We start from the raw sequence: 131,786 nt of genomic DNA on the forward strand, positions 1-131,786 counted from the left end.
ATGTTATTAAAGTGGTTCTTGAAATCACATTAACCTAATACACGAGGCTATATGCACCTCATCAGATGGGAGCTGAACTCTAAAGTAAGCATGATGACATTTCCTACAGCTGAATCCAAGATCAACATATCGACATGACTGGATGGTGGAGTGTGCGAAACCACACTTTCGCTCTGAGTACCTCCAGCTGGGTGGCCTTTCTGACTCAGAGACTGTCCCATCAAAGACAGAACATGTCCATGTGTCAGTCAAATATTGTGGACATGGTTTTCAACCCTACCCTGTCTGAAGTCGAATGACCAATGTTTAAAAAATGATCTAAGGATGAAACATTCTTTGCTTAAGACATTTTTCTTAGATGTCACGCCGATAAAGATCATTTCTCTCCGGTGTGGTAACTCCATCAGTCTTCATCTCTCATTAGGTACACAGACTGACCTATGACCGCTGTCTGCTGACCTGCTCCAAGGGTTGTGTGTCTGGGGTGTAACAGTGAGCCAACAAGCACACTGAGAGCGAGATATTTATCATCTAAAGTGTCTGGGGGAAGGATCGGTTGGTTTCTGCATGTATCATAGTGCGTGGCAACTGTCAACTGTCCCATTGTTGCCCTCATGGTATAGCAAATGGGATAAAAGCTCTCTTTCTCATATTGCAAAGAGATATCTTTGCATCTCCTTTAATATGCATGTTGAATGTGTGTGTGTGCGTGTGTGTATGTACGTGCCTGGTGTCCCTGTACCTCAAGGTCCGATAATCCACTTGTCAACTGGCAGTAAACTCGAGAGTGTGCGGTCGCCGTGAAGGCTGCTGCGTCTGCGTTTGTGATGTGTGACATTCCTGCCATACCAGACGATCACGCAGAGAGGTGGAGAGGTAGAGAGAGGGAGAGAGAGAGAGAGAGAGAGAGAGAAGGAGGGAGAGAGGGATAAACTTGTAAATTCAGAAGTTTGATGGCTATAACAGCCAGCATCCATTCTGTCATGTTTCTCGCAACATGTAAATAGGGAACATGGTGTAGATGCTTGACGACAAATCTGCAAATAGTAGTGAGGGAATAAATAAGATATGATAATAAATACAGATGGGTAAAGGGTAATAACAAATATTGAGCGGTACAGAAAGATTGTACAATAAATTAAACTAAATGAATGAATAAACCTCGAATAAACAAAGAAGTGATAATAAATGGGACAGCTTACAGAAAATAAAGACGCTGTGAGCTCAGTCAGTCCAGCAGTCAGCTTGCAATCCACAGTAGTTTTTAGAACAGCACTTAAGTCCTGCAGCTTTGTCAAAACAGGATTTAGATTTAAAAGAAGTGTTGTATCTATATCTTTATTTCATGCCTCCACGCAATCTGATGTAGCACTTACTGTAACTCAATGCATCAACTTTAATTTCCAACAAAACTCCTCCATTCACATTCCTCAAATCCTTCTGTGTTCCTCAAGTCTTGCAGGATATTTGTTGCTAAGCCTCACAAGATGGCCAGAAAGCACACGCGCATCTTAAAACAATTATGGGCCTCAGCGTCATTAAAACAAAGCTGTGTTTGAATGTACAAATGAGCATAATCCTGTTTCTTTTTCTTTTTTTTTTGTTGAGTTTTTTAGCCAATTGGTGTTGCCAGGCAACCCGCTGATAGGGCTTAATGTACCTGGAGAAAACAGGATCCTAAAACAGCCTAGAAAACACAGTGGTATGTCTGTTTTGTAACTTAAACCAGAGATGCAAACACACATATGCACTCACAGTGGTCAGATTTATGACATCCTCCAACATAACAGAGACAAATGGTAGTGCATAGTTGTGTGAATGGGGAGATGAATGGTGAAGCTATAAAACAACACACAGAGAGAGCACAGCTGACATTGCATGTCTTACCCAGCAATGCTACGTGCCTGCTGCCATGTTACATGAATCAGATGGTGTTTTTTCTGTTGTACCACTATGATGCGGTGTTTATGGTTCAGTGTTAATTTCACCGGCTCTTCAGACATAAAGTCTGTACAACATGGCCTTTGTTATTGCATCTGAAGAGTCGAAGGCAAACAAAACCAAATGATCCATAGTACAAAGAAAAACCTGAGCTGAATCATCTTTTATTGCAACTTTCAACTGATCTGGTATCAGTCAGGTCCACCTTCATGATCAAGCAGGTCTGTGTCATCAGAGGAATCATCCACATCCTCCGTCCTCTGTAACAAACATCTTTATTGATTTAGAGTGCTCTCGGGTAACCAGTCCACTTTTACTGCTCTGTCTTATAAAAAAAACACATCCTCCTCCCTTTGGATGGATCACCGCCTCCTAAATCAAAGCAATAAAAAGTCCACTGTCTTGTTTCTTGCATTTTCCACTTAAAATTTTCTCTCTCTCTCTCTCTCATCAATCTTTCCTCTTTCTAATGCTCTAAATTGTCTTGTCTTTATCCATCCCTGTTATTCCCTCTTTTTTTAAATTAATTTTGCACACTAGCTAAAAGATTCTGGGCATACGTTAAGCGTTCATGGCTGACTGAAAGGAAGAAATACGGCCTTCCAAAGTGTTCTGCAATGAGCCTCTCCACACTTACTCAGAAAACCAGCGGGAGGTCTGGGCTGATGTGAAAAGCATTTTCACAACTCTTTCCTGCGAGTCATGAAAAAAACACATACATGTTGGTCAACCAACTGTGTCCTTATTCACTTACGTGTTACAGAAAGAGAGAGCTGAAGTCTGGAGCCAGAATCTTGTGGTGGGCTGAACCCCTGTGAGATGACTATAGGAATCTCTATACGGTGCTGGAGCGTTCCTCCCTCGCACAAAGAATACTAAATCATCAACAAAATAAAAAAAATAGGTCACCGATGATATTTTATATATTCTACTTCTTTTTTTTTAAACAAAATCTCTGCTTCTCCAGTAGTTAGTCACTGCAAGCAACACCATCAGTATGTCAGCAGAAGTCCATTCATTTTCTTTAGATGAGTGAGCAGGGGGAAAACACACAAACTGGACTGTTGATGATAATCACTCACCGACAGCCGATCTGGTTTCAGACCTGTTCTTTAGAGGCAAGTAGCCTATGTTAACATCTATAGCAATATATTTTTATAGTCTTGACTTTTGTAGCTAACACGTGGCAAATCAAAGTAGCATACTGTTTGCCTAACTACATGTGGTTCACAATAAACAGTTCGAGGAACTAGCTGGACTTTATCACTTTCATGTCTGTCCATTTTAGTCATAGAGCTAAAACAGCTCAGCTAAGCAGCTTCAGCTACTGTTTGTGAAATCATAGCTACAACACATAAGCCCCCCCTAAAACCATAATTTGTTAAATTTGAATTGGGTGGGGATCAAATAAACAAGATTCATCATGTTATTTCAAAATGAGCTTGAGTATTAGGTATATTTTTGAACTATAGAGCCAACCTAGCTGCCTTCTTAAGCTATACGCTAACTACCTCCTGGCTTCACCTCCAGGTAACAATCATTAACGCTTCACAAGACACTCACTTGACTGGTTTCTCCAACTGTACTTTTATTCTACTGTACACGAATTAACGTTAAAGATTTAGCATTTGTGAAAGGTGGCTAACCTCGGGCATTTCTGAGTCATTGTGACTGATTTACGATCTACTGTGGTGAGGAAAATGCCTGACAGAGAGATAGTATCAGCCCTACCTGCAGACTTATTATACAGCCCATCCCAGTCCATTAGTCCATTATCTCTCTCTGTCTCTCATTCCTCTAATGGTTTTTATATGGTGGTTAATTTGTTCACCTCCACCTGTCTGACTTGGTTTCTCTCTTTGTCTCCTTCTTCTTTCATCCTGAGTATCAAAACAGACATTTCTCACTCGGGCAATTATTTAGACAACGGCAGGGTCAAGCTGGTCCCTCTGCCCACGGCTAGATTTCCCCTCCTGGGAATGAGCGATGAGCTCTCAAATGCAATTGTATTGCTGCACACCGGGCCATATTTCCCACTTAACTCCACTTCTCAGTGCTGTAAAAAGTTTTCATTAGGTCTTTCTGACCTTTTTCAAAAGTTGTTTGGTGGTGACTCATATAAATTGCTGCTAATATTTAGGGAGTTTAGCGAGTATGGTTCGTGTTTTGTGAATATTGTAATATTTGGGTCTTTTAGTTTTTTTTCAGTTGACCTTGAACATTTATGTATTCAGGTATTTTACTTAACTCTTGTGGGCTTGCCATTTTCTGTATGAAATATGTGATGGCCAATTGTAGAGGAAGCCATTTTTTCTCATTGGTTGCCAGCTTACTTTCTTCAGATGCAGCATTTTGACAAGGCAGCTGAGTTACACTGACCTGGCTGAGGTTAGCTAGCCTGTAATTAACTGGAAAGAGAGTTGCTGGACAACCCCTATCACAAAATCACAGAGATAATGGCTACATTAGCAGCATCTCAGAGACAGAGAGAGGAGACATAGTGCTGCATTTGTCTGGAATGTGGCATCAACCCAGATAAGGGGAAGGCCTGGACAAGCTACAAAGAGAGCTAGGGCTACGCACTAATCATATCTCTGTCTTTTTCCCTTTTCTTTCCCACACCGCACTCCTTATTTCTCTTTTCCATTTTTCACATCCTTCACTCCCGCTTCAGTCTTCTTTCTCCTGCCCTTTCCTCCACTTTTACCCTTTTCCCCCCCCTTGTGTGTTTCGTGTCTTTCTCACACTCTTGGAGGGGGAAAAAAGGAGTCAGGAAATGCCCTGTGACACCCCGATGCACAGTGTAACTCTTGTTACAGGACCGACCTTTAATGTGGGTATATGAATTATATCCCTGTGCCTGCCCACACAGTGCTGGCTGACCCTGCCATGACCATCCTGTTATGCAAAGGCACAGCGACTAATAGCTGCCCGCACACGCACACCCACTTATACTGATAAACACACATGCACACTTGAATAATATTGTAATGTGATGTGTGAGATTACCTGTGATTAGACCATCTAAGCCAGGACATAGTGGCACATCTTCTTCCCTCATGTTCTCCCCCTCTGTCTTTGGTTTTTTATCTTTTTTTAATAAGCTGTTCCTGCACACCTCCTCCCACACAGGTAACCGCAGGGTCAGTGTTTGGCCCGCATGCGTCAGGGACTAATCGTGTGTGTATGTGTGCACATACAGTACATGCAAAAAGTGCATGAACTTGTGAGTCTGTGCCCACAGCTGGAGTCTGCTCACTGTGTTGGGGGGAAAACATTAGTAAATCCTGGCTAAGCAGACCACATCCTCTTCACCCTAAAGCCTTGCAGGTAATGAGACAGGGGTGGTGTTACCTCTTAAAGGGGCAGCAGGAGATGATATGGGCAAGCGAGATTCATTGCCAAACATCCCTTCCTGGTACCTAAAGACAGTTTTTAAGTAGACTGCGTAAGAGGAATCACTTTAACTTGGAAAGACAGGGTCTTTATTTGCATTTTATTACGCTATATTAAGTTGTGGCTTTATTCCAGTTCGTTAACCTGTGTATTAACCTGTGGAAAAGTTTTGTAATTATACTGTTTTACTGTTTGCATGGTGAGACTCCCCCCAGCTAAGTATGTAATGAGAAACAGGGGTATGTTTGTGAATGGGTCTCATCACAGATGTTAAATACAGCATCAAGACCTGCAGCATTAAAAGTAAAGGGATCCCAAACAAAATTACTGATCATCCTGTGGGGAACATGAAACTAATCTTCACGGCAGTCCATTGGTAGTTTTTAAGACCTATTATTCAAAACCACTAATGACAGCCTGATGGGTGCTACAAGAAGAGTCAGTGGGATTCATTAAAGGAAATGTTAATGTGCGTACGCAAAAACACTTATTTTAACACATTTGCTGCGGATATTTCACATCCTGGGGTAAGGCTTCATCCTCTGGGGACCCCGAACCTCTTCATTGTAGTCTATTCTCTCACACGTCAAAATTATGGTGACATTTGAGAAGAGGTGAGGGAATCATAAAAACTTGTAGGATTTATCATCTGGGGACCATGATTCAGTTCTATGGTCTGAACTCAGACAGACTGGCTAAGATGTGGTTCACATTCCCAACACAGCAAATCATGCTAATTTATCCTGAGATGGCATAGGTCTTTGCATTGAAAAGTAAAACAAATCTTCATTGTCCCAAACAACCAAACAACAGCATCCATCTTCAGCATGCAATGCTGCAAACGTCAATATGTACGTCATTTGGATATTGTATGGAATAACACTGTTTTGTTTCAGAGGAGCAATGTCGCAACCACATCCTCTCTTGTCAGTGAGGGCTTGTGTTAAATCCCCTCGGTTTGATTTCTCTCCTCAATGCTGTTTGTCTTTAGCTTAGTGGTGCAACACTGTGTCCACATCCTGTCTTTGAAGCTGCGAGGGAGAGAGAAAAAGATGGAGAGGGTTATGCATATGCTGTTTGGTTCACATGCATGTATGTTGGAGCTGCACACTGTCCTTCTTAACATCTTTTGGGTTTGTGCCAGTGAGCTGTCGCACTAAAAGCTTCAAACACATCATCAAGGTATGCAATACCTTCTCCAGTGCCAAGTTTGTCTTATGGAAAAATACTCATGAGCCAGCATCACGGTTCTGATTAACACCGTTTATGGCACAGCACGATACAGGTATCCCATCGTGAATGACATTTTACATTAGGACTGCAAGTCAGAATACCAGAGTGAAATACTTGTTGAGATGAGTATTTTTTGTGGCAAAGGAGATGCCAACTGAGGACAAGGCAGCGGGGAGGAGAGCAGCGCAGAGGAGAGCTGGCTGTTAGCGGATATAATGGGAACCAGACCTGCTGGTAGAGAAGGTAATTAAACTGCACAGCACAATGGCGTCACCACTTATAAAGTCTTCAAGAGAAGTTTTTAGGCCCCAACTCTTCCTACTTTTCCTACCAACCGCTGTGAATCTGTAAGAATCTGAATCTGGTGACAGACTTCACCTTAATATCAGCAGCAGTGTTTTCTATTCACCACCAGTTATTCCCGTTTTCACAAGATAAAAAGTCTGATTCATCACATGCAAATTAAGACTTCACTTGACATTTTGTATAATATAATACATTCTACACTGTGAAATATACAATGGCAATGTATCGAAACAATCTGTAGCAAAAAAAGACTTAGCTTGATTGTTTTCTTACATTTTTCCTATTTCTCATATTCATAAATGCTTTTTTTTTTCTTTTTTTCTTTTTTTTACATCTCTGCTTGCAATTTAGTTTTTGGAGGAAGACTGTTCAGTGTTAAGATTTGCCAAGTTCAGCCCAATAATTGGATGTCTTATTGTGTTGCAATTCAAGTAGCAGCAGTTTCAACTTACAGCAGTGTAAAACTTAACCAAGTGTCCTAACATAGTATGCACAAGCGCATGTGGAGCCCTACCATCTCAGAAAGCTCTGTACATTATGTCAAGTCATTATTTCTTTTATTTTGTACTAGATGCTATTATTAAAGCTGCCCATAAGCTATATTTTGATAACAATGGATGAAGTGACTGTGAGGAATGTGTGAGGGGTCACCAATCATGACAAATCCAGAAATAATTATCAGCCAACTGCAGTTTTCCTCAGCTGTTGCAGCATCTTTCAGCTTGTTGTTTTGATTCTATGACCCATATCTTTGCTGTTTAGGTTCACGGTTTACAGCAGCAGCTAAAAGTAGAGTGAATTCTGGACTTTGATTCATTAGATAGCCAGACACAAGAATCCAAATGAATACTTTTGTCAATACTGGATGTTTAGGTAGGTAAATGTTTAACATAAAAATATATCAGTTAACGCACCTTTAATGTCTGTGGTTCAAAAGACAAATTTCAAGATGATCATTTACTGTAAGTTGTACTGTATTGTAACCATGGCAATTGAGATGTGTACACAGTGAGAAATATTAATTCAATAAAAAAGTAGAAAAGTAGTATAACCAAATAAACTGCATTGTCCTTATTTTGATTTTTTTTTTTTGATAGGTGTAAATATGGAACCTGCTACCTCTGGGTGAAACTGCCACTGGCACCTACAGACATCCACTAACATCCTCTATGGCTGAGCTCATTCATTTTTAAAACATAATCACATTACATACAGAGAAATCAAACGGCATCCAAGATCTGGTCACTTGCACTTTTTCTCCTCTCACTTTACCTCTGCCACACTTACACAGTCAAAGTGTGAGCCCACTATTGCACCCAGAGGCTCTCTATGTGTGTATGTAAGCCAATCACCCTAAGGAGGGTGTCAGGGTTCAGGGGGCATCAGAGGGGTGCAGGTCATGACCCGCTATGTCACGCTCTAATTGTGATTGTCATGTTGATGGAGAGGAAAGAGACTGGAAAATTAGCAAGCTAACATAAATTTTAATGATAGGTACTGGGCCGTGGCTGTGTGTGTCTGAATGTGGGAGTGTGTGTATGAGAGGGAGAGAGGGAGAAAAAGCCAGAGAGAGGGTTTGTGTGTGAAGCAGTGGAGGAGAGTGAGTTATTTTGTCCTGGGGCAAACGGAAACCATTGTTTAAGCCACAGCTCTTGTCTCTTAAGTGTTTGCTGTAGTGGGAATGCTGTGGTTTTGGAGTCACAGGATAAGAACGTAGTGTGACACTAACGGAAACAGAAACAAAGTGATGAGAGGAAAGCAGATGGAGAGCGAGGGAGAGCTACAGAGAGACAATGAGAAAAACGCATACAGAATGAGACACAGAAAGACAAAGAATTAGCATGCAAACCAGACTTAGAAATAAAATAAACTATATGAGAGATAAATGAGATACAGATACAAAAAAAGAGAGAGGAAAAGCAGACAGAGATTGTACAATGCAATGAAAAGCAGAGATGATTCAAAAGAGTAACAATAAAGGAAAATTTAGAGGAAGAGATGCAGGGAGGCATACAAAGAAAACACAAAGAAAAGAGGAGAAGACAGGAGAGGAATGATTTCCTCTCATGCCTGTCATTTTTTTTCTGCAATCTTTCTCTCTCAACCTCAGGCTGTGCATATCCCCAGGCCAGCCCGCCATTGGAATTTACAGTCCGATGGGCCTGCCTGCTAATAAAACACATGTGGACTTGTAGAGGAATGGGGAGGGACGGGGTCCTGAGAACAGCCTCTCTCTGTATCCGATGTACAGCACATATGTACATACAACTGATCTATATGAAAACTCAAAATGCTTGTAAACATATTCAATGCATCTTCCGTGCTGTTAGTCATTCTGCTTATACCTCTGTTACTCCAGCTGCTATTGTTCCAGTCATGAGTAGCGAGTCTGTTCATCGCCTATCTATATGTACTAGTCTGTATACCGTTTAAAAGTTCAGAAGATGTTTAATATTATCAAATGATAACCACCAGCATATATCACTACACACTCACAAACAACACCTTGGGAAATGTTATTTGTTGTCTTACACACTTTATATGTTCTAGGTAGCTGTGTTTGGAGTCTGCATCCTAAGCATTCATGCTAATATGCTAACAAAGAAAATATAGACACTTAGAATGTGTCATGTTTATCGTGTTTAGTATAGCCTTTTAGCATGCTAATACCTGCTGATCAGCTCTATAAGCACAAAGTACACACTGCAGCTGATGGGAATCACCGATTTTGCAGGTGTTCATTTGGTCATGAACTACTCATGGTTGAAAATGAAAGGCCAGGGGCTCAAAGTTTTTTATGACTCATCCTCTGGGAACCATGAATGTTTGTACCAAATTCCAGCGAATGACCGCCAAAAAATGTCAACCTGACAATGTTGCATGTGGAAAGGTCAAGGGATCGTAAAAGGTCATGAGAATGCATCCTTACTAATGTTGGTAGGCTTCCTCCTCTGGGGACCATGACTATTTGTAAATTTCATGGTCATCCATCCAAAAGATGTGATGCACATATACATTAGAACACAAACCTCCATTGATCTCCTTGGCTATAATTGATTCTAAAGCCATGCAAGATTCCTGGGCTCAATTAAAGCCACATATTCCATATTTGTAAAGTGGATCATTGGGGGATTAGTCTACAAATGTTCCACACATGTAACTGATTTCTACCCGGCGGAGCATGAACACTCGCCAGGACAAAGTGGCCTCAAGACCAGCTGAAATTAAAGCTGCATGTCTTTCCCGTACTCTGGTGCCAAATGACAACTGACATGAAGAACACATAAAGCTCTTCTTCATCCATTCACAAAACTGTGTCTCTGCTATACAGGAGATCTCTGTCTTGCTTGTTCTCTCTTTTTTCTCTCCCTCTCTTGTCCTGTCCTATTATATCTCTCTCTCTCAGTGATTCATCCTCCAGCTGTCCACAAAATATGTCCTCGCTGGGCAGATACACTCAAGGATTATCCCCTGCCTAGAAAACCTTGCAATTAAATGTTTTATATACTTGCCTCAAGAGGAGTGTGTGTGTCTGACAGAGGAAAAGACAATGTGTGTGCGCCTGTGTGTCATGTGTGTGGTAGGGCTTCATGCAGAGATCCTGCTTCCAACTGTAGGGGCCCTTCAGAGTTTTTGTGAGACCCCAGGGGGTCGAGTAGAGAGAGACAGAGATGGAGAGCGCTGTCACCAAAACCTCTCCAAGTCAGCCTCTCTCCTCGTTAATCTTCGGTCCTCAGAGAGTCTGCAGAGATGTACATGTCTGTGTTAGAGAAATATGCTCAGGTCCACCGGTTAGCATTCCTGTTAAGTGATGAGAACATAGTCACTCATATGATCCACATTGATCCTTCACATAGGATGGGGTAAGAGTATTGGATAGTGAGAAAGACCTTGTAACAGCTAAGCTAAATGATACTTTTTAATTGTTGAGTTGAAATTTGTGAAAAAGTTGGCAAATTTAAAATAAATCATGAATACTACTAATGTATTTCATTCAATAATGAATAAGTGACTAGTATAAACACAATGGATAAATCAATCAGTGCTCGACTGAGTTAAAGAAAATATTCTAGATGTAGGCTAGATAATACTTTCTAAATTCACATTTTAAACGACTTAAAGGGACTGATACAAACATAACACAACAAATGCAATTATGAGCTTTGAAGCTAATACAGCATGGCAAGCTAGCAGTTTGCTTATTTACACCAGGGCTACCACTTTTTAGGTTGAGTTTGGAGTATGATGTGACATAATGAGTCTGGCTCTGTGACATTTCTCTACTCACACTAAGCTGGTCTGTTGCTCTAACACAAAATCATTGTGACTTCTCCACCAGGAAGTGCATCATGATGATTGGTTGTTGCACACATTGCTGTTCTGTCATGTCAAAGTCAGAGATTTTACATCAGAGGAAGCCAAGAAAAAAAAGTAGCGTAAAAAAAGGCACGTGAGGCGAGATACATTTTTTGAAATCCTATTAGGGCAGGGCCGATTTACACACAGAGCATTAGCAGGAGGACATAGCATTCATTCGGAATCATAACTATGTAGTTAACTTTAAACTTAACTTTTTGTCCTATTCTCAGCTCCAGAGGGATTTAAGTTCCCATAGTTCCTCTTTTCTCGCTAACCTTTTATCATTGCCATTTCCTAATGGTCACAGCTACAATGACCTATATTTGTAATGTGTTTGGACTTTATTTACTTAAACTGAATATTTACAGTCAGATTTATGGCTTGAGGCTTTAGAGAAACTCTGACAACATCCTTGGGACTTAATTTGTTTTCTCACGGAGATACGATCTTCCTTGTGTTACATAATTAGCAGGATGTAAACAAAACGGACGGCACAGGGAGGGAGACCTTTCGAAAACTTCTCCATTGTTTCTCAAGCTGTCCCATATCTTTTGGACATGCAGACAGAGGTGGGGGTTGGGATGCGACTGGGGTCAAACGAAGGCTGAGTCTCAGTCTGTACATTATTAGGATGAAGGCAGATAATGATGATGGGATGGGGAGGGGGTGTCTAGTGATTAGATAGGCTGCCTTAATGTATATTGACTAGAAGTGTCCTTTGGCAACATATTGACTTCTACCACTCAATGAAGTGAAACAGTTTGAGAGCTGTGGAGAAAACTTTTTCTATCAGTTATGGCAGGATGCAGCATCACAAACATGACATGATGGGGGTGGGGGAGGGGCATCACAGTGACTGTAGAGTATGGGGGCGACATGTCAGTGGAAGGAGGAGGTTTGGACGGTTACTGGCTCGCTGTCTTTGTGTAATCTGTGATAATGAGGAAAAACAGCAGACAAGGATCCTGTATATGGAACAACGCATGATTATATTCACCGCTGCAAATGAATGAGCTGAGTCACTTGTTTGTGGATTCTGCCTCATTAAAAAACATACTGGTTTGTTCATGTCCCAGACTTATTTTGGGAATTTAGAAAACTCCTAGACCTTCAGTAACAATGTGTGTCATTCTGTTAGGACGGGTCTTGTCGTTGGTGGGTATCTCATGGTGAGATAAAAAAAAATTCTCTGTGGGGGCCCAGCAGATGCAGGTTTGCGGATGGGCTTGTAACCTACCGGTGCTTCGACCCTGTCTGACAGCAAACGCCCATAGGACATCTTCTCTGTGCATGTAAAAAGGAAATGGATGTGAAGTTGAGGAAACTCCCCCCTGCCAACTGTGCCCCATATTTTTCATGTTTGTACCTTAAAACATTTACAGTTCTTACAAAGAAATCAAATTTGCCAGTTTGAGGTTTTTAGGTTTCTCTGTGACCACAACCACAACCACAACAAAACAGTCTTTGAAGCCTGTATTGACATCAGTGTTTCAACATTGGAGTTTTAGGGCACTCTTGCCTGAATGAGCCTAAAAATGTAAAAGTTTGAGTTTTGTGGGAATTTTAAGATTCTGGTTTTGCATGCTCACGTGACGTCAGCAAAATACAGACAGGAAAATGATATCATCCCTCTTTTTGAGGTATCATGATTATTTAAAGATACTAGAGATTCCTCTTTGTCTGAGGTTGCAAAACTTTAAAACTTTTTTTGAATAAGCAGCTCTCATATTACACGTGCAGATTTGTTTTTGTGTGTATCTCAGTGTTTATCATGTCATGTTGACATTAGGCTTTTTCTGGGCTTGTAAATGTGGTTTGCATAAACCTATAATTGCTTTCACATCTCTGATCCCAGCTGCCCCGGGCCTGTTCCTCCCATGTGATTCTGCTGAAGTGTCAATATGATGCCAGCCACAGCCACACTGTTACATACATAATTGATCAGTCGCCGTGGTGACATGAACCTGAGGAGTCACTGCCCTGCTGATCTCAATTAGCTACTCTACAATTAGTTTATCTCGTGATGTCATGATTGTGTAATTCTTATTCAGCTGTGCTTTAATCAAAACTCATTTTACAATGTTTTTGTCTCATCTAAACCAGGTTCAAAGCTGCAGGACCGGGATTTGAAGCGGTCCAGGTAACATTCGTCATTTCCATTGAACAGGATCCAGTTATTTTTCGCAGTTACCAAACAGGACATGGCAATGAGACGAGTAATCAGCGAAACAGAGGCTGGTGAACCTGTCAGAAATGATTTGTATGAGGGCCACTGTGGTCAGACGAGTCAACACATTATCCTAATTCAGGATGTCTATTCACAGAAAAGAGGTCACATTCAATAAAAGTAAGCATTCTTACATTATGAAGAAAATACCATTGGCCCACTGAGAGGAAGAGTGAAACACACCCTCTGTGAAAAAAGTCATCACATCAATAACCTGCTGTTATCATTATTATCAATAATTCATCATAATAACGGCATAAATGTCATATGCTAAGTCTCTCAATGGCTTGAAGTCTGTGGGGTAAAACTATACCAAACTTTTTAAGTATGGTAGAATAGAACAAAAGAGAAATTAATAAGTACATATAAGAATAATAAAAAAAAAAAATTCCTACAGGCTTACCTGAATTTCAGTGTCTAGGTTGAGTAAATCTGCAGTTTGACAGTTACAAACTATGACTGATGTGATTTTTGCTTGAGGACGAAATGAAAAGTCACCCAGAGTTCAGACACAGCTGTCAGTCAGTCTGTCAGTCTGTCCGTCTGTTGGATGATCGATGCGAAATGCTTTGCTGCATAATGCGAAAATCTCGGCGGAGTCGTGCAGAAAGGGCACGGCAAAAAAAAAGTGAAGAGCGAGGTTTGTACTTCCACCTCTGTGTGTCCCACTGAGTAGAGCTTGGTGCTGAAACTGTGGGGATTTTGGCATTCAAGTGCCACTAAGGTCATACATATTAAAAAGGTTAGAGGAAAACTCACTGGAATGTGAAGTAGATGCAGTGATATATGGATCTGCCTCTGTCAATGTCTAAGGAATTACAAAAACATTGACAGGAAGAAAAAAAATATTCACTTATATTTAGCTTTAATGTGAAGCTTAGATTTGGCAGTAATGAGAAGATATTGAAGACTTTTTAGAATAAAACAACAATGGTGAACCTTTGATAATTTGTATTGGTTGATATTTCCTTTGATCAGTCTCCCTTCAGTCCAGACAAACAATTAGTAGTACCTGAAATGAGTAAATGTCAACAAACCCAGTGTGACTCCAGAAATAGCTGAAGCTGGTGATCTGGGAATGCAAACACCATGGTGTGTTATTGACATTTTACCAATTCATGGTGTGATTATATGGCTATTAAACCAGCAGTAACTTGGCACAGTAAGAACATAATAACAGCATGGAGGAAGACTGAAGGATATTACTGACGCAAGGCTGTGAAACACACACACAGGAATACCAGATTGGTCCTTAGTCTATATCAAATCTACTGGACAGAAACTTTGAAGTAAAAGGCTGATGTGTTGTGTGTGTGTGAGAGAGAGAGCACATGGCATCTTGTTGCTATCATTCTGACCACATTGATTGGGCTTGTAGTTTTCATGGTAATGCTATAGGCTGATGTGAACATACATGTGACTGGATGGATTCATCTGATGTTGACACACACTGCTATCCATGTAAAAGCTTTCCACAGTGAGTTCTACATTAGTGGATTTAATCCGACATGTAAAGGCTCAAACAAACAGACAAAGCAGAGCCCTGTTGGACAGAAGCAAATGAAGAACGATCAACAGTTCCTTTAAACAGAAAAATAGGAAAATAAGAAATGACGAGTATGGCTGTTTCAATTCAAAAAGGCAATGAGTTTTTTTTGTTTGTTTTTGGTTTTTCACCAAAAAAGATGAAAAAAGTCAGTTTTTCAAAAATGACTTTCATGGATGCACAAGCTTCTTTCATCACAGTCTGTTACATGATAAAAGACCCTTTCATGAACCAGAGGCTCAGGAGTGTGGACTTTCTTTGAATGTCTAACCCCAATTTACCACATTTCTCATTCAAGAAACCTGTATGATCTGTAGAAATGAAGGACACACATTATCTGATTTGGAAGGATGCTTCTCATTTATTTATTCTTCATTGCAAAATGAAACACCTTCCACAAAATGATACTGGAAGGGATGGAACTGGGACTGGATGGGTGACTCATATTATTGGTGGGAAAACTATAGATAACCTTGTTTGTGCTAAGAATAATAACATCACAACAATTAAAGTCTCTGTGTCTTCTTGCCTAGTAATCACTCAACGTACAATAAATCCATATAATGAATGTACGGCGCCCTTAATCCTGAATTTACAGATTACAAAACAAAGGGTTCACTAATCCTGGGGCTCTGCTGAATTTGGAGCATCACTTGTTAATGTACAGCAGCTCTTTGTATTAATGAGCTCACTCTGCAAGACTCACTTTCTCATAACTGTGGCACCCTTAAACCACATTACTTACAAAGCCTCTCTTAATGTATTTGATGTTGGCTGACAGTCCCTCAGGCTGTGGAGTGATGTCGCCTGTTGCTCAGCGTACCACCTTGTAATTAACATGTTTATTTTAAAAGTGCTTTATAAATAAATTTTGCGTTGCTTGATGTGATGGATGTGCGGTTGGCCGTGTGTATAGTGGCCCAGGAGACGTCTGAACAGCTTTAGGGTTCTGACTGCAAAACGGCCCTGTTAGCTGCTCCCTCTCATATTTACATTGAGCTTTGAGCTACAGGGGTCCACCACATTGGTAAGGCTTTAATGAAGTCTGCTGCAGCAGCAGTTACACACACATAAACACACACTTGCGTGCACACAAAATACATTGGCTAAGCACAAAGGGGAATCACACATATGGTCATGGTCACTCAAGCAAACCAGGTTAATCAAGCTAGCATCATTCAGCCCCCATTTATTTGCTGTAATTGTTTTGAGTGCTCCTCCACAGTCTGTAGTGAAGCTGGGTTGTTTGATTCCACCTCTACCACATTGTTTAAGTACTTACATTTGGATTAGTATGGCCTATACACAATGGGTTTGGTTTGACAAAAGCAGCTCTGTAGCTGCCTTTGCTCGGCTAATTTTGGCTTCATGAATTCAAAACTCATGCGGTCTCTCAGTCCTTTAATCTAATTTGTATAATTTAAAGATTAAAATGAATATTAAATTAAATATACAGTTGATGATAGTTAGATACAGTTTTACCTTCTGAAATAAAAGCAAACAAATAATTGTTCTTCTTGAGCTAGTTTTGCATTGTGCATTGTGCATGACAAGAAATGTGCATTTAATGCTACTATCTCTGCCCAGCTTTCGTACTCGGACAATTAAGATGGAAGTAAAGTCATGCTTTAGTGTGCATGTGTGTTTTAGTATTAGTATGGTACAACTTGAAAGGTGTTTGCCATGACTAACCCATGTTTGACTCAGGTAGGTGGAATATGAACTTGAAATCCAGGAAAGCAATACTGGAAACATTAACTAACACTCATACAGACAATAAGAAAATACCGGAGTTTATGTGCAGTAATCAATGAGCAACTTGGCTAAATATGCTAATGTTCACATTAAACTCATTTCTTACACTTTTGTTCTCGTATTTAGTACAAAGAAGTTAAATGAAGGAGCTGTTTAGTAAATGTGATTATAATGAAAAATCATCACAATATTCCAGGATGTCGATAAGTGTTGACAAATGAGCACCAGATTGGCAGACAAAGTCAGACCTGCTTTTACATTTGGATTATGAGTGCTTTTCTTTGACCTTTAGCACACTCTCTCCTTTAAGATGCCCTCCTCAACAGCTGTGCCAGCTGACAGAAGAGGACATGGTAATGTGGAGCGAAAGGGGGCAAAAGCATACAGGCCTTATGTTATCCACAATTGTCATTTTCCTTCGTCCTTTCTATGTATCTAACCCCCCTCTGGGTCAGCAGAGAGTGGCTTTGCTGCTATATGGTGTGCTTGGCCCAACGTTGGGTTTCATTGTGAATCAATGAGGTGTGAATAACAAGCATGGGTTTTCTGCAGGGCACAGTTGAGTATTAAGTGATGATCTGGAGTAAACAAAGGATCAGGGGGTGTAAGGGACAAACGGCACAGGACTGGAGAGGTTTACAGACACACTTAGAAGATCACGCAATACAGTAGAGAGGTCAAAGAGAAGAGGATTACGGACAGAAACCATTCTTCTTCAGGTCTTTGTAATATTAGGAAATACTGTTTCATGCATCTGTGCTTTTGATCTAATTTAGATGAAATGGATAGACAGAAATTGGATTCCTTCGAGGTAGCTTACTTAGGAGTCATATTTGAATTACTTCAGGCAGAGCAGGGAGGTTGTCAGGCAGTCTAAATCAGCATATGTTTTCGTGTTTTCTTCCCCCTCTGCCTAAGTCAACAGTAATCGGGCCAGTGAGTCAGTGAATAGTGTCTTTATTCCACTTGGATGGCTGCAGCAAAGATCTACTCAAAAATATCTCCTAGGTGGTCTTGGTTCAAGTGCACACTGTAGCAGTAAAGTGAATTACTGACCGAAGCCTTGCCTTTTTATTCAAAATGACTAGATTAGCTGTGCATAAAACCTGTTTCAGGTTGCCATGAAAACTGGATTTGGATGGAGCTCAATAACAACATTAGAAAGCTGTGATGCGATTACCAGCCTGTTGGTTGGAGCCTAAATGTGACTTTAAAAGCTGTAGACTTATGATTCCAACACTTCTTGGTAGCAATCAGTTTAACTAGACAAGGTGTCAGTGTTGTAGGGCACAGGGAGCGAGATGTAATCTAACATGATGTATGGTTTGGTGCTGGACTGGGAGCTGGTTGGCAGGAAATGCACATCCATCAAACCAACAGCCAACCTATTTAGTGTCTGACAAAACACTTAAATTGTGTTTAATTCGATTGACTTTTGCAAAAGGGCATTTGCAAATAAAATTTGCATGCAATGGCAATAAGCGCCCTGTTGTGACAGTTGAAGGTCATTCAGAATAAGTCCATACAGCTGTTTTTCCAACATCGAACACCCACTAATAGTCACTAAAAGTGTTACTCAAAAGCATTGTTGTTAGGATTGTAACTATCTTAAGGTTGTAATCCAGAAGATTTTAGTTCTGATTGATGTAGTCACTCCCGTGGTTACTAAGGTAGCAGAAAGTGTGGTTTAGTAGTAATGCCAGCTCACTGAGCAACTCCTTGTCAGAAACTTAGCTGATAACTCGTGTATTTGTTTAAAGTCGAATAAAACAATGATTTTGTCAAATGTGAGGTAGCAAGTCATGTAACAATAAGGCTGATATTAATTAAATAAATATGTGCTGGGTTACATACATGCATTGTTTTCCTATAAACCCCTAATGCTTTTGTAGGCAAACCTGAAACACCAACACCACCAGCAATGAAACCTGTAAAAATGTGGCTATTGCAGAACAAATGGTGATTACAACTTGTATGAAACATTAAAGTCTCTGGGAGAGTAAGTTTAGCTGCAATGTTTTCCAACATTTTTAGAATCACACCTTTAAATACTTTCTTCTTTTTCTGAGAACTGTTGGGGGAAATCAGGAAGCTGCTCTCTCGGTATTTTCTGTTGCTTCCAAAACATTTCAGAACCATTTAATTTAACACACGCGACCTTGTAGATGTCTTTGTTTTGGTTGTGGTGAACTGAGGTCACCCTATGTTGTGTCCCCAGGCTAATAGCGAGCTAATAATGAGCCCGGTGAGTTGCAAGAAGGACAAAAGTCCATCTGAAGGGTCTCGGAGCTGATTATTCAGCAGACCTGGGCCTACACCGTGCAATTTATGCAATTAATAAATCTGTTGGGATGACTGAGATTAATTTTTTTTCCTCCTTGGTTGGGCTGTCAAATTCGATGTAGTGTTGAAACTGTTGAGTCAAGCCTGTAGGTCTGGGTTGTCGCCACTGGTTCTCTTGAGGACGGGTGACCTCTGACCCCCTCTGGTAGCCTGGGGGTCATCGCGCTTTGACCTCAGTAGTTACAAGGGTGCATTCCCACTGCGAAGGGTTGAAGGCCTGCAACCCCCCCAAGGCCACAACACACACAAATTCACACGCACACATTCATGCGCATAAACACATTTGAAATACCTCCCAAGCTCCTGAGCCCTGCTGCTGAGTCAACAAAAACAAACTGCCTCGTTTTAATAATCAAGTTTGACTTTGAAGGTTTTTGTGTGAACATTATTAAATTTCCCCAGAGTCACTGAGTCTGGCACAGCTTTATTAATTAGCGCAATGAGTAGCGAGTGATTTACAGCTGGAGTCTTTGGTGTCAGAGTTTAGAGTGGTGGAAATAGGTATCATTAGTCTGCGAGACGCTCTAAGTAGTGGCCGTACACACATAATGAAGGCTTTCATTAGGAATTAGGGAGGATCGGTTGTGCGAGGTGAGTAAGTGTGTGTGTCTGTGTGTGTGTGTGTGTCTATTTTGTGGTAGCATGATGAACACCAGAATGCACGTATGCCTGTGTATGTGTACCTTTTCACTTGGCTTTGTTTGCCTCTCTCGCTCTCATCAGGGTTGCTGTATTTGGCAACAAACCACACGTTTCATCAACCCTAGGCTGAATTCTCCCACTCTCTCTCACAAACACACTGATTTTTCTTTCCCCTTCCCTTCCCTTCCTTCTCCCTCCCCTCCCTCTCCTTTTCCTCCCATGTTAACCTCTTATTCATTCGTCCCGGCTTCACCTTCACCTTCCAAACCTCCAAATAAATGCTGACCTCGCCGACGGCTTCGGCAGGTCAGAGTGAAAGCGCTGTATGTTTCAGAGGGGGTAATTCTGCTCCACAATCTCTTCTCCATTTCAAATGCACTCATTTAACATTTATCCAACTCTTGTTCCAGTATTTACATTTTGTCATTTACTCAAGCTGCAGTCTACTGATTCATGGTTACAGGCCTGCTGTGTGAATTAAGGCAGGTTGATGAGTTTCCAAGGCTTTAAAGGTACCATGGGAAAGTACAGTGTGCTTCTGTGTGCTGATGTGATGCAATAGTGTTTTACTATGTGGATCTGATTAATGTGGTTAGTTAATTTTACACAAGATGTCTTCTGCCTGAGGAGGCTTCCCCACCGTCTGCTTTCCTGTCTGGTTATTATCTGTCTATTCATCTAATTTATGTAAGATTGTGATAAATAACTGAATCACTCTTTGAAGAGTTACAAAAATAAAACAATATAAAAAAAATAATCGATTTAAAACATGTTTGAAATATTTGTGTTTGATCCCATCTGGTTTTTATTTTTAGTCATTATTATCTGCTATTTTTGTTGTGTATTGTTATGACTGTACCTTTCTGTTCTGCTATATTGGCGCCATCTCCATATTAATTACAGACCAGATTAAAGACTACTCCCCTGGCCTCACACTTCTGTGACTTTGTCAGACACATGATGTGCAGTTTTCTAAAAAGAAATCAGCAGATGTATAATATTTTTTTATTCACTTTCTTCTACATATGTTTTTTATTTGTTTGTTTTTTAACATATAAAATAATCGTCCCTAAGATCTAAGGATCTACCCTAAAGGCTAATGGCATTGAAGCTGTCTTTTACCCATGCTAGTGTTAGGAATGGCAATGGTTACTTTAGGCTAACTGAGTGGAAAAAGTCTTCATATTCACATGCACTGATTTGATTTGAAAAATAGCTGAAAAAACTCGTACATTGAATCAAATGTTACCATAAAATACTGGAGAAATTCATATATAGCAAGAATTCAAGAGGTTCTTCAAATAACACCTCATTCCCTTTTCATAATTTTACAGGCCACCTGCCCCATGATTAAAAATCCAGTGACCTTTTTACAAACACATAGTTATTCAACACAATCTTCCTGAAATGTTAATGTGTGCAATGTTTGGGTCTACACATGTGTACTACTTAGGTGCCCGTGGATGAAGCTACAGTGAGCGTGAACTTGCATGACACGTAACAAATGCTCCCTCGGTCACACACACACAGACACACACTCGCACAGCGCCAGTGCAAAGCAGCCAATTAACTGCAGACAACACCAGTTCATCATTGACAGTGCGAGTCTCTCAGTGTGTGCTTGCGTTTGTGTGACAGAGGGATCGCTAACCTTATGTAATCGGTGTGTTTCCTGTAGGCTTGTCATCTGTTAGTAAATTAATCATTAAGTCCTACTGCTGCTGCGCTGAACCATCTCTGGCCTCGTTTTTCAAGCTGTCCATCAAGCTGTTCGTTTATATAATACTGAAACCTGTGTTACGTTAAACTAATATGTAGAAAATCTACAAAAATCAAAACACAGTATTGACTAAATTGCATTTAATCAAGTCAGGATCACGTTTTATTCTTTTAAGCCAAAGTAAATGCACTATAAGTTAAAGCAGAACTGAACAACAACAAAAAATCTTGGTTTTATCATTATTGAGCACCCCACTGATTTGCATAAAAGCACAGTCCAAATTACTTGGATAATTAAGATGCCTCTTTTTTCTGCTAGAGCAAAACATCAAAGCTGAATTTTTCCAAACAACATTTAGGACGCTGTTAAGGAAATGAAGCAAAATTGGACACAAACCAAAGAGTGCAGGGGGTTGAATAACATTAGGGACAAAATTAAGAGCATATCCACAGGGGCATCTTCTGATGGCTCCGGTCCTCAGGGACTCATTGATCTCAGCGGCAGGTTTTTATCTCAATTCCTGTCTTCCTGCTGCTGCATGCAGATGGTTGTGTTCCTTCAAACACTTCCCTAAAAAGCACCTTTATCAGAGTGAAAGATTTGAGCTTTAACAAAAATATGTTTTTCATCAGCTCTTGTCCTCTCTCTTAGTATTTTTTCCCCCTCCCTCTCTCCCTCATAACACACACACAGACTCTGTGGGAGTTGGCTGCCACAGTGGCTTAGTGTATGTGATGCCAAGGCAGCAGCCTGGTGCGGCAGTGACTGTGAGTCATAGCTCACAAGAACACAGCAAGGAGCCATGGCACCTAGTCATTTCAAAGCACACACACACACACACACACACACACACACACACACACACACACACACACACACACACACACACACAGGCACATACATGCACATTCACCCACCACAGGGGTCCGTGCAGAGAAGAAACCAGCGCAAATGCAGAAGTTTCTCTGACTTGAAGTTTGACTCAGTATGTTGACCGGATGATTTTCCCCTTTCAATCTATCTTTTTTGTCTGTGTCAGTTTGTATATTTCTCTCTCTTCTTGTGTGTAATTATTTCTTCTCCATCAAGTCAAGTCAATGAGTTCAAACCCACTGAAAGAGCCAGCAAACAATCAACCAAACAAATAACCTCGACAGAAGATGGCATTAAGCCTCACTTTGTTTACATACTTGAGGCGGTGGGAATGTTGTGCTCGGTTGCAGAAATCTATGGTGGTGCGCCACATGCATGAATGTGTGCGTACACGTTAGCGTGTGTGCACCTGCATGCACACGTCAGCGTTCATAGATCACCTTTAAAAGCCCCTATTAATGATCTAAAGACCTGATAAGCTGTTGAATCGATGATCCCTCCCTACTCTCCAGTGTTCAGGGCAACCTGTAAATGTCAGCTGAAGGGAGCGAAGCTGGTTCAGCACAGCTCTGGCAACCACTCTGGTGGCTAGATGCCTCATTGGACTCTAATGTAGCATGGTGAGCTGCAGCAGTGATCAGGTAGAGGGCGTGGACTTATCTCAAATGAAGAACGTCTGCACAAAATGAGATAGTCATCATCTGAAAACTGGAAGGCCAGCTCTGATTACCCTTTAGATATATGTAGATACCATTATAGGTACTTTGACTGTAAAGCTTAATGGAGGTGGACAGCTCTTCTCGATCATAGAGGTCACAAGTTCACTCTACAGCATACAGTCTTCTATTTGCTGCCTTACAGAGCCAGGCATTCACTTACAGTTTTGGCTGTTGCTCTCGTTCACTGTAAATCACAGTGATGAAAGTGTTTGTAGAGGGCCCACACTACGAGTGCAAACAATTTTAGATACCGAATGTGTGAGATTAAATGATCGGACAAAATGTAGAGTCATTATGAGACATATTTTGTGCTCCTAGTGCCGCTAGAGACGAGCTCGTAAACAACATACGGGTTCCCGAGGGTGGCATCTTTTACATACAGATAATTTGTCAGGCGATGCACTGTGGGACTGTGGGGTGAATTAAAACGGCATTCGTATGACTTCTCTGCCTCGCTCAACCTTTCTCTCTCTTTTTCTTGCACACACACACACATACACACTGGAGCCCACCTGTGAGTGTGTTATTCTACCCCCAGCAGCAGCCCCAGGAGAGCACAGGCAGGTGTAGCGTTACATCACTGACACACTTTACCATTAGCCACAGCTCATTAGAGTAAACTGGCGCCTCTCTACTCACTAATCACTGTTTGAAAAGTTCTGCTCCTGCTCTGCTGAGTTGTTATTACTTAACTGAAAGTTGAGCCGTCCGTCCTGTTGACTTGTGAAACTGTAGTCTAACGATGAAGTGTTTTCCACTCCATAGATTGAGGCAAGAGGAGACAAATTCAGTTAATCATGTATACTGTTATTGGTGTTGTAAAACATAAAATACTGCACTGTCACTAACATCTGAGAGTGTCTCCCACCACTGATACGCAACTTATCCGTTGTTTATGATACTACAGCAGAATAACACACAATCTCACAGTGCATGTGGGAAATAAATCCTATATTATAAATTGACCCCAACTCCAGCATGTGCGCATGTAAACATCTAATCCCAGAAAGGAGAAATCTGTATATACTACGAGAAAAAATGGAAACCAGGACCCCGTGTCTTGTAAACACCCCATCCAGGTGTTTGAATATTCACAACTGAGATGGTGAGAAATCAAGACGCAACTATACAGATGTTTAGAAAAACCTGCTGTTACCAATATGATCAAAACCAGGATAGCGTGTGCATCCTCAAATATCATGACAACACACACCAAATTTAGAAGAAGTCTCATGTCACAGTCACATGAACTGCTAGTATAATAAAGAGTCGACCCTGACTGCAGCTACGCACCAACTGCAACTGGTTTTTGTATTAGCACCCAACTGAATCATATAACTGTTCTATAAAGTTACATATTAATCCATTGGAAACCCCATAGAAGGTCTAAATTCTGTTTTATTAGCCTATCCACCCTGCCAAGAATTGGACATTCTATGTGTGAGTGTGGGGCATGTGTGTGTGTGTAAAGATAAAAAAGGAAAGAAAAAAAAAGAAAAATAAGCAAAAATGCCCTTTGGAAAGGTGTATAATTTAAGTACATATTTAGTCCTCCTCAGTCTAGTAAGAATCTACGATTTGCCCCATGCAGCACAAGTCAGTTGTGGACACCATCCTCACCACAGCTGTTGAAGCACAGTTTGAATGTGTGTAGTTATAGTATATAAAGCATTCTGTCTGTTAAAGGCTATTTTGCACCATCCTGTTGCCCCTGGGCCAAATGGTCCAGTTTCTGCTTGTTTTTTTTTGCTCATTATTTGTTGATCTGTCTCTCCGTTGGTCTGTAAACCAAAACAAATCCGTGTTCACTTATTGCACTTGGCAAATAGAGTGATTCAGTGTCTGATTATGAGAGTGTCCGGACTTGGCTCGGCGCTGCTTTCAATACTTCCAAGAGATGGATGAGAGACGGAGCAACAGAGGGAGGAGAAAGTGTGTGAGACAGAATGATAGATGGAGCAGGCACCGAGGAGGCATATTCAGTGGATACAAGCCAAGGTTTCTGTCGGAGGAGCAACAGGGAGAGCTTTCTCATATCCTCCCCAGGAGAGTTTCAGCCCCTCCTCACGACTCTGTACGTCCCGTCAGTATCTCCCCTATCCCTCATATTCCCCCACTTCTCTTCTCTTTTTATAGCTCTCCCCTCCCCTGATATTCCTCCATCTGTCTCCGCTCTTCCCTTCCTTTCTCGACTCTCTTCTCCCTCTCTGCTCCACTCTTCACAGAGGTGATGACAGACTTTCCCGGGCACGTGTTGCACAGACGAACCTCCAGAGCCTCTGGACACACACCAACACACATGCTCACCCATACTCAGAACACATGCTGAATGGATTAATTCTATCTCGGCGTACCCACCTGGGCTCAGGAGATGGTGATGGAATATGTAAAGCCCAGAGCCAGTCGACATGTCAACATGTTTTACTAAAAGATTCTTTAATCACTTTTTGTGGTATCCTATTGTGGCTCTATGCAATGCACACAATGCATCAGCACACATACGATACTACAGTATGTATGTGCTGATTCATTGTCTGTCCAGAGGCTTTCTTACCTCCAGTCAAAAACCAAGTCAGTGTCACTAAGATTACTCAATGTCAGTGTATAGTTTGCAGTAAATAAGTCAACATTTATCTCTTGCTAAGAATTCAATGAGCAGATCAAAAGCCCGCAACTTTGTGCTAAGCTAATTGTCCACTATCATGTAGATCCAAGAGTGAGGTCTTGGTTTTCATTCTAAAAAACATTTCAAGTTGAGTTTTATAATGGAGACTCTGTTCAGACCATGTGGTTTACATCCAAATATATCCACTGGTTATTCAATATAACCCCCAGTTGTTTAATAAGAGTGGGGTATCACACCCAGCAAAGTTATGACTGCAATTCACACCTAACATGATGTGTTTTAAGCAATCATCACATGTCTTCAGTTCATGTCAGTCCGTTCATCTGCATTTAGTTTGATAAATCTTTATTGAAGATTTGGAAATTCAAGTTATGTCCTCTAATGAAAAGGTGATTCTTTTCTTCACATGATACTACGAATTTGGACAAATGCATGTAGGCCTACTAGATCTATGATTGTGTTTTAGGTCTTTATTATTGATAATTTTATGATTGCAAAACTCTTTTGTTGAATAATTGACAAAGTTTCACGAGTGAGCGTTTTTGTTTTAAAGAGACAATCAGCAAAAAAGTGAAGAACAGCTGTCTTTAGTGATCTGATCTTATTTTGTTTCTTGTGTTTCAAATCTGTCCAGTTGTGACTTCATCATCCACTTTACAGCCAAGTGTGGACAGGGCCAAAACTGCATAACTTGAACACTGCTGCAAGTGAAGTCTGAAGCAGTCATACTGAAGCCAGCTAACGCTGATACCTTCATCTGGTTTTGAGCTCATTGAGCTTCTTGATTACTTCATGATTAATGGAACTTGGAGAAGGGATGTCCCTTTGTGTTTATATGATCATGCACATGGAGTAAATAGTAATCTTACTTATTTCCGTCTTTATCTGGGTTGCGTCTTCTAACTGTCCATTCTCTTGCAGTGAACACAAGCCAAGTCTGATCGTTGTATGTTGAAACCGTTACTCCTAAACACTACACAGCCACTGGAAAGCCCTGGACTTTTTAATAAGTGTGCTGTCAACAAGCAACTGATATCGGATATGAAAATATTTTCTAAAAGATTTGGAACAGACGACAGTTTCTATAGTAATATGAGCTGGTGAGCAACAGACATAACGCAGAGATAAGATACATCACACTAACTCACTGTACTCCAAACCATACACATTAAATAAATATGATTTGGTGCAGGACCACGTAAAATTGCCAAGCACATTTTCATTGCCAAAAAGTGTTTTGTTTCTTCTCAAAGAAAATAATGACCAAATCTGCTCTTGTTTTCTCTCTTGATCCTGTGGGAGCCTGGTTTTCTGTTGGACGAGCTCTGGGAGAGTTAGTTACGGGCATTTCCCTGGGCGTAGTTCATTCAATAGAAAGGCATAAAACACAGCATTGCATCATCACGTTATTTATCATAACCTGTATGTTATGAGGGCTGGATCACTTATTACACCCCGTGTATATACCTTCTGTGCATATATCATCTGAAACAAAACACAGCTATGAGTTTCTGCCAGTGTGGGTGAGTAAGAGTGCTCATTTGTACATTAGAGACCATCCGTGTGTGTAACATGTGTTTCTCATTGGGTTCCATTGAGTTTCATTTGCCAATCTGAGCCAGGTTCTCACCTCTAAAGCCTCTGGGTTTAAGTGCAAACGGAGATATGAGACAAGTTTGAATAATAGATTCCTCTGGTGTTACATGACCTGGGTGATGCAAAGACGAGAACGATAATTTCGACCACAAGTATAACTGAATGAATGACAGCAAACAGGGGTGCTGGAGGAGCACTCTACATTTTTTGACCACCCACAGTAGCCTCTCTGACTCAAAACAAGTCAAAACTTATTTGCAGTAAATATAAAAGTTTAATAAATATCATGAGACTGCATGTCTTCCAGTAAAATAATGAGCCCACAGGTTTTTCCAGCAGCTTATTATGCCCCATAATTACTTTTTTTTAAGGCAACATAGTGGCCGTAGTGTAGCAGAAGTAGAGGAAAGGGAGGTGACAAAAGTTAATATTAGGAGGAAGTTGAGGTGGTTGGATGAAAGTAGTTTTGGGGCCAAAACCTAAAGACCATGACCATTATTGTCGTAATTATGATGACAATCAGTATGCCGGTACAGTCACAAGGTCTATTATGCATGGCACTGTAGGGGCGGTACCTCAGCAAACACTCATTTGAGTCATATGAGACGGTGAAAAAACAACCTGTGTGGTTGTTTAGGTTGGAGGACTTGTTGGCTTTCTACCACCTCTAAAGTTCACAAATTGAAATAATAATTGTTCAGTACTGCACCTCCCAAAATGTCAAGCTATTTCTTTCATGTCAAGCGAACTGTTCCAAAGGACAGCCTCTTTCGATCGACAACTAATATCACAAAAATAAGTCAGCACTTTTGTTCTCGTAGTGATAGTTTCCAAGTGGATACCAAATTGTTTTACACAGTGGTTTAGATTTGACCACTTTATCTCTATCTCATTTTATAGGAAGCCTTCAAAGAGTTTTCTAATAAAGTATTTTCCCAATATTTTATCTGTCTTTGACAAGCTGTGGTCTGGGGACTGTAGGGAGGGTTTGACGTATTTGGCGGCAGTTGTAACAACGGCAGGAAAATTCATTTCTGGACTGTCAAAGACATTTGTTCTATCTGGCCTCCCAAGGCGAGAGTGCAACCCGAGGTCTTTCTTCTTCTCTCTTTTCTTTCCTTTCCTTTCGTCTCCCTGATCCCTCATCCTCCTCTCCTTCCTCACTCCTCCTCCTCCTCCCCTCCCTCTGATCTCCAGTCCTGCTTTTGGCTAACATATCCCCAAATTTTTATGTATGTGTGTGTCTGTGTGTGTGTGTGCTTGTACACTGGTGTGTGTGTACGTGTGAGACAAATTCCTCAGTATGGTCCAGGAGCTATGTGCTGTCACACACTTCCTCCCTGAGGCCAAAAGCCTCTGGAGGGGGAGGAGGAGGAGGAGGAGGAGGAGGAGGAGGGAGGTGGGCTCGCTGCTTGAAATACTTTCAAATAAATTGCATAAGAAGATGCACAGGTACATAACATCTTTCTTTGTGAATGCAGTGTTTACACAGTACACACATAAAGTTCAACAAGAACCTCCTGTGTGCAAGTAAAGTCAATGTACATTGGTGATAATGCAGGCTACTTTCTTATTAGACTGAAACATACCAGTGAGGCTCCCCCACCCCTTGTCATTCTATCTGCATGTATGTGTGTGTGTGTGTGTTTTCATCGTGCCTAAATGTCTGATGCTGTTTGCTTTTTAGCTTGCCTCAGTAAGCGCTAAAGCCAAAAGGCTCATTTGTTTAACCCCCCCTCACCAATACATTCTCCTACACACAGTTCAGTTTGTATTCAAAGGAGCTCCTTCTTGGAAACCGTGTTGAAACAAATAAATGACTTAACTGCCACAGAAGTCAGTTTGCATTTGAAGCAGCAATCATTCACTTCCCTTGATCAAAGCAAATACATCTTCACATGTTTGACTTTCAATTATTTGAAGCTGAAATCCATGACATTTTTAACAAAACTGTTTTTAAATTCAATTGCATCTTGTCTAACCTTTTGTCAGTACAAATGCAACACGAGGTGAATGTATCATCATTAAAGTTATATACTGAAGCTTCAGGATACACCCAATGTTGCATCCATTTAAAATAGACTCCTTGGTTTTATGGCTTTGGAGAGTTGATGATGTGTGGTGGTCTTTGGGTCAGCAAAGGCTTAAATATTAGACAGTGTCATATAGGAGAAGTTTAGCATTAACCCCAAGAGTGAGGTGCTAACTTTAAGATCTATACAAAGAGAAGTAGATGGGCAGTCTTTAAGTGATCCAAGATTTGATCCAGGCATAAGCAAACAGAAATGTATTAATCATTCACAACATTGCTAAGTATAGGAAAAGATGGAAGGACAGTGAAGTATTTATAACATAATCTGTCACAGCTGACACAACTGAGTACAATATAATAATAAAGTTTGATAATAAATGTACTTTCTTATATTTAAAGTTAAATTCATTAATCAACACTGACAGGATTTAGACATTGTGCATGAAATACGATACACAGTAATCAATGCTATCAATTGTAAACAGTGTATCTGCTTGGCCTATCACAGTAAGTGTTTACTTACACTGTTGGCAAAGGTAAACCTCATTAGTAACAACTAGGAGTTCCATTACACACTGTGAAGGCCTAAACCCTCAGTCTTGAGTTACAGGATGACCAACACTGCTGCTGAGTCTGGGATTTCACTGTCTTACAGTAAACAGCCCTGAGGGGGAATCTCCACTCTGTCAGGTGTAACATTGCAGATGTGGATGTAGATTAGGTTGGTCTGGCTTAACATTACCCTCTTTGGATTTACATAGATGTCTGAGTTATGGGTTTGGATTGTGGGCCTACTGCTATGTGATCAATAGAAGGGGCAGAAAGGTGCACTACGATGATAAAACTGACATTTTTGTTGGTAAGGTTTGATCCCCATTTTCAAGGTGGTCTTATTTGCACTTCTCAACATGACAAATTTTGCCTTAAAGGGTAAAAGGAAGTAACTCACTAAGAATAAAAGCCTTATCCAGATGTTTAAAATATGAAAGTAATTACAGGCCCAACAGAAAGCTTCTAACTCATCAGTAATAAATGTTAACGATCCACTTCTTTTTCTCCTGCACCAGATGATTTGTCCCATGAAAGGCCGATGCAAAACCAGATGTCTAATAGCAAACTCAAAAATATCATTAATTCACATTAAAACTTTGCCAACATTGCAATCCAGATATGTCTGACATGCATACCCTATTTGCAGCCTTTCTTAAAGGTGTTCAGAAATGGCCGTTTGTCCTGTTTGTTGCGCCTCCTTCCATGAGTTTCCACGAGTTGCTGCACAAGTTTACCCGAACAAGGAAAACGAATTTGATTGGTCGTTATCGAGCGGAGTGTGTTTAGCTAACTGTTACGTTATAGCTTGCTAACTTAGTTAGCGAGCCTTAGTGATGGACCACAGGGATCCGGAGGAGGAGAGTGGAGGAGGGACGGAGGAGAGTTTGTGTCGGTGGTGGTGGACGAGTCTCCTCGTTTTTCTCAGACGTTTGATTGATGGATGACAGATCCAATATCACTGGCTGACGAATCGTGAACAACGTGACGTATAATTTGTGCGCCTGCATTATCCAATGCGAAAAAAAACTACCCCACTTTCACCCCGGATTTACTCAAAAATAGAATTTTGCACAAAGTTTGGGCTACATCGTCTGAGTCATTACACAAATTTTAAGACCCATAGTGGGCTCAAAATCATTTTTCTTTTCTGAATACTGCATTAAATCCTTGATGTAGCCTAAGTCAAGTATGGGTCCTTTGGCCAGGCAGAGATTGGCACGTCCAGTAATTGTGTTCTGGAGTGGGGACGCAACAGGAAGCCACAAGCAGCGACGTGGCGACTTCCATCTACTTGAGTTGAGCTTAACGGCCACCTGACCTAATATGGTCAAACACTCAACGGTTAAACAGCGAGGCTCTCAGGGGTTCAAGTGCCTGACAAAGTGCTCAGGTATGTCAGCAATGGTAGCTTAACTGCTGGAGGTCTTGTGCAGGTTAAAGGTAGCCCGACGGAAGTGAAGTGTCTTTAGCCTAATTAGGGCATTGTGAGAGTATCACCATAGTCCTTGTTGTGTATGGAGCCAGTTGAGCAACGAACAGCACATCCACTCAGCGGGATTAACATTTAACCAGTGCACTCACTCGCTGTCACACACCTGTCTAAGAAAACAGCACACCAGTGAGTCAGGAAGCTGTATCTGTATGTGTGTGTGTGTGTGTGTATGTGTGTGTGTGTCCCAGTAGGGGGGCACTGACTGTTGATTTACTTCATTCAACAATTACCACTCAGAGGTGGCAGGAATTCCAGAAATGAGGAAAGACTGTGTTCCAGTCCATTCACTCAGAGCCTTTTCCTCTCATAAAAATACCTGAATTAGTTTAATTAGTTGGCTAAGCCTCTCTTGTGTCATACCTCATCTCACCCTAGAAGGCCCACATGTCATTCTAAGTTATGTTTTCCTCTTTAAATGACTGCAGATAGATGCTGACCTCAGTTACACCAGAACACTGGGTTATACAGAAAATGATAGTTTTTTTCAAAAAATATATTAGTTTATCATCAAGTTTGACATTTTGTGCTGAGTTAGATAAGGAAATTTATGCTATTCTCATGTCAATTCGCAAAATATAAAACATCAGCAAACAAACTAATTATCCTCCATTGGGGAAAACAGCTACCTTAAAGCTCTGATAATAACTAAAATAAAATCCATACACAATGAATGACACGTTTTATTCAGCAAATACCTGTAATAAACCTAGTGTACTTATCTAAGCGTTGTGTTAAGCCAACGCCAACTGTTAAGATAGGTAGCCTATCTAGCAAGCTTGCAAGCTAATTTCTCAGTTTTCTCTGTTGTTGCGCTGCATACCCTCTCGTTTGCCATTTTAATATGTATAAAACCCTGAACTCATTTAAGTTTTTCACTCAGGTTTGGAACTAGGAAATATGTCATTTCTCCTCGCTGTTGTTGATGTTTCTTCTGACAAACATGTTTAAATTGACAATTAAATTCATGCTTTAATGTGAGTCTTTGAAAAACAAAAGCTCTTTCTTTATCCCCGGCGTCTTCTCCCCTACAAAAACAATGGGTTTATCCATGTGGTTGGAACAGAATTTGAAAAATGGATGACTGACTTTGTAGCTGCCATATATCCTTCCAGTAAATAACCAAACTTTCCCTGACACAAGTGAACTGATGCATCTGATGACAGTGCAGTGATAACAATTCTACCCCCTAACCCCTCTATTCTGCCTGTGGTAACAAGATGACACAGGCAGATAGACTAATGACAGTGGGAGAAAGGCAACATAGATTACAGGTAGATAAATGTGTTGAGTGACAGTGACTAACCAGACACAAATGTAAAATTCCTTTGGGTTTTCCAATAAAGCACAGCAATGCAAACAAAAAGATTCAGTACAAATACTTGCTTTTATCCCCTGGGGGGAAATGAAGCTTTGCCCCAAGTTTATTTTTAGTGTGACAGTCAGAGGGAAGAGGCTGATTCAGTTCATTGTCTCCTCCAGATGATGTTTTGTGGACAACCAGGCCATTACAAAACACAGCCCAGGCTCCCACAGCTTGATTGACAGTTTTCCTTTAGGCCAAATCTGGAACCACTTACTTCATTCTTACAGAGGGGGTTGGAGGTTTTGGAGGTGGGTTATACAAGGTCAGAGAAAGAAGGGGGCCCAGTGGGTCATGACCAGGAAAGGAAAGACTTTTTGGGGCAGATTGTCTCATGATATCAAACTATGTTACCAGCTAGCTCTATTTTAGCCACCACTCGTGCCAAATATTGGGATTCACAGCACTCGGCTTATGGCTATTTGTAGGTTTCCAGCTGGTTGAGGCTCAGGCACAACTTATGTCTTCTGTCCGACACAGTTTCACGGGGTTAAATGTCACTTGAATGCAGAAATTCATTAGTCACATTAACGACACGGTGTGAGGTTATGCAGTGTTTTTAATGACCAGATATCACCTTACGGACCACTACTGAAATGATATGCCACATTTTTCAGTTTCACTCCCTCTGCTGTCAGATATACTACCCTGGACCCAGTGTATCACATTAAAACTTCATCAACAACCCTGAGCGGAGGGGCAAGATCCTAATTTTATTTTCCCCATTTCAATAAATGTGTCAAATATCTGGGATAAGCAACCAGGCCACAACAAGACAGAGAGGTGCCTTTCCAACAACCAGATATGCTGATAGGAAGATAACCTCTCCATTCATTGCCTATGACATTCAACCTGCTGTCACAAAGCACGTTGTCCCACATCAATCTGGATTGCTTTCAAAGCAGCGCTCCACAAAGGAAAGACAAGAAGAGGAGAAAGAGAAAGGACAGAGATAAAAGACAGCATCGGGGATGTACAACGTGCAGCGCCTGGCTCTGACACTTTCATAAGCCGTGCTGTGTTTCCACGTTACCAGAAGGTGACAGGGGCAGGATTTACTGACCCAGAGGCCCCTTTTGTGCTCTCCACGCTGCACTGATCCTCGCTTCCTCTCTGGCTGCATGTGTAGGCCTATAGGCTTACCTTTTATACCCCTCTCCCTCTTTTTGTGTCTGCTGTAAATAGGCTTAATGTTACAGATGTCTGTGTGCGAGCACAAAGAGCCCAGGCGAAGCACAGAGACCGGCTCTATTCTGCATCGAGCCAAAGGGAACAGGTGGGAAGAGAGCAATCGGGACACAGAAGATGATCAGATTTCCCATTAAAAAGTTCACCAACTATGTGTGTTTTTCAGGTGTGTGTGTGTGTGATGTGCTGCACAACAGGTGAAACATAGCTGAGACTTAAACTATTTTGCACATTTTCTGGGCACTAATGAAATACTTGTTTACATCTGTTGCCATGGTAGCAGGCATACCACCACTCACTGCTCACTCTCAATGCTTGGGGATCTGTGAATTGAAGCTTATGCTGCTGACTTTCAGTGTAAGCACCTGTGGATAAAGGCAACGCTGGCTAAAAAGACAAAAAAATGTGAAAAATAAGTTGTAAATCAAGCTGTCAGATGCTGTCAGAGCATCAGCCAGGGTGAACAAGGGCGTCCGTGGGTCCCTTGCTGTGTGGGCTGAGTGGCTCTCTGGCAGAGACAATAAGCCATACTGTTTGACCTGCTCTCTGTCACGCTGCCAGGTTCACGGACATTCAAACGGCCCTCTTCGCTCCCCTGACTCTGACAGCTGAGACTGAAAATTCAATCCACCAACACTCTGCTCCACAAATCAAACATCTGCTGCGTTGCGAAAACACATTTCTTGATAGTCTTCGTCCTTAAGTTTAACCGAATTATTCTTTGACAGTCATTGGGAGGTAGATAATGGGACTTTTTGTAATGCTTTTTCATTACCGGCCTTGTGATAGGTCATGAGCCTACAATCAGAAGTAGGCTCATGACCAAGGACAAGACAGACAAGTTCTAAACCTCCCAACTGCTTGGAAGTTGTTTTTTTTGTCTGGGTCACAGAGTAAAGCATTGAATGTCTTCTTGGGATCAAAAGTGAATCCTTTTCACAACAGAGTGGGACAAACCTATTTTAAAATCTCCATCTGTCCTGGGGAATACATGCAGAACATTCAGCATTTCATTATAACACAGCTGCACAGTCCCACCTGATCTGTATACAGACTGATGATGAAGCTGCTGCTGATGTAGATAAAACTCTTACTCACTCCCCAGGAAAACAGCAGGTGCTCACCTGACACTTGCTCTCTTGTATATTGATTAATGGCTCATTTAGTCTGCAAGTAAAAGAAGCCACTTTGGATAATTGAGATACAGGACATATACAGGCTATATGGTTTCATATACCAGACGGGGACTGGAATAACTAGTGTACAGTAAATAACACCTCCACACATCATTACTGAGCGTCCGTTTTGAGTTTCAGGAGGTATGACACACACATGGAGTATAGGCTACCATAGACAATTAAGGAAGCTGGTATTCTATATGTTGACCAGCCACCTCCATAACCAGCATCAGATGAAATGGAAAACTACTGCAGAGGGGCATCTTACTGCTGCTCAGTGTCTCTATGGTGATCAATGATGAGTTTATAATTATATAGTTATAATTTATAGTATTTTCTTTTTAACAACTAGATACTAATCATATTCTCTTATCTTTTGGGGAATGTGCCCCCAGAACTTATCCATAAAGTCATGGTAATGGATGTAAGCTATATGGTAAGTGAGAACTAGAGGCCTGCCTATGTATGTGAAGGAGGGTGAGAGAGAGGGAGGAGGGAGGGAGGAGGAGGAGGAGGGGGGGGTGTTCATGTTTAAGCCAATAGGCGCAGAGCACAGATAATGTCATTTCTCGACGCTTTAACCTGGTGCCAGAGCTGCGCAGCGCTCAGCCCTGGTGAGCGTCTTTCTCCCACTCCCTCCCTATCACTCTCTATCTGTCTCTCCCTCTCTCGCTCTGTCCACGACCATGCACTGAAAGACCACATCCACTGAGCTGATTCAGGACTGGAAACGCCACAGACTTGTGTTTTGCTGGTTGCACTCAGCCCGGATGCCTCCACAGCCGTGATTTTATATCTTGATAAACGGAATATTCAACCCAACCCCGGACCAAGTTGTTGCTTCTGAGAGGTGAGTGTGGAGGCTTTGGCTCAGAGAGCTGCGCGTTTGGAGTTTTTTTTTCTACATGTTGCAACCTTGTAATCTAGTTTATTTTTAAAGAAAGTTGTGTGTTGCATGCTGTTTGTGCGTGAGAGCAGGAGTTTGCATTAGGTTTGTTTTCATAAAAAAGAAAAACTACTGGTCAAGTCTCGAGAGGTTTGTGCGCCTTCATCTTCTTTGAAACGGTGTCAAGCTTCGGCAAACATGGAATTGATTTGTCTGTGCATGACTTCATGGCCAGAGACGAAAACGAGAAAAGAGTTTTTCTGTAGGAGGACAGAGGAGAAAGAGTGAATCTGGGGTGGGGGTGGTGGGGTGCGGGGGTAGTTTGGAAAGTGTGTGTGCGTGTAAAAGACGCACTTTAATGGAGGGGTTGCATTTTGGTTTCCAGATGTGTGGACTCAGCTGTTGCTTGTCACTCAGGTGGTCTCTCTCTCTCTCTCTGTGTCTCTCTCTCTCTCTCTTTCTGTCTGTCTGTCTGTCTGTCTCCCTCTCTTTCTCCTCGCTTTACGAGCTCTCTGTGTTTTTTTTTTTTTTTTGGAGCTCCTAAGTGACAGACCACAGCCCAGATCCGCAGAAACACTGGGAAGTGAAGCCACATCACTTCAGCCACACACAAGATCATTTTCTCAAATCCATTCTCCCTTCCAGACTTAAATCTACTCGTAAAACAGGTGTAAAATTATACCTTTTTCAGGCTTTTTTGATACCCACATGCAGTTTCTAGATTTTTCCCTGAGTATTTTACCTCTTGTAAGTTCAGTCATATGATTATGAGTCCCATAATGACGTGTTAAGATGGACTTTCACAGTTCAGTGTGATCTGTATTGAAGCCAGTGGTGGCACCTAGTGGTTGTGGAGCTCTGTGAAGATGCTGCAGTGAGAGCTGCAGGGCTTTGGATCTTGTGTTTTTGCATTTCTATAGTTGTCGTCCCTTCCCATATCAGAGCTCCATACTGTATATTTTTTTCTTTGCTGTATTAAGTTTACCTGGTAATTGTTGTTAGAGTATATAAGTCATGAAATAAAATGTAGCTTGTTTACAACATTTCTGTATCTTTGGTTTAGAAACGTAATGTTTGGAGTGTTTTGAAGCCACTGTAAATGACTGCTGTGTAGTTAGCAGCTGGGGATCAGGTGACCAAGATGTATCCCCCCCTCGCCCTGCCCGTGGAAGGCCAGTCAGACTGTGCTACACTTTGCTGGGGGTATACACGCTGCAATGTTAAGCCCTTGTTAATGAGTATGTATGTGTGTGTATCTGTCCTAGTGTGAGGTACAAGTACTTGCATGTCTGTTACTATCCTTGTGTGCACGTGTGTGTTTTCCTGTGCAGCTGCTTTTCTGACGTTGCTTGTGTGTTTGTACATTTTGTGTGTGTGTGTGAGGGAAAGAGAGAATGATAGACATAGGTGTTTGGTCTCAGAAGTTAAGCTGCTGTTAATTGGTCAGCCATTTGGACCACATGGGAGAGTCAAATCAGGCAGTAGCAGAAATGATTGGCATGTTTGACTTCAATGGCACATAAATCTGACTGTGCTTTAAATATCTGCTGAACGGCATCTTTTGAATCTGTACAATTTATATAACGAACATCATCTACTGGAAACCGGCGTGTTAGCTTAGCTGGAATACTGGGTAAAAAGGGTAAAAGAAACAATCAGAAGAGTTTGTGTTTGAGTAAAAAAGGCAAGCTGCAGTGAAAAAGTTGCTTTGTCTCAAAGCAAGGAGGAGAAAAATACTTGAGCTGAGGAGGATGTGAATCAGAGGGGGAGGATGTGAAGCAGATCCTGAAGAGATGACCTTTCGAAGGTTTCAGCGAAAGACAGAAGATGACTGGACTCGTAACGTCATCCAATTATGAGTCCGTCTTTGGCAGGAGAGGTGGACGGATCACAAATGCATCCGTGACTTTTTCCTTTTCATCTCTTTCTCCAAGGCCCCACTGACGTTTTATTTGGGGACAATTTCTAAACCGACAGCTTCATTTCTCAGCATCTTCAGATGAGAAACATGGGGCTTCGTCCTACAGCTCCTCGTTTTCTCATGTGCAGCCCAGATTCTAGTTCTCCAGTGGGGTTCAAGTGCCAGAGAGGAAATCCAGCCTGGAGATTGTTTTGATATTGTTGGACTCTCTCCTGGAAAACCTTTTTGCTCAGCGACCAGTGGTGTTCTGGATTTAGAGCCACTGGCTGCTTGGCTTAAACACCTCATCTGATCACAGCCGTGAAACCGTTTGAAGTTTCACCTCTTTTGGTTTGAGAATTCAATCCAAAAAAGAGATTAAAAGCAATCAAAATAACATCAGAACAAATTTTGCAGCTTGAATCCCGTGTTAGCTTAATTTAACAGATTTGGTTCCACCTCAACAATAAGGATATTGTGTTTCATATCCATTTCTCATATTTACAGTACAAAACATTATTAACACAAACTAGTAGTGCACAGACTACACTTTGAGTACTGCACCACGACCCCCCTGACCCAGAATCAGCCGACAGCAAACCATCCACAGATTTCTTGTATCCCAGTGTTTGAGTTGGAGCTAGGATTGGCATTTGATTAAATAAATGAAACCAATAAGAAACATAAACATGAATGTCAAGTTTGTGTGTGTGAGTGTGTGTAAGAAAGAGAGAGAGGGAAAGAGAGAGAGAGGGACCTCCATCTATTAGTAAGTCAACACTGTTCTGTCTGTGCGTCTCTGTCAGTCTAATACCTCCGACCAACATGTGTACACACAGGCAGGTTTGTGCTGTCATGCTAGAATTAATCGAGTGTGGGGTTGTGTAAATTATTCCTAACCTCAGAAAACACAACCCGTCTCTCTCTCCTTCTCACACTCACACACACACATTTTGCACACATTTGCTTGCCAACCAGCTCTCCCTGTAGTTGTGTGTGAGGGGCCAATCTCTGAACAGCGGAAACAGAATAGTGAGCAATTAGAAGCAGATATTTAAAAAGGTATTATCACTTCTGCAGTGGGGAATTAGTGCTGGAACCAAACTTTATTTATTAACATTAATCATACAGGTCAAAAAAGTCAAACATCCCCTAGTTACAGCGCATCAAAAATGAGGAAATCTGATTTTCTCCATCCCACGTGCCTGTGAATTGATTTTAGATTGGATAGTTTGGAGGAAACAAGATGTTTCCACTGAACTAAAGCTGTCACATAGTTTTTGCTTTCTTTTTGCCCATGTTTGAAGGAAATATTGCATCGTAAGAGAAGCTAATATTGTGTATGTGTGTTGGTTTACAGTAGCCACAAACCATTGCTACGTCGAGAACGTGAAAGATGCAGCGTGTAAATATGTGCGGGAGTTGGGAGGCCACTCCTTGATCTCAGTGCTAATCGTGATCCTTGTGCTCATTTAGTGGTTTCAGACCAAACCCTGCAGGCCGCATTGGCTCCGCAACCTGGTATTATGGTCAGCTTGTGGGGAAGAGAAGTAATCCAGGGCTTATGACACTGAGTAATGGACTCTGAGAGGGAGTTACACTCTCCTCTGTGTTAAAACTTGCAGTTGTAGTCGAGTCGCCCCGCAGCGCCTGCTACAGCGACGCAGAGCCGAGGTGTTGCTGGGAGTTCCTGACTCGTGCCTGCGAGTGAGAGTCGATTCGGCACCAACTTAATTACCTATACACACAGCTCTATTTGATGATGATTAAAGCCATTCACACGCACATATACACCACACACACACCTGCCCAGACACTGCCAGTCGCCAGCCACGGAGACATTAAAGGTGATGATTATTAGATGATAATAATTAAAAGGCTTTAAAGCTCAAGTAAAGGTAAACAGTATAGATAGAAGCAGCGTCTCATATAGGAAGACAAGATCGCGGCGCTATAACCACGTAATTATTCCCAGTCAAATGACCACCCTGAGGCAGAGCACAAATGATAGCTCTTCAGTTTTGTTTTTGATTGAGTAAAACATAAAAGGCCTCCAGAACAGATTCTAGGTTTGTTGGATGCTACATCACTCACACAATATTGCTGTTGTGATGTGAAAACCTCCCGCTTCCAGTCCGGGTGATTGTGTCGTCGTGTTTCACCGTTTGATGTTTCGGCGGTTTCAGGTTTTCACTTCACTCGAAGAGACACCCTGTCTAAATCCATGACAAAAAATAAATCTATTGTCTGTGCAAAGCTGACGTTTTTAGGAGTTTTATCCACAACAGTGAAATTGTAAGCACGGTCTTGTTGCATCCAGGCAGTTGAACTTGCAGATATTTGCATCATGTGAAGAATATTTGGAGAAACATCCCTTACATCAGCTCTTTTTGGCATGAATATAAAGCAGTGATTCGCAAACGTTTTCACATCAAAAATCTCCAAACTTATAAATTAGACTTAGAATTGAAATGTATAACTCAACTTGTCATACATTCTGTCATCGTGTTACATATGGATGAAATTATAGTGGAAGAAAATGATTCAACTTTTATCTGGGACTGAGAACCCCTTCCAGGCTTTCTGGACCCCACTTTGAAAACCATAGAACAATTATTGGGACATTAAAAGGTGAACATTTCGAAACTTGAAATCAAAACCATGTCAAAAACAACATAATCAGAATTGTTCTTATATATATTACAATGTAAATATACAGGAAACTTTCTATCTTTGAGTCTGGGATCTGTGTTTGGGTGCGTGCATCAGGAAAACATGACTTAGTTTCAGCCTTCCCCTTTTAAATTGGTCTCATGTGGTCTCACATGTCGGACACGGTGTTCCTGAGGCTAAGACGAGCTCCTGGGCCGAATGTCTCAACTCAAGCCTAATCAGGGACAGTCTGCTCGTTTCCTTTCCCTTCGCTCACCTCCCCTCTGTTGTATCACTTCACCTCTGTTTGAATATGCATAAATTCTCAGATGGCACAGGATGTTCTCATGAATCTGCGTCTCTAGTTTCTCCACGGGGCTAATCACTGTCAGTCTGCTTAAGAGGATAAATAAATAACAGACGCAGATGAGATAAAGAGGAATTTTTAAACTTTGTCACAAACGTAGGTTGCTACAATCATAGGAAGAGATCGCTATAAATGTCCATAAACCTTTGGCTGTTGGGTGGTCGTCTGTCTCTGCTGAGGTCTCTGGGGACATGCCCTATCTGTCACTGTATCTGAGAGTAGCCTCACACTATTCCCAGAGGAATACCAGCCTCTTAATCCATCCAAAGGGGAAATGGCTGCATCCAATCTGATGCCACCCGGAGTCAGGAAATGGCTTGTTGTGATAAATACGGTATAAGTGAGGGTGGAGAAAATAACAGGATTTTCACCAAACTCACCAAAAGTTGCACATTTGCTTTTGTTTGGGCGTTTTGGGGAGTCCTGCTTCCACTGTCAAATGCTCACTAAAGCTGCGATAATCAATATTTCTTGAGTAATGATGGATCAAATGACTGTAGAATCAATTTTAGCCACAAAACCAAAAAGACTGATCATCTGATTGTGAATTACTTTTGAGCTCTATGGAGAGTTTTAGCGTCTTTTAGCTTGTTGTTTTGGTTTACTCTGATATTGTTAATGTGAGCAGCACACATCGTAAAGAAGAATGAATACTGAACTTATATTTGACAAAACCTCACTCCAAAGTGAAGGCCATGTAGCACTGCATCACTTGTATGAGCAAATAGCCAACTGTTTGCTAAAGTTCCAGAAAATATCTTAAAAATGTAATACAGCTACTCTCTACTGCCCCCATGTGGTCTACAAAATCTGTTATAGCCAGTGAAAATAGAATTTGCCTCTGGATGACAAGTGCTACTTAAAGTGAAAACAGCACTTTCTTACCAGAGGCATACCGTCCTCTTATATAACTTCTCTCTAGCTCCTTAAACAAACCCCTCACTGCCGTTGTGCTCCGTGGCAAGTAATCAAGCAGCAGCATATCCCTTAGCTAGGACAATTTCATCTGCTTGAGCAGGAGAATGTAACAGATACTCACCCGTAGTGGTTAGATGATGAAAGCTTGGGGCTTCCCAAGTGCTCTTTGCAAAACTAATACAAACAGTGATTTGACTGATGTCTGGTTTTCGGCGCTGTGAGATCCATCCGTTCCTCTTTTTTTTTTGCCTGTGAAAGGGAGCTTAAATTGCCACTTGCATTAATGAGGTGGTAAATAAATGTCTTTTGTGTTTATACTAATGACCTCAAAAACCAGACAGTAAACCGGGGGCTGAGGCGTTCATTATCTCTAACCAGCCACCCGTGAAATCCAACATGTGTGGGCTTGTTTATGTGTGCGCACATATGTATCCGTGCACGTTTGCACATGTTTTTATTTATTCAATACGCCGCATATGTGTGTTGGGCTTGTTTTGAATGAGTGTGTGTGTTCCCTTCAGAGAGGACCCTCAGGAATCCCCCTCCGAGACATTCAGACATCTGGTTGCGGATGGACAGCTTATATCTCCAAGTAATATGTCCAGTTAAGCCCCCGGGAGCCGCCGCTGTGCACATCATTACAACCCTCCGCCGGCTTTGCTTGGGACTTCACTGAAACCCTATCGTTTGGTTCTGAGGGGTACAAATATGCTGTATATCCTTTTATACTACTTCCTCCCCGGTCCGTCTCCCATCTGTTGCAGATTAGTCTTCGGCGTATGTTTAGAGAGCTGAGCCGGTCTCAGAGCAGGACTGATAGTAAACCCAGAAGGTTTTAGTCAGAACTGTCAGGTAGGTCTGAATTAACACAGAGGCCAACTGAGGATATGGCTGACTGAGAAGAGGGACAAGGAGGGAGAGACAGGCGGCGAGAAGGTGAGACAGGCTCCAAAATTACACAGCCAGGCCTCCAAACGGTTTGTCTGTTTACCCATGAACCTCAGGCCGGCTACTCGAGGGTCAGTGTGGAATGCCAACAGCGGCTGCTTGGCCAAATTCAACCGCAGTCCCTGGGAGAGGGGTTTGGGGAGGGAGGGGGGGGTGCAAACACTCCGCAAAATGGCCAGTCACGCCACTTTCTCTGTGATAGTGAGTTTATTTAAGCACGGAGCTCAAAGCGACTTTCATATAACACGTAGACTCGATATCTGTCGCCTTCGTGGCATCCAAACCCGCCACCAAAATGTTAGCGTGGCCGTGCTGAGCTAAGCTGATATCACTCAGCTGTTTTGTTATCTGCGTCCGTTCGAAAATCTCACTAACCCATATAAAGCTAAACAAAAAAAAAGCACCTTGGGATTGTGATGTGAGACTGAAGGCTATATGGTTACACACAGACACACACACTGTGCTGCCTTGAGAACTGTGCCAGCCCATGTAGGCCAAACTGTATCCCGAATGTGACAAAGTGCCTGAGGCTGCGAACTTGGTCAGACCCGTCGTTCCCAGTTCTTGTTGTGTCTCCAGTGCTAAATTATGGGAAAGTGAGGGTGCTGGTTGTGTAATACTCAGCTAGTGTATATGTGTGTGTGTGTATGTATGTATAAGTGTGTGTTTGTCTGTTCCGCTTGACTGATGCACTATCCCTCCAGGGTCCTGTCATTAAGCTTCTGTGTATACAACCCCAATCCCTGGCCTACATTTATCTCCTATACAAAATTCATGGGGGATTTACACACACACACACACACACACACTCGCGCACACACACACACACACACAAATAGCCACAATAACATAACAGCTTTCTCATATTCAACGTGATGCAACGCTCCTGCTTGTCTTGCATGATATGTCATCATATTTAGCTGTTTTTACATTTGCTTCTCTCCTTTGTTTTTGTTTTTATGAAAATGTTTTTCAGAGGCAATGTCCTTATCTAGTCTTAGTGGCACAGCAAACTGAAAGTCTTTAACGTATCTGTTTCTTTTGGCCGAAACGTGGCACGCTATAAATCACTCACATGGATACCTACTATAAGGACAGAATGGCAGTAATCAGGGCCAATCAAAATAAAAAACACATTTATTTCTAAGGGAAGCAGCTGGAGCATATCGTTTTTTATTTCCCTGCTAACAAGAGCAGCAAGAGTAAGTTTCTTATCTTTCATTGTTGTCTTTTGAAACTCCATGTGTGGTAAAGAAACTGTGGATTTGTGACTTTTTTTGTGAAACGAGCAGCTGGAATATTTGACTATATCTTTCATTTGGTTATTACAGTTTGTATGGCCCCACAATCAGTGGCCCGACCATGACCCCCCCCTGTGCTTAGATTACCAATCAAGTGAAGCGAAACCGCAGTGATTCATACATTGTGCTCGTCAAACTAGAACAAGAAAATCTGCTTCTTGACATTTTCTCATTCACCTGTGTTCTAGCCTTCCACACAGAAATATCTGCCTGCTCCTTATCTTCTCTCTAAAATCAGTTTTAACCACACTTTGCATGTGAGTCAGTGTGATTGCAGCGGCCTGGGTTTTTATTAAGATGCGTCAAACACACACACACACTCCTTTCACAGTGGCGGTTGCAGTGACCTCTGATTTTTATTAAAGCAGGAATGCATCACTTAACAATATCAAATTAGAGTTGGATGGGATGCACAAGACTCTTTTCTCTCCCTCAAACACACACACACACGCATGCACCCACCCACCCACACACAGTACTATAATGACAATGGGATTCTATTGTTTTCCTAATAGGTGTTAAAGTATTGTGGTGGTGTTTCTCACTCATATTCCAGTTCCTTAATGAGGTGTTAAGATGATGTGGAAGTAAAATCTTATCTCATGCAAATTCCCAGTATTATAAAGCACCCTCACATTGATGTGGGTTGCAGAATGACTCAGATTGCTGTAGCTGTATATGCGCAGAACACTGTGCACATTGGATGCTGCTCACAAACTCTCTTGTTTATTATCAACACACTGCAGAGGAATTATGGTCTGAAAAGGAGTGTGGGCCTTCAAATATTACCCGTTGTGGGATTAGTAATAAATAAATAAATACAAAATCTACACCTGAGTGACAGTGCAGGATCCAATTCTACCAGAATAATTTGTTTTGGTGACACTCAGACAGGGTATGACAGTCTTTAATTAAAGAATTACAAGACAACAAGTAGTGTAACACTGCAAGGATACATGTCTGCAGTGTGACTGAAGTTGTTTTTCCACAGAGCCTATAGTCTGATGAAAGAGTTTGTATCCACCCGGATACTTTGGCTTGGCGAGGCATTTTAGCCTACAGGGACAACCAGGACTTTTACGTCAGATTCAGGTAATGACAAGTATTAAGCAGTTTGAATGAGGTTGACTCTGGCAAACGACAAATAACAATGATACTGATGAACAACGTACATAGAGAAGAGAGGGTTCTGTACTGTTTTTGACGACACTATTTAGCCCCAAAACAGCATAATTCCTCAGCAGACGCTAATCAGCCTGTGAGTAGTGAAGGGATTTATAGAAAATCCAGTTGAATGTCAGCATAATTGGCTACATATGCATGGATAGAGGCTGGACAAAAAACATAATGAAGATTGACAGATACACATGTAATGCTGAACAGTAGCTGCATTGAAGTAGCAATTATAGTCATTTTGCTATGATTTATCCAAAAGGAGATACCTACTTTTTTGGAAGAGAATGAATAGAGCATTAATAGTAACTGTTGGAAGTTTGCTGATGACTGGAGTCTAGCTTCAGTTTCCAAAGTCAGACAGCTTTATTGATCTTGTGAAAAAGCACAAACAGGAACCTTGTAAAAAAACTGCTTTGAGATAATAGCTAACAGCATGCTAACATACAACAACATACAGAAAAATCCAATCGATTTAGAAAAGATGTCACTGGGTAATAAAAACTAAAAACTTGGTCTGATGGTGGCACTATATGTAAAAGTAGAAAATCACGGTAGTCGGTAGGATTCAGCCTTTTGGAAATTGTCTCCATTAGTCTATCAAATAATTACCGAAATGTTTTAATCTGGACCAAAGTGATGGACGGACCAACCAACATTGCCATTCCCTAAAATCTGCATAAAAAATGTCCACTCTATTTTCGCTCAAAATGGTAAAAATAGAACTGTGAATAAGAGGGAATCCAAACTGGGATTTCTCCACCCAATCCCAACCAAAGCTCCCATCCCAGTTACTTGACAATTTCCTGCATTTTATAGTACTTTTATTGCTGCTCCTATTGTCCCAGAGGTGTGTAGGTGACACCCTGTAGTGGTTAACAGATCTCAGCCGAGGGTTTTATGACTAGGAACTTAAATCTCGCTCAGCCTGGGAGTGTCAGGGAATATTAACACTGAACTGGTGAGACCACAGAGCAACACTTCCACAGATCTGATACAGCAGCAGCGAGTCGAGCTGGTGGGCCTTGTTCGTGATGGCTAAAGATCCATTTCCTGGCGTGAAAGGCTGCTGAGAGGCGTCTGTCGGTGTGAATGGGGCTGAATGGAGGAATTATAATGGATGTGAATTGAGACGTGGATCTGAGGGCTTTTTGTGAAGCAGATCTGTGTTTAAGCTGGTTTGTCACCCATGTGGCCTTTGTGACATCTATGAATAAAACCAGGAACAGATACAATCAGGCTACAGATTATTTGTGGATTAGAAGGTGGGTGCTGGTGTTGATATATGAACAACAACATAGCTCATATGACACAGGGCCAAAGAAAAGACTAAACATTCAAAATAATCTCAGATCACATGCACACAGAGGACAATCTATGCTTGAAAATCAAGTTTCACTTTCAAAGTTTAAATGCCCCTTTGGTGATTTATTTGTCCGGGCTTGTCAGCTTTGGCAGCAGTGTTACTTGTTGTGTTAAGAACGCTTTCAGGATTTTTTCTTGTAGCTATCAGTATTTCCAATCATTGACTAGAATGTAGTTGAATTTCTTGCTCAAGGCATTGGTATACTTCAAACAAACTGCTTAACAGATCAAACGGTGTCTGACCCTGGTCCCTGTCCCCATGCTCTTCTGGCATCAGAATTGGGGTTCACATCTGATGGTTGCTGCTACTACTAAGTCAACAACCTGACAAGTGTAGCCACAACTCTCGTCACCCCGCTCCAAGTGCAACACTGGGAATGCCCCTGAAGAAAGACTGTCCATGTGTGTGCACCCTAGTGACCCCTACTTGTGTGACTCATTGTGTCTCTTCCCTTTGCACAACTGCAGACTGTCACAGACTTGACAGTGGTGGAAGAAGGGGGCCTTACGAAGCTATAGACCCCTGACTAGGACTCTAGCTCCTGCTGCCTCTTCCAGGCCCAAGTGGCAACCTCGAGATGGCTGCCTCTACTCTGCCTTTATACCAGAAGTCCATCCTGTGGGCCAAACCACAGTTAATTGGAATCAATTAACCAATAAACATAATATTTACATCAAAATAAATTTATGTGCATGTGCTACAACCTACGTGAATCCAGAATTATCATGACTGCACATACACAGAAGAGCATTTTTGCATTACTTAACAAAACAGGTGTTCTGTATTAGTTTACAGATGGTACATTCCAGTTCCCCACCCTCTACAAAAGCCATTGGATTGTGTCACTTCCTGTTTGACAGTTGGACCACGAACTCCCATGGTAACCCAATAATACTTGAATAAATTATTGTGGTGTTGAAGTGTGTGGCATCTCCTAAACTGGTTGCCACTCCTGTACATCTGCATAGTTAAAAAACAAAACAAAATTACTTCAGGCTTGCTGATGCTAGCTTACCATGCTAATGCTAGAAATAGAATTGGATTTGACCATGACCCTGCGGAAGGATGACAACATGTGTTTCAAAGAAACCCATCCCATAACGATGCTGAACCATTGATGATAATTTTCACATGGAAACACCTTCATCGTTTCGCTGTGTGCCATCCCATTTGTGAAAATGTCAGTCTACACCCATGTTTCCTACAAATTATGTTTAATTGTTGATAATTTGCCACATCCACGCCCTTACCTTTCACAGAGTTACACAAATGGGGATCAGCAGCAAAAGACAACGCTGAACGTAGCTGTCAACTTTTTTAGAATCAAGATTCCTGCCTACGAAGCACATGTTAGGTTCAAGACAGTTATTTTCACAACCATATGATATATTTCATCATTAATTTGCACTTAATGCTACTTTAACATCAGGAATTTGCCTCCACGGTCTGTTTGAGTTTGGCTTTTTATGACAAACTGTCCTGGAACAAGTCGTGACATGTCAGTGTCCTTGTTGATTTCTGTTTTGAACAACCAGGAGGGATGTCTCCCCTGATATTTGCATTCTAAGGGATCAGTTAAACCCCTTCTTGCCCCCTGGGGATGAAACGCATGCAGGGCTGGTAGTTGAGTCCAGGTGTGAACGACGGTTAGAAATGAAAATGAAGTGCAACACTTCCAGAGAAGAGTGAGCTCAGCACAGTGAAGGTGAAGTAAAGGACAAATTACAAGTTGAGTTTTGTCCCAAAAGATTGACGAAATGTGCAGCCAGAACAAGTGAGCGTCAGTGTGCGTATGTGTGTGTGTGTGTGCGGGCAGCATGCAGTCTAGACTTGGTCTTGGATTTCCAGTATAGGAAAGGCCACTAGATCTTGTCTGAACCCCGGTCCGAAGCGTTTGCCATGGAAAGAAATCTCTGCAGAAAAAGTTATTCGGGAGACTTGATCCAAAGGTTTCAGTCCAACTCACTTCTGACATCTCTGAGTTCAGGGTTAGACCAATATTCTGGTCTGTTGCTGTCCTTTCATATAATACTGGATCCATGAAATCAGCTTCATGTTTCATTTAAAGTTGGTGTGTTTTCTTGTCCTGGACCAGTAGTCCGTGCATCAATCAGTCTCGTACAGCTGCTGTGAAACATTAAGCTGCCAGCGAAGTGACAGAAGTTTGGATAACACAGAGTAGTAGCCATTTCCCAACATTTAAAAACATCATATTTGAAGCGGCTCCAAATGTTAGTAAAACTGTGCATTTGTTCACGTAGAGGCCAGGGGTTAAAGGTCACTGCATAAACCCTCCATTACTTAGTAGATTCTCATCAGCCCCAGACATGTGAATGAGACCAGAGCGCCAACCATTCAGCACATGTCCAGTGGCTTGGCAGAGTGCTGATACATGATGTCTTTGCCTTATAATGGCTGCAATCCATTAATAACCCCCGCTTTTATTGTGAAAGGAGGAAGCTGCAGGATAATCACATCATGTCCTGATGTTATCTTGAAGGCAATGTGCTAGTTATTTCTGTTGTTGTGACAGACAGTTCTGGTCTTCCTCTATGACTTGAGAAAACCCCACTTCTATTTCCATTACGTTCTTTTGCTTTAAAAGATAAACAACCTGACACCTGCATCGCTCATGGCAAGACTGGAAAAGAATTTCTAGTTTTGTTTCGTCTTTTGCTCCGTCAGACCCTCTTTCTTTTTCTGGAGGAAGCAGAGGAGACCACAAGGTCATCTGCCCCCCCCTCCAAAGAACCATGGGTCCCTGGCCACAAGCCCAGGCCCGGTCTGAAGGGCCAATATCTGCCTATTGTCTGGAGTAAAGCCACTCATCCTCAGACCTGTCCTCTATTCGTCGCCCACTCATTGTCTGCTTTTGTTATTTGAATTTGCTTGTCTGTCGCTTAAATCCCTCTACCTGAAATAACATTTCCAGAGCTTTCAAAATGTATATCCAGATAAATATATCAGGAGACTCAAAGCACGTCTTAGGAAGGGTTAAACACTTTTACAGAGCAATGCCAAGACCCCTGGAAAACTTGAGAGCTTCTTTGAAAGGTTTTACCCTCAGACTGGACTGCCAAGCTCCCCTCTCTCTCTCTCTCTCTCTCTCTCTCCTCTGTCTCAATTTCAAATATGTGTCTGCATGCCAGGAGGAAGGAAAGTGCATACGGCACAATCTCATCTCTATGCACAGAGAGCATCTCTCGCTCTATCCCGCTCTCCTGTGCCACTTAGCTAACCGAGTCGTTTCTCATTTGTAACAGGTAATTTGACATGTGACAAACAGCTCTGTTGCCCTCCGTTCAAGTCACTTTGTGGGGTTGTCAGGGGAGAGAGCGCCTTTGTCCGCGGGACAATTGAGCAAACTCATTTGTCATTTTAGACTCTTTAAATGAAGCCAGTGCTGCTTTTCAGCCTTTCACAAAGACGGATGATGCACAACTTGTCCAAATAAATCACATAAGCCTTCTGCTAAAATACCTAGTGAATTTTCATTTTCACCATTTCATCCACTGTTTTGACTCAGGGTTGTTTTTTCTGCAATTTTTCCCCTAAAAATAATGCTAATTTTTTTTTTGTTTGTTTACATTTTGCAATCGATAATGCAGCTGTCAGCTTTTTTCACACAGTCTGTGCCTCATTTTGGAAGAAAAACTCTTAATTTTTAGATCTACCGGATTGTCATGAGTTTCCTGAAGTGAAGTGCTCACAATGCATGCATGACAATGATGTCTTTGTCATCGGCTGAAGTGAGAGATGAGGGCAGGGGACCCCACTACTCTCACTCATTGAGATCTCTGAAATAGGAAAAGGGTGGGGGGGGGGGTGTTGGCGGCATCAGTGACAGGGTGAGCAAACAGGTCCTTGGCGTGAGACTTTCCCTGAGATGGATGAGGTTGACTCAGGAGGAAGCACAGTCAATATTTAACCAGAAAAACACCAACAAGACATGAGGAGTCAAATTCTGGAAAGAAAAAAATCATTTGGTGCTTTTAAAGGATCCAGTGCCTCCAATAGAGGATTTAGGTTTGACTAAAGTTTTAATGTGTTGCCAAACAAAGACTTAAACAGTTATTTTTATATTAACAATTGATCAAATGTGGAGAAATGTCTCTTCCATGAATGAACGCACAGATTTGTCAACCATCTCTGCGATTAAGCTTAATATTACAGAAGCCTTTTATTGTTTTGGTTTCCTAACCCGTAGTTCACTACTAAACCATCAACTGACACACAAAGTTGATAATGAAAACAGCAAAATAACAAGATAGTTTCCTGGAGTCAGTGCCCCCCCCCCCCAAAAAAAAAAAAAAAATCTGTCATTGCAAGTTGAGAAAGCTTTTCGCTCTAATTGTTCAGTAATGAGTCATCAGTTATTTTGTAAATTTAGGTTTCATTTTCATCAAAGTGCTTATGATCAAACGCTCAAGTGCTCTAATTTTGCTCAAATTTGTGCACAAAGTCACTTTTGTTGTTGAGATAATGAAGCAGCTGGGCAAGAACATTTGCATTAACCACCACGGGATCTAATTAAGCAGCTGAGTCCAAATTAATGTGACATTAGTAGAGCAAATGACATGAGACGCATCAGACTGGATGACCTCAGCAACCATTTAAAGACAGACAGAGTAAGAGTGTGCCGTCACTTGGATTATAAACAGAAAGAAATGGGTTAGTAATTTAAAAGAGTGAGCAGTTGGTTTGACTTTGACTGAAAATAGGACATTAAGAGAGAAAGACAGAGTGTGAGAGCGGAGTGGACATGTCGTCTGGCTCCAAGGAATCCTGCGGCCAGGGGACGGGGAGCAGGGCTTGGTGTCACTCTTTGGAGGAAGGGGTGAGATAGGGATAAGGGTGGGGGGTTCGAGGGGAGGAGGAGTGGTGACTGAAGTGTGTGTGTGTGTGTGTGATTGAAGTGCAGGGTGATTTGCTCTGGAGGGGAGGAATGAGGGAGGGGCCGACAAGGCTTGTCTGCCCCAAGAGCACTCACACACACATCCACTCATCCACTCACTCCCACACACTCACAGGGATCAGAGACACTCCAGATAGAGACGTCACCTCTCTGCCCTCCCTCCTTGCTCTTTGGACCTTGAAAATTTTGGATTACCAAGCGAGTTGCTCCCCAGCTGTGGCGTGAGTGAGAGTCGCGTCTTTCAGACTCCCACTCACCACAAGTGACTTTTAAAAAAAAAGAAAGAAAGAAGGCTGAAACCTTGGGGGGACTGAGTGGGATCTGGGTCTGATTAGAACGTGGACCCATTGAGCTCGGCGCCACAGACATGCAGATGGAGCGCGGCATGACCGAGGGACTGTGGAAGTGAATGAGAGCTTTATGCGGAGGTGGAAAGACAGATGCTTTTCCTGGAGGTAAGGACAGCGTAGATACACGCAGAAAGAGTAAAGCGCTTTTCCAGCTCTTCTTTGGAAAATGCTTGCACCTTAAAGTTCCATCATTACTTTGATGTGTTGCTAAAGAGGTCGGCAAAGCATTGTGGGATATTTTCTTGGACGAAAGCATTGAAAAAGACTTGAAGAGAATGAATGGCTGAGCTTAGACGTACATCATGAATACAGCAATGCGCACAAACGGCACTTAAATCTTGGGCTAAGTCTTGTATCTTGTGTTTGTGTGCATAGGCAGCAGTGACGTGATTGTGTGTGTGTGTGTGCGTGTGTGTGTGTGTGCAGGTGGTCTCACGCCAGCTGTGTTAAGTCTCCTGTGCACCCCCTGACACCCATTTGGCCTTAAAATAACACTCTTCAGCAGTCAAAGAGCAATGACCTCGGCCTTTGAACTCCACTATTTAATGGTTTTTCTAAAGTAAATCTCATCATGTTGAAGAAAAATAGACTTTTTTTCACTGTGTCGGTTCAGTTTGCAGCAGGTAACTGAAGCTGCAACTAAAACAGCGGTTTTCTTTGACAATATCTACTCACTGAGATGTACTATACCTTTTGGCACAATCTGTAAAAGTCATACTTCTTGGTAAGGCAGGAAGTATTCGTATAGTTCGCCCTGGGGTTGTATTCATTTGAAAATAACACGTGTTTGACTGACTAAATCCTCTGTGAAGGAGAGCCCCTTTAAAAGTGTCAGTTACGCAGGGGAGGTGCACACATTTAACCGTTGGCTACATCTGGCCCCGTCTGTGTTGTGACTCTTTAAACGTCTTTCTCAAAAAAAAAAAAAAAAGGAAAAGAAAATCTTTTTAACCCCTTGAGCCTTAATCTGTCACATCTACACCGTGGCTGAAATGTAGAGGAGGAATAGGTGGACATTTTGTTTTCGACAAAGAAAGCCATTGTGTTATTGCCAAGAGGTGACATGGTGAAATGTGAGTTGCTGTGTATGTTGGCTCAGGAATCTGCAGTCACCTTTTCCCCATAAGCTGCGGGATGAAGAGCCAGAGAGCTGAAGGGCAGAGGAAGATGGATACAGATCCTTAAAAAGGATACCAAACTGAAGCTGTAGTGATTAGCCAATTAATCAATTAATTGACTTTTGAGTTTTTCAGATTAATTTATGTACATTTTCAAGCAAGGGGGAAAAAAAATTCCATCTTCCTTTTTGGACTGTTAAATGGACAAAACCAGTCACTGAAACGTCTTGTCTCACAGACACGTTGATAATTTGAGAAAATAATTTTCAGATAAGTGAACAATGGAAAATAATCTTAAATTGCAGTTGCACTAAATGTGGTGGCAATGCTATTTTATGTTTCTGATGTGGCCCGATGCTTTGGAGGTCACATGTTGAGCCCACATCTGTCCATTAACAGATGTCACATATAAATAGCTGTTATCTAAACCTCAACTGATGTTGTCAGCTAAAAATGAAACTTTAATCGCCTCTTCCTCCTAAAATCCAAAAATGTCTTTTATATTGGGACAGAAAATAATCTCAAAGGAAAGAAAAACTGACTTCATCTAATTGCAGCACTTACTGGTCTTATAGGTTAGAAGAGATAAAGCAGAGCAGGTAAAGAAAAGCTTGTGAGTGATAACATTATCTGTCCTACCATAAAACCTGATAGATTAGTCACTGAAGAACAAAGCAACAGTCAAATACCCTTTTGTCCTGTGATAAGAGCTTTGGTTTGACTTTTAACAGCATTTCTAATCTGTAAATGTGGCGTTTTGAGGCCCTGGGCTTCTTTCAACTGTATGCTAATCAGAATGCTAATATTTCCCCTTGCTTGTTACTGGGGTTTGTCTACGTGGTTGAAGTGTGGGAAGCCTGGAGGGTGAAGCTTGAGCAGACAGTTGACATCTCTATGAGGATGGGGTTGCTCCCCTTTTCAGTGTTTAGTTTGGGAGTTCAGTTGCAGCTGACCTTTGACCTTTGGAGGGGGCACAAGTAAGAAAGTCATTACCTCAGGGCATAATTTGAAAAAAAATTAATGATAAGCACAATCTACAGTAAACTATGGCAGCAATTTATGACTGAAAAGTGGTTTCAAAGTGCTGGTTTAAACTCCAACACAAACTCCACACAAAGATTTTCATTTTTCTTTTACAGCTCATTTTATCTGATCGGCAATTATTAGAGGAAGGTGGGGTTGGAAAAGAGGAATGCTATTTTATTATTTTAACCTTCTCTTGCAAAAATCTACAGTACAAAAAAACACAACTACGTGTTCGGCATGTATAAAGAACTGTTAATTTAGTACCCCCTGGTTCAAAAGTAGAGACACTTGGATGCCCAGTAAACAGGGAACACCATGTTTACTATCATACTGGAAATTGCTCATTCCACATCTAGTGTGCAATTTGGGTAATGTAAAAAATGAGCTTGGATCATGCATGATGTTCAAACAGACCCTATGTAACTGGCTATCACCAGGAGGATTTGAACTGACTCTGGATACAACGGTAGCAGGCTTAATGACTCGTCAATAGAAGCTATCAAGGCCTTAATGTTCCTGATAGTTCTGCTTACAGTTTTAAAAAAGAGGGACTGTGTGAAGTTTCTGACTGTTTTCACCCAAACAAGTTCTATTCTGGTCCAGATTAGCATGTCAAAGAGGCAGAGCTGAGCAGGGCAAATCACAAGTGGCTTTTTCAACACCTTGAGACCAAAGCGCCGTTATCAGGCTGTGAAGGCTCAGAAGAACATGGCTGCTGAGATAAGAGGGCTACTGCTGAAGGCGGGAGACACACAACCACAAGACTGGTTAATCCCTATTCATGTAACAGTCCAACTGTTATCATCCTGTAAAGAGGGAGGGAAAAAAATGCTTGTTTGCAAATGCTGATGAAAGTAGATTCACGCTGCAGTCTGAGAGGATAAAAGCACTCAATCATTCGTAAGATTTCTGCCAGTTTTGTCACCACATTTTTTTATTTTTTTCAAGATCACAGATGAACATTTGGTGACTTCCTGCACATAGCTGCAAATCTGTGTCCTGGTTACATGTGTTTCACAACCTTCAGTACTTTGCAGCACAGTGGATAAGCGCAACAGATGTTTGGTTAGGAACAGCTGGAAATTCCTGCTGTATCATGTTATGTCAAAGCTTTACAATCTCAGTTTAAGAGAGCTGTCTAAATGTACTCGATGTGGCAGTAAATATCTAAATTTGTACCCTACTCCAAATAATAGGGTCCAAGTAGAAGTACAGACCTTTCAATCATTTGTACCCAACAATGTTCTGTTCTGTTCCTGAATGAGATATGAGATACACCCAATAAGGCAAGAGTCTGTTTGAACAAGTGCTGGAAAAAGCGTGGTATGATTTTCCATTATGTATCATCCTAAGTTTGTCTGACGTTCTCTTTGAAGGTAGACAAACATAGTTTTGGGCACTTTATCAAGAATGATTTTGTAATGGATAAACAAAGGAAGTTTGACATAGAACACCAATGGGATGGAAAGTAACATAAACATTATTCTTGAATGTGACTCAAGAAAGAGGTTTTAATTTTGAAAGGATGACAATGTGTGACGAGGTTATCTTCTCCTCCTGTTATTTTTTGTCTCCTACGCTCTTACTTCGAGCTGATAAGTCACTGCTGGGATAAAGACAATTATCTTGTTGAGAAATAGATTTTAAAGTAAGTGCAGAGGGATTCACAGTTAGTGCTGTATCAGCATGATCCCAGCCAATCAGTGACAAGAAGTACATGAGGCAAAAACTACAGCTTTTGGGTATAATTAAGATATCAGCGTGTGATACATTAAGCAAAAAGAAAAACTGAACGATGGGTTCTGTATGTATGACTCCTCAATCCTCCCCTTTTTGTTTACAGCGCTCGTGTGTGATGAATCTGGAGCGCAGTGAGAGAGGGGAGCGTCCTTCTCCTCGAGGCCCGGACATGGAAGCCCGTACTGGGGGAAAGATGGGGAAGATGTCCATGGGCTTCCAGAGGAGCTCCACCTCAGATGATGACTCTGGATGTGCACTGGAGGAGTATGCCTGGGTGCCACCAGGACTGAGGCCTGAGCAGGTAGGACCTCAAGAAATGTAAAAGTTGGAGGTATACCAAAAATGTAGAAAAACTTATTCTACATTAGAGTTTGATGTCAACTGAAGGTAGACTTTTTCCTTCACATGATGACAGTATAAACCTGTACAGCAACGGGTTTTAGTTCAAATAAGGTCATGCGTGCAGACATTCTCCTGTCTATGCCATACGAGGGGATTAGCAGTACCACATGCCGAAACATGACATCTGGCTATGGATTTTTTTTCTCCCCCACATTCATTAGCGTGTATTTAAGATACGCATGTTCAGCTTATCTCAGTTGGAAATGACTGTTTGATTTATTTTCCCCCAAAATGTTTCCTTTCCATTTTTCCCGTCAGGGGGAATTAGTCTAGGTAAACATTAACATTTCCAGTCCCTTGCTGTCTCCTGTGCGTGGAGAGATCTCACACTCCGGCGCCTGTGACTGGATGGAGATTGACGTGTTTGCCCCACAGTGTCACAAAATAAGGACACACATGGCAGCAGTGCTTCTTTCCTGATATCCACTCTTTCCCTCCACTCCTTTATGAAACCCTCCCTCCCCCTCCTGTCTCCCCCTTTAAGCAGAGTGATAAGACCAATGACCTCTTGGCTGCAAGGTGTCTCACTTATTTATTTGATCTAAATGACCAAACAAGAGCTGAAAAAAGTCAGAGTCAGAGTCAGACCATTAAACTGTTACTTGTTTCATGTTGGCTTCACTTTATCCTCGAAAAGTGAACAAAACTACCAATGGGTTGACGAGATCTCATTGCTCCGTTTGCAGGTCCAGATGTATTTCTCCTGTCTGCCAGAGGACAAGGTGCCGTACGTCAACAGCCCCGGAGAGAAGCACAGGATCCGACAGCTCCTCTACCAGCTGCCGCCACATGACAATGAGGTAGAGATTATGAGATGACAGGGTGTGTGAGAATGAGGGGTAGGTGGAAGCTCTGTGGCCAACACTGACAGTGATGTAGGAGTTGCTGCTTTTTATCCACATGTAGGGGAAAAAAATCACCATCAACAATATTAGCGACTTACAATATTTACATAACCACAAAAAGAACATTTAACAGCAAACTGTGTCGAGGTAAAAATGACTAGCTAAGCTGGGAGATAAGAGGGCTTAAAACAGCTCAAAACTTCATGAAAATGACATTTAATCTCAACTAGAAGAGGAAACAGTAAACAAGTCATGAATTAACCAACTCCTCTTGTGGCTTAACCAGCATGTTAGTATGTTTTGAAAACCAGTAAAGTGGCAATTTTGGCAAAAAGAGACGGAATTATATTATAATGCTAAAGTATAACTATGTAGATAGTAGTAGACGCTGCTTCTACTAATAGTAGAAACAAGAGTTAAAGTCATAAAGTGGGTGAACTAGCTACTGACTTGTTGCATAGCAGCAGCTAAAATTTACAAACATTTCCTAACATGAGTTAAGCAAGAGATGTTGTAGCAGTAAAAGTCCTGAGTGCTTTGCATTAAACAATTGAATACTTTTTATTTTTTAAGAAATAAATTAGATTCACAAGCTACAAAGTCCTGTATTTAGGCCAACCTGGCTTGGCATCAAACTTGTGCTAAATGTTTATGTATCAAAGTTTCAAACTATACTGAAGGGTCTTGTAGTGCTGCCTATTTAGACAACATTTCACATAAAAAATTGACATTTGTAAAATTAAAAGTAAGTATTGTATATTTTTGCTATTGATGACGGATAATAGTGGAAAGAAGGATTTTTTAAACAACACCCAGCCCCAACTGAAATAAAGCCTGCAGCTGAGTAAAGCCGAGACAATATATTGCCAGGTTTTATAGTGAGACTAAAACAATGACCACATTCTCTCAGCCGTTTGACAAAAAACCCTCCAGTGACAATAAAGCACATGCCAGCCTCTTCTGTATAATAGCTTTATGGTGTGTAAACCAGCACTCCTTTCACATCCGTGTTAATAGAGTTTACATTAGGAGATATGGTGGAGGGGTTATCACCAGAGAGGAGAGACAGGGGGGCTACTGTCTGACGGAGTTGGTCTATGTATGCTCACATGGAAGATACACAATGGATACACTCGGCGCACACACACACACACACAGTGTTTGACTGAGCAGTTTATGATGTTTGTCGGCAGACCTGGTGGTTAAGGAAACAAACTCCTGGAGGATTCCTTGCGTAACAGTGGTTAGGAGGGATAATCATTCTGTGTGAGTGAAAAAGAGACAGTGAGTGAGTGTGTGTGTGTGTGTGTGTGTGTGTTTATGTGTGTGATCATATTGGAAGCGCTAGCTCACACGCCGGCATCGTTTACCGTTGTTTAGAGAACAACTGAGCTGGTTGTTAGGATAGTCATGGTCTTTTATCTGGGGCCTTCATCACCATCTCTAAACACAGAGGAAGGGTTTGTGTATCACTCACGCCATCCTTTCAATGCAGCCTTGAGGGAAATTCGCTTTAATTAAACCCTTTCCCACCCATATATGGACTTCATGTGATACACTCCCCCAGTCTTGCATGCAAAAGATGAAAGCCGAACCACCGGCAATAATGGCTGGATGTATTTAAGTGCCATTTTGCTGTCTCCTTTTAACTGGCTTCCCCTTATAGCCTTAATTTGACCTCTTTGTTATTTTGTTTTGTCTCATCTTTGTCTTTTCTTACAAAAACAGGTGCGTTACTGCCACACTCTGACTGAGGAGGAAAAGAGGGAGCTCCACATGTTCAGTGCCCAGAGGAAGAGGGAGGCGCTGGGGAGAGGAACTCCCAAAATCCTGCCCCGGGCTCTGCAACACACCCGCTGTGAAAACGTAGGTGTCACACATGGATACCCAGGAGCGCATACACACACACGCACACACATACAAACTTGCGTCATTTACTGCTTATTTCGCCATAAGGTAAGCTAGGGAACCAACTTGTAGGTCTGACGTTATATGTATCACAAGCAGCAAACTCTTATTGTCCAATCTCAGGGCATGGTACCCCAAGGCACAATCCTGATTGGCTAATGCAATGGTTTTAATCACAGACATAAACGTCCTCATTAAGGGGAGAGAGGAAGCGGGGAAATTGGGAGGCTCATGCTCAAGCCGAGCAGAGAAGCCAGTTCCTCGTGAGGAATCAGGCCAATTTCCTGCCAACGATCTATAGCTCAGCATGACGGACTGCAAAAAACGCACAGGTTAATAAGTAATTCTTGTGTGTAGAGTCTTAAAATCCCCACTTTTTCCAAAACAGTATGTTGGAGATCATTCCTCATCTACTGGTATAATTGCATGCAGCTCTGCCAGGCACACACAGCTGGTTTGAAGACTTTCTTGAAAGGAGTAGGCAACATGTTTTTGGAGATGCATGAATACAAATGGAACGCTGGAAACAATCCTAAACTCTGACCTACTTTTAATTTGGTTAAACAAAACATGCACTGCCATCCAAGCTGACCTTGATCATATTTCTGAAAAACTTCCTTTCGATGCAACAAAAATAAATATTAGTGTTATGTGGCTTCCGCCAAATTCACCCCTGACCAGTGAGTAAACCACATCCTCTGCCAGGCATCCAGCAAAAGCGGGCCAGGCATGTTAATTCCCCCGGACAGGCAGATGAAGCCTGTCACCACTCAAACACAGATGCTAACACAGGGATACAAGGTCACCTACAGTGAACTGACATACAGGAACACCAATGGACGCACACTCACAGTCTAAATCACACACATGCACACGCTTACAAACATGTGCTCATTCATACACTCGTGCAAACATTCTGCACATACTCATGTTGTCAAAATGATAAATCATGAAGGGTGCACACACAAGCATTTACACACGTTCACACACACTTTGTCAGACTCTAGTTTCCTGGTGCTGTAACTCCTAGGGACACACAACACCTCCATATCCAAGGCCCCCCGTCTGTCCACTCTGGTAATAATGGTTAACAGCTGGGCATGCTATCCACTAACTTCCTATGTGTGTCTCATAGCATTGCTGGGATATATAAAGACTCATGATTGCACGTTGGGACATGTTTCGATCGCATGTTTCATCTCTTGAGTCATACGATCTTTCGGCTCATGGCCAGGGCCTGTTGACAAAAATGCCAGTTATTTCCATAGCAACACCAAATAAATGACTGATTTACTTTTATACTACGGTGAAACAAGTGCTGATTGAAACAGAAAGAACATTAATTAATTTATAACTGGTGTTTGGCTCATAACCTTTGTTGGTACCATAATTATACTGGGATATGCCACCATGTTAATACAGTATAAAGAGGCCCTATTCAGTCTACTCAGGAAAGGAATGGGTGGAGTCATCACAAGTGCAATTGAATTGTTTTTGTTGCAGGGAAAAGATTAAATTGCACTGTTCCTGTGTTATCAACTGTTGTGTTTCTGTGATCATCACTGTACAGTTCACTGATATGTTTTGAAAGGATCATATTCCTTTGGCACTTAGAATATGGTCACCTGTTGTTTGACCTTCATTGTTCTAGCATCACTGCAAATGAAACAGTGGCAGATATATGGTATATTTTGAATAGTAATCTCCATAATCTCTCCTTTATTTATGTTGCATTCCTCATGTGTCATGGGCATCAACTGTGTGACATCGATTTTGAAATGTCACTTCCACATGCATTTGTCTCAAGGTAGCATTCTTATCGCTAGACTTAAATTGTGTGCTTGATGATAAATGTGTTCTGCCTATTTGAAACCCCACTCTTAGTTGTAGGCCACTGCAGCTGGTGCAACGAGATGCCTGAAATATAAATCTCACGGATCATCTGTTGTTTGTGTTTGATTGTCAGTGTGGCGGCGGCATCAACGGAGGGGAAATGGCAATTTTTGCCTCCAGAGCCAGTCCGAGCCCCTGCTGGCACCCATCATGCTTTGTGTGTGCCACATGTCAAGAACTGCTGGTAGACCTGATATATTTCTACCAAAATGGCAAGATCCTATGTGGAAGACACCATGCTGAGCTTCTCAAACCACGATGCTCTTCTTGTGATGAGGTAAGTGGCAGTAATAGAAAAAATACCCACTAGCATTTTGTGTAAAACAAAGCTAATGGCAGAATGTGTTTCCCCTCAGATCATCTTTGCCGATGAGTGCACTGAAGCAGAGGGTCGTCACTGGCATATGAAGCACTTTGCTTGTTTTGAGTGCGAGATAATGCTTGGTGGGCAGCGCTACATCATGAAAGATGGCCGACCCTACTGCTGTGGCTGCTTTGAGTCACTGTATGCAGAGTATTGCGAGGCCTGTGGTGAAAATATTGGTGAGTCATATTTTTGAGGTGCAAAAATGTTTTGGGGATAAAAGTAGAGGGCGTAACTCTTTATATCCAATATTGAACACATAATTCTGCTGATTATGAGTAAAAGTGCTGTATCTAAGACTACTCTCCTCTTCATCTTGTGATCTTTTAGGTGTTGACCATGCTCAGATGACCTATGAAGGTGTACACTGGCACGCCACAGACCAGTGCTTCTGTTGTGCCCAGTGCAAGACCTCCTTGCTGGGTTGCCCATTCCTTCCAAAGCAGGGTCGTATCTATTGCTCAAAGGCCTGTAGCCAGGGTGAAGATATTCATGCCTCCGACTCTTCTGATTCTGCCTTCCAATCTGCCCGCTCAAGAGAATCACGGCGCAGCGTCCGCATGGGGAAGAGCAGCAAGCCCGCCGAACAGTGGAGACAGTCGCAGCTGTTTAATCCCCCTGCCACTGTCCCCTCATTTCAGTTTAGGAGTGGTGAGGGTGATGGGGACGCCGATGCTGACATTGATATTGTAGGGCGTAAGCTGGCTCGTCTCGGTCTAGAGGAGGAGAGGTACTGGAGAGAGCGGGAGGAGCAGGATGCCTGTGGGGAGGAAGATCCAGAAGAATGGGCCCAGCATGAGGACTACATGACTCAGCTCCTGCTCAAGTTTGGTGACCGCGGAATGTTACACCAACTACAGCAGCCATCCCTAAAATCTCCCAGCCCCAGCAGTGATAGAAACGGGCTCATAAGTGTCTCTGATCCCTGGCTAAAACCTGATTCTGCATCCATGGGAGTTACTGCCTCCAGTCCCACCCCTGCCAGCCCCACCCAAAGCCAGACTTCCAATCAATCCCGAGCCAACAGCCTTAGCCCTGGACTGATGAGCAAGAAGCACCTGCCTGAAATGTATTGGGCCCAGTCCCAGGATGGGCTGGGAGACTCTGCCTATGGAAGTCACCCAGGTCCAGCTAGTGCCCGAAAGATCCAAGAGCTGGAATTGGACCAGGATCAAGACCAATCTGGCACAGGAAGACAACCCTTCTGGCCAGACACAAGACAGTGGTTTGAAGACTCCCTTGAGTGCATCGCAGATGAGCTGAGGAAGGTTGAACAGGGTGTTGGAGACTCCATGGACTCCCTGGCACTCTCAAACATCACTGGTAACTACTCTTCAGATGGATTTCAAACTTATGCTTTCTTTTTTATGTTGAACAATTGTTCAAAAATGTTTCTTTCCTTCTCACTTTTTAGGTGCATCAGTGGATGGAGATGGCAGGGAAAGACCTTTGGTCTACAGCCTTGCCATGCAGGATCCCTCCATGGTGGATGACTGTGAGAAGATGAGCAACATGGGAACCTTTAATTCATCTCATCATCACCAAAGTACCAACTCGCTGAACCTTAACATGGAGAAGGGAGATGTGGAGGCAGAGGAGGTAGCATTGGCAATGAGGGGAGGCGCACCGGGAGGACTTCTCTCATTGTCCCCACATTCTGAGGGCCTTACTCCCTCTTTTATTCATGCCCCAGCTCTGAGGAGAAGCAGGTCCCAATCCAGGCCTCCACAGGTGGTCAAGTTCTCAGAAGACACTGTGGACAATGGATATAATGATGGGTTTGATGTCAGTATAAGAAAGCATCCCATGAGTGAGAAGCCACAGCGGAGGGCATACTGCCCAGATGAGATGGGTCAGGAGAGAAGCCGGCCAACGAGCCACCATGGGCGCAGCAGGCAGCATCACCACAGACAAGGACGACACCACAGGAGTCGCAAAACCCGCTCGGACAACGCCCTTCACATGGTGCCCTTGGAGAAAGCACAGAGGCCATATGAGCCCCAGCAGCAGGGTCTGGTCAGCCCCTCATGCGGCCCCATGCTCTTACAGCATCCTTCACACAGGCTGCCCCTTGCCTACTCCCAAACTCGATCTGACTATATGCTTCAGGCCTCAGCACAAGGAGATCCACGGGTTGAGAATTTAATGGGTCTCTACAGAGATGAAGATGACTGGTGCTCTACCTGCTCTTCCTCGTCATCAGACTCTGAGGAGGAGGGCTATTTCCTGGGCCAGCCGATCCCTCAGCCTCGAGCTGCTGGGCGCTACTACGCCGAGGACTATCCGACAAGGGTTACAGCCCTCTCTTCTCAGATTCACGGCTCACAGACTGGTCGCAGAAAAAGCCACCGCTCCAAAAACTGCATCATCTCTTAACAGTTCAGTGTCAAGTGTATGTACATTATTCTGCACTATCCTAAGCAATACAGTCAGATTTTGTGATGGTTTACACAGATCAAAGCAGTTTAAAACAAATGCATGTGCACAAACTGTTTATTATATGCTAATAGGTGCATGGCCACATGTCGAGACGCATATCATTTTAGGTCAAAATCTACTGAAAGGAATATTTAAGTGTAAAGGTTGAGCAAAAACTAGATCTGTGCAATTTACAGTCAGAAAATCAATTGTGCCTAGAAGCTAGGTGTATTTGAATTTTAGCACTAATATGACACATGGACTGGTAAATTTGGAAGCCTTCTTTGGGCAGTGCAGACAAAAAACTGTGCAGTGGGAACATCGAACTTATTCATTTGAGCATTTGCCATTATGTTTTTTTTGTTTGTTTTTTAAATGTTCACTTAAAGGTTTGCAGCAATATCTTTGTGTGCATTTAAAACACTATTGTACACAGAGGTTGATAACGTAGAAAACAGAAACTAACCAAATAATTATTTAATGCATAATAGTACAAATGATAATGTATATACTAAGTTAAGATTTTAATACTGGTATTTTTATATCCTTGGTTTAAAGAATTGTTTCATTTGAAGTGTATGATATGAAAAATAGCAGTTGTAATGGTGAACAAACAGACCTCGTTATATTATGAGAAACAAAGAACGTGCCACTTCATAAAGTGCGTTCTTCACAGTAAAGTGCCATGTTACTCGGTAACAAAGTCTATTTTAACATATATTCCACAATGCTCACTATTGGTATACAAAATATAAAGAGAATGGCAGTTAACACCCACATTTTCCATATTCAGCCCATCTGTTCACTCCCCTTGCTCAGACATAACCAGCTTAACGCTTTGTGATGTAAAGAAGCTTGTAATAAAACATTTTTTTTGCCAAAGATTCAAGAATGATTGCTTTGTTTGTGTTTGACATGATTTGATTTTCATATTATATTTGAGTTGCCCTCAAATTGTAGCTTTCTTTTAGTTGGATACCTTTTTGGGGAATTTGAGGTAGTGCATAACAAGACCTTCATGCAATGCATGCATATATGTGAATCCTCAGAGTAAGATGATCCAAAATAAATGTCTCATTGAGACATGCAATTCTGGTCAATTAAAATATATATAAAAAATAAAGTCTGTGATGCCTATATTTTAAAATATATTAACTTTGTTAATAGATCACAATAAACTTTCAAGTTAACAGAAATTGTGTTTACTAGAACCCTTATTTCAGTTTGTGCAAAGCTTTGTCTCAAAATAACCAAGCTTTGTGCAGGTTTTCTGAGAAGTATAGTTGAAAAAACAAAATCTGATAACAATGAAAACGAACCGAAATGACATTTCTTGACAGTACAAATTTATACAACGATTTTGAACTGTTATAAATTTAGCAGCACCAAGTCATGTCTGACTGCTACAAAATACAAATTTACATGAAAATACTACAAAACAAATCACCATCCTACGTGGTTTGGAAAAATGTGATCATGCTGACTGTCAACATTTTTTTTTAAATCAAGAGTTAAACAAACAATGACACCCATTTTCCATGTGAAGTGACAAATAGCTTTTTAAATAGACAAAATGTTTTTTTTTTGCCAACATTTTACAGAAAAACAACTTTCAATAATTAGCAAGTTTCAAGACAGAACTTGAAAGTGAAAATGCGCTTTTCAAAACTAACACTGTTCTTCACTACACATATACATGTGCAACACTGCATCATCTCTCTATGCCGAGTTGTTCTTCCAATTGATGCGCTGTAGAGTAGCTTCATTCCAGCAATCCACAATGCAAGATATCCATCATGTTCAGCAGTCAAATCCTACCATGATCAGTCTCACATTAATGAAGCAGATGAGGCCAACGTGTCAGTAAGATGAGCCATCGTCACTGCCGTCTTTGAAAGTTTATGACCGCCCACCCGACCCCCACAGGGATGTAGAACTTGAGTCACAGACTGAAGGTTATGGCTGCCGGATCACCTCGTCCAACTCGCTGATGAAGTGTTTCAGATCCTCGAGGCAACGCTCGCGGATCTCCCCGAGGTTTTCCCTGAGAGGAACCTGCAGCTGCTTTTCCAGGTTGGCGTCTTTGGCCACCAGCATCTTCACCACCATACCAAACGTCTCACAGTCCTGACGGTACACCTGGGAACAGATGGGAATATGAAAAAATATCCTTAGAGGCACATTTACACCCATTTGTATGTAGATTTCAGTCTTAATTGGCAACAGGCAGAAGGTTATGAGCTATGGGGGAAACAGCCGTAATTAGGAGACGAGAAGCTGCTTCCTTCCTGTTCTACCTGTCGCCTTGGTGTAAATACTCCAGCGCCACTGAGCCTGAGCTGATCACTATGGTGTTAACCCACATCATGTAGTGTCAAAAGATAAACACTTATCCTCTCAAGTTTAATGAGGGCCCTTTATATGGGACAGGGCAGCCCGAGATGCAATAAAACCCCCCACTTTAATAGAAGCTCAGAGGCATTTAATAGGTGTTAAAGGGACAATGAGGAAGAGGTGCTGGAGTCTTGTTAGGGAGCTGCTATTTCACACCGATCCTCAAATGTCTCATAAAACAATGGAGGGAGCTCACTGCTTCCTCACAAAGTGGTTTCGATTTGCAAAATGCCAAAAACAGGTTTGTTTGAAACTTAAAAGTTCCACACACGAGCTGGAAATGACATTCCAGAGGGGGAGAGGAAGAGTCATTTTCACAGATGGTAACAGTTACTATGCTAATGCTCCAGACACGATGAGGAGGATGGACTTCCATACAAGAAGAAACAGAAATCCCTGTTGAATGCTTTGTCCCCCCCCAGGGCCTTAAAAATGAAGTAACAGTCATAGTTGAGAAATTGTAAGAAAAAAACACTTCATGGGGGATTAACGGGAATAAAAGCCACCACTGAGCGATGACAAAGGAACTCAAAACTGTGGCTAATTATTGTTTTCATTATCGGTTAGTCTGCCAATTATTTTCTTCATTAATCATCTGGTCTTAAGTATGCCAGGCTGGCACTGGTCCTGGATGAAAAGATATGCACTTTATTTAATGATGCATGAACAGATACCATTTACGTTACATTTTGAAACCATGGAGCCCGGGAATTCATGGCTTTCTGTGACTGAATGACTCATCAAAATTGTTTTGAGTTAATAGTTGCTAATAGTAAATTGCCAACTGACCACAGAAAATAGGTTGAATTTTTTTTTGAGGAGATGGGCATCTGGTCTAACTTGCTTCAGCTGCTGCCCGAACAAGGCAGGACATGGTGGGTGGATGGGAGAAAAACAATTTATGGAAATGTTATGCTGCTAAAAGGATCCCAGAGGCTTTGAAATTCATGCTATTATCAAAATACATGCTTTTATAAACGCACCTGTGACTTTGGGGTTAAGACGTCAACCATAAACCACAATGTCCTGAGTTGTAATTCAGCCGTGAACTGTTCTCTCACCCTCGTTTCCTGTTATTTTTACACTACACATAAATAACTACAAATACATGACGCACAACACCTGAGAACCTCAATGGACAGTGTGAGGCTCTGTCTCTAGAAATGCCCCGAGTCCGAAGTGAGACGGACAAAACTGTTTGTCTAAGGGATGCGACTGCATTTTCTCCATCTGGCCCTCCATTATTTCTTGACACATTGTCAGTCTCTCCACCTCACACTAACTTCTACCTCTTAGTCAACTCTGCCCTGACTCAAAAAGTGCGTTGACCGACCATCACTGCTGCTTATGATGCTGAACGTCCAGTCTAGATCTAGATCCTGCAGGCGGAAACAAGGGCACCACCAATGACAAGGGTTGAGTGTTGATGTGTGTATTTAAGCATGAGTGTATGAACCTACGTGCTTGTGTGTGGGCAAGCGTGCGTGCGTGTGTGTGTATATATATAAAATTAGGCCAGGCAAGGGTGAGTTTCAGTCATTCACCGGATACCAACAGTGGCTTCGGTGCTGCAGGGCGTTCTAACTCGCTGGCTTATTTATAGCTTTTTTCATAATGTTCCTACAGCAGAAAGCATTGGTCGGAGCAGAGGAGAGATCTCCAATAAAGATCTGCTGTCAAACAGAGTTAATGCAAGCGTAGTAATAACAGAAGGCAGCTTTCCAAAATCTGCATTAAACAAAAAGAACATTTCCTTGTGATAATGCCAACGACGAGACTTCACTGAAGAGGATCCCTGGTGACGGACTGAGACCAGCATCTCTCACTAGAATACATTTTAATTGCCACCATCAGTGTTGTGTGACAAGTCTTTTTTGTTTTTGTTTGGGAGCGTTTCAATATCAGGAAGCGATGCTGACGTCCTCTCCTCTGGGTGTTCCTATACATTACTCGTGTACAGTAAATGATAGAGTGGAGGACGTTACACAACAGCGTCAGATCGACCAATCAGCGCAAACACATCACGTACTTGCGACAGCCGGTCTCTCCTCTGAGCCGGATGGAGCAACAAAGCAATGTCCTTTTTCATCTTCTGTTAATTTCCCATGGTCTCGTTCAACAGCTGACAGTGAATTTATTTATCAGCTTCTCGGAGGAAGTGTCCCATCAAGCGCGCTGACAGCAACCTCAATGAATACAGGGAAAGTAGCTCCTAGATAACAATGTGCTTAAAATGTACATCCTGTATTCAAACACGCTTCCTGAAATCCCTCCCTTGTTATCTAATGAGGATGGGTGGGGCTCGGTCAAGAACTGTTGTGTTTCTAAAAATGAATTCGCCTTTTAAACTTGATTTCTTTTAACAGTGGCTGGGAAGTATTACCTTATATTGGATGATGAGGAGTGAGTGTGTGACCCCGCCTGGCTTCAGAAATGAGAGAAACAGAGGACTGAAAGAGTCCAGCCTCTGCCATCGTGGTGCATAAAGAAAACCTACATCCAGGCTGGAACTGTCTCCCACGTCTGTCTCGAGGCCAAATTTATATATATCCCCCAACAAATGAAATAAAACCCCCTTTGTATCACAGCCTGGGATATGAGAAGTAAAAAGTAATACTCTTTATTGCTTCTCATGCCCTGTCACTCACTGTAAGCAGTTAGTTTGTACCGCAGCCAAAGTCAACTCTGACAATGAGAAGGGGTTCAGGTTGAATTTCAGCGGACCAACTTCACTTAGCTATACAAACACACATATGGAGGCGACGGTATAACGCGGCCCAGCACGATGTCTGCTCGATGATGGAAAGCTCAGGTCAGCTTGTGATCACTGAAAATTTTTAGAGACAGTTCGTGGGATTTGGAGGAGCTACTGGGCTGGAGGCTGGAGTGAGTTTGGGTGATGGTTGGACCAGACTGCGTGCGGGGAGGCCAAACATCTGGATGCTAAACATGAGTGCCCACTGCAACAGAAAACACCGCTGTGACTTTGGAAAGCATATGAAAATGTTGTTGCAGGCTAAAAAAAAAGAGAAAAAAGTCGGACTTCAGAGGGATTAATTGTATGTTCTGGGCATGATGGGGAATTAAAACCAGCCACGAAACAAGTGCTTATAAACTTTCCAGGCTCTGTTTTGTGATCCACTTTGGCAGGTAACCAACCCTGATGAGAAGGCAAGTTTCTCAGGTTTTGATGAGTGTTCATGAAAAGGTCTTAAGGGGGTTAATGTTTAGCAAGACACCCGCCCACCCCCACCCCCCTCAGACCTGTAAAGTGAATAAACAGACATGGAGCAAAATTAGATTTTTCTGATGTTCCTTTAGCTAATTTCTTTCTCTCTCACACCCATGACCTAACAATCTAGCCTTTCATGACAGGCAGAGTGAGGACGGCCAAGTCACAAGCCGTCTTCACGCCAGTTTCCTGATTCTCTCAAAACTGAAGCAAAAGAAAGGGAAGACGAGGAGGAAAAACGCATGTCAGTGGAAATGGATGGTTATCTAAGAATGAGAAATCCTGGAAAAGAAAACATGAAACTTCATATCCATGTGAAAATGGAATTCGCTGCTCCTCCTCGTTTATCATTTTAAACCGTCATACTCTTTCCAGACTTGAAGATTATAGCAGGGGGATATGAATTGGCAAACAATGTCGTTGTCAATGACAACATTCAAACTTGCCATAATACCTGAAAATATGAAGTGAAGCTCACACAACAGAGCCTAAATGTTATATAGTGGCTTTTATAAATAGAATAAGAGGAGACACAGATGGAGGAGAAATAGACAGGCCATAAAAACAGGCCAGAAGCTGCAGCGTCAGCATCGGTGTTGTAACAGCCTGTAGGGCTCTGTGGCGCAGCTCGATGTGAGAGCGCAGTGTGTGCTCCGGGGCAGAGCTGGCTCAGGTTTAATGGTCCCAGTAAAGCAGCAGTAGCGCACACGGGCGCAGGCATGGCCTTCATTAGATAACTGAGCAGAGCTGGAGCCTCAAGCCTCGGGTGGTTTTAGCTCTGTTAAATGGTCGACCTCCCAATTTAGTGTATGCACAAAAACCTATATCCTGTCTAAACTGCACTCGTGTTTCTGCTTTCGTTTATACGTTCTTGTACATATGTTTCCAAAAACCTGCGTGTGGGTCTAAATGTGTGTGCGCGTGTGTTTGTAAAGTCTAATGAGCAGTTTTTGCAGCTGGGGCGGGGGGGGGCTGGATGGCAAAGTAGCTGCTTGCCAAACTCACCAGCATTTTTCCTGATGGCTCTTGTTGGATAATTAAACTCATCATTTAAATTCTGTGCTAAATCTAACATCTGGCTGCCGACGGTGAACTTTAGGATCCATCCACACCAGTGTGACTGGTGACAGAGAAAGTTAATTTCCTGCCTTGTTAGGGATATAATAAGTGACTGTTCCAGTAATGCCTATCCAGTAAAACAACCCATGTGTGAGTCAGACAACCCAAGGCCACCATATGTATGGCAACGTATGCCAGAGCTACAGTGTGTCCCACGCCGACACTGGGATGCTGACATTTATAGAGAAGTTTTACAAATTACCAACATGAAGTGAGAGGATTGTAAATGCAAAATGAAAACTGGATTCAGAAATCTCTTTATGCTACATTAATATTAATGTAGACAACCAACTTATAGAGCAGACCAAAAATTTATTTTGAAATCAGCTCAAGGTCAGTATTTAAAAAAGGCACATGAGCACTGTCAAATTACTGGAGATGGAGAGTGTAAGGGACTTTTACACATCAAAAACCTCAACTTTCTTCTGTGTTTGCTCAGCAGTTAACTCTACATGCTGACTCACTTTCTTCCCAATTAGAGGGTCAAAAACCAGTGCTGGGAAAGTACCTTCTCTATCTCCTGGGCTTTAGCTGCGATGGCCAGGGCTCGTCGCTCTTGAAAGTTGTCTGTAGATTTTTGGATCTCCTCCACCACAACAGGACCTAGAAGGGGCTCCTCTTTGTCTGTTTCTGCGGGGTGGATGTCCTCCTGAAGAGGCAGGAGAGAAAAGCAGGTGAGTGTGTTTTTAAGTCGACAACAAGAATGTTTGAGAGTGCAAACAAAGTAACAGAGGAAACATAACTAAAAGTGAAAAAAAGACAATAATAATCAGTAAAACCAAAGGAAACACACTTCTTCCCTTCATGTTACTGATTAAAGCCAACTCACAAGTTTACTAAACAAAATCAATTCTCTACAAAGACAAAGAAATGATGGTGCAGAGAGAGGGAAATGTTGTGTTGGAAAAGTATGAAGGTCAGCAACTCAGCATTGTGCTGATTGTCTGTGATGAGGACTCTGTGACCTGACCTCCAGACTAACTTTACAGGAAAGACGTGGTTAATGGGGCGTATCAAAGGATAAAGCTATATATATACATATATATACACTGAAGAAGCAGCTATAGCTGGAAAAGTCAGAGAACACTCAAGATATTTGCTGTTCTGGATCTGTAGTTGCATGTATAAATCAAAGAATTAAAGACTCATAGGGATTACATCACTGGAGTAGATCTCCATCATATGACATGACCTTCACATTGTGCACCTGGTCTAACATTAGGTTCATTTTCCTACCTTAATCATAGAAACATTTCAGCTGCTTTTATATCTTTGCAAAATAGGAGGTCTAACTGGACGAGCCATGATGAGCCATGACAAGCCATGATGAGCTATCTAATGGGTGGATTGGAAACTTTAGTGCCCATAAGTATCACTGTGAAAGCCAAAAGAAAGAGCGAAGGGGAGAAATGAGGCCAAGTTGGATCACCGCTCAATTTCTTTTGCTCATTTCCTGATACTATTACTATTTGAAGGCCGGGGAGCAGAGCTGCCCAGCCATGACTTCAGTCCACTCGTACATGCAGGGAAACAGGCCACAGACGTAATCATATTACATCTCTAAGATGACTGAGGAAAGAAATTACAGGAGATGGTACATCGCAAAGCCGAGTGTGGTCTAAAATAAAGAAGCACGACTCGTAAAGCATCGGCCAATTATTCCTCCCTCCAACTCCCTCCCTGCAGCTATGCTTGGGAGAAGTCCAGCGTGTGCACTTGTGCATGTATGTAAAATTGCATTTGTCGGTCTTCGGCCTCCTTGGCCTGAGTGAAAATATATCCCTGTCTGTGTCTTTCACTTCAGCAGGCGAGGCACGGCTCAACCTGGAAGCGATGTTTTAGTTTAGTTTCAATGCAAAGCTTGGCAGTCACACAGTGCTCTAGTCTGGACAGAGACGATATATCATCACTACCAAGGCATGGCTCATTTGTAAAGCTAAAACTGAATTACACTCAGACAGCTGCTGCCTGCATAGTCTGCTGAACCACAAAGACAAATGTATTTTAACATTTTCTTAATTACTGAGACTACGGCCACTTTACTACCACTGATCTTTTGCTGAACAAGATCAGGGACAGATTAAAGTTTTAGGGTCATTCCCTTTAAAGCATGATGTCTGATGCTAAAAACCATGGCGATGGGGAAAGTCGGGGGATTATCCAAATCATTTGGATTTATTGTTGTGAAACTATGAATTCTTCTCCTGAAATTTCTACCAGGTCATTTTTATAGATGATAGCTGCACTGGAGGGAAGGGAAGGTTGGTAAAAAAAAAAAAATCATTGTTTAACTGGCAGGAATTTGTTGCTTTGTATTAGGATGAAACCTTCTGGTGACCTTTCCACTTCCAGGACGTGCTCTCCACCCACCGGACCACCCTGACTGGCAGTGAGAGTCGGAGCTGCTCTTTAGGTCCCCCCTCTTTAGTCTCTTCTGTCTGAGGTGGCTCCAGAAAGCCTGCGTGTGTGTTTGTTGAATCCCCGCAGCAGGCAGTGGCCGGGGCCATTAGTGCGCCCTTTACTGGGGGCACATCACAAGCCTTTCATCTTGGCCAAGGTTATGGGCTTGTGCCCCCCCAGAACAGAGAACAACAATGCACCACCACAGGCTAGATCAAACACAGCAGCAGAAGCAGCAGTGTCTATGTATGTATGTGTGTGTGTGTGTGTGTGTGGAGGGGGGGAGGTATGTGTAGCGCTTGGTAAAAAAAAAACTTTCATCACAGCAGTCGATGGGGCGACGGTGGGTGGTTCTTCCAAAAATGCACATTAGGAGTGGAAAGGACTACGTTTCTGTGTTGCATCTTGTAATTTCTGTGCCGGGTTTTCAAAGACATCCAAGAACCCCGTGCGCCAATTAAAGGAACGATCCATTAAAAACAAAACACGGCAACATTCAAATGACCTCCAGCACGTTCTTAAAAAAAAAAAAGGAGGCTGCTAATGAGATAAATAATGAGACTTTGTGGGCATTAAAGCAACATTTTAAAGATACAGTTTTATGGGCTTTTTGATCAAAGTGACTTCACCAGGAGAATGTTAGGTGGTTGTCCTGTGTTGGTGACTCGTTCATTTTAAGCATTTACAGCCGCAACTACAAAAGCAGTGTAGTTAAGACAAAATAGGTTTAAAAAGTTCAGACAAGCCGTTAAACTGCAACTTCAAGTTCAATTTACGCTTTTTAGACTTTCACTGATCAAAAAGCCTATTTTTAGTTTGAGACTAAAAGTGGTCATGGCAATCTCAGCAGTTAGTGTTAAGCATCACTTGATATATCGCTCTTGTTTGGCTAATAGTTCACCATTTCTCAGTCAGAACCCTCGATTCTTCTCTCAGTTTAAACCAAGTATGTAGTCAAAATATATTTTCTTCTTAACAACAGATGAAAGACGCAGCAGTGATGAGTTGGTGATGTGTTACTAGTGTTCAAGTAATAGAAAGTTTAGATCCATCATCAGCAGTATCTTAAAACCAAGCAACCATGAATGTCTCACATCAGTCAGTTCATCGTTTGTTGTAATTAAACCTAAAATGTAATGGATCTATTGTAATCTTGTCATTGTTAACCCCAACACAATCAACTTGATGAGTTACTGATGTGAACATTTGACATCATTAACGGGCTTTTCGGTCGCTGCCATCCTTTCTGTATGATGAGAACGGGGCATAACGCCTGCTGGCAGCTGATGCATACATCCAGACCTTTCCCAAGACCTGCTACATCCAACAAACAGTCACGGCTTCCAAACATATTCAGTCATACTGCGCAGAAAAAAGGAAACTTTTGTTCATTGTGAAATGGTCTACACACAAATCCCAGTGTGTTCCACGGGGACTTCTCCTGGATTTACATCTCAGATCCTGTGATAAAGTTATGACTCGGGCTACTGAGTTAGCCTCTTCACTTTCTGGGTGGCCACAGCCAGACTCACTGCGCCTAATCACATCTGATTCTATTTACACTCTCCTGCATAGTTATCGGCAAAACAAGCTATTATTTTGAAAACAGGCAGGAGATATCTACATTCGGCACTTACTCAAAACAGTACGAGTATTTTCTTTTTAAAACAAGAGGAACGACCCATACTCTGGCTTGACACTTGAGCCCCCTTTTCCCTTCACCATTACAAGTTCTGGTGATTGAGGTCTGCTTACACCGCAGGTAAACAAATCCCGGGCCCGATGGCTTTCATGCTCCGTGTGAGTGCCACTTTAAAACCCATTAACACACTTCAATGGGACTAAACGCTTATTGGAAGAATGGAATCTAAGAAGTTCCAGATGCATCCTGCTGTACAGTGACAAATGTGGAGGACATGGTATACAATAAATACAACTGCATTGTTGCAATTATAGTTTCTGACCAGGATTCAAATTCTTGAAAGAAAAACTCTTGTGTCACACTATTGCAAATAAAAGTTGAAATAAAAATGTAAGCAGATAAACCAGACCCCGCTATGATAAACTACTTACATAGTTGTTATTTAAAACAAATCACTTCTTTTGCCTGAGCTCACCTTGTTTGACGTTGCACTGTGTGGAGAGCCTTCTCTTGACAAGCCAGGAATTTTGTCTGGAGAAATGAGAATCACACACACAGAAAACAAAAAGTTTGACAGGGTGAGACTTGAGTGAAGGACAGACTATTGTGAAGAGAAAAAGAGACTAGGGAGGGAGGATTACAGCAGGACGCAGTAACTCCATGGAAAAAGTGGATGGTTAAGTGTTTCTAGAGAGTGAGTAAGTATTGTATGTAAGTAGGACTTTTAGTAAACGCTGTTCGATCGAAAAGGTGTTGGTTTGGTTTCAGGATCCAGGTTCATAGGCTAGAAGATCTGGAACAATCAAGACACAGAGGGATTGCTATGGTGGTGGGTGGATTGATCCCTGGCACCTGCTCACTGTGGATGGATGCCACCTCCTCTTCAGTCACTCTACGGCTCATTCCTACCAACAAATATGAACTCACATCGCAGTGAAACAAAAAACACCCCAGAGTGGGAACGCCAGGCTTCAGGAATATCCATCAGACATCCTATACCCTCTCTCTCTTCATCCACACACGACCTGGTGGCATCTTTATGAGGCCTGACAAAGTGGCAGACAGAGCGGGGAGGAAGGCTGGCTGCTGGACGCATTAGAAACGCTCTCTGTCACTCTCGGGTTACGCAGACTGGGAATAGGTTAAGTTTAACGATTGTAACCTTTGTATATTTCCGAAACAAATCCTCTGTATGTCATCTCGTTTTGTTTTCATTTATTTCTACTGAAAAGATTTTGATGACCGGAATGGTACAGACTGCACTGGGTACATTAACTTATATAGGAGTGGTGTTTAAACTGTCCATTTCATTGATTAACAAGTGGGTTAATCCACGTGCACACTTCACTGGATGTAACTTTTCTTTCCTGGACAACAACTATACTGAACTGTACTTACCAGCCATCTTGCTCTGAACATAAGTCTCTTCATACCCTGCAGGAAAACCAAACCGTAAGGTCACTGGCTGAATACAGCAAGCTGCTCTGATGCTCCACTACAACCATGATTAATGGCATTATGCTCTACTTTCAACAGGATGCAGTCATGCATTTCAAACTTAAACCATCTTGCATCCATTTGTAATTTGGCCGTATTAGCATGATGATGGTCCATTGTCCACTAAGCTTGTTTAATACGTAAAAAAAAAGAAAAAAACACCAAATAAGTGGAAACTTAAAGAGAAAATGGTAAAGCGCTGAAGATGGTAGCACATCTAAATGGAAGAGTTTGTGGAATCGGGGACATTGGAAGCTTTTACAGCTACAGAGCCTACAAACATGCAGAGAACAGGGAAATACTTTAGCACTCAGGTATTTGACAGTTTTTCCTTGGTAGGAAAGTAGTTCTGTGAACTCATGCAGCACATGCCCAGTGTCTGTAACACTGTTAAAAAATAAAATATAAATGTGACATAAATTAAATTACAAATGAAGCTGTGTCCAAATACTCTGATGCACAGCTTTAATGTGGACTGTAAAATCCACAGCTCCCATCACATTATCCTTCATTTTCAGGGCAGACTAAGTGGATAGAAATTATTAGATTATACTTCTGTGTGATGCACACTGAATCACATGTGAACTGAGGATAATGGGAGACAAGATATGTGTATCCTGCTCATTTGGGCTAGAAACTAAAAATTGTAAAGCTTCAGATAAATATGGTTACTGATCAGTGTAGGAACCCTAGGGAGTGCCAAAGTACCTCCACGTAAGAGGAGCAGAAATGGTTTACATACATAAAAAAAAAAAAAATCAAAGCAGAGTCATAAGTTGTTACAAATAAACAAAATTTCTAATGCAATCTGACTCAGACCTGGGTGAAAGAACTTCAATGTCAAAAAGATATTCCATTTTACTATAATGTAGTATATATCATATAGGTTAACATGAGTTTAGTCAATCTTTTGAAGTGAGGCCTTGAAATGTTTCTGTCCTCCATCCTTCCATCCTTCTCAAGCCCTAGCTGCAGATATCTTTGAGGTGTAGGACATGAAGAGGGTGGAAAGAGATATGTGAGGATCAGTAGATGAGCTTCTCATCACCCAGGTTCAAGCTTGATCATATGACTCTATGTACAGACCCAAAGTTTCATGTCCGCTTTGTTGCTGAGGGAAGAGTGCTCCCCAAAGGTGCTCAGAAACACCTGCGTGTCCCTCTGGAACGTCCACACCTAAAAAAGCCAGTCAGCCAGATTATCAGTTACGGATGGACAGCGAAGTTGTAAAACAGAGGTGTAAAAGAACCACAATGAGGTTCTGTTCCTAAATAATGAATGGACACTTTGGCCTGGTCCTGAAACTGAAAGAGCTCCGCACTGTGTCAGGGAAGGTGGTGGTGGTGGTGGTGGGGGAGTGGGGACTATGAATTCTACATACTCTTGCCTTGCTGTGATGGAAATGGCAGGCTCTTGGCTCTGTCTGGTGAGTAGCCTCTGCTGCTGACGCTGGAACCGGAGCGGCTGTGTGGGGAGCGGGCCACCTCCCGCCGCACAGGAGAACGTTCTCTGATTGGGGGGAACGGGGCCGCCTTTCTCCTATAGTGGTCTCTGTCCTCACTGGAAAAAAAAAGCACAGGGCCGTCATAAAAAAAAAAGTGTTTCAGTGAATGAAAAATTACCCCCTTATATTTCCAGCTCTAAACCGCTATGTACCACAACTGGTGTTGTGTTTCAGAGAATACGAACTGTAGTCCATCTCTTTTCTTTGTATGCACTGACAAAGCACAATGCTGCCCTCTAGCGTTTTTTAGGTCACTGCACAAAACAGTTTTTTAAATATTTACATGACTGGATTTTCCCCCAACTTTACATGTGTTTAATCCTTCTGTTGGGTCTGTTTCGAATGGTCCTTCTTTCCTCCCTTCCTTCTGTCTCTCCATCCCTCATTCCTCCCCCGTTTCTCCACTCCTTTCTTTTTCTCTTCCTCCATCCTTATTTCCCTCCTTTCTCCCTTCTTCCCACCATCATTTCCCTTCCTTCTTCCTTCCTTGATCCAATCTGTTCCATTTCTTTCTTTCCCTCCATCCTTCATTCTTCTTCCTTCCTTGACCCAATCTGTTCCCTTTGCCCATCCTTCTTTCCTTCCTTTCTCCCTTCCTTCTTCCCACCATCCTTTTCACTTCCTTCCTCCCTTCTTCTTCCTTCCCTGATCCAATCTGTTCCCTTCCTCCATCTTTCTTTCCTTTCTTCCTTGACCCAGGAGGACAACAGGAGGGTTAAACAATGTAACAAAGTCCTAAACACAGACTTCACAGATTTCCATTTTATCAAAAGATTTACCATCTTATGTTTACTTAATTACACATATCGGCTGTAATGAAACCAATGGCACATGGCTACCCAGTGTGTATTCACTCGTACCCTCTGTCCAGGTTGAGAATGGCCTGCACTAGCGTGTCTTCCCCGCTCTCTGGTAGCGACCTGGGCGCTGGATAGATGCCCTGGTTTCGAACGCTAAGAGGGGGTGGAGCTCTGGCGCTACAAGGGATTAAACAACACACGTGGTTCAGCCACAAGTACATACACAAACAAATACTGTAGAACATGAAAACACATACCATCTGGTTCATGAGTATATTCATAGACCCTTACATCATCACTTGAGTGTACACACAGTCCATGCTTTACTGTTTAAGCTTCTTCATCTTCAACATGGGCAAAATATTTCAGATGAGAATCTCAAAAAAGGGCATAAAACTGATTTTTATCTTTCAAGATTTAACCCGACTCCAAGCTTTCATTTACGCTGAATTTACACTAAATGTATTTATTTATTTATTCATTTATTTCTTTCAGGGACAGTGCACATTGATTGACATTACTATAAATGTGCCAGTGTTAGCCCAGTGGCTAATTTTCAACTGTAGTCCCTGGAGATCCTTTTCTAAATGTCATTCATGATATTGAATTAAGAGCAAATATAATAGAAAGGTTACACTTGAACCATAAAATAGAAAGGTTACACTTGAATCAGAGGGTCAATATACAGTATGCATCCTTGTGTGCCTTCTAGGTGGCAAATCTGGTCAGTTCTAGTTGTATAATTTATATTTTACTGTCTCACTTTCCTTCCTGCAGTTGCCACTGTATCAAATTGGTTTTCAAAAATGGTTACAAAAAGTTAAAGTGTTGAAACAAAAAGCTTATTTGTCTCGTTTCCAAACCTCAAAGCCATGGGGGATTGAACGGACTGATTTTATAGCTGAGATCCTTCAACAGTTCACTTTGTTAATATCATCTGTTCTGAGTTCAGAGCTGTTTTGCTCATTAACAACCTTAATATCTTACTGTAAATCTGTCAACTAAATTACTGTAGCCTACATTTCCACAACCCCATCTGCAGCCTAAATACTGACACTGGTCAGCTAACACGGCTCATCTGAACAGTTCTCAAATAGTGCAGAGCCAGGCATGACTTGAGAAGCTGCGGGAAATGTGAATAAGGTGAGACAGGCCAATATGGGTCACAGCCGCCCATGATTTATGATTGCTGCTATGTAAACACTCATTTTAAAATAGGGATACTGAAAATGTAGCCTGCAGCGATCCCGAGTAAAAACACAGAGGGCCTGTAGCAAGCCTTAGAGGAGGAGAGGTTTACCTAAACTCCAAAGGTCTTCCTGTGTGAGGGTCCTCTCTGGGTACTCTGTAAGGATAATCCTCCTGTAACACAGTTGAGAAAATGTAAAAATAAAAAGTTGTTTTTTATCTCCATTGTTTGGTTTTGATCCTGCAGATGTTTTGGGAATTTAGCTATAAATAAACCATCATATTTTTATTTATAACGTGTAACTTGCATCCATCTAAAACTGCTCCTCTACAGTTTATGTAATGTTATAATTTGGATTAATGTCTGTCAAACTAACTAACTAAAAAAACACAAAAAATGAGGTACCATGCAACATTGGAAGGGACACAGAGTAACGGATTCTTTAACTTTAGCGCCCTCAGCTGGCCAGTGTGTGCAAGTTTAACCGACACTATCACAAGACCTGCAGCTACAATTTACCAGCTATTACATAAAATTGCCAATGAATGTGTAGTGATAGTAATAGTCCGGACAAAATGGGTTTAAACCCCATTATTAGCCCCCTGTTGTATTAGCTGAATTTTTAGAAAAATGTCCACGGTTCAGTACAATATAAAAAGGTAAAATGCATAGAAATGGAATAATAAAAACATAAACTGCACCACAGACACAGTTATTGGCAAACTTCTTTTAAAGCTACTTGGTTGCTGAAAGCCTGAAACTATGGCAACAATGGCAGCCGCCGGTCTTTCTTTCTTTCTGCTATGCTTTTGTTTTCAAGCTCTTCAGGTTGCAGGGATTTATTCGGGATTCCTGGCTGCATGTTTAAAAACAGTCCATCTTTCCCTTTTCAACCATTCTTTTGTGCTGCTAGATTCAAGCTTTGGTTCATTGTCCTGCTGACAGACCACAGACCTTCACCTCAAACCTAGTGTTCCAACACTGGGTAACACACTCTGCTCTAAAATGATTAAATCTTTTGATATGTTCACTGCCTCCAACACCAGAGGCAATAAAGGCTCTCTTTGCCTTCTCTTATGGAGGCCTACTTGGTTTAATGTGCAGCATCTGTTTCAGATTCTAACAATGAAAAGTGTTTTTTCAACAATGGACACTAATTTTTGTTGACCTCCCTAACATCTCCATTTTGGGATCACCTATTTTCTCAGCACCTCTGATGCTGTCACATGACATCTTGATTTACAAATGGATGTCAATACTTCTAGGGTATGTTCATATTATTTCACTATTATGTTTTAATTACATTTTTCTCTTTTGCTCAGTAACCTAGGGCACTTTATTAAAGTTGCTTATATAAAATTGGTTTATTTCTATTTACTTTGGGAGATATTCTGAATCTACCTGAAATTAAGGGATGTTAAAAATGTATTGTATATCACTTGCTTTCATAGATACTGTAATGTGTGACATGTGGCCCTCACCCTTCTTGAAGGTGGAGCCGCTCTGCGCTCAGCAGGGAAATGAAGGCCATCGCCGTGGTAGCCCCTCTGATCTTCATGGTAATTTCGGGGGCCACCTCCGTTCGGGAAAAACCGGGGACCTCCCTCATAATCGTAGCCACCCCGGTTATAGTCTTCCTCTGGCCTGCCAAAGGGGCCCCGCCTTTCCACTGCTCCTGCTGCTCGGGGGTACGGGCCCTAGGAGAACGAGTACAATGAATACAAGGATTTGAACTTTACTGTATGTCATGTTTTTTTTTTATTGCTTTGAGTGAACTTTATTCATGACAACCTATTTGCTAGAGACTTACTCATCCCGTGTTAAAATATATAAATTCCTTCTCTCAAAGATCTATACTGTCTGGGAAACAGACAGTATTCTAACTTGTGCTAGTATGAGAACACTTTTGAAACATGATAAGACGAGGTCAAAAGAAAACAGACTGTGAAGCTTCTTGGTTCACACTCACCGGCCTTTCTGGTAAGAATCGTTCATCATACGCCTCTCGTATGCTCCTTTCTCTCCTGTATGTCACTGCAAAATGTACATGTGAGTGAGAGATGTGTATCCACTGCACAAGACTGTTTAGCCAACTTCTGTGAGCAGTAATGTTCCAGCGAAAGATAGTAATATAAAATATGCAAGAACATTGTATTGTAGGTTATGTTTAGATCATTCTTTGGGTGACATGAAGCCATCCATGCGAAAAGACTTTTTACAATACTCTATCTCAATTCTTCTATTTGCCTGAAAGATTCTCTGGTAATGATAACGTGCCTTTTGAGGTGTAACCTAAGTTAGTAAATAGAAAAACATTCTTGATCAGTGATTTAACCAAGGTTAAAATGATGCACCCTGAAGGAGAGTTGGCAAAAAACTTACTTTTTGAGTCAAATACTTCAGTGTGGTTTAAGATCTTCAGCACAATCTGTAAAACAACAACATGGAATATGATTCATACTTGCCAGGAGTCTTTCTTAGTAAACCTAGGTTGAAAATAGCTCTATATTGACAAAGCGAGACATTAGATCAGATAGGAACCAATGCTGAGATGTGATTCTGCACTAAGACGGATGGGCTTAACGTGACTTTCTGCAGACTATAAAAGTCTATCTGACCAGCGACACCTTTATTAACAGGGTAGCACCAACCCGACAACTTACAATGATCGTAACATTTTTCTGTGTTGCTGATTTTACTGCTGACAACAGTTGCTCCATCCAGAATAGGCAGCTAGCATTGCTAAATTAGCTAGCCTCCATATATGCTGCAAACATCCGCACGTTTTATTTTCATTATTAGTTATCCTTACGCTACTGCGGCACAAAAATCACAAATAAATATCAACTTCGCACTGTGGGCCCCGGTAGATAAAGGCGAGTGTAATAACCTACACTTGAATGCATTTTATTTCACGAAAATAGCAAAAACAATCTCACCTTCCCTGTTGGTTGGTTAGTTAGCCTAGCCTCTCCCGGTTGGACAACGGCTTTTTTTTTTATTGGACGAGGTTTACGTCTACGTCATCAACTTGCGACGTTCAGATATGACGTTTGTTTTCATCGACTTGGCATTGACAAGCTACATGAACAAAAACAAAATATTGCGATTTTAATCAAATTCAGATGTTATTTTCATGGTGAAGACTGTGTTGGTAAGTCTTTTGTTTAATATAACTTACGAAAACATCGGCACTCTGCTGGTTGAAGTTAAATATAAACGTTTAACACTTTTTGACTTCTCAGGGTTAGCGAGGTAGCTGACTGTTTACAGATTTCATCCTCATTTCAGTTGACTTTTTGTGTTAAAGCCTGTCCTTTGCGTCCAGTATGAGTGGGGGTTTGGCACCAAGCAAAAGCACTGTATATGTGTCCAACCTGCCTTTCTCTCTGACCAACAATGACCTACATAAGGTAATGTTTTTGTAGTGAAACAATGTCAACAATTCATCTGTTTAACAAGAATGATACGAGTAAAACACATGTCTCATTTCAGCTATTCACCAAATATGGAAAAGTTGTTAAGTAAGTAATGGCTCTGTTATATTAACTTTATTATCATTCAATTGTTTACAGCAATGTGTAAAAACTGAACAATAGCCATAGCATATAATCCACAATAACAAATTAAAGGCTCTGAGTATGTCTCTCTTTTTTTAAAGTAATAATTATTAAAACCAATTTCAGGGTTACAATTGTGAAGGACAAAGAGACTCGCCAGAGTAAAGGAGTGGCATTTGTTCTCTTCCTGGATAGAGAATCAGCTCACAACTGTGCAAGAGCAATAAACAACAAACAGGTGAGTTTGTCCCACCAATACAATTAGTTTAAACATGTCGTGTCTCACTAACAGCAAACTGCAATCTCTCTGTAACTGATAAGTGAATAGCCACTTAAGAATCATCACTGACAAAGGCATTTTTCTCACAGCTGTTTGGCAGAACGGTGAAAGCAAGCATTGCAATCGACAATGGACGAACAACTGAGTTTATAAGGAGGCGAAACTACACAGACAAGACTAAATGTTATGAATGTGGGGTTAGTGAAGTTTTTTGTCCTGTGGATCAACGTTTATTGAATTATATTTACAAGTAGAATATGTGGCCTGTCCTCTCTGAAGGGAAAAATGTCAAATAATGTTATGTGTAGAGAACAATCCTGGTTGTCCAGTGTCTGAATGTAATTGCATTTGTTTTTTATGAAATCACAGGATACAGGTCATCTGAGCTATGCATGCCCCAAAAACATGCTGGGAGAGAGGGACCCACCAAAGAAGAAAGAAAAGAAAAAGAAGAAAAAGGCCGAACAACCTGAGCATGTGTAAGTATTTAATAGCTGTTATCTGAGCTATTGTATAATAGACAATATATGTTTTTGTAATTCTTATATTTTCCTTTACAGTGAGGAGGAAGAAGAAAGTGAAGAAGAGGGAGAAGACCCAGCCTTAGATAGCCTGAGTCAAGCTATAGCTTTTCAGGTTGGTCTGTGTAAACTGTAAAAGTCGCTGCAAACATGTGATTCAGGATTTGTGGATCCTTAAGTGTCTTTGTGACCTACACATCCCTTCACCGCCTCAACTACTGTTTAAGGCTGAAGCTAGTCAGGTTGTAGAAAGCTGTCCAATAACATTTACAGATTGCTTTTCCTGTCTTTCCCTCCAGCAAGCGCGAATTGAGGAAGAGGACGGGAAACGGAGGAGGAAGGCTGAAGAGAGTGATGCTAAGGCTTCAACATCCTCAGATTCTAAAAAACCAAGGATCAAGAAGAGTGCATACTTCAGTGATGAGGAGGAGCTGAGTGATTAATTATAGTAATGTTTTAGTTTTTAAGGTGTTTTGTTTTACAATTGGGGTATTAGTATGCTTTAGAAATGTTCCTTTTGTACATAGAGCTGAGACATCTCTCTGTAAAAATGTAATAATGGTTCTTGTGTTGACGCATTATGTGTGAGACTTTTTTATACTATTGAATAAACCCTTATTTCTTAACAAGACTATTGGTTGTTGTTTATTTCAGCATTAACAGTGAAATCACATACAGAATGCTTAAGTATAAAGGAGTTTATTGACTATGAGTTAAAAAAAAAGCAAATGAAAAAGCATTCACAGGTTATTAACAAATGACTCCGATTTGATGATGGATGAAAATCTATACACACACACTAAATTATATATATACACATACATACACACAGTATACAATTGGCTACTCAATTGTAATTAAAAAAAAAAAGAAAAGAACATTTATTTTATCCCCAAAATGAGGAGTGAGTTATTTCTGTACCACTTGAAGTCTAATTAGAATCTTAAATATTGCAACAGCCACATTGCTGCAATCGGGGTTTCTCTGCGGGAGCATCCAGTTGGTAGAAGATAATGGAGATCCACATGGTTATCCTTGATATGAAACAGTTTGGGAACCCCTGGCTGCCTCCGTCTGTTCGCTTGGGATTGTGGTCTTTGGAGCTCGCTTGCGTCAGCACGCAAACAAAGCGAGGGGTTCCCCAATGTTTAACACATCTGTGGTCTAAACTGCTGCGGCACGTCTGCAGTCTGCGGCGCAAACGCTATGATGAAAGGATATTAAAGTACAGTGAGCGGATATGAGTGGGATCGTGTTAACACATTGTCGTATGCAGCATTCGCTACTGTGTCTTTTGCTGCATTCGGGCACTGTCGGAAATAAAATGTTGTAGGGTTCACTACAGGGAGAAAGAGGTGGCTGCCGCACGCGATGACTAGTCACTGGTATTTATGAACTGACTACTACATTATCATATAGAATATAAGCATTTATTAATATAAGCCATTTTACGTGTTGTGTGCTAGTGTAAATCATCTATTTTACATTTGAATCCTTACAGGAGGTTTTCTTTTGACGATTTTGCGTATGAGCTGCTCTGTATCTGTACCCGAACTGAATCAATCATGTGACAAAGACATTTAAATCAAACGCTGCACGAGAAGATGAATTTCCTTCAGCGTTTCCACCGGTTTTAATGTGTGCAAATGTGTAAAATCAGCTGTAATGTTTGACTAAAAATGAAAACCTTCGTGCATACGAATGTATATTACATCTAGGTTGTGAACACTGTGTATTCTGGGCCGCGTTTGTTGTTTTAATAACCAAATTAAGAACGTATCTATTATCCTCAAAGCACAGAAATCCGCGCTTACAGTGGCTCAGTGAACGCGTCATAGATTCATCAAGAGGAGGAATGTCAGGCTGGGGAAGTAGCCCGGCGTCTGATTGGTCGAGGCGAATCACGTGACCATTTCCCAAGCGGAGTTTCCACGACAGCTGGAAGCCGAGCGGCACAGGCGCATCGCTTCTTTGGCTAAAATTGTCGAAAATAACAAGACTTGAGCTCGTCTCAGCACCTCCAGAGAAACCCTGGTCTGGCATGGGCGACAAGAGGAGTCCCACAAGGTAAACGACCGAGTTGGTGCGTCGCTAATTCAAACTAGGAGGGAGAGAGAGGGAGAGGGAGAGGGGGAGCGGACATCAGCGAGCGCACGGAAAAAATGGGTTTTCTCCGCGGTCTCTCTCTCTCTCGCTCGCTCTCTCTCTCCTTCCCTCTTTCGCTCTCTCCCTCTCTCGCGCTGCATATGTGTGTGTGCGCGCGTGCGAGCTGTGCGCGCGCGGGTGTTAAAACCTCATCGCCAATTACAGTGTCGGATCACAGCGCGCTCGCAGATGATTTCCTAAATCCTATAGGCTTACCCAGATGTTTGCTATCGATAGCCTCCGTGGATGCGAGCTCAACTCACTCCTCTTGTCTCATCTCACCCCCCTTTTCCTCTGCTTTCTCACCACCACCACCACCACCACCACCTCCTCCTCCTGTATTTATTGTTGTTATTTCCCCAAATTTCTTCTTCTTTATTTTCGTTTTTACATTTATTGTTTTAAAGGCCGAAGCGTCAACCGAAGCCCTCCTCCGACGAGGGGTTTTGGGACTGCAGCGTGTGCACGTACAAGAACACGGCCGAGGCTTTCAAGTGCATGATGTGTGATGTGAGGAAGGGGACATCAACAAGGTAAGGCGACCGACATACATTACCTTTGGTGGCTTTTCCATTAGCGAGTCCCAGTGTGTGTGTGTGTGTGTGTGTGTGTGTGTGTAAGGAGGAGGGGGAAATGGAGGGGGGCGGGGGGGTGGGGGGTCCTTAGGGACTGAGGGGCAGCCCCCCCACAGGAAAATAACCAGTTTAATCTCCTTGCTACCCCCCCACCCCCCTCCTTTTAGCAATTCTCTACTTGTACCATGAGCAAATGCATGAATATGATGCATTCGATGGTGCATTTGTACAGTAAATATTTAACCCTTCCCTCAGTTGCAGTTTAGACAGTAAACAAAAATAGTAAACACAGCCATCTACTCCGTCTCTATTCTCTCATAACCTCAACATGTTAATTTGTTAGTTCTGTCTCCTCACATAGATCTCCTCTAAGCGCCGCATTAGTCTCATTAGTCTCCATTTTCTTGCCCGGGTGCTGACACTGACCTCGGTGAAATGAGGGAAAGGCATGGCGCTCTCTTTAAGCACACACATCAATCTAGTTGCCCTGGTGATATTTGTAACAGACCCAGGGGCTAGACAGGTACTCTACTCAAGCATACAAAAACACACGCACACACACACACACACACACACACACACACACACACTAGGCTGTGCCCTCTGCGCCTGAGGATGATATTTCTCCTGACATTTGAAGCAGGAAATGACTTATTCCTTAGTGAGCAGTCATTATCAGGATTAAAACACAACAAAAGAGGGTGAAGGAGAGGAAGTGTGTCTGTTACCCTCTCCCGCATTAGCACAACTTTCTCAGTGATTTCACTAAAGCAGAAAGAGCAACAGAGCATCAGTGCAGTTGTCAGTTCTGATGCCTTTTCAGAATTGTGGCATTTGTCTCGGTGCATGCAATTACACAATATATATCTGTGTGTGTGTGTGTGTGTGTGTGTGTGTGTGTGTGTGTGTCTGTTTTTTTTTTCTTATGTGTGTGCGCACTTGGGTGATGTGTGTGTGTGTGTGTGTGTGTGTGTGTGTGTGGGAGGGCTAGTTGTGGAAAGAGGTTGTCAGAGCAGCTGCCAGACAGACAGCCATAGCTCATTACTATGCAACAGCTTAATCAGCCTGCTGTCATCAGAGACACACACACACACACACATACACACACACTGATGTACAGATGCACTCAACATGCAAATTTTACACATGACTGCATACATATTCGTACACAATTGCACGTTCTTGATGTGCACACTCCTAGACACACACGCACATGCACACGCACGCACACTTGAGCGCAGTTGCTGCTCACACAAACAAAGAGATTAAGCAGCAGACATGCTGTTGTCATAGGGTCCAGCTTATTGCAATTGAGCGTTGATTGTTGAGGACACTTCACTGACTCTGGTGTGTTGCTGTAACAAACAAGAGGCCTGCAGCTGTGCAAAGAACCTGCCTGGATCTTTCCCAAAAGCTTTGACACTCTTTGTCCTCCCCATCTGGACATTTTTTTTCTTCTTTTTTTTTCTCTAAATCAGGCGGTAAAGTCACAAGGACGACGCCAAGGCCCAGGATTCCTTGCCACACCCCTGACACTTAGCGACAGATTTAGAAAGAGTCAATAATACGAAAGGTCTCATTTAACGTTAATAACCCCCGTGTCTTCTCAACTGCAGCGCTGCACAAGTGTTGTAGTAGCGGCGTTGTCATGCTCTGACACAAGGCCACACATAAACACTCAAACACGCGCCAACGCTGCAGCAAAATGGCCACACAGGTGGTCGCAGCTGTTAATGACTGAACACAACAGACAAGTGGGTTTCTCAGCGAGCAAGCCCAAGGTGCTAAAGGGCAAACGACATGCGGAATATAAATGTAGGACACGGCAAATTCCCCTCGCCGGTTACTAAACAAGCATGACTGAGCCATTATTGTGAAGTAATGAATTAATGCTCGGCCCCGTTTGGGCACGGAGCGTCCAGTGGTCGCAGGAAGCATCCCAGAAAACTGAAGGTCACCAGGTTTGAGAGCCAGGGTGGGCTCTGTGAAGTTGGGTTAAATCGATCTATCGCAGGTCTAACTTAACGCACTGAATTTCACTTCTCCTCGACAGAATCTCTGTCTTTTCAGGCGCCGCTAAAGGTTACAGACGCCAGCGAAAGAGAACATTTTAGGACAAGGTAGAGCAATATTTTAGGGGGAAAGAGTGTAGCGTGTAGATAGCCGTCAGGAGATGAAGATGAATGTTTTATGGAGTTGAGCTTTAGCAGATCTCGCCGCCTGGATCCGACTGATGTGGAGAGATGATCTACTGCAGGGGCCCCGAGCCGGCGGGCTGATTGAGAGCACGCTGTTGGGTTTGACTGGAGACAGGGATACATCAGCAGGATTGGACTTGCTTATCAGTGGAGGTGGAGAGAAATGGAGGAGAGAGACAGACTGACAAAGAGGGAACTGGCCGACGTTCTGCTAAAACTGCGAGCGGCTGGAAAAAAAAAAAGTTCTGCAGCCGGGAAGTCAAATGTGAAGACAGACACACAAGTGGAGCGGGATAAAACAGGAATGAGTGTTTGAATATTCTCTCTGCACCTAGTCATTTGTGCAAATTAATATGGAAAAATATGGCGCTCCTCTATGGCAAGCTGCTAGTGTGGAGTATTTAATTAAAGCTATCTTAGAGGAGCTTTTGGATCACAACACAGCCTCATTACCTTAAGACTTTTCCTGGGGAAAAAGTGGCCATTTTATCTTCCTGTGACTCTTTGGCCTCAGTCCCAGCCTTTGAAAACCGGCGTGATAGATGAAAGTGGAGGTACAGTGGTGTAATACTTAAAAAGAAAAAGAGGCTGTTTGATTAGCGCAAGGTCACAGGTTTGATTCCCTATCAGATGGAGTAGGCAGAGTGTCCTTGAGCAAGACAGGGAGGCCTCCCAGTGCACCCATCAAAAGTTGTGCTTGATTAAAGCGTCACGCTGATGTTTAAAATATAAGATGAAGGGAGGCCGACACGGTTCAGACTAAATGCACCTGTCAGGTGTTTCATTGAAAATGTGGTGTGAAGTGATGCTGACAGACGGCTATTAAACCCAAACCTAAACACCATCCTTAGGCAAATAGTGCTGGGTGTAATAGAGCGACGTGTGTGTGTATATGTGCGTGTGTGTGACCTTCTCTGGTGTCTCGCCTCCACTATCTGCATCTGTTCACCGAGCCGAGCTCTGACAAGTCAGGCCCACCAGGGAAACACTCAGCATGTGTGCACGCTCTGCTTTCAAGAGCATGTTTGGCAGCATTGTATTTCTACAGGTCAGGACAGTGAGCTCGATCATGTTCCTATTAGTTCTCCCTCTTGTTTGTGTTCGCTCTCTCTCTCTCTCTCTCTCCATATCCTTATCTCTCCTCCCTCTCAGCGATCTTTCCGTCTCTCCCTCGCTCTGCTTCTCCCCGAGAGTTGAACTTAACCTAGGGCGTCTGTCGGTGACAGGTTGACTGATGTGCAGGTTTCATCGGCTCCACCTAAACAAGCACAAGCCTTACTGGCTCACTGGGAACTTGTCAGCATTTGGCTGTTTAGATGTTGTTTTTTTTATCATCCTCCACACAAGCTCGCCCTCACAGTTCACGTGCAGTGCAAACACTCAAAATTGGACTCTAACTGTGCGTTTGGCTCACTTGCAGTCAGTTTAGACACGGTAAAAAAATTCAGCTCTCAATATAATACAGTCTGAATTATCAGAAGCAGGAAAGCAGTCTAACTATTGGGTTTAGTGATACATGTTAATTAACAAACTGAGGGAGAACGGTGGGCTATTAGTATTATGTGCTTAACAGGGTTAGGGTTGTCCATACCAGTCCATACCAGTCTCCCAAAGTCCAGACTAACATCTTGTCAATGTCTTGTCTCATTCCGTCTTCAATCTGGAGATTTGGCTCGGAGCCAGTGAATTGTGAGCATTTTTCGCTTCAGACACGATTGGAAAAAATCGATGGCTTGTCAAAATATTTGCACATTAATTCTCTGCCCATCGCCTCATTCTTTCAGCCCTACCAAAAGGAGACAGCGATCAACCGCATGTAAACAAGATGAGCCAAGTAAATTGCTCTCAAAAATCAAAGCTCTGATGCTGATATTGACAACATACATACAGTTGATGTCATTTCAAAGCTATTGCATGAAGCCAGTCAGTCTTTGGTTTCAATAGATGAGATATCCATTATAAAAATATGAAATAACGATCAGCCCGCTGGAGCCGTCTGGATGTGTCGTAATTGAGCCTTGTCAGAAAGCTGATTTTAACATTTGGCTGGAGAATAACTTCAAAATGCAAAAAAAAAAGGAAAGGGAGCAGGATTAATTATCTCCTTTTTTCCTGTTCTCTCAAAATAGCTGCATTGGTAAAAATGAACGCAACTGCCGTGGAATAGCAATAGACAATATACCGCTGTATATGCATACATTAAGTGCTGCCTGGAGAAAAATCGTATCATTGAAATTCATAGTGTAAAGTGTGAATTAGCTGCATTTCTGTGTTGTTCCACTGCCTGTGTACACATTTATAAGACGTTACTGAAGATGTTCTCTTTAACAATAAAGCCAGTAGCTCTATTTCTTACATATCTATTAGGCATATTATTATTAGCTTCTTGGTTAGTTTTGCCCTTCTCTACTCATTTTACAGCCTTTTACAGATTCCATGTTGGAGAAATAACCTGTTTTTTAAGCTGCAAAAAAGGTGTGTGGGCGAAAGCTAATTTACCAGACACAACAAAATTGTACCCCTGTTTAGCTGCTGTGTTAATGCCAGTGTTAATTTCCCACTCTGATTACACAAAAAGAACGTGCTACGAGCAGAGAGCAACACATTTGACTCTCACCTTTAGAGTCGCTGCGTCTCCATTCACTTTAAGTGCCGCTAATGGAAACGGCAGATTTGTTGTTATTATTCCGCAACAGCTTTTGGTGCTTAACGTGGAGTCTGGTCTCCTTGGGAGAGTGTTATGAAACGCATCCAGGTATTTTCAGCCGTTCTAAGCTGTGCGCGCTCTTTGGTTTTGAAATAGTACTTGGATGATGGGCGATTATGTCGAATGAGATCATTAGAACAGACAACAGCAGATACTGATAAGCAGGTTTTATGAGCTGGGTCAAATCTGCAGTAAAGAAAAGCAGGGATTATTATTATGATCAGTTTAAAAAAAAAAAAGAAAGGGGAGGGGGGATGAGGAGTCAAACGACTGATGTAAATTGCATCTATAAACATGATGCATGTAAAACAAACCAATCAGGGTTTTATAATCCCATCTAAATTATTACATCCTCTAATAAGTCACACAGTGGGCTGGGTTGTGTGGGTTACTGGTGTTAGTGTTCACACTGCCTTCCAACACCAGAGTGTACACCAGGGACAATGAAGCTGGCTGTTATCACGTCACTGTGGCTGAAGATTATGGCTACATGATAAGCCTGTAATTACTACAGTGACACTGATGCATGACATACTGCTCTATGTGTGTTTGTGTGTTTGTGTGTGTGTGTGCAGGCAGGCAGGCCCTTCTGTGTGTGTGTGTGAGGAGAATGTGGTGGAGTAAGGCTAGCGGGCTGTAGAAGGTGTCATAAACCACAGGACATGGAGAGCCATCTGTCTCTCTCTCTTTCTCTCTCTCTCTCTTTCACACACACACACACACACACACGGCAGTAACATGTACAGGCAGGGAGAGACATTAATCATGGGGTTGGAGCAGCTCCCAGGAGCAGCCTACAACCTGCTGATAGAAAACCTGACACACACACAAACACACCTATACTACACCTGGATTGAGGCTGTTCAACAGGGCAGAAAATAAGCTGTTTCACAATGATCTTACAATCATCACAGAGCCAGGGAGATGAGATTTGTTTATAGCCGCACACACACACACACACACACTCCAATGCTTATTTGCAGTCCATCAGCTGTCCTGTGGGCTGTTTGCTCATCACACAGCGTACTCGACAAATGTTAGCGAGCAGTCCAAACATCTGCAGAATCCCGCGCTGCTGCCGCCTGGATGCGACACATGACTGGTTCAACGTTTTTACACGCCTGGATTAATGGGCCAGAGCTGCCATGTCAGGACCACAGACACGTCTTTTTAACCTTTAATAAGGCTTCAGAATAAATGTCCGCCTATATGGTTGCCCTACTTTCAGTCCAAGACTTGTTTTTTATTATATTTATTTATAACATGCATTTAATTTATATACTTTATAAATGAAAGAGAGAATAAAACAACCACACAAATAAGTAAATAACCCCTTTTACAGAAAAGACAAGCAATAAGCTAATGTACCACATCCATGGTTTCCAAACAACATTCATTTTCAACTGTATTTTAGCTGTAACTTTTCCCATAAAGACCTCATTCACCTTTAGTTGCCATTGTGTGGTATTCAGGGATTGTGGCTACAACCATAAGGTTGTGATGCTTTTTTTGGTTTGGTTTTTTGTTTTTGTTTTTTTAGCTATCAGGAGAAGAATCCGACTTGATCTTTAGAACAAATACACATTTCTGGACCTTTATGTCCCTGTTCAGACATTTCACTTCCTGTATTACCACCTGTAGTGGAGATTGTGGATTTATAAAGGCAGCAGTTCAGATTTATTAGCGTCTGTTCGCCCAAATACAGCATAATAAAACGGCTGCTAGATGTACTTATGCTTGTGGTATGTTGTTGCTTGGTGGTTTTTATCTGTTGTCACCATATTTGTCCATACAAGACATTCTGGCTTACACACACACACACACACACTCGACCACGCCATCTGTTTTAACTGCTGAGTCACATCAAGCAGCAGTGTCGACCTGTTTGTCGAGTGTGGCAGAAACACAACTGTCTCATAATTTGACCACCTACTGAATCTGTAACTTGCTTCACAACTGCGAGCAGGAGTCATGTTCTAGTGGCGTGTTGGTTCATTAGGTGCGTTATTTATTTCCCCTCTGTTTTTCTGAGCACAGGCCAGAGGTGGCGGAGTTCGAGGTCACTGGGTGCAGCAGAAGGAGGGAGAGAGGAGTGCGAAAGGGTAGAGGAGTGAGATGGTGAGACGTGTTGTGTGTGTGTGTGTGTATGTGTGTGTTAGAGTGTGTGCACGCATGAGACATACTTGAGAGGAGGTCAGCCAGAGTTCCCCTGTTCGTGAAGGAGCGAGGGATCAGTGACGGCGTTTGTACTTTCCTGCCTTTCCAGCCTGCAGGTTGACATGAGTTTGCTTTGAGCTTTACGCTTTACAAAAGCAGAGAAAGATGGTGAGCTGCAAAGGCTGAAAGAGAGAGGGGATTATGCTTGTTTTGCATTTTGCACTGTAGAAAATTAGGAACGATCTTACCGAGAAGAAACCAGCGCAGCCGATGGCGGCAAACACGTCTCTGTAATAGTCTCCCTATTGTTGTCTTAGAGAGAGTCCACGTTTTCCTGATCACACTCACAGTGAATTAAAAAAGACATTGTTGTGGCTAACGTCCATTGTTGTCTTCACTCTCCTGTTTTCTAGGAAATACAATTCAGTGTGTTTAAGCTCCCATCGTAACGTCCTAATTTCCCAGTGTGGGACTCCATTAGCTGGTGTAGAATAGATGGCACGAGTGGAGCAGCTATCGATCGGAACAACAGTTCCAACACGCAGTATTAATGTCAGAAAGAATAGGCCGTTACATTAGGCACAGAAATTCCTGTTGGAATCAATAGACACATACACACACACACACACACACACTCGGCTTCTGAGGCCAGCAGCGAAGGCCTAAGTGCTAAGATAATAACCATTTGATTGGGTTAACAGAGGCAGCTCTGTTTAGGCTTGCTGCTTTGCCTCACTGTAATATTAGGTTGTCTCCTCTTTCACCTCCAGGTTATTGAGCTGGCTCTATTAGAGAGAATCTACTTCATTGTAATGCATGAGGAAGATAGGATGTACAAAATATGTTTATAGTTGGCCTCTCATTACTCTCAGGCACATCGAGTCCTTTCCTTTTTAAATAGAAAAGACCATTATTAGGCTCTGCTGACTTTTTCTTTTTGTCCTTGATTGCACATTAAGCAAAAACACACTGCACTCATTTGCTGCATTAATGAGACAGCGGTAATTCATCTGCTCATTACATACAGCGAATCACACACACACACACACACAAACGCATCTTGAGCCGAACGCGTCAGTCAAACACAAAGCAACAGGGAGGGGATGAATGAGGCAGCCTGTAGTCTTGTTTTTATTTTTGGAAGCTGCTAACATTTGTCCTGAGGGCAGGACGGTCGATTCTGTTGTGACAGTCGCTGCTTTGTGCGCGAGCTCCAGTAAATTCAGAACACCAGACACTGCTTTGTTGCTGTAGGAGGAGTACCGGGGTAAAAGGATGTCAAGGAGAGCTGCAAATTGCTGGAGCTGGGGAAACAGAGGACTTTGAGAGGCCTCTGCTTTTATTTAAAAAGTGTCAGCAGTTCTGCAGCATCGTGCTGACAAGACAGACATATTAGAGGATCTCTACATCTCCTCCCTATCAGACAGTTATGTAGGCCAAGAGACCCATTTGCATTTCACTCCAGCCTCACTAGCATCACTGCATGTTCTGTGAAGGCAGCGATAACTCGGGGAAAAAACTGACTCTCAGAGAGGCTCTTTGAAGCTGGGCCCCAATTTAGGTCATCCGAGAACTGTTAAACAACAACTTTGCCCTTAGAACAAGAAAGCAGACCGGCTGACTCGCCTCGTACGCCGCGTTTCCTCCTAGAAAATGAGACTGAAGCCTCTAAATTGAACTAAATGGGGCACAAAGGCTCCTTTTTGGCAAAAAAAAAAAAAAAAAAAGTGGCACACAGCACTGCAACACTTGGCCAGGTGCACAGACTAATTTTGTGAATGGATTCTGTTCAGTCCATTACATTTGTACTAGCTGTCCTTGTGCTGCGTTACACCCTTATAATTACATCAGGCAAGTACAGAAGGACGTTTTTTGCGAATCACCTGGAAGCCCGTGTTTGATAATTGCAAAACTTTTCAGAGGGGTCACAAGCAGGTTGGTACACTCGATAGAAGCAGCTGTACAGTTTCACCTACAGGGCTGCAGGAAGTTAAAAAGAGAACTTTTTTTTTTTTTAAAGGTAGATGTTTTACTTTTTCTGAGCAATTTAAATATCAAGACTGTCAATATTATGGTGCAGTAGGTGTCTTTCAGTCTGTAAAACAGTAAAACAGGCTCATCTAATATGAAATGACTTTTCACAGCTCTGATTACAAGTGCAACTGCTCAACAGGGCTCAGAAAACACACACACACTGTGCTCTTCTGCTGTCCTCACCATGCCCTCATGCCTTATCCGCTCACTGCTGTGTGTGCGTCTGTGTGGGTGCACGCACGCGTTCGTATGCGCCGTCTGTCGATTGCGTACCTTTTCGTGTGCGCCCACTTGTCATGTTTGCGTACGTTCAGCTCTCGGTTCCGGTGCGGTGTCGGCATGCCGCGATGCGCATAGTGTAGGTGCCTTCATACATGTAACTGTGCTGTTTGTGCGTGCGTGCGTGCGCGTGTCTGTATGTGTGCAAAATTAAGCCCTAGATGTGTATGTGGACTCTCAACAGATGGCCTTTTCAACACTCTCGCCTTTCAGCTCCGGCTCTTGCCAGCCCCAAAACACACACACACACACACAGAAATACGATCACAGTCCTCATGCATGCAAACTGTTGCCAGACCAATTGCATAATGCATCATTTTTGAGACAGTAGAGAGTTGGAGAGTGGAAAAGTGACTGTGAGGAGTAGCATATAGTGGAGCATTTCGCAGGTTATTATTTTTTGATATCACATCCAAGTTCAGCATTTTGTAGCATGTACATGACCAGGACTAAATGATGCAAGCCTTAAAACAACCTGCAGGAAGGCTGCAGGAATATTAATGTGCGTAATGTTGTATTTCAAAATCTTTAAATCAATAAATCGGGAAAAGTATAATTATTCCAAGGCAGAAACAGCCACTAAACAGCCAACGGTGAGCAAGGATGTTAAGCTGGTGAGGGATTGCTGCTTTGTTGTTGGAGTAATGTGCCATGTCTGTTCTCAGTGCATTTCACACACCTTTTGTTTTCAGAAAAAAAAAAAAAAACCTCATCCCCTGCGAGGGCTAAAAACAAGCCTGTGCAGGTAGCTACATATCTCACAGATGGCTGAATCCTGAGTTATATTCTGAACAAACTAGATGTGTTTTGCCACTTGCTGCCAGTGTTAAGAGCACTTCAGCAGCCCCGTCCTAACCAGCACTGGCAGCGATTATTGGCTCTTGATTATGGTGGTACGCTAGCATGAAGCAATGTGTTCACTGTGATTTTCCCTATCATTAATCTGCCACACTCTGTCTCTCCCCTTTCGCTCCCTTCCTCTTTATGTCTCTCTCTCTCTCTCCCTCTCTCTTTACTCACTGTTCCCCCTTCCCCCCACTTCCTCCCCCCCGGATCAGGAAGCCTCGTCCCGTCTCCCAGCTCGTCTCGCAGCAGCAGGTAACGCAGCAGTTCGTGTTGCCCTCGCAGCCCAAAAAGGAAAAAAAGGAGCGGGTAGAGAGGGAGAAGAGCGACAGAGAGCCAGCCCTCAAGAAAAACAGTCACAAGAAGATGAGGTAAACAAACTGACAGCAGGTTGGGGGATCAACAGGAATCGGATATTAGAGGGATGCATGAAACAACACCAGACTTTGTAGGTGCAGTTTATGTAAGCTAGGTCGTGCTGGATTTCAAACAAATACTCTTAAATGTCCGCCTTTGTTTCATGTCACTTTCCCCACTGTTCTCTCATCCATCAGGCCCAGATTAAAAAACATCGACCGCAGCAGCGCCCAGCACCTGGAGGTGACAGTTGGGGACCTGACGGTCATCATAACAGACTTTAAGGAGAAGGCCAAGCCCTCGTCCACCTCGGCCACGTCCTCCAGCGCCGCGTCGTCGGTGGTCGACCACCACAGCCAGAACGGCTCCAGCTCAGAAAACACAGAGAAGGGGCTTTCCCGCTCCTCCTCACCGCGGGGAGAGGGGAGCTCGGTCAACGGGGAGTCCCACTGAGTCGCCCCCTCCAACCCCTCACCCCCCTCCACCCCATCCACCTCCAGACACATCTCATCCGCAAGTCCACAGGTCACTTGGAGGGGAAACTTATATCTACTTTAGAGCTGCACAAAAACAGTTTTTGTTCACTTTCCTCTGGAGTCGTGACCTGTTTATCAGAGAACAAGATGCCAGCCCTTCAGATTTGGCATGTTTATCATTTGAAAGATTCTCCTCAGCACTGGAATTCTGTGTTTAGAAAGCAATATGAAATACACTTTGCTCCATCTCGGAAGTTACAGTCACCAACATTACAATGAAATGTTTGGACAGTGTGCTGAACCTTTTCCGTTTTTTTTTATTATTATCCTCTGTGGGTTCCTTCAGATGCACCTGCCTGTCAAGGTTTTCCCTTCTTCAATATTTTTATGAGACAGAATGTGCAGTTCTACCCTTGGAAATATCTCCAGTGGCCGGCAGAGTGACCTCTTCTTCCCCCGCGTGGATTTCTCAGCCACTGTCTGGAATCTTTACCTTCATGTTACAAACCTGAGTAATCCTTGTACATGGTCTCTCAGTGTCCTGACTCCTTACGCTGAACCTTCAGTCTGACAGTGAACCTTTGCTCCTGATCTTGATACTCCCAAGCTTTTACTCCTGGACTGCCTCCGCTGAAGAGACTTTTTTGACACAGTGTAGTGGCTGTATGTCTTTCCATAATGTCTGGAGCAGGTTGTTTAGTTCAGGTATGCTTACTCATGTCCGTACAATGGCACCTGAAAGGTGCAGCATGTGATTTTAAAGGTCGATACCGGTGTCATTTTGTTTGTTTCACAGTCAGATAAGTTTGAGGTAGTTATTTTTTTCTATCTTGGCTGCCATTCATTTTGTTCAGTATAAACCACAAATGTAAATCTGCATTAAGTGATATTTTTGATATAGAACACAGAATTTAATTACTTTGGGTGATGTAAAATGCTGAACATAAAAACATGGAGAACTATAGACTGTTCATGTTCAGCAAACCAGTTGAGAAAACCTACTGTTACACTGCCTAGCTAACACAGAAACACCAGAAGCAATCATTTAGCTAGCAGCTGGTAGAGAAAGTAAACAAGAAACTAGCTAACTAGCTACTAGAGACGTAGTTCAGACAAGCTGTTGTTATGCTACCTGACTTACATGAAACAGGACACGTTTTAAGTTTGCTATAGCTTGGTAAAGGAAGTCTTAATGATTACTTGCTAACTAGCTGCTAGTGGCGATCAAAACCAGAGCTACCAGTGAGGTGGACATTGGACAAAAATAGAAACATCAGTCTAAAGTTGTTGTAAAGCTGGTATGTGTCTGCTAGATATGGAACTAAGCGTTAAATAGCTAATATAATAGCGTTTAAGAGCTGAAGCCAGTAATATCTCAGGGCTGTGTTTCATAAAGTTGATAATGTATTTTCTGCCCTCTAGCTGTCAAAAAAGATGATTCTAATGCAGCTTTAAGAGTTGTTGCCTTCAAAAATGGATCAGTCAAGCTCAATCATGATTTCCCAGAGTTATCTAGGCAAATGAGACAATGATTCTTGTAGCGTTCTGAATTTGCATCATTGTATTTCCATTTGTGCTTTTATTTTCTTAACCAAGAGCTAATTTCAAGGTTTATCTGAGTGAAAGTTATAAAAAAAAATAATAATAATGTTGATTGCACAATGATGGATTGATGACAAAGGTGCCGTAGCTAAAAAAAAATTACACTGGTATTCTCCTTTTAATCTCTGCTGCACAAACAGGACAACACCTGTTCAGCGTCCCAGTGGGAAACAGGAGGTGTTCATACTGTTCTCCTCTTTCACAAGAAAAGGACCCAGTTTGGATGCAAGAATTGTGCTTTGTACAGTGGAACGAGTTCTTACTGTTGGACACATTTGTGAGCTGCACAGGGGATATCCTGCGGTGTGACGGACTTCAGAGACTGTTTTAATTCCTCCATTTTGATGAAACAAAGTGGAGGGGCTATAGAGTATACTAAACTCCCAGCAGAACAACTATAGATTAACCTAACTACACAATAACTTATAAAAACATGTAGAGTAACTACACAGATAATTGATATTTCTAAAATATTGTACTACAATGTCTTGATGTGGCTGTATTATCCATCATACCAGTGTTATTGTCGGGATTTTTACTTTAACATTTTAGCACACATCCTGAGAACTGTCATGGCATGATAATATTACGGTCTCGGTATATTGTGGGACAGACTATGTCTCTTAGTTTGTTAGAATTGTTTAATGTGTCAGAGATGTACTCTCATAGGTTCACTACACTAGCTGGGACTAGGTGTGTGGACTCGTGAGGACTGTTCGGACAGACATTCGTTATTTGATTGTGGCAAAAATGGAAGACACTTAAAAATGTGTTGGTGTCACTTGTTGATACTTTTTTGTTTTGTTTTGCTTTGCCATGCTCAATTGATTTAAAAAATGTGTGACCTTGTTTATTACGTGTCTGAATAAGAAAATAACAAAATTCAAAACAAAAAATGTCCGTTTCTTATGCACAAATAATTTTTTACTTTTTATGAATTTGTTTCTATTATACAAACAGATGCATGCACACACCTTTGTAGTTTCATTTGTCAAACCTTTTCCATTTGTGTTTTACTGTGTTTTTTTTTTATCTTAATCTTTTGAATGACTTAACTGCTTATTTCCACGAGGCATGCAGGTTCATAGTTTTCTCAAAACATCAGGCCCATATCACTCTTCTTTTGAAAACAGTTAAGCCTAAATACATGTCTGACATTGATATATTTTTATGCAATAGTTATGAGCATATGGTTTGTTTACACACTTATCAGTTAGATTCACATCATTCAATAACCTAATTTCCCCCACACTTAATGAAAATGAAATTGAGTTCAGGTCTGTTTGTCTAATGCAGCCGGCCACCTCAATAAAGACGACTAGTCACTTAAAGCCAGGCTGAATGGGTCTTTTCAGAGGTGAAATCAATTCAAAGTTGCAGCAGACAGAGCCTGAGGGGGGAGGGAAAGGGAGGAATCAACTTTGCTTATCGCTCCCACCCTTCCCCCATGTAAGGGTCTCGACCTCCTGCTTCAGTTGCAAGAAGCGCATCAAGTGAAACTAATAGAACAAAGAGAACAACCGGAAGCTTGAGTTTGCTTTCAAAATAAATGCATGGATAGTGAAAAGGGAAGACGGTGCAATACAATCAAAAGCTACAAGAACGGCTATTACAATGGACCATGCCAGTTTTATTAGGCTCAGAATTTAAGTCCCGAGTTACATTTCTATTTTTTAATATTAAGCAAACACAACTCTGTCCTCAAAAAAAAAAAAGAAATCTCAAAATTAGACCTCTTGCCACTGATTTAATGCACAAAGAGGGAGTTTCTGACAAGGAAAAATACATTTTCATAGTTTTTAGTATTCACAGAACATTTGAGGAATCAAAAACAGAGGCATAGCATAGGCATAATAAAAAATATTACACGACATATTGCAACTTTGTAGCACAGCGCCTTCGCCTCCGTACATCTTTGAGATAAATATCAAAATATATCAAAAGGCTTGTATATAATATATGACATGGCCGCCAGAGGGCGTGATTGCGACGCCTATTTGACCAGTTTTATTTTGTCAGTTTTGACCGGAAGTGCCTTATCATTGCCGGTAGCCTCACATTATTAGTATAAGCCAGTTTTTGTGTCATGACTTTAGCTCCGAGTTGCGTTTATAAACTCCAAAATGCGGCGTTACATTCGTGCACTGATGCTGTGCACGGTGTTTGCCGTGTTTTCGGGCCTGTATGTTTACAGTAAGCTGTTTTTCTCGGACGCACCGGTCGGTGGAAAGGGACCGAAGAGGGGTTTCATCGCAGCCGGAGTGGCCGGAGCCAGCCGAGGGTCTGTGGACAAAACCGGGCCCCAAAACACACACTGGTACAATAGGTATAACTGGATATTCACCGCTTTCCTGCGTTCAACATTTTACAAACGGAGTTTTACATGTTAAGTGCGGGCACAGTGGTAGATAGTAGATAGATGTGGTAGATAGTGACATCAGTGATGTATAGGAATGTGACTGAACGGTGTCGAGCTGACGAAGTTAATCTCATCTTTCGTTTTCTACAGAAGAAAAAAAGTAACGTTAATGACGCAAGATTTGGACAGGTGTGTAATTTCACCTGCAGCTCTCAGATGGGTTTAATTAACCATTAATTACTATGGCATAATGACATTAGTGGTTGAACAAAGACAACTTTAAGTTTTGTCATCCACAGGCTAAACTAGTTTGGCACATTTTCATTGGGAATTTGATAGAAAAAAAATCAAGATGGAACAGGAACATTCATCATGTTTGAAATGACTAATTGTTTTTGATTCAGTTGCCAATCCACATTTGTTTTCACACCTGCCTGTTACTGTCTGAGCCAAAGCTAGAGGGTCGAACAGGGGGGGTAGTGTAAGAAAGAGACAGATCATCCTTATTGTGGATGGGGCCATTGAGCACACATGAAATCCATAAATTTGATCTGATTATTATTACAAATTTCTTATTTATTCTCACTGAAGGTTTAGATCATAAACTGTGATATAGGCTACTTAAACATTTGACACACTTGAGAGGCTGGAACCAGGATATGATGGTATGTTTGCATTTAGCTAATGGACTTCAAAGGGCAGTCTGCCACAAACCCATAATCTAATCTGTATGATGGTCATTTAAGAAATAAGAAAGGGTATATCTTACAGTACAAGTCTCTAGAAGGTTGAACAGTGTGGGCCATTGCCAGCATCTGTGAAAGATTCAATGATGCGTCACATCCTGAATGGCATAATGCTGATGTGGAAACATCCTGCAGCGGTGTGACATTTGGTGAAGTCATTTATAATAAGGGGAAAACAGATTGTGTTTTGATAAACACCTACACACATACGCATAAACACCTACACACATACGCCTTCCATAAAAATACATAGGTGTTGACCATGCAGAATTACAGTATAGCAGGGCATGAGTGCAATGGATTTATCTATATTTAAACATCTCTTCACAGGCCAATAATGGCATGAGTCATGACAAAAAAAACAAAACTGACAACATAACTTATTGAAAGATCTGTCCTGCTCTCCATCCTCTCACTCAGGTACATCATGCGTCAGCGGGGTCAGCTGGAGGCGGGTGGCGGCAGCGCTCAGAGCAAACCTGAGCCTCCCATGCACCTGGCCGTGGTGGCCTGCGGGGAGAGGCTGGAGGAGACTCTCACCATGATCAAGTCTGCTGTACTTTTCAGCATCAAACACCTCTACCTGCACATCTTTGCAGAAGATCAGCTACACGCAAGCTTCATGGAAGCTGTGAGTTGGAAATATTTGTCTGAAAACTGATCTGCATCGTTTACTGTTGACTGTGAATGACACAGAATTTGTGCTTCTCTGTTTCTGACCATGCCTCGTGTTGTTGTATGTCCCCGGTACCAATTTATGTGTTGTGTTTTCTGCAGCTGGAGTTGTGGCCTGACTTTTTTCGCTCAAGGTTCAACTACACAGTTTACTCCATCAGCTTCCCGAGTGAGAACGCAGCCGAGTGGAAGAAACTCTTCAAACCCTGCGCTTCTCAAAGGCTGTTTTTACCTGTGAGTTTCATACAGGCTGAAGAAAAAAACAAAAACAAATGTGGATTGTCAGCACACACTGAGAGGATCCATATTATTTCCGTATTGTGTATGACAATTGTCTGTCTCTTTTCTATCCATGCAGCTGATCCTGAAGGACGTCGACTCGATTGTGTATGTCGACTCAGATATCCTCTTCCTGCAGCCTGTAGACCAACTGTGGGCGTTCCTGTCCGGCTTTAATTCCTCTCAGCTGGCGGCCATGGCCCCTGAGCACGAGGAGTCCCGCATCGCCTGGTACAGCCGCTTCGCCCGCCACCCCTTCTACGGCACGACGGGCATCAACTCAGGGGTCATGCTTATGAACATGACGAGGATGAGGAACACATTCTTTAAGGTGGGTGAAGAAACAGTACCAGCTGGTGGTTTAGTATACAAGTGTACCACCTTTACTTGTCCACAAGATGTCCTCCTGCTACAGTTGTTGTGCATCAATGCTCCTTCTACCAAGTGAAGCACCAAACATCTCTGCACACTTACAGTTTTTCTCGATTGCTAAGACACATTTCTCGAAAGCTTCTCTCATTTTCTCTAAACTGTGAACACAAACCCCAATTTTCAAGCTACATTCACAAAACCTCAGACTCTTCTTGCAAAACCAAACTTTCACCTCAAAACAGTTCAATCTGTGCCCAAAACTGAACTTTGTTGCCAAATCGTGCCCCGAGTCAATCAAAATTAAAAACACTACTGAGCAGCCACTAAACACTACATAGAAAAATAGAAAACACAATGCTCAGCACATGAAGCTGTAGAAATAAATGTTTATCGTTCACTGTAGGCTAAATGCATGTTGCAAAACAAAAAACCTGTGCATTTACACTGTAGCACTTTTCTCCTTCCCTTTCTTTCACCCTCCTCCTTACCTCTCCACATCCATTTCATCCCCTTTCCTTCCTTCTTTTTTTCTGCCCAGTTCATCCCTCCCTCCCTCATCCTTTCTTTCTTCACCCTTTCGCCTCTCATCTTCTCCTCTTGCAAAACAAAAAACCTGTGCATTTAGCACTTGTACATAGTAAAAAAAAAAGGAGTACAAAAAACAGAAATCTTGTGCATTTACACGTAGCACTTGTACAGTACAAAGACAAACAGAAATCTTGTGCATTTAGCACTTGTATACAGTAAGCCTACGTAAAAATAAAGTACAAAAATATAGAAATGAGAAGTGCACAACTCAGCCACAGCGTAATTTCTCTGTACTGGGTCCACAGGACTTCATCCTGAACTGGCTTACAGTATATGTGCCCTCACATCATTGGACACAAGTGTGATCAATTTTGAGTTGTTGTGTTCAACCGGTGAAACTTGTGCTTTACTTGTGTTTGACTTTTGCCACCTGTGCTCAGCATTTTGCAACACAGGTGCATCACAATGAAAATGTGTTGGTAAGATGTGTCTAAACAGGTGAAAAGTGCTGATGGTTTTGCCAAAAGAGTGACTGATTCAATCAGTGGGTTCAGGCAACTGAGAATTTGGTTCAGACAACAGGGTTTAGTGTTTTAGCAATTGAGAAAAACTGTAAGACTTGTCTGACAATTGTCAATACTTGTGTGTTTTGACAGAATGACATGACATCTGTTGGGCTGCGTTGGGAGGAGCTGTTGATGCCTCTACTTCAGAAATATAAACTCAACATAACCTGGGGAGACCAGGACCTTCTCAATATCATTTTCCATCACAACCCTGGTGAGGAGAGCAAACACTTAGCCCCAGATTGAAAAATTAAAGAGGAATTATTATTGATTCATTTGTTAAACACAACTTAAAGAGTTTACTGGATGCCTGCTTTGTTGCATTGATTCAATAACACACAAGTGTTTGTTTGCATTTCCACTTGCAGAGATGTTGCTGGAGTTTCCGTGCCGGTGGAATTACCGTCCGGATCATTGCATCTATGGGAGTAACTGTGCTTCAGCCGAGGAGGACGGCATCTACATGTTGCATGGAAACAGAGGGGTTTACCACGACCACAAGCAGCCCGCCTTCAGAGCCGTTTACGACGCCATACGAAAGGTGGGTGTGCCTTGGGGTGTTTGTGAAGCTTGAGTGCACTTTCCCGTATTTAGCCCCAGTGAATTCAATATACATTATAGGCCTCTTGTTATTTTCTTCTGCGTATTCTTCCATGTTGCAAGCAAGATATGGATTGGACACAGCAGAATTTAAGCACTGTTGTGCAGTGCGTAAAACAAATTGCACTTTCATGAGTAACTTTGTATAGTTCATTTCAGCCCTATCCGTAACTTCTTTTCTTACGCGTGTGCGAGAAAGTTTGTGAAATATAAGCTTTTAAAGTTATTCCATTTCTTGGAAGCCTAATTATCATTTTTATTAGTGAGACCCAGTGGAAATAAAGCATTTGCTGTGTATCTAATCAATTTTAATAGCCCAAAATGTCAATAAACTAAAATATTAACTCAGGATAAAAGTTAGTTTTTGTGTCTGCCCCTTTGAATTTAAGGCTTCAAAAGGCTCCGTTCTCAACTTTTATGTTTTAACAATTATAAAACAGATATTGATGGTAGAAGGAAAAGAGCAAAGAAAGTTTAATATTGCAGTCCATCATCAATAGGGGATGCGACTCTTTTTTGGCTGGAAACACTTTCTTTCTTGTTACGACACCACTTTGTTTCATCATCCTTTTCCTTTTGTTACAAGTAAGGTCGGAAAGTTTCTTTCATGCTTCTCCTGTAACCGCTTTCAGTGATTGAAAGAAGCGATTGCAACCATTCAGTGTCTCTCAGGTACACGAAGGTTAAATAAAGAATGCTGAGGCTTTTCAAAGAGTTGAAGGTGCAATTTAGAGTAACATCTGATGGGAGACGACCTTTTATAACCCATGTGACACACCTGCTGTCCTCTACTTCCTTGTTTCTTTACGCTCCTAGATGAGATTTTGGATTGGTGCTGACCCTTAAGAACTTAAGTGTCAGTTACATCAGATTGTCCACACTGAATATCACAAATCTCCACCACAGAAGCTTGGAGTGAGCTCTAATTTCCCCCATGAGGATCTTTATGTGTTGTTTACCAGCAGTGTAACGGTATTGACAGCAGGAGTGACATTTGCTTAATGAAGCTATGAACGTTCACTGTCTCATTGCCTTCCTATTAAACTATTGAACATAGATCAGGGCGATGGCTGATCCATACCCTTTTTTCTATGGCCTGCAGTTAAGTCTGCGGCTTTATACGACAGGATCAATTATGCAGCCGACACACACATATATACCTGCATTGAAACCCTGACACGAGGACCATAGCATGCATGAAGACACACATGTTTTTCCCAATAACTTATGTAGGTATTGACACTTAAATAGATATGTGATTAAGTCTGGTTTGCCAAGAGGACGGAGGACAATAGATTGAGTCTTTGGGTGTTAAATCTTACTGGACCAACAGTTTCATCCGGTTCAGCTTGTTCATCTGCAGCAGAACCTCAGGCTATCACTGCAGTGTTATCAAAGTAAATAACCAATAGGACAATTCTATATTGGCAGCTCAATAAAAGTGTGAGGGATTAGAAAACTTGCATGGATGCATACTTTGAAAGGCAAACGTAAAAAAAAAAGAAGTCTTTCAATGAAAGCTTGCTCATGTGCAACACTTCAACAGAAAGCAGCTGAAATGAAAAGGTCACACACATGGTAGTATAAGAAGTTTCTAACGAGCTGTGGCAGTGAGAATCTGGCAAAATGGGAACTGTGAAAACAACACACATATATACTGGAGCTGATTACTGACATGGGGCAGGTGTGGGGCCAGGCCATTTGGAGCACAGGTGATGACTGACGTAGCCCTGAACCCTCATTACCTAAATTATGCTAATGATAATGTGCACAGCAAAGCCCTGCTAGAGTTAGGGAGTTTTGTGATGTTGTGGGGGTTGTGTGTGACTTTTGAAGTTGTGATAACCTTAAACTTTTGAAGATGTGATAACCGCCAACCTGGCTTAATGCTTACCAACTTCACAAAACATCACTTGAACAACTCCAACATATGAGACCCCAGAAATTAAAGAAAAATAGGAACTTGCTGGTTCCGTAAGGGATGTTTTCTAGTTGCCAGTTTTGTCGACCAACAATCTAAAACTTAAAATGTGTTCAGGTTACAATGACCTAAAACCAGCATGATTTCAAATAGTCCGTTTTCCCCTAATCAGTTTACTGTCCTTAAAGTGTCACTAATGGAACTCAGTTTCACTGCCCTGCATCCTTACACAAATAAAGTGGACTAGAAACAGCAGTGCTCCTCCCTGTCTGTCTGCCTGTCTGTGTTTCACACAGATCTGTCCATCATAAAGCATCTCCTCCCTCCCTCCCTCCCCTGCAAAAAGCTGAGCCCAGGAAGCAGCAGTTAAATTTTACAGCCGATGGTACATTTAGAGTTAGAGTGTGCACACCAACAGCGCCCCATCAGCCACACAAAATCAATACACCAACTGTAAATGCAACTTTATGACCAGTGGGGGGTGTGTGTGCGTGCTCATGTGTCTGTGTGCAAGTGTGCACTCATAAAAACACCATTCTCTTTGTGACCCAATATCAGGGACCCAACCGCAAGCAAATGAGCTGGCATAAAAAATGGTAATTCCCCTTTGATTTCCTCGGAGCATTGTAAAGGCTCCTTCATTATTGGGAAGACATGAAATCTGTTCTGTAATCCCCGGTTATCACTGGACGGTAAGCTATAGCATAAAAGTGATTCCAACAACAACATGGACTGCTTTTATGTTTTGCCCAACTGACCGATCAGATTAGATTTAGAGCCCCATCTGAATTCAGCAAGCCCCGCAGCTTTAGTTTTTAATTTATCCAGGGAACGATATCTTCCAAGCCCAAACGCTGCCCAGAGCACCACTTTACTTACTTACTGAGGGAATCTGATCAATTCCTCTGAAACAGTAAGGGGGTTGAGAACCGTCCTGAGGGGAGTTTTGACACTAGTTTGAGCTGCTCATTTTAGCTTTCCAGGCATTATCCTGTACCACCTTAAGGCTACCACCACTCACATTTGAAAGCTTCTCTGAAAAACCCCCCCCCCCAAAAAAACAGGGGGCAATGGAAGAGTGAAAATCATTTTATCTGGCATCATGAAACGACATGGATACACAAAGTGTCCTACATACCATATAGGTGAACCTTATATGTACCACTATGTGTTTTTAGCTCAGATGAGGAAGACTGTTTATTCTGTATGACCAAAAGATCCTTCATTTTACTGAATGCCTCTTAACATTAATTTTTGAATCTGTATCAGGACGTCTTAAAATGCTTTGTTTACTAATTGGAGGAAACAGGACGCACCTGGAAGTATCTGGCTAGGTGATAAAACACTGAAAGCAACTCGACCTGTTTGAAATAGGTTGCCCCCACAATTCACAGTGGATGTCAGGACAATCACTAAGACATGAAATCCAAAGACATCTCTGTAGACATTTGTGATATGATTGTGATAAGGCATAGATCAGAGCAAGGGTATAAAACTGCTTCTATAGTGTTCCTAGGAGTAGAGTTAGTTAGTTTTGGTCAAATGGAAGATTCTCTGGTCTGATTTAACCCTTTGGCTAGGCCTCCAAATACACAGACACTGAAAGCTAATCAACAAATTGTTTTTGTCGTTCCAGTACGCGTTTGGTGCAGACCCAGTGACTTCTTTGTTGGATCCTCTTGAGGAGGAGCTGTTGAAGACAACACATACTTATTGTGGTAAATCCCACGCACTCTTCACAAAGAAACTGGCACACAGCCTGGCAAATATTAACAGGAAGGCTCCACAAGCCCGGTGACGAGAATTACAGATGGGATGGAGGCCAGTAGGAATTTTCCAAGCTCAGCTACCAAGATGAGGAAGACTGTTTATTGAGACTAATCACTCACTACGTTTTAGCCACACGTGTCGAGACATTCACCTCATTATGTTCTGTTCTTACAAACTGCAGCTTTTGTGCTATGAATGTCAGTTATTTTGTAAATGCAACCACTAAATCTTGGTTAAAAAGTTGTTACATGGCAAACTATTTTTTTTGTCACTGTGGGGAACAGTTGCTTAATGCTCACTTGATAGATTTTCATCCAAACGTTCTACAAATTTTAACTGAATTTTGACGAAATTGAGTGTTAATGTCTGTTTTCATCCATTATCATAATGCAGCTATGAGGAGATGGGTTTGTCAATACATATAAATAGATAGTGGTGCTAATTCTCGAGTCATTTGTTTCATGTATTGATTTGAGGAAGGTTGCAGTGCCCCCAATATGCTCTGCATATTTGATGACACATCTGCTGCCATTTTTCATATCTCTTAAGACGCAGCTCATGCTTCATGTATGTCATTTATTGGCCGGGGTTGTTTCCATTGCACTTTGTGACATAGTATCCACTTTTTCACCCGTCAAGCATATGTTTTCTTTTGGGTTTTTTTACCTCAATGTTTTTGCGTGTTTTGTTTCCACTCTGGGTTTGTCGTGCTAACTGAAAATGTGCAGAAAACCAGGTGGATGGAAACCCAGTTAGAAATGTGAAAGACTCAGACCAGTAACTGCTAACTTTTAGTAAGCTGCTTAAGTGAGTGTGATGTAAAATCCTGACATGTACTGTCAATGTAGTGTAGGTCAGGTGTAGCACAAGATACATTTAACAGTTGCTACAAATGCAATACAATACAGTACAGATTATTTTCTAGGTGTTTTTTGTTTTTGTTTTCAGCAGTATTTGTTTTTCCAATAACTGGAGATTTGATTTAAACCAAAAAGCATTTAGTAGTCTCTTTCTTGTAATAATTTGCTTCTTTCAGAGTCTTTGGCTGCTGACTGAAGGTGCAAGAGATCTGTTAAAAAAAAAAAATTAAAGGAGCAGCTCTTGACTTTCCATATTGGAGAATATATTAAATCTTGTGAAATACTCTTATTAAAAGAGACAAACCATATCAAACTGGACAAAAGGCTCTCTGCAGGGCCAGTTTCTGAGAGATGTATATGTTGGGCCACCTTTTTCTTCAGAAACCACTCAGTAACATAGAGGAAGAGTAATTTAAGAGAGTGACAGTGAAGTGATATTTTATTATTTCAGTGCAAAGTGATTATGCAAATTAATTCTGGGATTGTTCTTCATTTATTTCTGCAGTGGCATGGGTGGAGCATATGAAATCTCCACCAGAGCACTGTTTGCCTGAGTAAACATGTTTTTGCTTTGTTATCTTATGTTATACAAGAGGAGAATATGGTACAATGTTTGTTTTACAACGTGATGGTGGGTTACATGTTTGTGTATATTTCTTTGAAGTTAACCATCATACAGTTCCTTATTATGTTTCAAACACTGCTGAATGATAAAACAGCATCTTCTCCTTTTTTTAAAGAATGTGCTGTGTCTACATGGGCACATAGATATGATGAAATGAGGTTAATCTTCTATATACAGCATATCTGACATAGATTAACATACACAATTCAGAAGAAATATTATGCTTTTGAACATGTGAATAAGCTACAAGCTTCTGACCTGATACCAAAGTGTTTGTTTTATTACTTTAATTTTGGTTTTTGCACCAGTGAATGTATTTTTTTAACACTTATGGGTTGAAAATGTTGTAAATAAATGCTATAAATGTCAGTGTTTATGGTATGTTGGTGTTGTTGTAAAGATATCTTTTTGAGACTTTTATATGTTTACTTGTCAATATGTCACTGTTGGAAATAAAATTGCAGTGCTCTTTTTTTTGTATATTGAAGACCATTTCATTTTTGTCAAATTTGTACAGTGTGGTTTTATATTTAACCACCAGAGGGTAGCATTTTTTCATATGTCCACTAATGCTTTTTTGAAAAAAGAAAATATGAGCATTTGTCTTGGGGAAGGAAAAGTATAATTAATCCTTAACAAAGGACTACAGCGATAAGTCAGTTCAACCAAAAACAATTCATGAATTTGTTTGGTGGAGTTATTTCAAAATGATATCATTTAAAAGAAAAATATTGATACATTTTTAAAATGTAGTTACAGTTACTTGAATGGTCTAAGATCACACTAAACCAAACTCATGAGATTTTTCTCTTTATCAATGAAAGGCGTCTTTGTGTATTCTAGAAGGTTTATAAGTTGGAAAAAGATTGATGCTATGTTTCTCTCACCTCCTTGGACTGATCAATGGACTTGCCAATAATCTATGACTTGGCCACCTGAGATGCAGCACCATCCCTGCTTCAGCTGGGGGTGCTCATAAAGTGTAAGTGATGGACCAATAGCACAGCCGTGTAGATGCCTGTCTGACGCTGTATGGCACTGACTATAGAGAATGAGTGTATGCTTATTCCCATTAGGTGGGGGATACAAGCATCTGTTTATGGTTGTGGAGCTAGTTTGATTTATTGGACGAGGAATATCCTTCATTCATCACTATATATCGCTATGAGAGCTTATCAATTACCTCTATTGACCTGTGTGCTTAAATGCAACATGTAACAGACCAGGTCCCCGGGGAGCGAGAGACAATGGCGTGAATTGAGCACCATGGTGAAAAATTCAATATCGTCCATCCTCCGTGGTTTCATTTTCCCGAAACTACGTGTTTTATGTTGTAATAAATAACTCTGATTTTATTTCTTTTGTGCCATCGCAGCTGGAAAGGGAAACTATTTGAAATAAATATGTGGCCTCGAGCGTTTAGACTGGGTTGAAGTGGAAGAGAGAAGAGGAGAATGAAGACATCACAGATTAATTAAATGTACATCTGCAAGCGTCCGTGTTTGTGATGGCCAAAAAAAAGAGAGAAAAATAAATAAATAAATCCCAGTAAGGTTGGCTATTTTCTCCGTATTGTAACAGGACAAAATGTTGAAGAGGAGAGGTGAGTACAGTGGGAGGACAGAGAAAAGGCTGATGGAGTGTGTTGAGGATGAAAGAAAAGAACAAGGCTGCCACAGCCAATATAGCAATTAGAGCACTCTGCTGCCTCAGAGCTCCATCTTTTGGATATTGCTCGCCTGGAAAACAGAGTTGAACCTCGACACTGGGTCAGCAAAAGTAAACAAACAGATTTCTAAAGAAAGAAACATATTCTGGGCATGAGCGCCATTTGGAAGTCTGTTGTAGCAGTGAATGAATAGAGGGCTAATTATGGACTGTATTAATTAATCAAACGAAGTAAACAAGCACTAATACAGAGGAAAAATAAGAAATGGAGTAATGGGACACCTTCAGAAGATCAATATTGATAATAATAATAAGAAGAAACTTAACTGCTACTCCAACATTAGCTACACTGCCGGTCTTCTTTTCACCCTCTAATAAGGCATTATAATTAAGTTTCATCATCTTTTTTTGTGTTATTGTTGTTTGCATGGATCCTTTTTCTTCATCTACATTTACCACACCATACTTTTACAGCGGACAGTTTGGTCTGGGATTCTTTCTGATATTAAGCCACAGACTGTGTGTGTTGTGCTCGTAGCACCTAGTGTAGCCTTGAGCTGCTATCCTCAAGCTGGGATGAGGAGCTGGATAAATTCAACAGATTTCCCTCTCCGCTCCCTTTGGAGCAATAAAAGGCTTTATACAAGCCAAGTGTCAGCTGAAGTGTGACTGACTGAAATTTCATCATTGGTGGGTGTTTACGCAAGGCTGCTCCTGCACCTGTACTATAAGGGAAGTCCATAGAATAGAAAGTACTGGACTGTACAAGTGATATATCCAAGGTTGTCTGTGTCCACATCCATTAGGGAACATAACTGCAGCTGGACTCTCCAAGACTTGTAAACAGACCATGATGTGTAAAAGAACCAGCACAGAGTTGCATGCAATAAAACCAAGATGGGTGCTAAACCTATCCTTAGACCTGAGTTTATCTAATAAGCAAGTGGAAACTATTTCATTATGGGCTGTGAGTTTTGGCAGTGTTTGTGTATATCCGTCATTTATGGTATATACACTTTGATCTAAAGTTCCTCTTATTCATAAGGCTTGTCTCAGAGTGACAAGACCGCACCTAATGTTGACAGCTTGAATCCAACACACACACACACTACAGAATATGGATGCATAATGCACACATGTTCAAACACATATCACTACTGGCTGAAGAATTAGGTGGAGCAGCAGCACACACATATATGACTTCTGCTCCGCACATTTGAGCACGTATGTCATATCACACTCGTAGATCTGCTCAGCAGGGGGTCATTTACATGTTGTAATAGGGTCTACATATCACTCCTGTAGGAGATGAGAGAGAGAGAGAGTCATACAGGCCTGAATGTTTCCCACAAACATAATGTCATGTTCTACGCCTCTTATTTACATGTGTGCAACTCCAGGGTACGTTTGATGCCCAGTGAGATGGAATATGACATCTTTGCTTGCGCTGACACTACATTCGCTTCAGGGATTCACTCATACATCATGAAGAGAGATAAGAGTGATGATGTTATATGTTAACATATTGGTTTAGTTTATTTTCTGCATGTGTGTTTGTCAACTTCCATGCCTAACGATGTCTGTATCACGCTTTCAAGGAAGCCAGCACTCAGGGTTCTCCCGCTCTTATCAGGCTGTCTGCCAAATGGCGGTCCTTGTCCTTGGTTTTGTCCTCATCACTTTGTAAGCATCTTTATTTTCTCCCATCTCTTTGATTCCCATGTGTTGTGTCTCTAAATTTCTATCTTCTCATATTATTTCTACAAGAATCTACATTCCAAATCCACCAGTGTCTGACCCAGTTTTTCATGCCTTGTTTTTCTGCTGCACCCATCAGAGGGCACACACAGACAAACCACACAGTGAATACAAAAATACCCAATGTGTTCATCAAACATGCTCATTTTTTTTTCTGTTCAAGAAATGGCAACAAAATGTTCTCACAGAGGGATGGTGTTGCAGAAGTTTTCACCTCCAAACATCTGAAGAACGTCAAAAGTCTGTGCAATATTAGCCTTGGGGATATGAGCTTCTTCCTTTTTGTAGCTGCACTACTGGCACACATGAGAGCCAAAATGAGCCCGGTACAATACGATGAACACATCCAAGGACAATAAGTCGACATTACAGACAGAACGAAGCTATAACTGTTTCCAGCTTGCAGGGAAGATATAGATGCCACTCTCACATCTATACGGTAAATGTAAGGCTGTAGCCAGCAGGCTGTTAGCATAAAGACCGAATACAACTTTTACTCTGAAGTTTTTGTATGTATAGATGTGTTCGTGAGCTTCAGAAGTGCAGTCTAGGCGAATTTATTGGTAAAAGCTACAGCAAAGGCAGAATTATTCCCAATAGAAAAACTCAAAGCTGCACATTTATATGCAATCATATAAGAAATGTGCACACACATCACACTCATGCACAGACCCCATTTGCTCTCCCTTGTATATAGGCTCCATGTGAAACTCATAACTGAAGTATAGGGGGCTGACATCAGAAATGAGAGTGACCCGTCCGCTTTTAAATTTCAACATACTTTGACCTTTCTCCTTTTTTCTGTGCCACATCCTCAAAGCACTACAATAGATTTCCCATTACCGCTCCCTCCTTCAATCCATCCCTCAATCACAGCTCAACAGTATTTACCACTAGAGGGATCTGATTCAGAAAATAAATAAAAAACCTTAGCCTACGCTTGTGTCTGTGTGTGTGTGGTCTGACATGTGGTTATGGGAATATCCGGCGTGCATGGGTGCAAAAACTGCTATGGAAGCATACATATGTGTGTGTGAATGAATATGTGAGTAAGTGTACTCTGTGTGTGTGTGTGTATGTGGTGTTTAGTGTCTAGCTTGATTATATTCCAAAAGCCCGGGGCTTATCTTTTCCTTTCTCCTCTTTCTACCGAACTCTCCACACTCTCTCACTCTCACACTCTTTCCCCAGTGAGCTTTTCAATTAGGTAATTACAATGGCAGTGAATAGAGCCTGCCTGGACACTGGCACTCTATTGTAGAAGCACCTGTCCCCCCACAGACAGCAATTACCTGCCAGGCTCGAGGGGAGTTGCAGGCTATTGTATGAATACATATATTTGTGCATGTGTGTGTGTGTGGAAATCAGTGACTGTGTCTGCATGTGTCCACCCAGCTTGTGTTTGTGTGTGTGTCCCTGTCTGTGTGTAATGTATGCACATCTACACAGGTGTGTTTGTGTGCACCCTTTTTGACTCTAAAGAGTTTATTGTGTGTATGAGTATGTGAGTGTCAAAGCAGACATCATGCAAAAAAGAGGCTGCACTTAATTATATGTATTGACAGTGATGGAGTGACTTTAAAAAAAAATCTATTTTTATTAGAATTCGAGCTGACCATTAAAATATCAACCTATTTTTCTTTGTCAATACATGGGTTGTATTTATTCTATGCCAGTGAGACATGGGTGGTGTGTGAGCAGCGTGAGTATGAGCACATCATCATGATTTTGCCTGGAGGGCGTAGCGGCTCAGATACCGCTGCCGCCTACGAGCAGCACGTTCACCACGTTGTTAAGCACTTTGTTAACATTTTAGGTTCCACTTTGGTTTTCTCTCAGTGTGAGCAGAGGTGTAAGCAGAAAACAGCAACAAGGCACCTTGAGAGTATAGTGCATAGGGCACAGAAATGGCTGCTACTGAAATTTACTTATCTGTGCTCAGGAAAAATGGTAATGGTAAAGTTATAAAAGAGGAAGGCTACTAATATAAAGTGTTTCTTGAATATTCATTCAATATTTCTTGCCTGTTGCCGATGCAGTACAGTGCTCAGTTTCCTGATCTGTTTCCAACACTAACTATTGATCAGTGCATGCAACAATAGCAGAAGTATTTCCAATGAGTCTTGACTGTGCATTGAATTTGGATTAACCAACAATTACATCTGAAATTGCAGTAAAAGTGAGTGGTGTTGACCCCGCCTACTCAGGATCAATGGACGCAGATTGTAGAGGAAATCTACAAGATGAAAAAGGTGACACACCGCCTAAGACTGCAGGAAGCTCAGATTGCTAAGGCTATAACACCCACTTGTTTGTATTTGTTTTTGTCTATATGTTGGTTTTACACTTGTATAATATAATGGGAAAAACTCTCCATAAAAACTAAAGTGACAAAAAAGTGAGTGGTGTCTCTCCCTCAAATAAATCCCAAAACAAGTGCTGTAAAAGTCTATAAACTCCACAGTGATGGTAACGTTTTTCTTGAATATCCTGTTTTCCATTTCCTTTCCATTAATTAGATGGGATGACAGCTTGTGAAATGTGACCCTTCTCTTTTTGTGTTGCTGGTGTCAGTGCATCAAAAAACACATCTGGTGTGAAATGTGTCACTTTTACTGTGATGGTCTCGTTCTGAACACACCTCCATGCAGTCTGAGCTTTCACGAACATTCCCATAACAGATTTCATGCATGTAAAGCCGTTAATAACAAGTGGAAGTGAGGCAAGCATGATGAGGCATTAGACTGGCTTAATTACATTAAATCAATAGTGTAGAAAAACAGTGTGGTAGCACCCTGAAAAAATATTCCATGTGTTAAATATTTTGACAGCCAGTGAGCTGTGTTTTTATGTATAATAGATCAATGAAAAGAAAAAAAAATGTGCAACAGGAAAAGTTTTAATTCTTTTACAGACACTTGAGGTTGAACATAATGAATAATAATTATGAAGCATTATGTACCTCCTGCTTTTTATATGAAAATAGAACAACACTTCCAACCACTTGTTGTACACTCAGGCAGGAGAAGTGTATTTGTGCAAATTGCACCGTGGTGGATCTTGTGCTGCATGGTGTCTTCTTTTGGCATCTCCCTCGTGTGTTAATTTACGCCTGCACCCATTTTACACTCGGCACCTATTGATCTGCCTGGACACACATGTGAAGGCTTTAAAGCTCTGTTAAGACAAGGCAACATGTCTGCTATACATTGATGTCGGTCTGTGTGTCTGTGTAAATGTGTATGTGTGCGCACAGTGTTTCACACCGTGTAATTCTCCAACCTCTCAACAAGGTGGCAAAAGACGTCAGTAACACCATATCACGTTTGTTCCCATGACGATAAGGATCTGCTCTGTTAATTAAAGCCCCTTTTGTTTCCTGCCTATGTTATGTGATGGACAGGTTAAAGTGTGAACACTATTAGGGCTTACACAGGCATGGAAAACAAACACAATGCCACGAGTTACTAATGTGACTTGTTAAGTGAATATAGTCTAAAATAAATGCTACACTGTCTCTCAGCCAGTTTACAGCTCTTTTATTTCAGGTAAGAGCAGAGAGACAAGCATGAAGATGATTCACCGTTGCATACGCTCCATCACTGACTGCTCTGTGGCTCCAAATGATGTCAATGAGTAAAATACACACCGGCTAATGGTTAGCCATCTTGGCAGCGTTCCACGTCTCCTTAATCAAATGCATTCGGAGTTTATCAGTAATGTTTATCAGGCTCGGCTCTCTTGATGATCCGGGCGGAGGATGTGAGACAGGATATGAGGCTGATGGTTGTGATCAATCACTGATAGCACACAGGACTAACGAGGTGTCCTAACGGAGAAACACGGGGAAAGGATATAATTGGGGGAACTCATGATTATCTACCTCAGAGATGGATTCATACTGTCTAGTAGGGAGAGATGTGGGAGGGGGATGACATGAGAGAAGAAGATGTGAAATGAAAGGTCAGAACCAAAACAGTGCAAGTGTTTAGAAAGAGTATACACCAGTTTGTCACGTTTCTTGTCAATGATTCCTTGAGAGACAAGCACATCATAGAGCTACAGCTTCTAATGTTGCTTTATTAGACATATTGTCTGCCGGCCCCATTTTTGTGAACACTATTATGTCATTGTTCATTAGATTTTGGTGGTCAAGATCACCTCGACAAGTTCTGACTGTGTTGAATGGGACGAACAGACTCAAGGATGAACTGAATAGATTTTGGTGGCCAAAGGTCAAAGCTCAAGGTCTTTGTGATCTTATGTAGCTACCTGTGTATAGCCTATGATATATCGGCAACACCCAGAGGCAATTTCATTAGTTTTGGTTTTGGCACACTGTGACCTCACAATGTTTTTGTTTTTTTCTGCAATTCACAAATCCATACACAAATTATGACACAATTCAAGTCAGGTGTCTTTAACTCAGGGGAGATTGTGACCATATTTGTTGCAACTTATCTGGGTGGTGGAGGAGGGGTTTTTCTGTGTAATTCACCAGATGCATCAGAAACCTCCTCCCTAGTTTCCTAGAGAGAGAACATGTGGTTGCTGTCATTAATGATGGGTCTGTAAAAGAAATGAATAGTAATAAAAGGTGCGAGGTACATGCGAATATGCAAAGACACAGAGAAAAGTGCAGGACGCTGGCAACTTTATGATTTCATTAGGTTGGTATTTTTTCAGTTCCTTTTCATGGTCTTTTATCTGTCCCTTCTGAGACTTTGAAAAACATCTCTTTCTTCCCCCCCAAGTCACGAACCGGCAGCAGCGAGACAGTCAGACAGAACCAGCCTATGGATTCTCCTGCTGAGACGAACATATTAAGGGCACTTCAGCTGCTCAGACAGGCCTCACTTTGATCTGGGAATACACAGACTCCTCAGAACTGACAGCTTATGTAAGCAGCAGAACCCCAGCCTGTCGCTCAGATCACTGCCACTTTGGGGAGAGAAGCGGCTCGAGCTTTGGGAGTGCAGATGTTGGAGACGTGCTGGGGGAAAGACAGGGGTAGCAGCAAAGCAAAATAAAAAGACACTGACATATGCGGGTTTTGAAACTTGAACATTTCAATTGAAGAGGCATGGTGGAGAGGTCCGGAGCATTTCAGATTTAACACAACTCAGACCACTGTCAAGGTCAAACACAGTGTGATGACTTCCGAATATTGCCACGCTGAAATCGCTGCCATGAACACTCTAACTGTTCAGTAAAATGATTCCACTTTCTTCATTAAGAGGTTAATGACACAAAATGTGAAATTAATTTAATGTCCGACGGAACATTCCCCTGTAAGTGTGTGTTAAGAGGGATGGACTGTGCTCACCCATCAGCCTAATGTTCTTCAAAGTCAAGATGAATGGACCCCTCCCTTCTTCACTGAACTCCATTTCCAATCATAGATATGAGCTGTTGCTTTTTTCACAGCCAGATTCAATTTATGGTTTAATTAACATTTTGGTGCCGAAAAGATAGTCGCGTCTTCAATAGCACAGCTGGTCTGAGATGTATTGACGGATATTGTGCATTGAAAATGAAAAAAGCCCAGAGACTTTGACCTAGAGATGATTATATTATCTGACTAGGCCACATATATGAGCTCATGTTCGACAGGTCGCAGAAGACTTACTTACTGTCACTGTATGGCGGACTAAAATTAAAAAAATAAAATAAATAACACCCCTCAGTTTCTTTGTTCACAGGGGGGTAATAAAAACAGATGGCAACTAAAATGATCCATGTATGCAGTGCCATGACAATTTCTAGTCATAATTTACCCCGCGCTCATCGCAGTAATGTTGTGTTTGCAAAGTGGTTAATTCCTTTTTGATTCAGTGCCATCATAAAAAGACACACTCTTTGTGGAAGTGAACAGTATTTCACTTGTCAGGCCAGCTATAGCCTTACTTCCAGTGCTATATTGGCCAGTGGTGATTAAAGCTTTAAATTTTGATCACTGATGATTCAGGCGCTCATTACTGGTCAGCGGTGATTAAGCTGCCACAGCAGGGCAAGGTCATTTTCCGCACACTGGTAATGATACAGATACAGCTCTTCATTTGCCAATGTCCTTTCTGTATCTAATCACACTCATTCAAGAAAACTTGAGCCAGTTTATTTGTTAGCATCTAAAATATCATCCAAATCCACTTGTGTACTTGTCGTTTGTTACTGGTAGACAACGTTGTGTGAAGCATAGGCCACATGTGAAGTGGTAGATCAGGATTCTTGCAGGATTGTTTGTTTATGATGCAAAGAAGGTGAAATACCATGAATGCATCATGTAAATATGAGGAAATCAATAAGAAACACTTGATTTATCTTTTTTTTTGTCCACCATTTTCATTTCGAGAGTTGTGAGAATTATTACGCCCTCAATACTGGATTCACGGTATCCCAATACATCATGAAATGTAGTGCACAAACGGATGGTTCCCAAATATGAACATTTCATCAGGTCTTATCCAACTTTCTTTGTTTACAATCATGGAGCGAATCAAGGGAATCAAAACCGCAAATTCAAAAGTGGTATACGTCGTCAAATTAATGTCTCTGGGTGACGTTAATTAAGTCTGTGAGGGTTCAAGCCTTAGGCCTGAGGGGGGACATTGGAAATTGGGTCTATCAGTCTGTTCACCACTTTGATGAAAGAATCATTAACTAGTTGAAACAAAGAAATTTTGTCACAGACATCCACATAAAAATTCCATTTGTACAGTAGCAGTCATTACTATTTCATGTTCTTTAATCTGCCTCTCTCTCAAGACTACCTAAACCCTGCCTGCTCCGAACCTGTCAATCCCATCCCATGGTCCTCATCTGCAATTGAGTTTGATCAGTTGAATTAATGTATTTGTAAAAGATACACGCTTAAAATTGAGCTGTTAACTGCGCTGGCATGTTTTTAATTGTGATCTATATGAGTGTACAGTATGAAACTGACACATGTGCTTTGAGTTTATTGAAGACAGAGAACAGATATAGATTGTTTAGATTTACAACTCTGCGAGGAATAATTGCATCTTCTAATTGTGCCAAGTCTGGGCTCTCTGGGGAGCAACACCGCTTCAAAACAAAGAAAGATTAATAATGAAATGATGAGACATGGACTATATCAGAGGATGATGCGCTGGGAGGGGAAGCTATGATTTAAAGATTTGGACAAGCCAAGACTTAATCACTTTATCTGATTGGTATTTGAAGTCATGAATCACAATTAGCAAGCATTAGGATGTTGGTAGTTATGTAGTCCATTTCCATGATTGGAGGCTGCTTGCATGTCAGCCAGAGATAATTTACTGAAGTGATGGGAATATTTTTATTTATTTTGAAAATCACCAGAGAAAATATCTCAGTAGTGCATTTTACATGGCATTTCAGTTTCACTTCAGGAAACATTTAGCAGTGATTGCTAGCAGTGCGGTTTTCCCTCTTATCAGGAAAATGTGGAGATCTACAGACTTTGGACCGAATTTATTTGGAATCAGGCCTCGTTTTCATCGTCACTGTAAGTGTTTGGGTTTTTTTCGTAGCTGCTGTTGCTGCTGCCTTTTTGTCTTATAATTAATGATTCCCTATCTTTGTTGCATTGTCTATATCCAATTGTCCATCCATGCTAGCCTGTGTGTACTGTATCCACTGCTCTTTGTCTGCCTTAATTATGGCTGAATGGGAGACAATGGCTCTTTTAATTGATAGGCCCTTCCCTCAGTTTACAGGTTCTCTATCATTCCCAGCCACAGGTTCTCAAAATGGCTGCCTTTGTACCTGCTTCCTCTGTGCCTCAATTATTAACAAACCAAAACGGTCGTCGTGGTTACCTGCAGATAAGCAGTTTGGCTAATTCAGTTAGCTTGTTATCTCATCAGTCGGACGGTAAAATGAAAGACGCTGGGAAATCACCTAATTACCCACATTGATGTATTGTCCCTTTGTAAGTATACGATCAGCAGGAAGATTAGCTTTTTGCTGGTTGCTTTGCTGCTGAAATCCAGCATTAACAATAGGCTATGCTTTTGATTTTTTTCCCCCTGCATCTTTGTAGTCTTTTTTTTTCTATTATTTTGAATTATTCACATTCTGATCTCCCCCCTTTTTTCCTTTTTTTTTTTTTTTTGCTCTCTAGGTGAACAAAAATTCCAGCACCCTTTCCGCTGAGCCTCTTTAGCATCACCTGGGGTAATTTTGAAGGAATGCTCATCGAGGATTCAGTTTGATAATATGTATATGAAATATTCACACTTCTCTCTCACTCTCTCAGCGTTGATTTTTGCATCCTACAGTAAGCTGCAAGCTGCCTCTTTGTGGAAGCATGTGTCTGATATTGGCAGAGGCTCTCTGGGAGATGCATGTGTGTGTGCATGACATCCGGGAATCACTCAGACGAGTATCCTACTTGACAGTTGCTCGCTGCCATCCGATGCCTCTCTCACCTGAGGCAGAGGCAGCAACGTCCTTCAAAACCATCTGCCTGTCTTTCACTGCTAATTGATTTGTCCTTGGAATGGAGGTGTCTGGGAATGCTTTGGGGAAAATATGTATTTTGACAGATGCTCTGCATGAAAATGTGTACCATACACAAAAAAGGGCGGGGCCTTGAGCTGAAGATGCTTTCGGCGCCTCGAGGCAAATTAGTCGTCTTTGTGATGCGTTGAGTTGTTTAAACAAAGCGGCGGGGAGTTTAATGGCGAAGCGTCTCAGCAATTTTACAGCAGCAATCTGGTTTGTTTTTCTTATGCTTCAAAGTACATTAAACTCTCTCTCTTTCTCTTTCTGTGTCTCTCTCTTTCCCTTTCTAGCACTATATACTCTCTTGCCCTCTGGTAGCTCCTTAACTAAGCCAGCACTTTTCACAGTCTTTAGGGATTCATGCCAAAATGCGGGAAAACACAGGAGAAAGCCGCCGCCCTGTCTTTTTGATACGGCCTGAAACTGCTTTGAAAACACTTTCCCATCAACACTAGTCAAATACCCAAAGCATTGAAATCAGTAGCTATATTGTGGGATTTTGTTTTGGGCACAGCAGCATTTCGATTTTTTTTCTTTCCGCAAGACCACGAAAGAAATAATTAATGCAGGAAGTGGAGAATTATTCAAAAAGAAAAGGCTGCAAGCCACGAGGCAAATGCTCTAGCCTTTAGTTTGAGTTTAGAGCTCTCGGGGGATTGCTCCACAGTTTTCTCTTTTTTTTTTCTGCATAATTGCACAATCAACCAATGGCCCCTCCTCCAAAAGAACACATCAGCACCCTTGAACTAGCTCAAAATGTATCTGTAAAAATGTAGGTTATTATTGACATGATATGTGCTTAGCAAACTTAAATTTGTACACTATCTGCATGCGTTATATAGGAGACATTCACAGATCTTCTCTAAAGGGATTTCAGTGAGAGGAAACAGAATTATTCAGCTATTCCTCTTATTACAGTCCTGGGTAAACCACAATGTATGACCCATAATTGTCAAAACATCTAAAAAACTGGGGATATGAAATATTAATTGGTGTTAGGTCCTTCATGCTTCAGTCCAGTGTAATAGAAAGTATTTTTAACGAGCGTCAAGTAGAGGGGTGTTTGGGGTTACACATGAAGAAACATTTACTTCAAATATCAGATGTGTCTTGATATGAAACCCACAAAAAGCAGCTTCTGCCCTCATAATTACCATGTAAGCTCCAGAATGTGGGACTCATTCTCCCCTCCCATCTCTCCCCTCGGTGGGGAAGCAAGTGCAGACTTAAACTACCCACCAGTAATTGCTCGGGCTCTGAGGATCTATTCCCTTGTGCCTACACTGAACAAGGCGACCGGCTAATGCATTGGTGTCGGGCACCTTTGAATACCCACACCGGCATTAAAATGTAATTAACCTTTTCTCACAACATAAAAACAAATATTTATACCTTCTTAAATATGCATTGTTAAGTATTCGGCACCCCACTTCCACCTTATATAATGATGCTGTGGTTGTAGGGACATGAATTTGCAAATCATCCATCGACATCGGTATGTAATAGGCCTTTAAAATAGGCCTTTCATCCCATGTTGGAGCTGTGCAGGCAGAAATGCGCTCCTAAGCGTCCCTTGGCTGTTTGGAGCCAAGGCGCAGCAGCAGAGGGTTTTAAAAATGCAGGTTTAATTATTTGATTGTACCTGTGATCGCTTCCTAACCTAATAATGGCATGAATGTCAGTTGGGGCTGTGTGTTGATTCCTGGGAGGCTGTGGGCTACAGAAGAGAGGATTAACCATTTGCATTTAGATTGTATGTTGACACACAATATAGACATATGGCCCTGTGAATCAGACATAGGAAAGGGAGAAGCAGAGGCAGACAGAGGGGGCCCAGGAGATAGAAGTTGTCTATGGGGCCCCTTAGTATGTTTGTGTGTGTATGTGTGTGTGTGTGTGTGTGCACATAAACATGCTCATGGTTGAGGTGGTCCAGTGTTAATAACCACGTCTATCTCTATCCCTCACAGCTTTCCTCGGGTCTTTCCCCTATCAGTGATGAAGGATTGGAAGCTTCATGGTATTAGCTCCACTGTAGCTTATTGCTCATTAGGAGGCCCCAACACCCCGAGGAGAACATGGAGGTAAATATAAGGGGAATTTAAGGAGGTTCCATCTAGTGAATGGGTGGATTACATGATTATGAAGAGCCCTGTGGGGAGGCTTCGCTGTTAGTAGTGGCAACCAGCAGGGGAAAGGAAAAACATGAAAATACAGTAAGCAGAGCAGGAAGATGGTGGGGCACCTTGAATGTGCACTGATGCAAAATAAACTTTCTGTCGGCACTTATTCTCACCATAATATAAGAGTCATTGTTACTGTACTGCACTGTGATATTGGTACTATGCTCCAGGCAGGTTTCACATGTCACTTGATCCACTGTTGATAAAAAAACAGAAGTTCAGTGCAGGTTTAAGATATAAAATCCACACTTTAACTCTTTTATGTGATCCACATTGTAAATGTCAATAAGATGTAGTTGTATTGGGGTATTTCTTGCACCATAAACTAGACCTCTAGCCTTTTCAGCTCTTGCATACATGATTTATTTTATTCATCCATCCAGCCTAGAGAGGTGTATGAACTCGGGTGCTGAAGTTTTCAAGACCAAGAAGAGAAATTGTCTGGAAAATATATAACATACATTCCCAGGCCATGTTTCCTACAATGTCTTACCCACGGCCATTTATTCAGCTAATGTGCAACGTTTTCCACTCAGCCTCACTTTGGTAAATGGCAATTCATTGCCTCATGTGACTGTTACTCCATCAGATCATGAGCTTGAGCCTGCAACTGAAAAGTGTCAATGCAGCTGAGTGGTGACGACTCGGGTGACAATTCTTTCTCAAAGCGACTAAATCGATCAGCGGATGATGCAAATTTAAGTTAAAGTCAGTGGAGGAGACAAATGCAATATGCAGAGTGTAGTGAGTTTGTCTTTATTAACTGTTTTCTTCAGTTGATATTTACCACACTCTGCTGTGTGAAACAGTTAATTAGTGTAATCGATCCCAAGGCATCCACTTCTCTGTCATGCTGTCAAATAAGCCGCTTTGGTCTTAAGCTGCTTTTATTGATATCTCTTGATGTTTCTTGTGTTTTCTGGTGTTTTTTTCCACACCAACTTACTCTCCTCGCTCAAATGAATCTTTTATTGATTCCAGCTCTGAAACGCTGTCTTCCCTTTGTTACAGGAGTCTAGAGGTGCTTTATGGTTTGAAAAGTTGGAGCCTGTTTTCAACCTTTATGACTAAGTAAGTTGTGTACACTGAGAAGACCAAGACAGCAACATGCAGCAGCTTTGTCAGTCAGTAACACATCTTATTTAGAGAATCTCTAGTACATATCCTTTAAGTCTTTTATGTAGGTTTCAGATTTCCTGAGGGCAATCTGTTAAAGGAGAGATGGGAAACATTTCTGAAATCCTCTTGGATGACTTCATAAATGAATAATTAAATGGATGAATGATGGAAAGGAACAATGGTAAATGAAATTTTCTGCTCTCATCAAATGCAAAAGAGCTATGCACTGTGGGACTGCCTTGATTGTCTCTTTCAGTATGATTTCAAACTGACTGATGATCATATAGTGACTGTTTGCTAAACACAATCTAGGGATTGTCTGATCTGGCCGCTGTAATGTGAAGCTATAATGTGTTGCCTTTTTATGCAATGATAATAGGCATTAAATAGTTCTGGAGGGAGATGCAAGATAATTGTAAAAAATAATAATAATAATAAACTAAAACACCAGACACTGTTTTGTTGCTTATGAACTGTAAGTTTGAGTAAGCTGCTAACATTTTGCTATAGCTAGCTTATTCTGAAACCATTATGTCCAAAGGCAGCAGGTACGTCATTAGCGCAACATGTTATATTATGGGGTTTAAGGTTATATTTAAAAAATTCCAGTGGAAAAAAGTTTTCCTGATTGGCCTCATCATAACAGTTTAAACAATGAATAACGCATAAGCATGCAACCTTAGGTAATGTCATTACATTTTCACATAATGTTGTTATTGGACATGTAGCTTTAGCCTCAGTCTTATAGCACTCTGCTTCTGCCTCCTTGCTAGAGAAGGGAAAAAGTGATGTAGTAGAGAGCGATTTCACCCAACTGACAGCCTAGCTTAACATAAGATGATTAGTTTATGTTTGCTTTTCCTTGCTGATAAAATTCTGCTTGAGAGAAGTTCTTTCAGCCGACATGTGTGGTTTTCAGCTGCTGTGTTTTTTTTTTGCCTATTTCTGTGTGAAATTGAGGACACAAATTTAAAATTGTAATGACTCCTGACAGAGGTAGTAGGCCTAGCCATCATTTACGACAGTTAGAGGAGATAAGCAAATTGTCAGTTGTTTTGATGATGTAAAATTTTAGTCTTGATGAATCTACATTTTCTCATTTACATGGTTATCTTATATTGGACCAGTGGTTATTGCTTTACTGCCAATTTGCTATGCTTAAGACAGATATAGTGCAGCTTTAAGTAGCCTAATTATTCTCAGCAGTGATTGGGTCAATGCACCCACAGTGTCTTAACAGACACATCACAGTGCAGCTTCTCATAAAGCCGGATCAATTGCTCCGAGTGGGACCTGATTTTTGTCTCATTTCCTGTGTTCATTTTTCACAGCTTCACAGGGGCTGTATAAGCAGGGAAGCACCATCTGTGCACCTTTGCCCAAACAATAAAGAGAAAACATGTCCTCTTCGTGTTTAAGATAATCTCATGGAGGCACTTGTTCTTTTGGAAATCCTCCTTGCCAGCAAAATCAATTTGCTTTCATCAGGCCTAATGACACTTGGTTAAAGCTTCCATTTCCAAGTAGGCTGTTTCAGGGAGCTATTCACAGAGGATGGAGTGAGGTGGTGAAAACACTTCAGAATCCAATGATCCATAAAAAAGGACCAAAACAAGAGTACACCCTAACTGGATCTCTTGAAACATGAAAATGATGTAGCCTACCTTTTACATAAGGAGTAGGGTTGCCATCTGTTCTATATGATGTGGGATAGCCCCATAGTAGAACAGTCAGTTAGCTGAATTACTATTTGGCTAAGACAAGTAGGCTACAGTGAAACAACAAAATCATTCTTAAATTTTTTGGTGACAGACTACAACGGAGGTATTTCCAGGAGACACACAAAATATATAAATCTGGCTCTGGCACACTTGTTGTTCATTGCTTATTTATTAGAACATTTGAGAGCACCAGTTTGTGTAAAAGCTGTTTTTGTAGGTCCTCCACCCAAGAGGGTTTTGTTTTGGACCCCCCCAAAGTGGAGCAGAGATGGTATTCCCAGCACAACACTCTATAACCACTGAGCCCACCAGGATGCCTGCGCTAAACCAGAAATAACAGAGCAAGATAAGGAGCAGTCAGCCAGATCAATAGTGGAGCACATCACTAGCTAATCAAAGCCTTCGCCCCACAGGAGACTCTGAAACAGAATATGTTTGTCTCGCAGGATAAACCAGGTGTCAGAATGGCTGGATTATGAAACCAGCTGCAACCACCATCACTATCACTGCTGCGTTATTTTGATCTTATAGGTATAGAAGATGACATTTTAAAATCTGTCAATTGTTTTTATTTTATTTTTCTCTCCTCTTGGAACATTTAGGGAATTTTTTTGAAAATCTCTTAAACAAGATCTCATTCTAGCACAGTTTTGCTTTTTTCTTCTCTTCTCTTCTCTTTTCTTTTTTTTGAAGAAAACAAACATTTTTATTTTTTCAGATTGCCAAGAAAGGTGGCTTGTTTTCAGCATGTTTTTTTTCCCCATTCAATCCTTTTGAGGGTTTTTAAAGTTTCATCAACCGGCCTTGGAGAAACATGTAATAAACTCAGGTGAAATTACAAGAACCAAAAGGGAACCATGAGTTGTGCAATATTATCCAAAACACACACCTACTGTGCCACACTCAACAGAATCCCAGACTGTTGGCACCACTCATTCATATAACATCGTCTCCCTCCGCCGTCCCACAGAGGAACAGTTACAGCCTTTTTGTTCCTCACTACCCCACCTCTTCTCTTCATGTTCGCTTCCAATTATCTCAAGTGTTAAATCTGCATCGGGGCCGGGGCTTTGAATATTTTATCTCGCTCATTACGCACAAGTTGAGCCATCGTTAGTGTTGCTGTTACTGCTCAGCAGGAGTTTTAAATCTAAAATATCATCTCTTTATGCTGCATGGTCTGTGAATGCTTGTGTTTAACAGACACTTAAAGAAGCACTGTTAAAGGACTCAAAAAAATGTGAGGTTTATTGATGCATGAATGAAGTTTCCTTCAGCTATTTTGATATTTTGTAATAGCATAGTTCATTTGTTGGTGTTGAATATCATCAAAGTGTTGGAATAGTGGTGAAATTTCTGAGTTTGTAACTGATTGAAGTTTCACAGCAGTACAGTTAATTGTCCTTTAAGGGGAAAAGATAGTAAAAATGATCCATTTTGTTAAATAGAATTCTGAATGAGCCATTAGCACATAATTGAAGCCATGAATAGAAATGTAATGCATGGAAAATCATCAGTCATTACCCCAATCTAATTAGTCATTTATTCCATAATAAGACACAAGTCTTGATGTTGCTAGATATGTCACACTTGGATGTTGTTGGCCTGACAGTTGATCAAATCTACATCAACATGATGATCATTTTCCAATACACAAACAGTATGACGGAAGAGGAGTTTGCACTGGAGTTTTTTTCCTAACTAATTTTTCTTTTTCTTTTTTTTAATTCCCCCTCCTCACATTAATTTAGTGAGATACATTCATACCTGGGAGCAACCCAGTATAACCACAGGCTTACACTGTTTACCACTTACCAACTTCACTGGAGCAATTGGGGGTTAATTGCCATGCTCAAGGGCGACCAAGTGGTAGCGGCTGAGGTAGGAGGGGCCATTACTCATTTAGCACTGAGGCTTCCCCACAAGGTATAGAGATTCCAGGAGGTTGACTTTTATGTAGAGGCACACTTGGGCTAGTACACTACTTGCATTAAAAAACATGCAATATCCCAACCATACCCTCATCTTAAAAACACATAAGGCACGATTAGAAAATTATGTAGTGCACAGAAGTGCAGTATTATTCACTGTTTCACAACTTTCATATTTGTAGTCTGAAAGTCAACAGCGACTGACTATCTGCCAAAACCCCAAACCACAAAAAATAATTGTTCAATGATGGTTCAACTTGTGTTGTATCACTTTTTTTTAATTTCCCAAAAGCCAACACACAAATGACTGCAAATGCATTAGAAGTGCATTCAGCACTGGAGAACATTAGTTGCTCCTGTTTGCATACCTAGCAAGCTAGCTAAATCCCCCAAGCATCACTTCACATCAGGGTTAAAGAGTGTCATTAGCTAATGAATATGTGGGTTAAAGGTTACGCTAAAAAGTCCCACATCCACTGTGTGGGAGACAGGAGGAGATATATACAAATTCATCACCTGAGATTATGTTATGTTTCCCAAATGCATTCTTCTTATCTTTACAGTATGTTAAACCTGTACTCATGTTAAGGTTTAACATACTGTCTATGTATTACATGATTGTCAGCTGAATACAGTATATTTTACCCTGGATCCTGGGATGAAATGAGAAATGTTTAGTTAACCATAAAGCTAAAAGGTAAAACTAAATCTGTCTGCCACAGTTTCAAGAAAGTAAAATACATCCAGGATATACTTTGGTAACATGGCTTGTGTGTCTACTGGCTCAGTGTTAAGATCTGGCCCATATACATTATAATTGTCAGATGCTACTTCCCCATCTGGACCAGATCTGGCCTGCACATAGAAAATGTTCTGACTGCCAACACTAGAGGACAACAGTCGTAGTCTGCCCAGATATGCAAGTAAATGGGCCAGAAGAACCAGGCAAATGTTGGGCCAGAAGTTTCCATTTGCCATCTGAGATTGGCAAAATCAAGTGATGCTGGCTAGAAATCAGTTCTGTTGACCTTAAAGTGACCCAAATTGTTTCAGAGATAGGAGAGGTAAATCTGCCTCTGTTATCAGTGGAAACTGCCAGTGTTCCAATCTAAAGCAGAAAGCTCGAGGTCAGGACAGGACACGTCTTAATACATATTGAAAGTGATGCTTAATATCTATAAGTAAGGCACTATAAATAATGAGGTGATACTGACAAAGTCAAAAAGCTCCAGTTCTGAACATGGCCCAGATAAAATCTTTAATCAATTAACCATCGACTGAGGATCTCCAAAGTGTTGTTTTATTTGTCTAATGGCACACTGTATATTCACACTCAAGGACACACACACACACACACACACACACACACACACACACACACACACACACACACACACACAGTCAGCATCCTCACACACAGAGAGTGTCACACACTTGCCATCACAGCATCTAAACCAACGTCTCGGTAAAGAACACCTGACTTTGTTCTAGTCCCGCTCACTTTCTGCAGCTTCAAAGGCATCATTAGATTAAAGAGAGCCAGGATACCTCTGCTTTTTTCATCACCGCAGCACTCGGCCTGCTCCGCTCACATCAGCTGTTGGAATTTGAATGAGACAGATCTAGATGAGAAGAATGGTTGAAGGGGAGTCAGAATATATGGGATTCACATATTCGTGTTTATGTTTGGGGCACATCCTGCTGTGTAGATGGATCCGGGGAGTAAACATCTGTAAAGATTCCCCCCCAGTGCCTTCTTCATGGAGTCTTAAAACTTAACTTTATGTATTTTTTGCCACATGTTACCTGGATTGAACTTTCTTTTTTTGTGTGTGTAATGATTTTTGTTTGTTTGTTTGTTTTATCGTTCAAAGGGAATACTTTGGGGGGAAATACACTTATTAGCTTTCTCTCTGTTGAAAACAGCACTACAGCTGCAGGCAGATAGCTTAGCACATATACATAAAAACACAAGTATTACACTTACAGTTTTCTACATTACACCAAAAAAAAATTAATTAGTGAAATTTAGAATTGCCATTAGACAAACAATTTTATCTTATTTAGAGTTAGTCTAGCTTTCCCTTATAGCTGCTCCATCAGTTTTCTTAACTAACTCTCAGTTAACAGCAGTGACCTATATCCAGCATGTATTGAAACAGCATTTATATGACTGCATCTGCAGCATTTTAAAACTTTAAGATGTTTTTTTTTTTTTACAATTTATTTTAGGATGCCAAGGTCTTTGAACAAACTTGTTCCATATTCTGAAGGATTTCTGGTTTTTATCATCTTTTTATGTTATGTCTTGCAAGCATGTAGCTTGGGAACAATTTAAGCCCCAGCGCCTCAGCTTTAAGCTATGTATTTTGGTCATGCCATTGTGGTTCACACATGTATTGAAACCCAAGCCTATTCCATGGTATTCTGCCACAATACCAGTGGTGTGTAACAGATCAACATTTTAAATACATTTAATTATCTATGCTATGCACATTGGGATTAATCATTT

General features: G+C 41.6%; 5 protein-coding genes across 6 annotated transcripts; 4 read left to right on the forward strand and 1 right to left on the reverse strand.

The window, feature by feature from the left end:
* Positions 1 to 35,671: 35,671 nt before the first annotated feature.
* Positions 35,672 to 64,456, forward strand: prickle1b (prickle homolog 1b). Of its 2 annotated transcripts, none has more exons than XM_085769806.1 (8): positions 35,672 to 35,934; positions 55,848 to 56,045; positions 56,833 to 56,946; positions 58,720 to 58,857; positions 60,866 to 61,069; positions 61,149 to 61,335; positions 61,487 to 62,479; positions 62,571 to 64,456. In XM_085769806.1, exons 2-8 carry the CDS (start codon positions 55,860 to 55,862, stop codon positions 63,530 to 63,532), a joined length of 2,784 nt encoding a protein of 927 aa, XP_085625932.1. In that variant the 5' UTR covers positions 35,672 to 35,934; positions 55,848 to 55,859; the 3' UTR covers positions 63,533 to 64,456. The 2 variants fall into 2 exon arrangements, with proteins under 2 accessions (XP_085625932.1, XP_085625931.1); XM_085769805.1 differs by lacking the exon at positions 35,672 to 35,934 and adding an exon at positions 51,595 to 51,965.
* Positions 64,457 to 65,120: 664 nt separating this feature from the next.
* On the reverse strand, positions 65,121 to 82,348 carry pphln1 (periphilin 1). Its single transcript, XM_085769807.1, has 12 exons — positions 82,291 to 82,348; positions 81,734 to 81,779; positions 81,321 to 81,385; positions 80,833 to 81,048; positions 79,463 to 79,524; positions 78,223 to 78,339; positions 77,240 to 77,418; positions 76,945 to 77,034; positions 75,760 to 75,795; positions 74,837 to 74,892; positions 70,828 to 70,968; positions 65,121 to 65,713 (listed from the first exon to the last, which is right to left on the reverse strand). Coding segments are annotated over exons 2-12 (1,146 nt in total). The 5' UTR covers positions 81,735 to 81,779; positions 82,291 to 82,348; the 3' UTR covers positions 65,121 to 65,530.
* Positions 82,349 to 82,367: 19 nt separating this feature from the next.
* Positions 82,368 to 84,337, forward strand: zcrb1 (zinc finger CCHC-type and RNA binding motif 1). Its single transcript, XM_085769808.1, has 8 exons — positions 82,368 to 82,505; positions 82,662 to 82,764; positions 82,847 to 82,875; positions 83,038 to 83,149; positions 83,281 to 83,388; positions 83,561 to 83,670; positions 83,752 to 83,827; positions 84,012 to 84,337. The coding sequence occupies exons 2-8, from the start codon at positions 82,681 to 82,683 to the stop codon at positions 84,153 to 84,155; spliced, it is 663 nt and encodes a 220-aa protein (XP_085625934.1). The 5' UTR covers positions 82,368 to 82,505; positions 82,662 to 82,680; the 3' UTR covers positions 84,156 to 84,337.
* Positions 84,338 to 85,604: 1,267 nt separating this feature from the next.
* On the forward strand, positions 85,605 to 99,949 carry yaf2 (YY1 associated factor 2). Its single transcript, XM_085769070.1, has 4 exons — positions 85,605 to 85,779; positions 86,265 to 86,390; positions 96,866 to 97,021; positions 97,205 to 99,949. Exons 1-4 carry the CDS (start codon positions 85,754 to 85,756, stop codon positions 97,458 to 97,460), a joined length of 564 nt encoding a protein of 187 aa, XP_085625196.1. The 5' UTR covers positions 85,605 to 85,753; the 3' UTR covers positions 97,461 to 99,949.
* Positions 99,950 to 101,104: 1,155 nt separating this feature from the next.
* On the forward strand, positions 101,105 to 110,365 carry gxylt1b (glucoside xylosyltransferase 1b). Its single transcript, XM_085769790.1, has 7 exons — positions 101,105 to 101,411; positions 102,611 to 102,821; positions 102,968 to 103,099; positions 103,224 to 103,475; positions 104,701 to 104,824; positions 104,979 to 105,151; positions 108,768 to 110,365. Exons 1-7 carry the CDS (start codon positions 101,209 to 101,211, stop codon positions 108,927 to 108,929), a joined length of 1,257 nt encoding a protein of 418 aa, XP_085625916.1. The 5' UTR covers positions 101,105 to 101,208; the 3' UTR covers positions 108,930 to 110,365.
* Positions 110,366 to 131,786: the final 21,421 nt, after the last annotated feature.

The sequence above is a fragment of the Trachurus japonicus genome, chromosome 23 (genome assembly GCF_045865225.1).
Source record: "Trachurus japonicus isolate A0001 chromosome 23, Traja_1.0".
Taxonomy (NCBI): Eukaryota; Metazoa; Chordata; class Actinopteri; order Carangiformes; family Carangidae; genus Trachurus; species Trachurus japonicus.

Bases quoted from the DNA above. Each gene is read 5' to 3' on its own strand.
- pphln1 (XM_085769807.1), bottom strand. The intron at 79,525-80,832 runs GTGAGGGCCACA...ACTGTGTTACAG, and splicing joins CGGCTCCACCTTCAAGAAGG to GAGGATTATCCTTACAGAGT. The intron at 65,714-70,827 runs GTACTTTCCCAG...ATCTGTTCCCAG, and splicing joins AAGCCCAGGAGATAGAGAAG to GTGTACCGTCAGGACTGTGA.
- prickle1b (XM_085769805.1), top strand. The intron at 56,046-56,832 runs GTAGGACCTCAA...CTCCGTTTGCAG, and splicing joins CAGGACTGAGGCCTGAGCAG to GTCCAGATGTATTTCTCCTG. The intron at 61,070-61,148 runs GTAAGTGGCAGT...GTTTCCCCTCAG, and splicing joins GATGCTCTTCTTGTGATGAG to ATCATCTTTGCCGATGAGTG.
- yaf2 (XM_085769070.1), top strand. From the start codon at position 85,754: ATGGGCGACAAGAGGAGTCCCACAAG. The intron at 85,780-86,264 runs GTAAACGACCGA...ATTGTTTTAAAG, and splicing joins GACAAGAGGAGTCCCACAAG to GCCGAAGCGTCAACCGAAGC. The intron at 97,022-97,204 runs GTAAACAAACTG...CTCATCCATCAG, and splicing joins AACAGTCACAAGAAGATGAG to GCCCAGATTAAAAAACATCG.
- zcrb1 (XM_085769808.1), top strand. From the start codon at position 82,681: ATGAGTGGGGGTTTGGCACCAAGCAAAAGCACTGTATATGTGTCCAAC. The intron at 83,150-83,280 runs GTGAGTTTGTCC...TTTTTCTCACAG, and splicing joins GAGCAATAAACAACAAACAG to CTGTTTGGCAGAACGGTGAA. The intron at 83,389-83,560 runs GTTAGTGAAGTT...ATGAAATCACAG, and splicing joins CTAAATGTTATGAATGTGGG to GATACAGGTCATCTGAGCTA.
- gxylt1b (XM_085769790.1), top strand. From the start codon at position 101,209: ATGCGGCGTTACATTCGTGCACTGATGCTGTGCACGGTGTTTGCCGTG. The intron at 101,412-102,610 runs GTATAACTGGAT...CCTCTCACTCAG, and splicing joins AACACACACTGGTACAATAG to GTACATCATGCGTCAGCGGG. The intron at 103,100-103,223 runs GTGAGTTTCATA...CTATCCATGCAG, and splicing joins CTCAAAGGCTGTTTTTACCT to CTGATCCTGAAGGACGTCGA.